The sequence below is a fragment of the Oncorhynchus mykiss genome, chromosome 4 (genome assembly GCF_057628025.1).
Source record: "Oncorhynchus mykiss isolate SJ-2025 chromosome 4, ASM5762802v1, whole genome shotgun sequence".
Classification (NCBI taxonomy): Eukaryota; Metazoa; Chordata; class Actinopteri; order Salmoniformes; family Salmonidae; genus Oncorhynchus; species Oncorhynchus mykiss.
The window spans coordinates 56,918,236-57,038,059 of record NC_143025.1 but is presented as its reverse complement, the minus strand read 5'-3'; the positions used below and the strand labels follow the sequence as shown (position 1 = coordinate 57,038,059).

At 42.4% G+C, this 119,824-nt stretch overlaps 1 protein-coding gene across 3 annotated transcripts; it reads right to left on the bottom strand.

Moving 5' to 3' along the window:
* Window positions 1–17,977: 17,977 nt before the first annotated feature.
* On the bottom strand, window positions 17,978–113,085 carry LOC110522004 (rho-associated protein kinase 2). Of its 3 annotated transcripts, XM_036975533.2 has the most exons (32): window positions 112,440–113,085; window positions 92,273–92,354; window positions 87,891–87,991; window positions 83,432–83,569; window positions 80,293–80,553; window positions 75,960–76,104; window positions 75,468–75,606; window positions 72,880–72,971; window positions 64,787–64,946; window positions 64,029–64,122; window positions 56,712–56,791; window positions 56,580–56,628; window positions 56,358–56,493; window positions 54,688–54,779; window positions 53,958–54,204; window positions 49,508–49,614; window positions 47,166–47,325; window positions 46,629–46,789; window positions 46,146–46,330; window positions 44,829–44,898; window positions 43,290–43,393; window positions 39,071–39,257; window positions 38,798–38,891; window positions 38,494–38,588; window positions 37,434–37,625; window positions 36,723–36,888; window positions 35,424–35,491; window positions 35,204–35,292; window positions 35,029–35,107; window positions 34,641–34,911; window positions 33,965–34,235; window positions 17,978–22,807 (listed from the first exon to the last, which is right to left on the bottom strand). In XM_036975533.2, exons 1-32 carry the CDS (start codon window positions 112,536–112,538, stop codon window positions 22,795–22,797), a joined length of 4,227 nt encoding a protein of 1,408 aa, XP_036831428.2. In that variant the 5' UTR covers window positions 112,539–113,085; the 3' UTR covers window positions 17,978–22,794. The 3 variants fall into 3 exon arrangements, with proteins under 3 accessions (XP_036831428.2, XP_090088436.1, XP_090088435.1); XM_090232310.1 differs by lacking the exon at window positions 92,273–92,354 and having other exon boundaries at window positions 112,440–112,816; XM_090232309.1 differs by lacking the exon at window positions 17,978–22,807 and having other exon boundaries at window positions 33,961–34,235.
* Window positions 113,086–119,824: the final 6,739 nt, after the last annotated feature.

Sequence of the window (119,824 nt, the reverse complement as noted above, 5' to 3'; positions counted from 1 at the left end):
GAATGGCATAGATAAGATGCAGTAGATGGTATCGAGTACAGTATATACAGTGGGGCAAAAAAGTATTTAGTCGGCCACCAATTGTGCAAGTTCTCCCACTTAAAAAGATGAGAGAGGCCTGTAATTTCCATCATAGGTACACTCCAACTATGACAGACAAAATGAGAAATAAAAAATCCAGAAAATCACATTGTGGGAAGAAATTGACTGTGGGAGCAATTATTAGGAAATGGAAGACATACAAGACCACTGATAATCTCCCTTGATCTGGGGCTCCACGCAAGATCTCACCCCGTGGGGTCAAAATGATCACAAGAACGGTGAGCAAAAATCCCAGAACCACACGGGGGGGACCTAGTGAATGACCTGCAGAGAGCTGGGACCAAAGTAACAAAGCCTACCATCAGTAACACACTACGCCGCCAGGGACTCAAATCCTGCAGTGCCAGACGTGTCCCCCTGCTTAAGCCAGTACATGTCCAAGCCCGTCTGAAGTTTGCTAGAGAGCATTTGGATGATCCAGAAGAAGATTGGGATAATGTCATACGGTCAGATGACACCAAAATATAACTTTTTGGTAAAAACTCAACTCGTCGTGTTTGGAGGACAAAGAATGCTGAGTTGCATCCAAAGAACACCATACCTACTGTGAAGCATGAGGGTGGAAACATCATGCTTTGGGGCTGTTTTTCTGCAAAGGGACCAGGATGACTGATCCGTGTAAAGGAAAGAATGAATGGGGCCATGTATTGTGAGATTTTGAGTGAAAACCTCCTTCCATCAGCAAGGGCATTGAAGATGAAACGTGGCTGGGTCTTTCAGCATGACAATGATCCCAAACACACCACCCGGGCAACGAAGGAGTGGCTTCATAAGAAGCATTTCAAGGTCCTGGAATGGCCAAGCCAGTCTCCAGATCTCAACCCCATAGAAATTATTTGGAGGGAGTTGAAAGTCTGTGTTGCCCAGCAACAGCCCCAAAACATCACTGCTCTAGAGGAGATCTGCATGGAGGAATGGGCCAAAATACCAGCAACAGTGTGTGAAAACCTTGTGGAGACTGAAAACGTTTAACCTCTGTCATTGCCAACAAAGGGTATATAACAAAGTATTGAGATAAACTTTTGTTATTGACCAAATACTTATTTTCCACCATAATTTGCAAATAAATTCATTAAAAATCCTACAATGTGATTTTCTGGATTTTCTTTTCTTATTTTGTCTGTCATAGTTGAAGTGTACCTATGATGAAATTTACAGGCCTCTCTCATCTTTTTAAGTGGGAGAACTTGCACAATTGGTGGCTGACTAAATACTTTTTTGCCCCAAGAGATGAGTAATGTAGGGTATGTAAACAAAGTGGCATAGTTTAAAGTGGCTAGTGATACATGTATTACATAAAAATGCAGTAGATGATATAGAGTACAGTATATACATATGAGATGAGTAATGTAGGGTATTAAGTAGCATTGTTTAAAGTGGCTAGTGATATATTTTACATCAATTTTCATCAATTCCCATTATTAAAGTGGCTGGAGTTGAGTCAGTGTGTTGGCAGCAGCCACTCAATGTTAGTGGTGGCTGTTTGACAGTCTGATGGCCTTGAGATAGAAGCTGTTTTTCAGCCTCTCGGTCCCAACTTTGATGCACCTGTACTGACCTCACCTTCCGGATGATAGCGGGGTGAACAGGCAGTGGCTCGGGTGGTTGTTGTTCTTGATGATCTTTATGGCCTTCCTGTGACATCGGGTGGTGTAGGTGTCCTGGAGGACAGGTAGTTTGCCCCCGGTGATGCGTTGTGCAGACCTCATTACCCTCTGGAGAGCCTTACGGTTGTGGGCGGAGCAGTTGCCGTACCAGACGGTGATACAGCCCGACAGAATGCTCTCGATTGTGCATCTGTAGAAGTTTGTGAGTGCTTTTGGTGACAAGCCGAATTTCTTCAGCCTCCTGAGGTTGAAGAGGCGCTGCTGCGCCTTCTTCACGACGCTGTCTGTGGGTGGACCAATTCAGTTTGTCCGTGATGTGTACGCCGAGGAACTTAAAACTTACTACCCTCTCCACTACTGTCCCATCGATGTCCCATCCATGTGGATAGGGGAGTGCTCCCTCTGCTGTTTCCTGAAGCCCAATATTTTGGCTGTATATTGTATGAAATATACACAGTGTAAAAAACATTAAGAACACCTGCTCTTTCCATGACATAGACTGACCAGTTGAATACAGGTGAAAGCTATGATCCCTTATTGCTGTCACTTGTTAAATCCACTTCAATTAGTGTAGATGAAAGGGAGGAGCAGTGTCAATTTTAGTTTATAAATCTTGGTGAGGCAAAAAAAAAAAGTGGGATGCATGCCAGCAAAGCAACAACACTAAACAATACATTAATTTCACTATAACGGTGACAAACGTTGCCCACAAAATGTTAGGGCCTACATAAAGCTGTCCCAACAGCAGAGTCCCACAGCCGCCCCAACACCTTACCACTGCTACAGTTCATTCAGCCACATTTACTGTCTTTTAGAAAAACATAGCTGATATGGCTGACTTGCTTAAACAAATGTGATTTCTACTGACAATTGAGGTGCACAAACTATGGCATAAGGGAACGACAAGTGGATAAGAGGCAATCCGTCATTTAGATTAAGACGTTAATGAGCGAGAGATGACGGACGTAGTCAATACTATTTTTCAGCAGTTTTGAAATGTACAGCGACAGAATTCAGAACATGGGCCATTCTTACATAGAAACAGACAAAGAAAGCTCTTACAATATTCAATGATTGCATTTCTCTAAAACTAGTTATTGGCAAACAAACACACACTGGCCACGAACAATGTGTTTACAATACCACGTTGGTGAAAATAGACCCAAATTATTAGGGTGAGGCACATGGGCTACTAACTGCTTACTACACAACATACACTTAGTATTACTTTAGCTACAGTATACATACAGTGGGAAGAAAAACTATGTGAACCCTTTGGAATTACCTGGATTTATGTAGAAATTGGTCATAACATTTGATCTGATCTTCATCTAAGTCACAACAATAGACAAACACAGTCTGCTTTAACTAATAACACACACAAAATTATACGTTGTCATGTCTTTGTTGAACACACCATGTAAACATTCACAGTGTAGGGTGGGAAAAGTATGTGAACCCTTGGATTTAATAACTGGTTGACCTTTCTTTGGCAGCAATAACCTCAACCAAATGTTTTCTGTAGTTGCAGATCAGACCTTCACAACGGCCAAGAGGAATTGTGGACCATTCCTCTTTACAAAACTGTTTCAGTTAAGCAATATTAAATTAAATTAAATTAAATTCAAATTTATTTATATAGCCCTTCGTACATCAGCTGATATCTCGAAGTGCTGTACAGAAACCCAGCCTAAAACCCCAAACAGCAAGCAATGCAGGTGTAGAAGCACGGTGGCTAGGAAAAACTCCCTAGAAAGGCCAAAACCTAGGTGAAACCTAGAGAGGAACCAGGCTATGTGGGGTGGCCAGTCCTCTTCTGGCTGTGCCGGGTGGAGATTATAACAGAACATGGCCAAGATGTTCAAATGTTCATAAATGACCAGCATGGTCCAATAATAATAAGGCAGAACAGTTGACACTGGAGCAGCAGCACAGCCAGGTGGACTGGGGACAGCAAGGAGTCATTTCAGGTAGTCCTGAGGCATATAATCTCTGTATACACGTCGCAAAACCCACTGGTTAAGGCTTTTTTATAAAGCCCTCTTAGGCCTCACTCCCCCCTATCTGAGATACTCACTGCAGCCCTCATCCTCCACATACAACACCCGTTCTGCCAGTCACATTCTGTTAAAGGTCCCCAAAGCACACACATCCCTGAATCAGTCCTCTTTTCAGTTCGCTGCAGCTAGCGACTGGAACGAGCTGCAACAAAAACTCAAACTGGACAGTTGTATCTCCATCTCTTCATTCAAAGACTCAATCATGGACACTCTTACTGACAGTTGTGACTGCTTCGCGTGATGTATTGTTGTCTCTACCTTCTTGCCCTTCATCCTGTTAATCTTGCCAAATAATGTTTGTACCATGTTTTGTGCTGCTACCATGTTGTGCTGCTGCCATGTTGTTGTCATGTTATGTTGCTGCCATGCTGTGTTGTCATGTGTGGCTGCCATGCTATATTGCTGTCTTAGGTTTCTCTTTATGTCATGTTGTAGTGTCTCTCTTGTCGTGATGCGTGTTTTGCCCTATATTTTTTTTTTATTTTGAATCCCAGCCCCCGTCCCCTCAGGAGGCCTTTTGACTTTTGGTAGACCGTCATTTTAACTAAGAATTTGTTAACTGACTTGCCTAGTTAAATAAAGGTGAAATATTTTTTACATTTTTTTTTATGTGTACTGTAGGGTTTGGGAAAGTGGAGTGGGGTCAGTTCCAGGAGTTGAGTGAACAGGAGCTGTCTCAGGTAGATCTTAATTCAGATATAGAAAGTCAATGATGGAATAAGAGGAGCACAAGGCAGGTGATTCCTATGGGTACCGGGGGGAGAAAGAGTAACGCAGTCCCCTGGTAGAGTGAATAGTGTAGAGAAGCAGTGAAGAGTAGCAACAGGGCTTACAGAATGTTGAAAAGGTCCCATAAATACCAACACCTGATTTAGTTTAAACAAGCACAAACAGTAGTAGTAAGGAGGATCATATGGACAGCTAAGAGGAAGTATTGGCGCTGGTTCTATTGAAACATAGGCAGGACCACTCCTTTGGGAGAGGTATGGGGGATGATGAGTGGGGACAGAAGAGACTGGGATCTCCCTGTGCTGAATAGTGGGGAGATTGTTGTGTTGAGAGATAAGGCAGAGATGTTAGCCCATGCATTTGTGAAGGTGCACAGCTCAAATAATCTGGCAGAAGAGGGGCAGCGTGGGAAGGAGAGGGTCAGAGGAGAAAATCCGGGGGTCCTGGATCAGAGAGAAATGGTGGGGGATACATTGAATATGCCCTTTTATGTGTGCTGAGATGAAGAGAGCTTTAGCTAAAGCTGGGGTAACATCTCCTGGGACGGATGAGATGTGTTAAATCATGATGGCTCATCTCAGTGACACTGCAATGGGGAAAGTATTGGGCCTTTAGAATAAGGTGTGGCAGGAAGGGAAACTGCCTGGAGGGTGGAAGCAGGCGGTAGTGGTGCCGCTATGGAAACCAGGGAAAGACTCTACTAGTCCTTCAAGCTATAAGCCAATAGCGTTGACATCTCACGTATGTAAATTTATGGAATGGATGATAGCGGAAAGACTGACGTACATCCTGGAGAGTAGAGGACTACTTTTTTAACCAGATCAAAGTGGGTTCAGGAAAGTCAGGGGAATGATGGATCCTGTACTGTGCCTTGAGTCAGTCATACGGAAGGAACAGGCAAACAAGGGGGTGGTGGTAGACATTTTATTTGATGTAGAGATGGCCTATGATATGATGTGGAATGAAGGCCTGCTTATCAAGCTGGATAACATGGGGGTTGTGGAGGAAGTGTTTTTAACTGGATAAAGGATTTTATTTTTGTGTGATCAATACAAGTGAGGGTGGGGAGCTCTACGTCAGAAAGCATTGAGGTATATAATTGTACCCCCCCAGGGAAGTGTCATTAGTCTTTTTTTTCTCCATTATGATTGACAATGTATTCTCTCAGGTGAGACCGGATATTGGGAGGTCAATGATTGCGGATGATGGAGCGATGTGGAAGAGAGGGAGAAATATTACCCATACATCCAGAAGAGTTCAAGAAGCGATTAGTGAAGTAGAGCAGTGGTCCCTTAGGTTTTTTTCTAGAAGGAAGGTTGGGGAGGAATTATACTTGAAGTTGTATGGAAGGAATCTGGAGAGAGAAGGTGGGAGGGTTTGACACTCGAATGACATGGGTGGAGTATATTCACAGAGTAGTTATCAAAGGAAAGAAAATATTGAATGTGATGCTTTGCTTGTCTGGAATGGAGTGGGGGGCAGATATAACGGTGTTGAAAATGATATATATAGCACTGTTAAGGTAATCAAAGGATTATGGAAGTATAGCATATGGATCAGCAGCTCAGACATCTTCAAAAAAGCTAGATGTAATCCAGGCCCAAGCCCTAAGAATATGTTGTGGAGCAATCAGGACCTCCAGGGTGGCAGCGATGCAGGAAGAGTTGGGAGAGATGCCGTTAAAGTTAAGAAGACAACAGCTAGCCATGACATATTGGGTAAATCTACAAGGACATAAGGTTACACATCCTACAAAAAGGTACGCCTAACCTACCAGAATTAATCCTACCTTTGAACCACCCAATCCTCCTGGGGTGGTTGTAAAGGTGGTTGCACTTGGCTGGCAAAACGGAAAAAGCGGTCTCTTGTGTTTTCAAGGTTCGACATGACTTAGTCGTTTGTTGGTGATGATGAATGAGAAGTTTTTCATATAGTAATTGGTCAACATTTGCATATAGTTTACATAGTGTTATTTGACGTGTATGTTTTTGACACGCAAAGACCCAAACGGCGTTCAATAGAATACAAGCTTTGGGTGGATAGACAATTGCATGGCGAGAGAGATGGGGTTGTTTGGGAGGGAGTTTAAGCCCCTCTGTGGTTTTCCTGCTATCCCACATAGGTTTCTCCCTCAGCCAGTGATAAATCTAAGGTTGCTTAAGAGGGTAAGATATGTTGAGGAAGGAGTAGATTGAGTAAGTGAACATTTAAGAACACAATACAATTTCTTGAATATATTCACAGATGGATTCATGGACCCTAAAACAGAGAGGACAATGATGAATGTGTATAAATCGTCTATTTGTTTAATTGATTCTCAGCTGGCTAGCAATCTTAACTGTACGATGAAACATAGCAATAGAGCACTTTCACATCGGTTTGGTATAGATGGAAAAAAATATAAGATGCTAGCTTGTAACATATAACTTTTGCGGCACTATTTTATCTGTGCTATCAAAACTCTCCCATATTCCGAAATCATGAATGAATTACAAACTATCTAGCTATATATTTTGAATCAAGCTGCAATAAAACAGCTGAGGATAAATTGTGCCTTTCAGCACATATTAAAGGCATGTTTTAAATAAATGTTCTTGTTTCAGAATTTTTACAGATACTATAAGTTGACTGCAGTTATACAAGGTACATGGTATGGCTCCAAGGAAGAAGAGGTGTGGTGGTTGTCTTGCCAGCAAATGGATACTCTCCTCTGAGGACATTTAGCGAATCGTCCACTATGTCAACAAATTCGCCGATGTCCACGCGATGCTGCTTCCTGGACAGATCCCTGGATTTAGGAGGGCTGGCATCTGGGTGCTACCGATATTTGAGACCAAGTCCTCTTTGCTACGTGATCATGGTGTTTTACTAAATCTTGATACTTAACATTTGGATCAAATGTTGGTCAGCTCAAGTCAGTGGACTAGTGGCAAAGATTCTAACCAAAGCCCACACGTATTAGATCCAAAGAGACTCTTAGTCCTTACTGGTGAAGTTTGTGTGTGGGGTCATATTTTCTTGAATGTTTCCCATTGCTTAGAGAGACCAGAGCTTACTCTGTCCCTTTTTAGCTCTCACCCCCTAAACCCCCTTTCCTGTTTTCGCTCTTTTCAGGTGTTGTTTACTCTGGGTATAGTGTCCTTTTAGACAGAAAAGATGTTTGAGTATAGCCTTTGCACATTCTCTGTGTATTTATAAGAGATGTTATTTAAAATAAATCTTCTTAAGGCTAGGCATCCCGCTAGCGGGACAACTTCCGGTGAAACTGGAGGGTGGGCAATTCAAATAAATAATCATACAATTTTTGGATATTAAACATTTATGTACATACAAGTGTCTTATATTGGTTAAAAGCTTAGATTATTGTTAATATAACTGCACTGTTGGATTTACAGTAGGCTTTACAGCGAAAGCATGCCATGCGATTGTTTGAGGACGATGCCCCACATCAAAATATTTTTCCACTGGCACAGGTTTCATAAATTCACATATATATTCACTTACTTTTTGAAAATCTTCCTCTGATTTGCAATCCAAAGGGTCCCAGCTACAAAATGTAGTTTTGTTTTGTTAGATAAAATCCTTCTTTATATCCCAAAAGATCAGTGTAGTTGGCTCCATCAATTTGAGTAATCCACTCGTTCAACATGCAGAGAAAGGAATCCAAAAAGCTACAGCTAAACTTTGTTAAAACAAGTCAAAATACATTTCTACCAAATCCTCAGATACCCTAAAATGTAATTAAACTATAATATTTCATAAGGAAAGAAATATGTTCAATAGGAGAATGATACTAGAAAGTGCGTGTTCTCTTTGACGCGCCTACATACACGAATTTCCAAGTCTGTGTCCCTGTACTAAAACTCATTATTATTCCTCGTTTTGGAAGAAACAAGCCTGAAACCTTGAACAAAGACTACTGACACCCAGTGGAAGCCATAGGAATTGCATACTGGGAGCTAGATTGAATTTTTTACTGATACGTTCCATTGGAAGAGCACAGGGCCTGAGCAACAGGCAGTTTACTTTGGGCATGTCAGTCAGGCAGAAATTGAGAGATTTTCAGGCCAATATATGTGCGAGGACTACATGTTGTGTGCATGTGCTTGTGGCGCATGTGTACGTGCACAGAAAGCCTGTGCCCATCCAATGTAGTCCTCTCACATATCATGGTTGAGGCCCTTCGTTTTTCCATGTCAGATTACATTTGGAAATAAGGTTTGGGAGAATACATTACCACGCTTTTATATAGAGCATTCGGAATGTATGTATGTACCCCTTGACTTTTTCCACATTTTGTTACATTACAGCCTTATTCTAAAATGGATTAAATAAAACAAATCCTCATCAATCTACACACAGTACCCCATAATGACAAAGCAAAAACAGGGTTTTAGAAATGTTTGCAAATTCATAAAAAAAAACAAAAACACAAATGCATTATTTACATAAGTATTCAGAACCTTTGCTATGGGACTCAAATCAAATTGTTTTGGTCAAATATGTAACCGGTGTGAAATGGCTATCTAGTTAGCGGGGTGTGCGCTAATAGCGTTTTAATCGGTGACGTCACTCGCTTTGAGACCTTGAAGTAGTTGTTTCCCTTGCTCTGCAAGGGCCGTGGAGCGATGTGTGCAGAGGGTCCCTGGTTCAAGCCCAGGTAGGGGCGAGGAGAGGGACAGAAGCAAAACTGTTACACATACACGTGTTTAGCAGGTGCTTGTGTTTCTAGCTCTGACAGTGTCTAACAAGTAATATCTAACAATTTCACAACATATACCGAAAACACACAAATCTAAGTAAAAGAATGGAATTATAAATATATGGACGAGCATAGTCAGAGCGGCATAGACTAAGATACAGTAGACTAAGATACAGTATATACATATGAGATGAGTTATGTAAACATTATTCATGTGATTAGTGTTACATTTATTAAAGTGGCCAGTGATTTCAAGTCTATGTATATAGGCAGTAGCCTCTAATGTGCTAGTGATGGCTATTTAACAGTCTGATGGCCTTGAGATAGAAGCTGTTTTTCAGTCTCTTGGTCACAGCTTTGATGCACCTGTCTTGACCTCGCCTTCTGGATGACAGAGGGGTGAACAGGCAGTGACTCGGGTGGTTGTTGTCCTTGATTAACTTTTTGGCCTTCCTGTGACATCGGGTGCTGTAGGTGTCCTGGAGGGCAGGTAGTTTGCCCCCGGTGATGCGTTGGGCAGTCAGCACCACCCTGGATTTGTGGGCGATGCAGAGCCCTGCATTTGCGGGCGGTGCAGTTGCCATGCCAGGCGGTGACACAGCCCGACAGTATTCTCTGAATTGTGCATTTGTAAAGGTTTGGGAGGGTTTTAGGTGTCAATACACATTTCTTTAGCCTCCTGAGGTTGAAGAGGCGCTGTTGCACCGCTGTTGCTGTCTGTGTGGGGGAACCATTTCAATTTGTCAGTGATGTGTATGCCGAGGAACCTGAAGCTTTCCACTTTCTCCACTGCTGTCCCGTCGATGTGGATAGGGGGGTGCTCCAACTGCCACGACCATCTCCTTTGTTTTGTTGATGTTGAGTGAGAGGTTAATTTCCTGACACCACACTCCTCCTTGTTGGTACTCAAGCCTACTACTGTTGTGTAAAAGTTCTGTAAACATGATGATTGAGTTGGAGGCGTGCTTGGCCACGCAGACATGGGTGAACATGTGGGTAAAGTAGACTGGGATAGGGAGAGATTGAATATGCCCGTAAACACACCAACCAGCTGGTCTGGCATGATCTGAGGACTCGGCTAGGGATGCCGTCTGGGCCGGCAGCCTTGCGAGGGTTAACACACTTAAAAAGCTTACTCACGTCGGCCAAGGAGAAGGAGAGCCCACAGTCCTTGGTAGCGGGCCACGCCGGTGGCACTGTGTTATCCTCAAAGCATGCAAAGGTGTTTAGCTTGTCTGGAAGCAAGACTTCGGTGTCTGCGACGTGGCTGGTTTTCCTTTTGTAGTCTGTGATTGTTTGTAGACCCTGCACATACGTCTCGTGTCTGAGCCGTTGAATTGCGACTCCACTCTGTCTCAATACTGATGCGCTTTGCCTGTTTGATTGCCTTGTGGAGGGAATAACTACACTCTTTGTATTCTGCCATATTCCCAGTCACCTTGCATTGGTTAAATGCGGTGATTAGCGATTTTAGTTTTGCGCAAATACCGACATCTATCCTCGGTTTCTGGTTAGGGTAGGTTTTAATAGTGACAGTGGGTACAACATCTCCTGTACACTTCCTGATACACTTAGTCACCGTATCAGTATATTTGTTATTATCAGAACATATGTGTTTTAGCAGTGTGAATACTACAGTCAATGTGTTGATAGAACTTCGGCAGCCTTTTTCTCAAATTTGGCTTGTGAAAATCCCCAGCTACAATAAATGCAGTTTACTGTTTGCATAAAGTCCAGTGATGTTCTTTGAGGGCCGTCGTGGAATCGGCTTGAGGGGGGATATACACGGCTGTGACTATACATGGCTGTGACTATAACTGAAGAGAATTCTCTTGGGAGATATTACGGTTGGCATTTGATTGTAGATTGTATTTTGATTGTGAGGTATTCTAGTTTGGGTGAACAAAAGGATTTGAGTTCCTGTATGTTATCACATCATGAGTCGTTAATCATGAAACATACACCCCCGCCCTTCTTCTTCCCGGAGAGATATTTATTCCTGTCTGCGCAATGAACTGAGAACCCAACTGGCTGGACGGACTCAGACAGTTTATCCCGAGAGAGCCATGTTTCCATGAAACAGAGTATGTTACAATCCCTGATGTCTCTCTGGAAAGAAATCCTCGCCCTGAGTTCGTCAACTGTATTATTCATAGACTGTACATTAGCAAGTAATATACTCAGAAGCTGTGGGTGGTGTGCGTGCCTCCTAAGTCGGACTAGAAGACCACTCAGAGTACCTCTACTCTGCCAGCTGTGTTTTGGGTCGGCCTCTGGAATCAGTTCAATTGCCTTTGGGGGTGCGAGAGGAAAGTCGTATTCCTGGTCGTAATGCTGGTAGTGCTTGTGAGTTACCGCCGCTCTGACATCCAATAGTTCTTCCCGTATGTAAAAGCACAAAACATTTCTGCACTAATAATGTAAGAAATAATACATTAAAAAACAAAATACCGCAAAGTTTCCTAAGAGCTAGAAGCACAGCAGCCCTCTCTGTCGGCGCCATTTTACTACTGTGACTCAAAATTGAGCTCAGGTGCATCCTGTTTCCATTGATCATCCTTGAGATGAACGGAAAATACTGTGCAGCGACGCTTCCCATGCAACCTGACAGAGCGTGAGAGGATCTGCAGAGAAGCATACGAGAAACTCCCCAAATACAGGTGTGCCAAGCTTGTAGCGTCATACCCAAGAAGACTCGATGCTGTAATCACTGCCAAAAGTGATTCAACAAAGTACTGAGTACAGGGTCTGAATACTTATGTAAATGTGATATTTACGTTTTGTATTTGTAATACATTTCAAAAATTTCTAAAAATCTGTTTTTGTTTTGTTATTATTGTGTGTGGAGTATTTATTCATAAAAATACAATTTAATACATTTTAGAATATGGCTGTAACGTAACAATGTGGAAAAAGTTAAGAGGTCTGAATACTTCACCATAGGGATGGCGCAGAACAGGGAGGCAAATGTAACTGAGTTAACAATGTACCGTATCGGCAGTTGCGCACAGCTCAACGTACTGGGTAGCTCGCTTATGTACCATGTGCACACATGTGGTCTGGTGTGGATAAAATGCCAGGGCCAAATTCTTGTCGGAGTCTGCCCCTGTCAGCAGCATACCACCCTGCATCCCACTGCTGGCTTGCTTCTGAAGCTAAGCAGGGTTGGTTCTGGTTGGTCCCTGAATGGGAGACCAGATGCTGCTGGAACTGGTGTTGGAGGGCCAGTAGGAGGCACTCTTTCCTCTGGTCTAAAAAATATCCCAATTCCCCAGTGATTGGGGGGTGCTGTCTTTTGGATGGGACGCTAAACGGGTGTCCTGACTCTCTGTGGTCACTAAAGATCCCATGGCACTTATCATAAGAGTAGGGGTGTTAACCCCGGTGTCCTGGTTAAATTCCCAATCTGGCCTTCATACCATCATGGACACCGAAACATCCCCAGCGTACAATTGGCTCATTCATCCCCCCTTCTGTCCTCTGTACCTATTCCCCAGGTCATTGCTGTAAATGAGAATGTGTTCTCAATCAACTTACCTGGTAAAATAATTTTTTACATATTTTTTTTTTACTGAGAACAGGAAAATGGTCATGTATGGACACAATTCATGACTGACATAATGACAACTCAACAACCTACCTACAGTATGTGTTTAATTTGTCTTACAGGACTGATGACTCCGGGGCTATGTGATGCTGACCAAGACAAAGACTGAGCAAGCAGAAATATTGTAATATTGACATAAAGTGAGGATGTGGATGAAATTGTAAAACAATTATAATCACAGAATAGGTTCTGTTGTTCTGTTTATCAGCTTTGTTCTGTTTATCATTCAATGCCTGTTCTAAAAAGGTTTACTTAACCAACTACAATTACAAGCTGAGCAATCAATGGAATGGAAAATACATTATTACAATGTACAGAAAGCCCACATATCCATTATAGTCTACTCCTGCACTCAGGGTCCTATCACACATGTCCTACTGAGGGTTCCCATGGTTGCAATATGTTTGAGTAGGGCCACATTTACATTTCAATTGTTATGGAGGTCCTCATGAGCACCACTGAATTAAGAACCATGCCTGTGCTCTAGCAAGCCTTCACTTCTTCCACTCTTGGCTATAACCTATATTACAGTATACACATTCTGGTACAGGAACACTGGTGTTGTTGTTCAGAGAACAAAGCTAACTAGTAATGTATCTCATACAAATCAAATGTGTAATAGCTGGATGAAGTTTGATAATATTAAGTAAATAATAAGGAACATAAAGTAAAATGACATGATATGTATACATTGTAAAATGTTTATTGATAGGAAATGCATTTGGTACAAAGTATGATTCACGATCTGACCAAGTAAGAGCCTTATTCTAACCGGCTTATCAAAACAATGTTCAAGATGTTTGGGCTATTGTATTCGTCCAAATGTACTGGTCTGCATTCTAGCTTGTGTCTAGCTACAGATTGTACGCCAGATTTTTGATGTCCATTACTGGGCATTACAGGAAAGCCCCAATGAAACCTCCACCATAGATTTTTCAACTAACCTGTTCTTGGCGATACTTTCTTAGTTTTTCATTCGGTAAAAAATTACTTAAATGTCATTCCAGTTGCAGGGGGTTCTACAAAAAACACGGATTTAATATCTTTAAGAATCATCTATGTTTTGTCCTTCACTGATACAAGAAAGAGTTGATTTCATTGGCTTGCTACAAAAAGCTTTGGGGTCAACTGTTATATTGGTCATCTAGTGAGGATACTTGTAAACTTTACAGCTAGGTCATTCCAGCTGTTGTTTAGTGAGCTTACCAGGTAGCTAGAAAGCTAGCTAGCTACATTTTGAGTACAGTAGCTAGCTACCTAGCAACTAATTACCTAACCTTTACTCTTCAAATAATGAGGTTTTCAGAGAAACAGCTGAATGGTAGCTAGCATAGTTACAAGTACTTTTATGCTTAAAAGAACTTTGGAACCAATTATCCACAGTTGCTAATAGTTACCGGTAGCTTCCTGGCTAGATATCTAGCTAGCTTTATTGGTCCAAGGAGTAGGTTAGCTAGCCTCTAGCTTCACCGGTAAAACTCCAGTATTTACCGCTAAACTCTTGTATTCATCCTTGATCATTCAATTCTATTGCAGAAGAGGGAGGAGAGTGGATGGTCCTCCACCTTGTCATAGCTTTTGAAGGAGCCATACATTGGTGTTCGGAGGGTGGAACTAAACTAGCATTTCCGCACTGGACAGGAATTACGTTGAAATAGTGGTGGCAACGTCCTCTGGAGGGATCATTTAAGTGAAAAGACACTGTGGCTTGTAGGCCTCTCCAGGTCTCACACCCACTGTGAAATTTGGTGGAGGATCGGTGATGATCTGGGAGTGCTTCAGCAAATCTGGAATCGGGCAGATTTGTCTTCGTGAAGGACGCATGAATCAAGCCACGTACAAAGGTTGTCCTGGAAGAAAACTTGCTTCCTTCTGCTCTGACAATGTTCCCCAACTCTGAGGATTGGTTTTTCCAGCATGACAATGCTCCATGCCACACAGCCAGGTCAATCAAGGTGTGGATGGAGGACCACCAGATCAAGACCTTGTCATGGCCAGCCCAATCTTCAGACCTGAAGCCCATTGAAAACCTCTGGAATGTGATAAAAATGCTGCTTACATTTTTGCGCCAGGAGTGGTATAAAGTCACCCAACATCAATGTGAAAGACTGGTGGAGAGCATGCCAAGAAGCATAAAAGCAGTGATTAATAATCAGGGTTATTCCACCAAATATTGATTTCTGAACTCTTCCTAAATTAAAACATTAGTATTGTGTTGTTTAAAAATGAATATGAACTTATTTTCTTTGCATTATACGAGGTCTGACAACACTGCATCTTCTTTTTATAAGGGCACAGGGCGAGACCCAGATGCAGACACGGGAGGCAGATGGTTTGAGTCTCTGATATTTATTATAATCCAAGGGGCAGGCAAGATAATGGTTGTAGACAGGAAAAAGATCATAAACAAGGTTAGAGTCCAGGAGGTACAGAGTGGCAGGCAGGCTCGAGGTCAGAGCAGGCAGTATGGTCAGGCAGACGGGTTCAGAGTCAAGGCAGGCAAGGGTCAAAACCGGGAGAACTAGCAAAAGAGAGAGAAGAAAAAGCAGGAGCTTTTGTCTTCCAACAAGACAATGATCCAAAACATAAAGCAAAATCTACAATGGAATGGTTCAAAAATAAACATATCCAGGTGTTAGAATGGCCAAGTCAAAGTCCAGACCTGAATCCAATCGAGAATCTGTGGAAAGAACTGAAAACTGCTGTTCACAAATGCTCTCCATCCAACCTCATCGAGCTGTTTTGCAAGGAGGAATGGGAAAAAATGTCAGTCTCTCGATGTGCAAAACTGATAGAGACATACCCCAAGCGACTTACAGCTGTAATCGCAGAAAAAGGTGGCGCTACAAAGTATTAACTTAAGGGGGCTGAATAATTTTGCACGCCCAATTTTTCAGTTTTTGATTTGTTAAAAAAGTTTGAAATATCCAATAAATGTCGTTCCACTTCATGATTGTGTCCCACTTGTTGTTGATTCTTCACAAAAAAATACAGTTTTAAATCTTTATGTTTGAAGCCTGAAATGTGGCAAAAGGTCGCAAAGTTCAAGGGGGCCGAATACTTTCGCAAGGCACTGTATATCATTCCATCTAACCTGTAACACAATAGTCACTACTCCTAATGCACTTCTACAGTTATCAACATACTAAACATTTTCAAATCAATTAGTCAATATACATCAGTCCCTCATCTGGAACAATGATCACTCTTATGTTCCACGACACCTAAAAACATATTGACTTAAAAAGGAAGGAGAAAAAGTATGTTTAATAATTTCACACCACTCTTGATGTGACTAAGACTGGGGACAGAACCGTCCATCCGTTACGTCCTATGCCATTGTGATACTGGTCTCCATGCCTTCTTCTTCATTTTCATCCTTGAGTGTTATCGTAAGACACAGACTATGAGCCTTGTATGCAACTAATTGTACCGTATCATCCAGCCATCTCTATGTATTGATGCAATTTAACATTAACATTCTGATGACATCTGTTTTTTCAAAGAGAAATTTGCATCCTGTAGCACAAACTCCAAAAAGTTCTGGGACACTGTAAAGTCCATGGAGAATAAGAGCACCTCCTCCCAGCTGCCCACTGCACCGAGGCTAGGAAACACTGTCACCACCGATCGATCGGCAGACTCAACAGCCTTGGTTTCTCAAATGACTGCCTTGCCTGGTTCACCAACTACTTCTCAGACAGAGTTCAGTGTGTCAAATCGGAGGGCCTGTTGTCCAGACCTTCTCAGACATAGGGTTCAATTCTCGAGCCGACTCTTTTCTCTTTATACATCAATGATGTCGCTCTTGCTGCTGGTGATTCTCTGATCCACCTCTACGCAGACGACACCATTTTGTATACCTCTGGCCCTTCTTTGGACACTGTGCTAACTAACCTCCAGATGAGCTTCAATGCCATATGACATTCCTTCTGTGGCCTCCAACTGCTCTTAAATGCAAGTAAAACTAAATGCATGCTCTTCAACCGATCACTGCCCGCACCTGCCCGCCCGTCTATCATCACTACTCTGGAAGGTTCTGACTAAGAATGTGTGGACCTACAAACACCTAGGTGTCTGGTTAGACTGTAAACTCTCCTTCCAGACTCACATTAAGCATCTCCAATCCTAAATTCGGCTTCCTATTTCGCAACAAAGCATCCTTCACTCGTGCTGCCAAACATACCCTCGTAAAACTGACTATCCCACTGATCTTTGACCTTGGCGATGTCATTTACAAAATAGCCTCAACACTCTACTCAGCAAATTGGAAGCAGTCTATCACAGTGACATCCGTTTTGTCACCCAAGCCCCATATACTACCCACCACTGCGACCTGTATGCTCTCGTTGGCTGGCCCTCGCTTCATATTCGTCGCCGAACCCACTGGCTCCAGGTCATCCATAAGTCTTTGCTAGGTAAAGCCCCGCCTTATCTCAGTTCACTGGTCACCATAGCAGCACCCACCCGTAGCACGCACTCCAGCAGGTACATTTCACTGGTCACCTCCAAAGCTAATTCCTACTTTGGCCGCCTTTCCTTCCAATTCTCTGATGCCAATGACTGGAACGAATTGAAAAAAAATCACTGAAGCTGGAGACTCATATCTCCCTCACTAACTTTAAGCATCAGCTGTCAGAGCAGCTCACAGATCATTGCAACTGTACATAGCCCATCTGTAAATAGCCCATCCAACTACCTCATCCCCATATTGTTATTTATTTTTTTGCTCCTTTGCACCCCAGTATCTCTACTTGCACATTCATCTTCTGCACATCTATCACTCCAGCGTTTAATTGCTAAATTTGTATTATTTCGCCACTATGGCCTATTTATTGCCTTACCTCCCTAATCTTACTTAATTTGCACACACTGTATATAGAATTTTCTATTGTGTTATTAACTCTACGTTTGTTTATTCCATGTGTAACTCTGTGTTGTTGTTTGTGTCACACTGGTTTGCTCTATCTTGGCCATGTTGCAGTTGTAAATGATACTTGTTCTCAACTGGCCTACCTGGTTAAATAAAGTTGAAATAAAATAAATATTCATCCCATGCATTAAGACACAGTCTGATGTCACCTTCCATGGTAACCTTAAAAGAGGACAGATCAGAAGAACAGTTTAGTTCAATACATTTCTGTTTCAGGAAATCCAGACAAGCATTGACTATATGACAAATTATTTAATTCCCAATTTTCTTAATAACATTATCTCTACAAAAAAATGTCAAAGAGCATAACAACATTCTGTCACTGTTGAAACCATTTTCAAAATGAGTTCATACTCCCTTATTTTACTGGCGACCTCTCGGAAGAGTTACCAGATCAGGGAGTTAACCCATTGGAGAATCCCACCAGCAGTCCGAATCCGGTGAAATTTGTATCGAAACAAAAACAAAAAATGAAATATGAAATTAACATATCACATATCACACTCCATTTGGAGTAACTGTCATCCCTTATTAACATATATTTTTCCTTCTATATGCAGACTGAACAACATACATTTGTATATTTTTCCCAATGACAAGGACCCCAGGGAACTGTTAATTTCCCCTTTAAACACATGATTCACACTGTGATTAAAAAATAACATGTTTAATTAAAAATAAACAAATTCGAATAATCAATAAACTTAGAATTACAACTCTTTAACTCCAAAAGGAAATAACAGTATCTCATAAAGTAATGGTAAAAAAATAATAGAAACTGGTGTTTCTCATTCATTTTCAAATTAAATCCCACCTGTTTCGAACATTTCTAGTGAGATTGATCAGGCCTCAAAAGAAAGTCAGGATACATGGCATTCGACACCTTTAAATATTTCCTCCCCCTTTTCTTTCCCTGTTCTTTAGAAACACATTAGAACATTTCAAACATTTCCATCCTTCTCCATACCCAATTTAAAACAAAATTAAAATGACCCCCCCACAAAATAAATCCCATGAACTAAACATTTTTTTAAAGTTAATTTTAGGTTTGGTAACCCCTATGCTAATCCTCGTGACCCCTCCACCCTTTCATTCATTCTAGAAATCCATTTCAGAATAAGACAAAATAAAATGTAAATCTATTTCATAATAAAATGTCCCATGAGATTAACCCCCCCCCCCCCCAAGGTTTTCTGAGTTACCAGAGTGTTTGGTCAGATCATTTTAATGTTACCTCTTTAGAATCCATTCCCCTGGCATTTTGCCTAGATTCTTAAACCCAAAATACTTTTTCCTGTGTCAAATTTAGCCAATTTCTCATCATTAGGAATCTGCAATATTTGATCACAGGCATCTATTAAAAAGTTGTCTCTGAACCACTATTGATCGAACGGAGGCCATACTGTGTAAAATGTTCCTGTCCTGCTGTCATGATGTTGCCCTGTTGGTGAGGTTTATGACCCCCATAAATACCTTTCCCCCTTTTCTCTCTCTACTCTACAGATTGGACTCTTAGAAAGCCCTTTGTTAACATAGAGAGAGTCTGGTAACATCAAAAGGTTGGGAAAGGGAACCATATTTCGGTAATCCAACCAGTTGAAAATATCTGCTGGAACTTAAAGAATATGATGTCACGTCAGTTGTCGTCTGAGACATTATTACTGATGATAGGATGACAAACTGTATCTTGGAAAGTCTACACATCCTAGTTATCAGATTCACATGAAATTGTTGTGCAATTTACATTTTTAAATATGAATCTATTTGTGAAAAGATTAAATGTAATTTTAGCTTCTAAATTAGAGAATTGTTTTCATAAGTGAACTATGCTCACTCAGTGGCCCCGCCCAAGTGAACAGACATCTCCACCACTACAAAAGCCCATTGACGAAAGTCAATCTTGTGTTCCCGATGACATGAGGACTGCTGTTCATACGTTTAGAAGTGATAATATCAACTTCAGAACTAAGCCAACCTCAGCGTGAGCTCTGGTTGCGAATGGTTGAATGACTACAACCTAACGAAATTAACATTGTGTTCCCGGTGACGTGAGGACTGATGTCCATTCATTTAGAAGGGCGAATTTCAACGTGGCAGTGACGATCGACACACTGGAAGGATGAATTTCGACTATACCAGCCAGAATATAGCATGAGCTTATAGTATGGAAACTTGGTATGAACTTTGAACTCTTATTCACTAAAGAAGTGATACATCCTAGACGTCGAGTTAGCAGCAGGAGCTGTTCTCTTCAGAAAGAAAGGGAACTACAACGTATCCGTTCTACCACACGATGACGGTACTACAATGTACATGTTCTACCACAAGACATATTCTTCTAAGGACAAGGGAGATCTCTGCTGGGCAACCCAGCCTTCCATCTACGACAAATCTATCGAAGTGCAGCTCAGAGTAAATCTTTTTTGCATTTTCCATTTCCAAATGGGTGGTTATTTAGAATGCATAAGATTCTGTATTTACGATAGCATGGCTTCATAAGGTCCGATAGAGACCCAATCCTTTTGTTCCTCAGTCTTCCCGCGCTTTCATTCAAACCCAACCTCCTTTCTTTGTGTAACCTGCCGTCATATTGGTTCTTGTATGACATACTGTAATTAGTAATCAATGTATGATGGCAGGCAGGGATATCCTTGTCTCATCGTGCACTAGTGACTCCTGTGGTGGGCTGGGCACAGTGCACGCTGACCAGGTCGCCAGGTGTACGGTGTTTCCTCCGACACATTGTTGTGGCTGGCTTCTGGGCTGGATGTGCAGTGCGGCTTGGTTGGGTTGTGTTTCGGAGGACGCATGGCTCTTGACCTTTGCCTCTCCTGAGTCCGTGTGGGAGTTGCATCGATAAGACAAGACTGTAACTACTACCAATTGGATACCATGAAATTGGGGAGAAGAAAGGGGTAAAAAAAACAAAGTAATAAAAAAAGTAAAACATTTGCCACCATCCTTTTCCTTATGTCTGAAACACAGGCTTCACCATGTTTTATCGAAATGTACAGCAGTGTGTTGTCCGCATAGCAGTGAAAGTTGACATTATGTTTCCGAAAGACATCACCAAGAGGTAGAATATATGGTGAACACAATAGTGGTTCTAAAACAGAACCTTGAGGAACACCGAAACTTACAATTGATTTGTCAGTGGACAAACCATCCACAGAGACAAACTGATATCTTTCAGACAGATAAAATCTAAACCAAGCAAGAACTTGTACGTGTAGACCAATTAGGGTTTTGAATCTCTCCAAAAGAATATGGGGATTGATGGTGTCAAAAGCAGTGCTAAGGTCTATGACCCCTTGACTTTTTCCACATTTTGTTACGATACAGCCTTATTCTAAAATGGACTAAATTGTTTTTTCCCTCATCAACACACAATACCCCATAATGACAAAGCAAAAACAGGTATAGAAATGTTTGCTAATTTGTAAAAAGAAATCACATTTACATAAGAATTCAGACCCTTTAGTCAGTACTTTGTTGAAGCCCCTTTGGCAGGGATTACAGCATCGAGTCATCTTGTGTATGACGCTACAAGCTTGGCACACCTGTATTCTCCCATTCTTCTCTGCAGATCCTCTCAAACTCTGTCAGGTATTTTCAAGTCTCTCCAGAGATGTTCTATCGTGTTCAAGTCCAGGCTCTGGCTGGGCCACTCAAGGATATTCATAAACTTGCCTCGAAACCACTCCTGCGTTGTCTTGGCTGTGTGCTTAGGGTCATTGTCCTGTTGAAAGGTGAACCTTCGCCCCAGTCTGAGGTCCTAAGCAATCTGGAACAGGTTTTCATCAAGGATCTCTGTACTTTGATCTGTTAATATTTTCCATGATCCTGACTAGTCTCTAATTCCCTGTCGCTGAAAAACATCCCCACAGCATGATGCTGCCACCACCATGCTTCACCGTAGGGATGGTGCCAGGTTTCCTCCAGACATGACGCTTGGCATTCAGGCCAAAAAGTTACATCTTGGTTTCATCAGACAAGAAAATCTTGTTTCTCATGGTCTGAGAGTTCTTTATGTGCTTTTTGGCAAACTCCTAGCAGGCTATCATTAGCTTTTTACTGAGGAGTGGCTTCCATCTGGCCACTCTACCATGAAGGACTAATGGTGGAGTGCTGCAGAGAGGGTTGTCCTTCTGGAAGTTTCTCCCATCTCCACAGAGGAACTCTGGAGCTCTGTCAGAGTGACCATCGGTTTCTTGGTCACCTACCTGACCAAGGCCCTTCTCCCCCGATTGTTCAGTTTGGCTGGGCTGCTAGGTCTAGGAAGAGTCTTGCTGGTTCCAAACTTCTTCCATTTAAGAAGGGAGGCCACTGTGTTCTTGGGGACCTTCAATGCTTCATGTTTTCGTACCCTTCCCCAGATCTATGCCTCGACTCAATCCTGTCTCAGAGATCCACAGACAATTCCTTCGACCTCACGGCTTGAATTTTACTCTGACATGCACTGTCAACTGTGGGACCTTATATAGACAGGTGTGTGCCTTACCAAATCATGTATAATCAATTGAATTTACCACAGGATTCCAATCAAGTTGTAGAAACATCAAGGATGATTAATGGAAACAGAATGCACCTGAGCTCAATTTCAAATCTCATTGTAAAGGGTCTAAATATTTATGTAATTAATGTTTCTGTTTTTTATCTTTAATACATTTGCAAAAATGTATACAAACCTGTTTTTGCTTCATCATTCTGGGGTATTGTGTGTAAATTGCTGAGGATTTTTTATTTATTTAATCCATTTTAGAATAAGGCTGTAACGTAAATGTGGAAAAAGTCAAGGGTCTGAGTACTTTCCGAAGGCACTGTAAATGCAACATTAACCTTTACCCTCTTCCCATAAAAGATTTGTAAATGCTTGGCGTTTTGCAGTCTTTGGGTGTGTCTCAAATGGCACCCTATTCCCTATAGAGTGCACTACTTTTGACCAGAGCCATAGGGTGCCATTTGTGAACAAGGCAAGTAGATGTGTGTTCCACTGTGTGTCCAGGCTCCAGTCAAAGTCCACATGATGTGAGAGGATACACCAAACCATTGTATTATAGAGGTAAGCTGTGAAGAGAGAGGAGAAAAATAAGTACAAATTAATAATGGCATTTTGCTAGATTAAGTCAATTTATTCAGATAATTGTGCGCGCGCACAAACACACACAAGAACAGCCCGGATGTGAGATGGAAATGATTAAGTTTGTGCTTTTCTAATAACCAATGTGTTCATGCAAGTGACTGATTGAACAAATCCTCACAATCAGTATCTGCAATTTAGCAGTATGCCCAGAACCTTGTTTTGAGAAAGATATCTCAGTTTTAAGGTCTCAGCTTAGAGAGAAGAAGCCTTGTGAGGTATTGGTCTGTCACATGCATGACCCAGTATTGGTCGGTCACATGAATGAAGCAAAACATCAATGATCAATACGCTAAATCATGCAATGTATATAAGAGAACTAACGGGACTGCCCTGTGTGGAGCTCCTGATCGACATGTGTACTTGGTGCATTGAGTTGGTTGGGACCTCTCCAGCGTGCTGATAATAAACAATGATTTATTTAAGATTGACTTTGAGTGTAGAATTTCCACGACAAGGGACTGCCATCAGAAAGGTCAAAGCTCTAAACAACAAAACCACTAATGGCAATCAATCATGTACGCCCCCTATTGAAATCACACAAAACATGCATAATATTATGAGTATACGCTTTTTTCTCCAAAGTGTCTTACAGTACAGTGAATGCATACATTTTGTGTCTATGTCAGGGCCCCCCCCAGGAACACATTTAGTTTTTTGCCTTGGCACTACACAGTTGAATCAAATAATCAAAGCTTGATAATTTGTTGGTTATTTGAATCAGCTGTGTAGTGCTAGGGGAAACACCAAAACCTGCACCCAGGTGGGGCCCCAGGACCGAGTTTGAGAAACCCTGGCCTATGTGATCCTTCCCGGATTGGAATCCACGACCCTGGGGTGCCACGCTCTTATCAATGGATTCACCTATGCATCAGGACTCAAGGCCTCTAACAAACTTCACACATGAACTCCATTTCCCAGCAGCCATTGCTGAAGATACCCCTCTCTCACTTTTTTATATATTTTTTTATTTAACTAGGCAAGTCAGTTAAGAACAAATTCTTATTTACAATGACGGCTTACCGGGGAACAGTGGATTAACTGCCTTGTTCAGGGGCAGAACGACAGACTTTTACCATGTCAGCTCGGGGATTCGATCCCAGCAACATTTCGGTTACTGTCCCAACTACTTCCTCAGAAGCCAAATATATCATCATCATCATCATCGACACCCTCCAATAACCAACTTCAGTCCTTCAAAGTCAACAATCAATCTGAAACAGTTGGGGGAGTTGCCCAGTTGTCAACCTACAGCCCAGAAGGAACTTGCAATAGTGTTACAAGGTCTGTGCAGTCCATGCAGTGTCCAACAGGGAGCATCACTGAGGCATCCAGTTTTAGTCAAACTACAGTAACGGAAGAATGGACTCAAGAAATCCTTTATCCACTTCACACTTAGTCTTAAATGAGACGGATGAACTGACATGTAAATGCTCAATATGTGTAATGTGCATGTTTTATGTCTGATTTTATCATTTTAAACGCAAGCAAGAGCGCCAAAGACAATTTTCCATTCTGTGTAAATGGACAGTACATTTTCCAAAGGTGCCTGTGTCCCAATTCTCTACCTTTCTGTACACCTTCATCGATTTAAAAGAAAAGACTGGTGTAAGAAATATGGTGAATTCCCTAGTCATATTGTCTACAGCCTCATGTCCAAACCGATGCTGACATGAGGGAGGCACCAGAAAATGTAGCCAAACTTTAATGACACTTTTCATTTCATAACTATAGGCTAAACACCAGTCATGTTTGACAGATATAATGACGGATAATTACCATTCATGTCTAAAGGCTTGATTCTGTCAACATACCTTCTCAAGGCACAATTTGTTCAGATCAAATGGTCACAAGATCTGAGAGAGTGAAGGACAGTGCCTGTTGCGCACCGCACCTACCTTGAATCTGAGAGGACGCGGTCAGCATTTTGAAACTATTTAACCATGAATTTAATTGTTTAAAACCTGGACATTGTCATTTTATGATGACTGTCTTAGCTTGTTTCAAAGTAGCCTAACCTAGCCAAAATATGATGACAGAAATGCTGAGGGAATTATTTTATAAACACTTAATATGCTATTGAAATCAGAATTTCTCTCATGTTCTATTGGTTTTCAGTTATTTTATTGTCTAGCAGCCAAAGGCATAGTCCGAGTCATGATAGTACCCATGTTAGTTCATGCATATTTAGATCTCCCGTCTTTCTTAAAAGCTCTACAGGATCGGTGTGCGTCCCCCGCGGGACGGTTGAGCTAATGTGCACTAATGTGATTAGCATGAGGTTGTAAGTAACAAGAACATTTACTAGAACATAGACACATCTGATATTGGCAGAAAGCTTAAATTATTGATAATCTAACTGCACTGTCCAATTTACAGCAGCTATTACAGTGAAATATTACCATGCTATTATTTGAGGAGAGTTCAGTTATGAACTTGAAAATGTAAGAATAAACCAATTAAGTACATTTGGGCAGACTTGAACAGAAATGCAATGGTTCATTGGACCAGTCTAAACCTTCAAACATACACTGCTGCCATCAAGTGGCCAACATCTAAATTGCGCCTAAACTGGAATAATACATTAGGCATTACAATCTTGCATTACAAATATGAAGGGGAAAAAAATATGATTATTTTTATTTTTATTATCTTTTACAGATTAATGTGTCATTCTCCTACATTCATTTCACATTTCCACAAACTTCAGCGTTTCCTTTCAAATGGTATAAAAAAATATGCATATCCTTGCTACAGGCAGTTAGATTGGGTATGTCATTTTAGGCGAAAATTGAAAAAAGGGTCAGATCCTTAAGAGGTTTCTAAAGCATATTTCCATCTGTCTCATGAAACTTCTCCTGCAAGCCGTGTGCTTTTGAAAATGGTGTTTTCCGCGAATTGTATTTTGGAACATTCATGCGTAGCCTACAGCCATGTACACATTGTTGAGCTTATAATATAAATACAACTTTTTCAACAATTTATGCCAATCGGTCTAATTTGTTCCATTTAAAAAAAATTATAATGATTTTTGTATGTGCAGTGACTGTATGAATTGTCGATATGTCAACCCAGAACTGTCCCAGAGTCTGTTTTGAACAGTGTACCTATTTTTCTATCATCCCTTTGGATGACGGGATGCCCTTTATGTCGAGCCCTGGAGGGAATTATTTTATTAAAGACATGAAAAGTATTTTGTTGTAATTCTAATATTGCAATGTTTTGTAGGCTACTAAGAGTGGCCAACCTTCCTCCAGGAGAGCCTTAAAGGGGCAGTGGCTAAAAAAGTTAATGTTAAGCCCTGAATAGTGTTGAGCTGAAAGCAGAACTGAGAAAATATCTGCTAACTAAGTAAACTCAATGGAGAATCTCCAATGAAAGTGTGTTTAAATCCAGGACTAGGCTAACCTGTTTCCGGGAAACCACCCCATAGGGTTATGTGACCTAGTTTGGGATAAGTATTGTCCATATTAAACTTAAGTAGCACCAAGAACATTATGCCAAGATTGCAGATTAGTTCCTAAAATAAGTTAGCTAAATTACTTATTAACTCATGAACTGATATGGAGCTGAGCGAGATAGCTCTCGTCTGAAAGAAAAGTATAATCATCATGTGATTATTGTGGAGAGTTCCCAGCATGAATATGCTGACAAGTGCACTCCTACACTACACATTAAAAATAAACAAGATTAAGATGAGATAGATGAACAATGAACATGGGTGAGATTAGGGATGGGTACCAAAACTCTATATTAAACGGTTCTGCTTTCGGTACTGGAGAAATTAAGAAAATACATTTCCTATTTATTATTGCTACATTAACGTTATCTTGCACATTTGATCTCACCAACCGTTTCCAATTTGCAATAAAATGAAGACATTTGTCTATGATGCATTTAGGCTATTCCCAATCCAGAAGAGATGTCTCTGGCACTACAGCACACACAGCACCCTGCTCTTAATTAGTGACCATGGCTGAGAGAACTAAACGTTCAAAAGTTTGGTTACACTTCACCAGAGTCAATGCTGACAGTGCTCGTTGCCACAAGTGCAACAAGACTTTAGCTTGTAAGGGCGGAAACACGAGCAATCTGTCCAAACATCTATCGAAAGTGCATCATGTACAGGCAGAGAAATGCAGTTTTCGACTGCCTAGCTCGTAGTTAATCTCTCGTTGTCCGATCTACGTTAGGTATGTATGCTAGCAGCCTGGAGCCCACACACGGAATTAACTAAATTATGCGAACATGGGTTCATGATCATTAGCCAGCTGATTGTTCATAAATTCAATAACCCATTTAAAGATTCTGCAACTTTCTTGTTAAAGTTGCAGCTACAATGAACCAACCCACTCCTCCCTCTAATACCGCTGGTCCAAGCCAAAGACTAGCCCAAAGCCCCTTCACGCTGGCAGCTAGTGGGAGGATGACTGAGGAGAGGGTGAATGAGTGCCACCTAGCCGTGACCAAGTTCATAGTGAAAGGCCTACACCCCTTTGCAACAGTGGAGTCCAAGGGCTTTAGGGAACAGTCTGTCAGTCTATATTGAGTTGTATTCATGTTTAGGATATAGTAGTATAAAAGGGTTGTACGTTAGTCCCATCACTCCACAATACACAACACAATATTTCAATAATGATAATTCAACACATGAAAACTCTCTTTTTTTTTTACTGTAGGGAGATGAGCAAGGCACTCAACCCCAAATATACCCCTCCCTCCAGGAGATACCTCAGTGAAACATTAATTCCGACCTGGTATGGTGTAGAAAAGGCCAATGTGATCACTGAGCAGAAGGACGTGCGAAAGCTGGCCATCACATCTGACGGCTGGACCAGCCTCTGTCAGGACCACTATCTCTCTGTTACTGTGCACTACACAAGGGCAGTGTAAAACAGGTGGTCCTCCACACCAGGGCAGTGTAAAACATAAGGTCCTCCACACCTGGGCAGTGTAAAACAGGTGGTCCTCCACACCAGGACAGTGTAAAACATAAGGTCCTCCACACCTGGGCAGTGTAAAACAGGTGGTCCTACACACCAGGACAGTGTACAACAGTAGGTCCTCCACACCAGGACAGTGTAAAACATAAGGTCCTCCACACCAGGGCAGTGTAAAACAGAAGGTCCTCCACACCAGGACAGTGTAAAACAGAAGGTCCTCCACACCAGGACAGTGTAAAACATAAGGTCCTCCACACCAGGACAGTGTAAAACATAAGGTCCTCCACACCAGGACAGTGTAAAACAGAAGGTCCTCCACACCAGGACAGTGTAAAACAGAAGGTCCTCCACACCAGGACAGTGTAAAACAGAAGGTCCTCCACACCAGTACAGTGTAAAACAGAAGGTCTTCCACACCAGGACAGTGTAAAACAGAAGGTGTTACACACCAGGACAGTGTAAAACAGGTCCTCCACACCAGGGCAGTGTAAAACATAAGGTCCTCCACACCAGGACAGTGTAAAACAGGTGGTCCTCCACACCAGGACAGTGTAAAACAGAAGGTCCTCCACACCAGGACAGTGTAAAACATAAGGTCCTCCACACCAGGACAGTGTAAAACAGAAGGTCCTCCACACCAGGACAGTGTAAAACATAAGGTCCTCCACACCAGGACAGTGTACAACAGAAGGTCCTCCACACCAGGACAGTCTAAAAAAGATGGTCCTCCACACCAGGACAGTGTAAAATAGAAGGTCCTCCACACCAGGGCAGTGTACAACAGAAGGTCCTACACACCAGGGCAGTGTAAAACAGAAGGTCCTCCACACCAGGGCAGTGTAAAACAGAAGGTCCTCCACCCCAGGACAGTGTAAAACAGAAGGTCCTCCACACCAGGGCAGTGTAAAACAAAAGGTCCTCCACATCAGGGCAGTGTAAAACAGAAGGTCCTCCACATCAGGGCAGTGTAAAAACAGAAGGTCCTCCACACCAGGGCAGTGTAAAACAGAAGGTCCTGCACACCAGGACAGTGTAAAACAGAAGGTCCTCCACACCAGGGCAGTGTACAACAGAAGGTCCTCCATACCAGGGCAGTGTAAAACAGAAGGTCCTCCACACCAGGGCAGTGTAAAACAGAAGGTCCTTCACACCAGGGCAGTGTACAAGAGAAGGTCCTTCACACCAGGACAGTGTAAAACAGAAGGTCATCCACACCAGGGCAGTGTAAAACAGAAGGTCCTCCACACCAGGACAGTGTAAAACAGAAGGTCCTCCACACCAGGACAGTGTAAAACAGAAGGTCCTCCACACCAGGACAGTGTAAAACAGAAGGCCCTCCACACCAGGGCAGTGTAAAACAAAAATGTAGATTTTTCTCCAGAAGAACTGCTAAGAACTGTTAGTCCTTTTGCAGCCTACCTGCATGCCCCATCCGTGTTGTTCTATACCACTGTATTATCTTTTGCAGCCTACCTGCAGGCCCCATCCGTGTTGCTCTATACCACTGTATTATCTTTTGCAGCCTACCTGCAGGCCCCATCCGTGTTGCTCTATACCACTGTATTATCTTTTGCAGCCTACCTGCAGGCCCCATCCGTGTTGTTCTATACCACTGTATTATCTTTTGCAGCCTACCTGCATGCCCCACCCGTGTTGTTCTATACCACTGTATTATATTTTGCAGCCTACCTGCATGCCCCATCCGTGTTGCTCTATACCACTGTATTATCTTTTGCAGCCTACCTGCATGCCCCATCCGTGTTGCTCTATACCACTGTATTATCTTTTGCAGCCTACCTGCATGCCCCACCCGTGTTGTTCTATACCACTGTATTATCTTTTGCAGCCTACCTGCAGGCCCCATCCGTGTTGCTCTATACCACTGTATTATCTTTTGCAGCCTACCTGCAGGCCCCATCCGTGTTGCTCTATACCACTGTATTATCTTTTGCAGCCTACCTGCAGGCCCCATCCGTGTTGTTCTATACCACTGTATTATCTTTTGCAGCCTACCTGCATGCCCCACCCGTGTTGTTCTATACCACTGTATTATCTTTTGCAGCCTACCTGCATGCCCCATCCGTGTTGCTCTATACCACTGTATTATCTTTTGCAGCCTACCTGCATGCCCCACCCGTGTTGTTCTATACCACTGTATTATCTTTTGCAGCCTACCTGCATGCCCCATCCGTGTTGCTCTATACCACTGTATTATCTTTTGCAGGAAAATATTGTTTATTTATTTTGTTTTACATTTCCATCATCACAACATTAGTCTTTAATAGTGATTTGTTCAAAACAATGCTGTTTATCTTGCTGTAAATAATTGTTTATTTTACATTTCAGAAAATATAGCAATGTTAATTCAGTTCTTAATTTGGTTAGTTTTTTTTCGTAAAAAATTACAAAAAGAACCGATAAGATTACCGTTAAAGTACCAGATCGATAAGCAGTATCGATAAGAGTAGCAATACCGTTCAAATCTTAACGATACCCATCCCTAGGTGCGATAAAGAGAGACTTGGGGTCAAACAGACAGGCCTGGATGAGATCTTTAAAGTCAGGGCCCTCTGTAAGGCTCACAAAATCATTTTAGACCCAAGTCACCCCCTGTACCTGAACTTTGAATTACTCCCCTCTGGGCGCAGGAATAGGGAAAAATAGGAAAAGCAGGAAAAATAGAACGAGACAATCATTTGTGCCAGGTGTGATGTCCCTCCTAAATAGCTCGGGCGAATGTTCCCATTGACTCCGTAAGGCCAGCAGGCTAGTCTTTTCTTCTTTTTTATGTAATGTTTTATTTCTTATTTCTTACTATCATTATTTTTATTGGTATGTAACTGTTATGAAAGTTGTATTGTCAATTTTGTTTTGTATTTAAACGCCACTTTAAATGTGTACATGACACTGCAACAAAATTTCCCCAAGGGACAATAAAGTCAGTAAGTAAGTAAGTAAGAGTATGCTGTGTTGACCAAACGGACAGATATTATATTTGCAATGAAAAGCAAATCCAATATCAGTAACACACATCTGATTTATGAATACATTAGCTGTATATCCATCTTGTTTATCTTAACCAGGGCCATGTTCAGTAGGAAGAAAACATTTTAAAATGGGAAGGTACAACCTGAACATATCCAAAAAGAACACTGGTTTTTGCTTCGCGCTGCAAAACGTTTTGCAAAGTTGTGGATTATTGAACACAACCCAGGTTTACACACAAACCTAGCAAATCAAGGGTTCAAATAGTAATGAAAATCTATCAAATACTCTTGACACTCTAGGCACACCATATATATAGGTATATATATATATATATATATATATATATATATATATACGACAAAAAACACACATCTACGACGAGAGACACCACAACACTACATAAAGAGAGACCTAAGACAACAACATTGTAGCAACACAACATGGTAGTAGCACAAAACATGGTACAAACATTAATAGGCACAGACAGCAGCACAAAAGGCAAGAAGGTAGAGACAACAATATATCATGCGAAGCAGCCACAACTGTCAGTAAGATTGTCCATGATTGAGTCTTTGAATGAAACCCAGGGATGTGTGTGCTTTGGGGTCCATTAACAGAATGTGACTGGCAGAATGGGTGTTGTATGTGGAGGAGGAGGGCTGCTGTAGTAATGTTAGATAATGGGGAGTGAGGCCATAGAGGGTTTTACAAATAAGCATTGCGACGGGTATATAGAGATTACCAGTTTCCAGAGGAGTACAGAGTGCAGTGATGTGTCCTATAAAAGAGCATTTGTGGCAAATCTGATGGCCGAATGGTAAAGAACATCTAGCCGCTGGAGAGAACCCTTACCTGCCAATCTATAAATTTGTCTCCGTAATCTAGCATGGGTAGGATGGTCATGTGAATCAGGGTTAGTTTGGCAACAGGGGTGAAAGAGGAGCGATTACAATAGAGGAAACCAAGTCTAGATTTAACTTTGGCCTGCAGCTTTGATATGTGCTGACAGAAGGAAGGTCCATACTCCCAAGTACTTGTATGGGGTGACTACCTCAAGTTCTAAACCCTCAGAGGTAGTAATCACAGCAGTGGGGAGAGGGGCATTCTTCTTACCAAATCACATGATCTTTGTTTTGGAGGTGTCCAGAACACGGTTAAGGGCAGAGACAGCTTGTTGGACAATAAGAAATCTTTGTTGTTGAGCGTTTAACACAAAATCTGAGGAGGGGCCAGCTGAGTATAAGACTGTATCATCTGCATATAAATGGATGAGAGAGAGCTTCCTACTGCTTGAGCTATGACGTTGATGTAAATTGAGAAGAGCGTGGGGCTTAGGATCGAGCCTTGGGGTACTCCCTTGGTGACAGGCAGTGGCTGAGACAGAAGATGTTCTGACTTTATAAACTGCACTCTTTGAGAGAGGTAGTTAGCAAACCAGGCCAAAGCCCCCTCAGAGACACCAATACTCCTTAGCCAGCCCACAAGAATGGAATGGTCTACCGTATCAAAGCATTGGCCAAGTCAATACATTTCTGCCCTTCTAGAGTGAAGGTCAACTGTAAGTGCTGTTATTGTGAAGTGGAAACATCTCGAAGCAACAGCGGCTCAGCCATGAAGTAGTAGGCCACACAAGCTCACAGCACGGGACCGCTGAGTGCTGAAGCGCGTAGCCCGTGAAAAATAATCTGTCCTCAGATGCAACACCCCCTACGAGTTCCAAACTGCCTCTGGAAGCAATGTCAGCATAAGAACTGTTCGTCGGGAGCTTCATGAAATGGGTTTCCATGGCTGAGCAGCCGCACACAAGACTAAGATCACCATGAGCAATGCCAAGCATCAGCTGGAGTGGTGTAAAGCTTGCCGCCAATGGACTCTGGAGCAGTAGAAATGCGTTCTCTGGAGTGATGAATCACACTTCACCATCTGGCAGTCCGACGGACGAATCTGGGTTTGGCGGATGCCAGGAGAACTCTACCTGCCCCAATGCATAGTGCCAACTGTAAAGTTTGGTAGAGGAGGAATAATGGTCTGGGGCTGTGTTTCATGGTTCGGGCTAGGCCACTTAGTTCTAGAGATGGGAAACCTTAAACAACTACTTAAGGCTAGAGGAGGTATTCGGAAGTTTGGATTACTGACGTGCCCAAAGTAAACTGCCTGTTACTCAGGCCCAGAAGCTATGATATGCATTAGATAGAAAAAACTCTGAAGTTTCTACAACTGTTAAAATAATGTCTGTGAGTATAACAGAACTGATATGGCAGGCAAACACCCGAGGAAAATCCATCCCGGAAAATGTGTTTGAGCTCTCAGGCCATTCCTATGTTGGCATATTGGATTTCCAACCAAAAAGCGCCCAGATTGCAGTACCTATGCCTTCCACTGGATGTCAACAGTCTTTAGAAAAGGTTCCAGGCTTGTTTTTTGAAAAATTAACAAGTAGCTGTAGTTTTTCAAGGTGTCCCTCATTAGGACTCTAGTCTTGTGGAGCGCATGAATGAGGGCGCGCACTTCGTTATTTATCTCCGGTATTGAACATACTACATTCAGTCTTACATTTTATCATTTGTTTACATATTAGGGTACCTGAGGATTGATTAGAAACGTTGTTTGACTTGTTTGGATGAAGTTTACCGATAACTTTTGCGATTCCTTTGTCTGCATGTTGAACGAGTGGAATGGGTGGATTACTGAATCAAACGCACCAACAAAACTGACTTTTTTGGGAATATAAAGAAGGACTTCATCGAACAAAACGACCATTTGTTGTGTAGATGGGACCCTTGGGATTGCAAACAGAGGAAGATCTTTAAAGGTAAGCGATTTATTTTAGCGCTATTTCTGATTTTTGTGACGCCTCTGCTGGTTTGACATTTTTTTTTAATGGTTGTGTATGCGGGGCACTGTCCTCAGACAATCAAATGCTATGCTTTCGCTGTAAAGCCTATTGTGAATCGGACAAAGCAGTTCGATTACCAAGGTTCTAAGCTAAAGAATGATGTATGACACTTGTATCTTCATAGCCCCAAAAGCGCAAACACCGCCGATCTGGCATTCCAGGGAGGCTCAAGCAAATACTGAAAGTATTTGAAAGATTTCCAAAACAATTTGAACCCAGGTCTGAAAGCCACCCTCTTTACCCATCAATAGTCTTACCTGGGCTTCCCTGCAGGTTGAGTCTGCTGGCGACTGGGCTGGACCTTGATGGCTCCGCGGTGGGGGGACAGGCTTGGAGAGTTGCCGGGGGAGGCGCCAGGGGAGAGTCGGGGGGAGGAGTGGGAGGGTGGCTCGGGGGCTTGGGCCACGGAGGCGGGTCCAGGATGTTTCCTCGGGATGCGTCTGATTAGCCGGCTGACCCATCGCTGCTGCTCCTCCTGAGAGCCGGCCAATAGGAGCAGGTCTTTGGCCGTGGATATGTCGTAGTTCACTAAGGGAGGAGGTTTGAAGTTAGTGAATACACTAATACAGGAAAACAATTAATTTAAAGAAAACTGACTAATATGTATGCCTACCAAAATGTGCTTTAACTTCACTGTCCTAATAATACAGTCGCTAAAGTGGCAATGTTCAAGGGGCTCTAACATTCTAAGCAGTAATTCCCATTGTTCGAAAACTCATAAATAATATTTAACCCTCGCTTGCCCACATACCCATAAAACCCTATGAACCCAGTGGCATTCACCCACAGAAATATAAAACCTAGACGGGAAAGTGGCACATTTTGTGGCAAGTGAGCCCTCTGGGTTTTAGAACTCTACTGGGTTTATAGAGTTTTATGGAATGTGGGAGGCAAGGGAGGGTTAAATATTGTGACCATTCCCCTCTTACTGACCTCTGCAGGGGGCAATGGCCTCCTCATTCCGGTCTAAGTGGTCCTTGTGGCACTTGGTGTGGCAGCGGCGGCACTCCAGCGCGGGCGGCGGCTTGAACACGTTCCACAGGGGCCGCGTGCATGCCTCGCAGCTCGACGGCAGGTGGTAGAGAGTGGGGATAAACTCGTGACCCTTGTGCTTAACGTAGGACGAGTGCTCGCCCGCCAGTGCCGGCGGCTCCACCGCAAACTCCTGCTCCCGCTTGCTCTCGCCCTCATTGGCGTAAAGGATCTGTGAGGTGGAGAGATGGAAAAGGAATGAGGAGCAGATGATATGTTACGTTTCTGTAAATGAGGATTCGGTTGAAAGTCTTGAAGACAAGATATTGATGTCAATGTGAGTTGTCACCTGGAATATCCTGGGGATTTCTTTGGTGTCAGCACGGTACACGTCTGTTTGAGTGACTGGTCGGACGTGGAACAGCTTACTGCATGGAGGAAAGAATGGAACAATGACAGGCATCTCAATAGAAGCAGTGAGGAAAAAAAATGTAAAATGAGGACAAACAAGCTTTGTGACTCACTCAATGTCTAGGATCATGTAGGGGTTGGACTGCTCTCGGTCCATATCACTATTGTAGAACAAGATCTTCTTACTGCTTACAACCACGTACTGAGAGAGAGAGAGAGAGAGAGCAGGGAAAAAGACAAAATCACACAGTTGGACTCACATGTCTGTGGAATAATCAATAAAGACCAATAATCAGGTACAGAATAGTCAGAGAGACAGAAGGGGCACCATACCCTTCTATCCCATCCAAATCTCTTGGTGTTCTTCATAGGAAGTGATAGCCAGCCCTCCAGCCTGGTATCTGTTTTGCATACAGGAAACAGGAAGTACATTAATATTGCTTCATAGGAGCTTCATTACAGCTCTGTTAAATACTGCAGAGAGCTGAGGTCAGGAGCCAATCCACACGGCCCACTTCATTGTTCCAACCAGTTAAACCATTGTTGTCGAAACGTGTTGCGTGCATCATGTAATGCTCTGTAGCTAATTATTGTCTCTATATGTTATTTACATGCCTTCCCAACAAAGGTTTTTGTTTCGCTAAATTAATCTACTAATGGTGCCTTTAAGAAAAATGGCACCCTATTTCTTATCCAAAATGGTACCATTTCAGGTCAAAGTAGTGCACTATATAAGGAATAGGGGGCCATTTTAGATGCAGCTCAGGATCCCTACACTGGAGCTATTCCAAATCGGGAAAATGTTTTGAAAGTCCACATAGTTTGAGTTGACTAAACTCAAGGTTAACAGGGGCCACACAAAGTTAGGCTGCGACTTTCCGCACACAGCTGTGAAACACCAACCACTATTACTGTAGTTGCACTGCTGAGTCACTGCAGGGAGTGTTACAGACCGACAAACTGCCGAGGCGGGATAGAGAGGGTACGTATTTTGTTGACCATGAGGGGTCACCTGCACCGCTGCGGTCAGGCTCTGGGGACGGCTGCTCATAGGTGAGGGCCAACGGTCTGCGGCCATGTTCTAACCGCCCGTCATTTACGTCATCCTCTTTCTCTTCCTCCTACTCCTCATTCTCAGAGTCAGAGCCAAAGAGAAGGTGAGCCACTCTAAAGGAGGGCTGGGTGGCAATACTGACAGATTTCTGCCGGCGCTGGTAGTGGAAGGCATATATTCGGAGGTCTGGGAGTGACCGATGAACACTACACCATCACAACAGACAGAGAGAGGGAGCGTGGGAGTGGATATATCGAAGGGAAAGAAAGGAATAAGGAATTAAAGGTGTATTCAAGGCAGATGTTTAGGCATAGTGAAAGAAGGGGTTGGAAAGTCAATAAAGGAGTGACAGGTGGGAAAATAAAAGGAAAACTGTGTTGCGACAGAGAGATAGGGAAGGATAGAGGGCTTGATAGAGAGGAGTGTTCAGTGCTTTGACTTGAATGTTAAATATGAATGATTTAAAGCTCAAGTTAAAACACTGAACATTTGAGTACATGAAGGTAACACCTGCCTATTAAGGGTTTCCATTTGAAAAGTGTCCAGTGTTAAAGTAAGGGGTGAGAGGCCGGTCTTACCTGGGTAACCGCTGTCGTCCATGTCGTTACTGCTGCTGATGCTGGTGGAGTCCATAGAGTGGATGCTAAGAGAGGTCAGCTGACAGCGCAGCTGCTCAATGTCACTGTCCTTACTGTCCAAGGCCATCTGGAGCTCCATGCGCACCTGGCTCTCGTCTGATAACACCTACAGTACAGATGGAAATCAGAGGAGGTTGCTGGCACCTTAAATGGGGAGGACAGGCTCACAGTAACGGCTGGAGCGGAATAAGTGGATCATTAGTTTCCATGTGTTTCCATGTGTTTGATGCCATTCCATTACCACGAGTCTGCCCTCCCCACAGCAACGAGTGGTTGTGTGATGGTTAGTATTTTATTTATTTAACCTTTATTTAACTAGGCAAGTCAGTTTAGAACAATTTCTTATTTACAATGATGGCCTACCCCGGCCAAACCCTTACGACGCTGGGCCGATTGTGCGCCGCCCTATGGGACTCTCAATCACGGCCGGTTGTGATACAGCCTGGAATCTAACCAGGGTCTGTTGTGACGCCTCTAGCACTGAGATGCAGTGCCTTAGACCACTGTGCCACTCGGGAGCTCAACCTAGTACAAGGTTGTGGTTGTGTGATGGTTAGTTTAAGGTTGTGGTTGTGCTTTGGTTGGACTGACTACCTGTTTAAGTGGTTACATGATGGTTAGTGTAAGGTTGTGGTTATGTTATAGACTGACCGCCTGCATATCGTTTATCTCTCTTTGGTACTTTATGATGGTGCTGTTGAGTTTCTGCTTCTCCGATCTCAGCTCCAGCTGTAGCTTCCTGTTCTCCTTCTCCTTCCTGCGCATGTCCAGGGTGTCATCGTGGCGGTGACCCGCACGCATCGTCTCCCTCCGGTTCATGATTTCAGACAGCTTGTTGACCGCCTGGTGGATACAGCCATACATATACACAATATGTTATGGGGATGGAATGGACAGCACACCGCAATATACACTGAGTGTACAAAACATTAGGAACACCTTCCTAATATTTGCACTTAGAACAGCCTCAATCTGTTGGGACACGGACTCCACAAGGTGTCAAAATCGTTCCACAGGGATGCGTCCCTCACAATACGTCCCACAGTTGTGTCAAGTTGTCTGGAAGTTCTTTGGGTGGTGGACAGTTCTTGATACACGGGAAAACATTAGAGCGTGATACACCCAGCAGCGTTGCAGTTCCTGACACACTCAAACCGGTACACCTGGCACCTTCTACCATAACCCGTTCAAAGGCACTTAAATCTTTTGTCTTGCCCATCACCCTCTGAATGGTACACACACAATCCATGTCTCAATTGTCTTAAAAATCCTTCTTAAACCTGCCTCCTCCCCTTCATCTACATCAATAAGGGATCATAGCTTTCACCTGGATTCATGGAAAGAGCAGTGTTTTGTACACTCAGTGTATATTCTTAATGAAAAATACTTTATGGGCTGGTTTCCCGGACACACGATTCAGGCAAGTCCTGGAACAAAAGGCGCTTTTGATGGAGATTCTAGGAAACTGACTCTATATATTGCATAATATGTAAAATTTTAGTTTTGTATCTGTTCTGCTGAACTCAGGAACATGAACCCCCGATACTTTGTACTCCAGGAGCTAACGTGTTATGCTAACCATTACCCATACCAATAACGTGGTCTTGGTTGGGAAAGGGCGACACGACTTTTACAGCGACACTATTTGTAGCTAACCAGTGCTTTCTAGCCAGTTAGCTCATATGTGATACACATCCAAACAGTCCCTCACCTGTATCTTAAGTGTTCTCTCCGTCTGCAGATTCTTCTCGAAGGACATCTTCACACTGTTCATATGTCTCTCCTCCTCCCTGGCCTTCTGGAGCTCTGTGAACAAAACCAATACCAAACCTTCTGATAACATCCCTGGAACATTCTGGACAAACATTCCCATCACCACATCCGGTAACATTCTGGATACTGTGAGGACCTTGAGAGCACATGGACTCCTCCATCACCAAACCAAGAACAAGCATTCCCACAACATTTCTGGAACATTCTGGCCACTGTGGACCTGGGGGGGGGGGGATACTCACGTTGCTGCATCTCCTTCAGTTGGTTATTGAGCTCCTCTTTCTCATTGGCCAGGTTGGCCACGTCCACGGTCAGGGTGCGGTTGGACTCCTCCAGCTGTAGGGGGCCACAGATGATAGGTGAGCATTACAGACACCAAGTACAGGTCTCAAAAGTATTCAGTGACACCCTCTCTTTGACAACATTCTTATTTGACTGACTAAACTCAAGCCTCAGTCTCTCCTCCTCTCTCTTCCTCCCCGCTCTGTCGCTCTCTCCAACCCATCCCCCCTCACCGAGCCGATGGTGGCCTCCTTGTCCCCTAGCTCCTGCCTGTGTCGGGCCATCATGTCCTTTATCTCCAGCTCCTTCATGATCTTCTCCTTCTCCAGATCGGAGTACTGCTCCTCGGCGATGGAGCGCGCCAGCTGTTCAGAGTCCACCTTGGTTAGGCTCACCCCCAGCTGTGCTGCCAGGGAATCCCTGTGGGAAGGAAGACCCGGAATACCAGGGAATGTGGGGATTTGGAAAAATACTGACACTACTGTATGGGAAAAGGACTGAATCTAGTCCAGTGCTTTATGTCAGAGCAGTCGCTGGAAGGCCAAAAAGGAAACCCCGGAATACCAGGAAAATCCTGGTTTGGTGCAATCTGTGCAGTATATATGGGAAAATTAAGCTAATGACATCAGTGTCCTGTACTGTATGTCGGGACGGTGACTTGACGTAGGAATACATTAATCTTGCATTGCCAAACGTTGTAATAGGAGAAGGCTGGCCTAGGAGAAGGTTAGGCCTTAGTACACTACAGGTCAAAAGTCTACTGTCACTTAGAAATGTCCTTGTTTTTGAAAGGAAAGCAATTTTTTTTTGTCCATTAAAATAACATAAAATTGATCAGAAATACAGTGTAGACACTGTAAATGTTGTAAATGACTATTGTAGCTGGAAACGGCTGATTTTTTAATATATATTTATTTAATTTTCTTCTCCTCTTTCTATTCTGGTTAGGGCCAGTTTGTGCTGTCCTGTGAAGAGAGTAGTACACAGCGTTGTACGAGATCTTCAGTTCCTTGGCAATTTCTTGCATGGAATAGCCTTAATTTCTCAGAACAAGAATAGACTGACGAGTTTCAGAAGAAAGTGTCTTTGTTTCTGGCCATTTTGAGCCTGTAACCAAACCCACAAATGCTGATGCTCCGGACACTCAACTAGTCGAAGAAAGAAGACCAGCTGTGCTAACATAATTGCAAAAGGGTTTTCTAATGATCAGTTAGACTTTTAAAATGATAAACCTGGATTAGCTAACACAACATGCCATTGGAACACAGGAGTGATAGTTGCTGATAATGGGCCTATGTAGATATTCCATTTTAAAAAAAATCTGCTGTTTCCAGCTACAATAGTCATTTACAACATTAACAATGTCTACACTATAGTCTACACAATATTTCTAAACAGTGTCTACACTATATTTCTAAACAATGTCTACACTATATTTCTAACATCAATTTCATGTTATTGTAATGGACAAAAAACCATGTGCTTTTCTTCAAAAACAAGGACATTTCTAAGTGACCCCAAACTTTTGAACGGTAGCATATATCAATAAGTTCCATTTTCACTTCTATTTTAGGTCCAGTCTCGTCATAAACGTGATATTACTGTGTTTTGTATACAGTATATTTCCACACAATGAGGTTAGAATAATTTTGTGAAATTGTGAAAATGATGATAATGCCCTTTTAGTATAATAGTCTAAGAGCTGTTTTAGTGTCAGCCTGTTTTGGTGGGATGGCGTTTTGGCCTTCCTGGTGACATCACCAGGTGGTAAATTAGTTAGACGAATAAGAGAGTTCTCTGCCAATAACAGCTAGTTTTCAGTTTTCCCCTCCCACCATTTTAATTGAAAACAATGACAGTAAGGTACTTTAAAAAAAAAATATATATAAATCTGTCATTCTGCCCCTGAACAAGGCAGTTAACCCACTGTTCCTAGGCTGTCATTGAAAATAAGAATTTGTTCTTAAAACTGACATGCCTAGTTAAATAAAGGTACAGTGCCTTGCGAAAGTATTTGGCCCCCTTGAACTTTGCGACCTTTTGCCACATTTCAGGCTTCAAACATAAAGATATAAAACTATTTTTTTGTGAAGAATCAACAACAAGTGGGACACAATCATGAAGTGGAACGACATTTATTGGATATTTCAAACTTTTTTAACAAATCAAAAACTGAAAAATTGGGCGTGCAAAATTATTCAGCCCCCTTAAGTTAATACTTTGTAGCGCCACCTTTTGCTGCGATTACAGCTGTAAGTCGCTTGGGGTATGTCTCTATCAGTTTTGCACATCGAGAGACTGACATTTTTTCCCATTCCTCCTTGCAAAACAGCTCGAGCTCAGTGAGGTTGGATGGAGAGCATTTGTGAACAGCAGTTTTCAGTTCTTTCCACAGATTCTCGATTGGATTCAGGTCTGGACTTTGACTTGGCCATTCTAACACCTGGATATGTTTATTTTTGAACCATTCCATTGTAAATTTTGCTTTATGTTTTGAATCATTGTCTTGCTGGAAGACAAATCTCTGTCCCAGTCTCAGGTCTTTTGCAGACTCCATCAGGTTTTCTTCCAGAATGGTCCTGTATTTGGCTCCATCCATCTTCCCATCAATTTGAACCATCTTCCCTGTCCCTGCTGAAGAAAAGCAGGCCCAAACCATGATGCTGCCGCCACCATGTTTGACAGTGGGGATGGTGTGTTCAGCTGTGTTGCTTTTACGCCAAACATAACGTTTTGCATTGTTGCCAAAAAGTTCAATTTTGGTTTCATCTGACCAGAGCACCTTCTTCCACATGTTTGGTGTGTCTCCCAGGTGGCTTGTGGCAAACTTTAAACGACACTTTTTATGGATATCTTTAAGAAATGGCTTTCTTCTTGCCACTCTTCCATAAAGGCCAGATTTGTGCTATATACGACTGATTGTTGTCCTATGGACAGAGTCTCCCACCTCAGCTGTAGATCTCTGCAGTTCATCCAGAGTGATCATGGGCCTCTTGGCTGCATCTCTGATCAGTCTTCTCCTTGTATGAGCTGAAAGTTTAGAGGGACGGCCAGGTCTTGGTAGATTTGCAGTGGTCTGATACTCCTTCCATTTCAATATTATCGCTTGCACAATGCTCCTTGGGATGTTTAAAGCTTGGGAAATCTTTTTGTATCCAAATCCGGCTTTAAACTTCTTCACAACAGTATCTCGGACCTGCCTGGTGTGTTCCTTGTTCTTCATGATGCTCTCTGCGCTTTTAACGGACCTCTGAGACTATCACAGTGCAGGTGCATTTATACAGAGACTTGATTACACACAGGTGGATTGTATTTATCATCATTAGTCATTTAGGTCAACATTGGATCATTCAGAGATCCTCACTGAACTTCTGGAGAGAGTTTGCTGCACTGAAAGTAAAGGGGGCTGAATAATTTTGCACGCCCAATTTTTCAGTTTTTGATTTGTTAAAAAAGTTTGAAATATCCAATAAATGTCGTTACACTTCATGATTGTGTCCCACTTGTTGTTGATTCTTCACAAAAAAATACAGTTTTATATCTTTATGTTTGAAGCCTGAAATGTGGCAAAAGTTCGCAAAGTTCAAGGGGGCCGAATACTTTCGCAAGGCACTGTATATATATATAGAGCCTAGGAACATGTCAGTTTTAAGAACAAATTCTTATTTTCAATGACAGCCTAGGAACAGTGGGTTAACTGCCTTGTTCAGGGGCAGAATGACAGATTTGTACCTTGCCAGCTCGGGGCTTTGATCTTGCACCCTTTCGGTTACTAGTCCACTAGGTTACGCTGCTGCCCCTTAATTATTACCCAGAAATGATTTGATATTGAGATAAAATGAGATCTCCGGGCTGGCTGTAACAGGGGTTTAGAGCTTAAAGTCTGTCTGTGTGACTTTACAGTGTGTGCTAATAATCAAACATCTTGTGTAATTTGGTCAGATTGTCGAAGATCATTGTGTTTGTGATATGGTGATTGATGGCACATCACCTGTAGACTAGGCATCACAAGAGGTTAGGTTACGCTCTGATCACATTACCTGCAGTATTGTCAGGCTATTATTTCGCCATGATAAGGATGAAACACATTATTACATGAGGCTACAGCTAATCACTTGCGGACAGACTACTTATACACAAGTGGTCCCATGTATGTTTACGTAGTCTGTCCATGAGAGATTAACTTTGTGCTAATTCCACTAATCTCCAAGAGCTTGTTAGAAGTGCTTCTTTCCAGCATGGGTCCAGCAACTACAATGGATGTGTAACCAGGCCAGTGCAGTACAGCTGGGCTCAGTGGTGTGAACAAAGATATAATTGAGTTTCAGGTAGGGTTGTAAAATTCCGATAACTTTCCCAGGGTTTCCAGAAATCACGGTTTTGGGAAAACTTACAGGAATTTCGCAACCCTAATGTCAAGGCACAGTTTATGGTCGGATCCTGTTCCAGTACCTTTCCTCCTGGTACTCCTCCAGTCTCTGCAGAATGTCCTTATACAGCTTGTTCCTCTCATCACACTCCTCCTTCAGCTCCCGGATCTGGGTCTTGTACAGGGTCTGGCACAGAGGACATCCACGTCAACACACACCAACTATCATACAGTGGGGCAAAAAAGTATTTAGTCAGCCACCAATTGTGCAAGTTCTCCCACTTAAAAAGATGAGAGAGGCCTGTAATTTTCATCATAGGTACACTTCAACTATGACAGGCAAAATGAGAAATAAAAAATCCAGAAAATCACATTGTAGGATTTTTAATGAATTTATTTGCAAATTATGGTGGAAAATAAGTATTTGGTCACCTACAAACAAGCACGATTTCTGGCTCTCACAGACCTGTAACAACTTCTTTAAGAGGCTCCTCTGTCCTCCACTCGTTATCTGTATTAATGGCACCTGTTTGAACTTGTTATCAGTATAAAATACACCTGTCCATAACCTCAAACAGTCACACTCCAAACTCCACTATAGCCAAGACCAAAGAGCTGTCAAAGTACACCAGAAACAAAATTGTAGACCTGCACCAGGCTGGGAAGACTGAATCTGCAATAGGTAAGCAGCTTGGTTTTAAGAAATCAACTGTGGGAGCAATTATTAGGAAATGGAAGACATACAAGACCACTGATAATCTCCCTCGATCTGGGGCTCCACGCAAGATCTCACACCGTGGGGTCAAAATGATCACAAGAACGGTGAGCAAAAATCCCAGAACCACACGGGGGGCCTAGTGAATGACCTACAGAGAGCTGGGACCAAAGTAACAAAGTCTACCATCAGTAACACACTACGCCGCCGGGGACTCAAATCCTGCAGTGCCAGACGTGTCCCCCTGCTTAAGCCAGTACATGTCCAGGCCCGTCTGAAGTTTGCTAGAGAGCATTTGGATGATCCAGAAGAAGATTGGGAGAATGTCATATGGTCAGATGAAACCAAAATATAACTTTTTGGTAAAAACTCAACTCGTCTTGATTGGAGGACAAAGAATGCTGAGTTGCATCCAAAGAACACCATACCTACTGTGAAGCATGGGGGTGGAAACATCATGCTTTGGGGCTGTTTTTCTGCAAAGGGACCAGGACGACTGATCCGTGTAAAGGAAAGAATGAATGGGGCCATGTATCGTGAGATTTTGAGTGAAAACCTCCTTCCATCAGCAAGGGCGTTGAAGATGAAACGTGGCTGGGTCTTTCAGCATGACAGGTAGAACTTGCACAATTGGTTGCTGACTAAATACTTTTTTTGCCCCACCATATGTCCCAAATGGCACGCTATTCCCTATGTAGTGCACTACTTTTGACAGGGGTCAATAGGGATAGGGTGCCATTTGGGACATAGAAAACACTGTAAAGCAGAATTACTAGACCGAGAAACTACTAAATATAGTCTTTCTTAGGCTTGCAAAAACTCTGGTAACTTTACAAAAATTCCCAATTCCCAGACTTTTGGGAAAATCTTTCCACACATTGGGAGAGTGACTAGAAGTCAACAGTACCGTGAAATACTGTTCAGCCTCCAGCTGGTCCTTCATCTCCTTCAGCTGTCCGTCAGTCTCCTGTCTCTCCCTGTGATTGGGGAAAAGGACTGTCAATCACTGCCATGTCAAATCAATCTAAAACAAACAACACACAACTCCCAACATGTAGTGGCTGGGGAAGACAGAAATGATACCTAATGATGAGTAACATCGATTGGCCATCACATCCTCTCTCTCACACACACATACAGTGCCTTTGGAAAGTATTCAGACTCCTGGACTTTTCCCACATTTAGTTACGTTACAGCCTTATACTAAAATGGATTAAATATATAAAACTCCTCAGCAACCTACAAACAATACCCCATAATGACAAAGCAAAAAAAGTTTTGGGAATTGTTTGCAAATTTATTTGAAAAAAAAGGAAATATGACATTTACATAATTATTCAAATACTTTACTCAATACTTTGTTGAAGCATCTTTGGCAGCAATTACAGCCTCAAGTTTTCTTGGGTATGACACTACAAGCTTCTCTGCAGATCCTCTCAAGCTCTGTCAGGTTGGATGGGGAGTGTTGCTGCACAGCTATTTTCAGTTTTCTCCAGAGATGTTAGATCAAGTTCAAGTCCGGGCTCTGGCTGGGCCATTCAAAGACATTCAGAGACTTGTCCTGAAGCCACTCCTGCTTTGTCTTTGCATGTGTGCTTAGGGTTGTTGTCCTGATGGAAGGTGAACCTTCGCCCCAGTCTGAGGTCCTGAGCACTCTGGAGCAGGTTTTCATTAAGGATCTCTCCGTACTTTGCTCCGTTCATCTTTGCCTGAATCCTGACTAGTCTCCCAGTCCCTGCCGCTGAAAAACACCCCACAGCATGATGCTGCCACCATCATGCTTCACCGTTGGGAGGCCACCAGGTTTCCCCCAGACGTGATGCTTGGCATTCAGGCCGAAGAGTTCAATCTTGGTTACATCAGACCAGAGAATCTTGTTTCTCATGGTCAGAGTCTTTAGGTGCCTTTTGGCAAACTCCAAGCGGGCTGTCATGTGCCTTTTACTGAGGAGTGGCTTCTGTCTAGCAACTCTACCATAAAGGCCTGATTGGTAGGGAGCTGCAGAGATGGTTGTCGAGTCTCATAGCAAAGGGTCTGAACATTATGTAAATAAGTTATTGTGTGTAGATTGATGAAGAAAAAAACAATTTAATAAACGTTTGACTAAGGCTGTAACCTAACAAAATGTGGAAAAAGTCAAGGGGTCTGAATCCTTTCCAAAGCCAGCTCGACTGTGCATATGTGTTTATAAAGCATGTGAGTGTGCTCGCGTTATCCCCTCTACCTGCGTAGCTCCTGGTTCTGTTTCTCCAGGCTGTGCTTCATGTCTAGCAGGTGGTTGAGCTCCTGCTTCAGCTGCTTCTCCGAGGAGCACAGAGCAGTCACCTGCTGGGTCTGGACATTCAGGTCGTTCTGGCTCAGCATGCGCTTTTTCTCCTCCTGCTCCATACACAGGCTCAGGTTCTTCACCTTGAGTGAGGAGAAATGAGACAGTGTTAGAGTGAGTGAGTGTGAGACAGTGAGAGATGGTGAGGTTAGTTTCGGGTAAAGACAGCACCAAGACCTTTTCTTGCAGCTAATAGAACAGACAGAGAGAAATCTTCCCGAAACACACAAATAAAGACACACACGCACACACCTTTACACACTCTCTCACACAAAGACACACAATGAATGTAGAGACAATCAGAGACTTGTCCCCCTCCCCAAACACACACACACACACACACACACATACAACCCTGAACCCCCCCCCCCACACACACACCTCCTCAGCGAGTTTGTCCTTGTGCGTGCGCAGCTCGTCCAGTTTGTGCTCAGCCTGCTTGTAGTCACAGTCCAGCATGGAGTGCTCCTTCTCCAGGTGCAGCAGCCTGGACTCCAACTGCAGCTTGTGGCTCCGCTCCTCCTGCAGCGTCCGCTCCATCCCTCACAAACGTAAGAAGGAGACAATGTTATGATAATAATAGACAATTGTATAATATGGACGCCAGATGTTTCCCAATTTTGTTGCAGATCTGAACTTGCTGATCTTATTCACCTATTCAAGGACTTGGTGATTAGTTGACAAGTTGATTCAGAAGTGCTAGGATAGGTGGAACAGCTGGAGGTCCCAGAGGAGAGGTTTGAAAAGTCCTGGTTTAGCCAACACGTTTATCCAGATTGTCATTATTGGCAGTGACACATACTCACTAGGTGGGGCACATTTTCCCCCTGCTTCTTGTTGTAACATATATTTTTCTCTTATGCTCCATTTCACTAATCTATCAATTCCCAAACACCTCTACCCTTTCTCCCGCCTCACCTTTCAGGGCCTCAGACTTGGCTTCTTCGATGGACTCGTAGATCTGGTTCTTGTCAGCCAGGCGTGTCTTGGTGACCTTGTGCTCTGCCCGCTCCGCGTCAAAGCTCTGCTGCAGTGACTTGAGCTTGAACGCCAGGTCAATCTCCTGGTTGCTCTTCTCCTAATGGACCCAACCAGAGGTCAAAGGTCAGCTGTGTATGTGTGTCTCAGGATAAAGAGGGGACAGCTGCCCAATACCAAATTGATTGCCACTGTGAGAGATCTAAGAGGACTTGAGATAATTAGATCTAATATATCAATAGAAGATCTACAGTGCCTTCAGAAAGTATTCACATCCCTTGACTTTTCCACATTTTGTTGTGTTACAGCTTGAATTTAAAAAATATTAAATTGTGTCACTGATCTACACCCAATACCCCAGGGATCATCAACTAGATTCAGCCGTGGGTCAATATTTTTCTGGAGCAGATGGTCGGGGGGCCGGAACATAATTACAAATCATTTGTTAACTGCAAATTGACTGCAAGAAGCCCAAACAGATAGAATGTTTAACTAAAACATAATCATTTCAAACCTTGCGCACATTTGTCTACAATCACGTGTCTCTCTATTATGCGTGGTAATGCCTGGGAACAGATTTCTTTAAATCACTTGGAGCTGATTTCCTGGTGTTTTTACAGTCTTTTATGTCCAGCAATCAAAATCCCCCCCAAAAACACGTACATATTTTTTTACAATTTTGCTCAGAAAACTTGGGGTGCCAAAAAAAACAACCTGCGGACCAAATTCGTCCCACGGGCTACAAGTTGGGGGACCCTGCAATACCCCACAATGTGAAAGTGTAATTATGTTTTAAGAATTTTTTGGGGAAACTAGTTAACAACAAAAAACTGAAATGTCTTGAGTCTGTAATTATTCAACCCCTTTGTTATACAAGCCTAAATAAGTTCGGGAGTAAAATTTGGCTTAACAAGTCACATTATAAGATGAATTGACGCTCTATGAAATAATAGTGTTTATCATGATTTTCATCTCTGCACCCCACCCACACATACAATTATCTGTAAGGTCCCTCAGTCAAACAGTGAATTTCAAGCACAGATTCAACCACAAAGACCAGGGAGGTTTTCCAATACCTTGCAAAGAAGGGCACCAATTGGTAGATGGGTAAAAAAAAAAAAAAGAAAGCAGACATTTAATATCCCTTTGAGCATGGTGAAGTTATTAATTACACTTTGGATGATGTATCAATGCACCCAGTGAGATTAGACTAGATTAGTTTATTAGTCACATGCACAGGGTCGCAGATGTAATTGCAGGGTACAGTGAAATGCTTAAGCTCCAAACTCCAACAGTGCAGATCAAAAAGAGAAGTGACAATAATACCAATAATAATAAATACATATTTACAACTGTAACAATCATAAATGATGGGGGGGGGGTAGAGGGACGAGGGAATGTCCATAGGTACAGGCGTCCTTCCTAACAGTTGCCGGAGGGGAAGGAAACCACTCAGGCCAATGGTGATTTAAAAAAAAGTAAGTTTAATGGCTTTGGTGTGAGAAAAATGAGGATGGATCAACTACATTGCAGTTACTCCACAATACTAACCTAATTGACAGAGTGAAAATAAGCAAGCCTGTACAGAATAAAAAACATTCCAAAGCATGCATTCTGTTTGTAATAAGGCACTAAAGTAATACGGCAAAATATGTGGCAAAGAAATAAACTTTTTGTCCTGAATACAAAGGGTTGTTTGGGGAAAATCCAACACAACATCACTGAGTACCACTCTTCATGTTTTCAAGCATGGTGGTGGCTGCATCATGTTATGTGTATGCTTGTCATCGACAAGGACTAGGGAGTTTTTTTTAGGATAAAAAGAAACGGAATAGAGCTAAGCGCAGGAAAAATCCTAGAGGAAAACCTAGATCAGTCTGGTTTCCGACAGACACTGGGAGACAAATTCACCTTTCAGCAGGACAATAACTAAAACCCAAGGCCAAATATACACGGGAGTTGCTTACCAATACGACATTGGATGTTCCTGAGATAATTTCCGCCCAAAAAATGAATTAAACATTTTAACCCCACTTTGTAACAGAACTAAATGTGGAAAAAGTAACTTTCTGAATGCACTGTATCTTGCCCTTTGATAGGAACATATTGAGTGTTATGTAGAGTAAGTCCTCCCAGTGAAGTGCAGGGGTGTGTCCATCTTGGCATATTTTGCAACAGAAAACAATAAAAGTTTACTATTGGACAGGTCCAGGTAGGCCTTCGCTGTTTCAGTCAATTGTCTTCCGTTTGGTGCCTACTGTTTCACGACCCAGCCCTCTTACCTTTTCCATGTCAGTGAGCCTATGCTGTAGCTGCCTCTTCTCCATCTGTGAATTGGAGAGAGAACCCTTCACGTGCTTCACCTCCGCCTCCAGACCCTGGATATGCCCTGAGAGAGAGGGAAGATAAAGAACAGCAAGAGAGAGAGTGAGGGAAGTAGGGACGAGAGTAAAGGTGGAGAAAGCGAGAGAGAAAATGACATGGAGAAACACAGGTACAGAAATAGGGAGAAAGGGAGTGAGAGAGACAGAGATTAGTATCGTTTTGAGGTATCTGTGAGGCAGAGGTGGCACCACAGGTCCCAGAATGGTGTGGCGGGAAAAACAATTCTGGGGCACATTGTTTTTTTCTGATCTTGTAATCTAACCATCGCAGATGAGGAAGGCCGACATAGGCCTGTTTCAAATGGTCCTTTCGGAAATCATGTAGCGGCCTCCCCTGAATGAACGCAAAGACCAATGTTACCAAATTGTCCAAAACAGAGTCCATCTATAAGGGTGACATGCTCCCAGGCAGACCTGGGTCCTATTTATGCTTGGTTAAACTTGCCTAATGTAATATAACCAATGGAATGGTTCCAAAAGTGCAAAACTCTGCCCCTCATGTCACAATGGAACCAACGGAATGGTTCCAAAGTGCCCACAGTTAAACCCACAGTTCAACCTGTCCAAATCTGAAACGACAACCGTATCACTTGTCTCCAGGGGTGTTTGACTGTCCTATGTGGGAGGTATTTGAGTTGTTGATGTTGATGTCTTTTCAGACTATGTAAACTTCTGTGGTGAGTCAGTTGTGCCTACTAAAACCTGTAAAATCCTCACTAACAATAAGCCTTGGGTATAAAAAAAAATCTAAAATCACTACTTAATAGGAAGAAGGCGGTTTATGCTGAGGGTGATAGACAGAGATAAGATGTACAACGTGAGATCAAAAGACAGATACCAATGATACCAGTGGACAAGGAGGCATGCAAGCAAAGGGTGCAGAGGACCCCCTCCTCAGGAAATCCATGGCTAACACCCCCCCCACAAAGACAGGGGAAAAACCCAGTGCTGACCTTGGGAGACATGAGGGTTGTCAAACAGGCTGATGTTGTTAAACAGGCTGATGTTTTGAAGTTGTTCAGGGGATGTAACGCACACAAAAGCCCAGGCCCAGACAAAATAAGTGGACATGTGTTAAAGCACTGTGCTGAACAATTGGTGTTTTTACAGACATTTTCCAATCTTCGCTCGACCAGCAACACTTACCAGTATTGTGGAAAAACTCAATAATTATACCCATTCCTAAAGCATCTAATCCCTCTGTACTGAATGACTACCGCCCTGCCACCTTGACATCCTTAGTAATGAAATGCCTTGAGATAATTGTGAAAAGTCATGTTCTCAGCACCACCCAGAAGCTCCTTGACCCGTTTCAGTTTGCCTATCAGCCAAGCAGAGGAGTGGATGATGCCATTCTTACTCTTCTCAACATGGTCCTAGGTTTTGGCCTTTCTAGGGAGTTGTTCCTAGCCACCGTGCTTCTACACCTGCATTGCCTGCTGTTTGGGGTTTTAGGCTGGGTTTCTGTACAGTACTTTGATATATCAGCTGATGTAAGAAGGGCTATATAAATCAATTTGATTTGAAATAAATTTGATTCTATAGCCATCTAGAGTGTGCTAATTCCCATGTCAGGATTTTGTTTGTTGACTTTTCTTCTGCCTTCAACACAATCCAGCCTTACATTCTGCCACAGAGACTCATTCGGGACTTCTCCTTAGATGGGGGTATGGTTTTGCGGCTGTTGGACTTCCTGAGCCATAGGTCACAGTGAGTCAAAATAGGCCCCCACGTGTCAGACATACACACCACCAACACAGGCTCTCACGAGGGATGTGCTTCGTCCCCACTCGTTTATATCGTGTACACTAATAGTTGTAATAGTTCCCATCAGGACAGGCACCTCATTAAGTTCGCTGATGACACACTGCCTTGATCACCATCTTGTATGATGACGAGGAACACCATAGCCTGGTCCTAAATGACTTTGTAGAGTGGTGTGACGAGTCACACTTGGTCTTGAATACCAACAAGACTAAAGAGAAGGTGCATATACTTCAGGAAGTATACAACACCCACAGTTGAAGTCAGAAGTTTACATACACCTTAGCCAAATACATTTAAACTTTTCACAATTCCTGACATTTAATCCTAATAAAAATTCCCTGTCTTAGGTCAGTTAGATCACCACTTTATTTTAAGAATATGAAATGTCAGAATAATAGTAGAGAGAATGATTTATTTCAGCTTTTATTTCTTTCATCACATTCCCAGTGGGTCAGACGTTTACATACACTCCATTAGTATTTGGTAACGTTGCCTTTAAATTGTTTAACTTAGGTCAATTGTTTAGGGTTAGCTTTCCACAAGCTTCCCACAATAAGTTTGTGAATTTTGGCCCATTCCTCCTGACAGAGCTGGTGTAACTGAGTCAGGTTTGTAGGCCTCCTTGCTCACACACACTTTTCTATAGGATTGAGGTCGGGGCTTTGTGATGGCCATTTCAATACCGTGACTTTGTTGTCCTTAAGCCATTTTGCCCCAACTTTGGAAGTATGTTTGGGTTCAATGTCCATTTGGAAGACCCATTTGCGACCAAGCTTTAACTTCCTGACTGATGTCTTGAGATGTTGCTTCAATATATCCACATAATTCCCCTTCCTCATTATGCTATCCATTTTGTGAAGTGCATCAGTCCCTCCTGCAGCAAAGCACCCCCACAACATGATGCTGCCACCCCCGTGCTTCACGGTTGGGATGTGGTTCTTCGGCTTGCAAGCATCCCCCTTTTCCTCCAAACATAACGATGGTCATTATTAACAAAAAGTTATATTTTTTTTCTCCATCAGACCAGAGGAGTTGTGCAGTTGCAAACCGTAGTCTGGAGCAGTGTCTTCTTTCTTGCTGAGCGGCATTATAGGTTATGTCGATATAGGACTCGTTTTACTGTGGATATAGATACTTTTGTACCTGTTTCCTCCAGCATCTTCACAAGGTCCTTTGCTGTTGTTCTTAGATAGATTTACACCTTTCGCACCAAAGTACATTCATCTCTAGGAGACAGAACGCGTCTCCTTCCTGAGCGGAATGACGGCTACGTGGTCCCATGGTGTTTATACTTGCGTATTATTGTTTGTACAGATGAACGTGGTACCTTCAGGCATTTGAAAATTGCTCCCAAGGATGAACCAGACTTGTGGAGGTCTACAATTTATTTTCTGAGATCTTAGCTGATTTCTTTTGATTTTCCCATGATGCCAAGCAAAGAGGCACCGAGTTTGAAAGTAGGCCTTGAAATACATCAACAGGTACACCTCGAATTGACTCAAATTATATCAATTCGCCTATCAGATGCTTCTAAAGCCATGACATCATTTTCTGGAATTTTCCAAGCTGTTTAAAGGCACAGTCAACTTAGTGTATGTAAAGTTCTGACCCATTGGAATTTTGATACAGTGAATTATAAGTGAAATAATCTATGTGTAAACAATTGTTGGAAAAATTACTTGTGACATGCACAAAGTAGATGTCCTAACCAACTTGCCAAAACTATAGTTTGTTAACAAGAAATTTGTGGAGTTGTTGAAAAATAAGTTTTAATGACTACAACCTAAGGTTAGGTAAACTTCCGACTTCAACTATACGTCTGCAACATCTATCAGAGGTCAGAACATATAAATTGTAGAGGAATACAAATATCTGGGTGTCCTCTTGGACAATAAGCTTCAATGGAGTAAATGTACAGACCTGATCTACAAAAAGAGCCAACCGAGACTGTACTTTCTCAAAAAGCTGGTATCTTTTAATATAGACTGTACTATACTGACTCTGTTTTTACAAACCTTTCATTGAGAGCATTTTAACTTGTTGTATTGTTTGTTGGTTTGGTAATGCCACTGTCAGCCAGAGAAATATGCTGAGAAGGAGCATCACCACAGCAAGCAAAGTACTTGGAGTCAAACAGACAGGCCTGGATGAGATCTTTAAGGTCAGGGCCCACCGCAAGGCTCACAAAATCATTTTAGACCCAAGTCACCCCCTGTACCCGGACTTGAACTACTCCCCTCTGGGCGCATGTATAGGGCACCCCTCAGCAGTAAAAACAGAACTAGACAATAATTTGTGCCAGGTGTGACATCCTACCTAAATAGCTCAGGCTAATGTTCCTATCGACCCAGTAAGGCCAGCAGGCTAGTCTCTTTTTATTGGTATGTAACTGTTATGAAAGTTGTATTGTCAATTTGTTTTTTATTTAAACGTGTACATGACACTGAAACAAAATTCCCCATGGGGACAATAGAGTCAGTAAAGAGTTTGCACTTTTACTTTACTTTAAAGTAATGTAAAATTGCAAACTCTACCGATCTGACAACCCTTGCTCCAGCCCCAACCTCATCCCCAGTCTCACCCTGCAGGTCCAGTATAATCTCTGTCCCTAGGCTGCGGTCCTGCCTCTCGGCCTCCAGATCGGCCTGCAGACCCATAAGCTGCTGCTCCAGGCCCATCTTGGCGTTCTCCAGCTGGGTGCAGTTGTCCACCAGCTCCCTGAGGTTGAACTCCAGGGCCTGGGCCTGCTTCTGGGCCTCTGACTGGCTCCTCCGCAGCCGCCCCGTCGCCTCCTGCTCCTCGGCCAGCACCGCTGTCACCTCCTCCAGCTGAGAGATATAGAGGGAGAGAAGGAACCGCCTGAGAAATGCCACTCTACCGCTGCTGTCCGACTGTACAATAACTGTAGTTCTTAAATGTTTTTAAAGTATCATTTATAACGATACATTTTTATCAATAGTTTCCCAATCGAGAAATAAATAGGAAAAAGCTGAAGTGTTTTCTTATGCTATTTTCAATGCAATTTGTATGATGTTAATTTCTTCATTTTTTTATTTGATGAAGTGAAAGTAGTCAGTCCATTCCTGGTCGGCTATCATGTATTCTTGGTATTTTAGAAGCCATCTCTTGTCAGTTGTGCCCTTGAGCAAGGCACCCAAGCTTACATCCCCTCATGGAGTTTGTGTGTGTGTTTCTCAAGAGGTTGGGTTAATAAGAAAGCAAAAAAACACATTTCTGTGATCTGAAAACCACAAGATAGTGAAGCATACTTATTCAAAGGAACACATGCATACAAGCTTGCTCTCCCTCACCTGTCTCTGCAGGTGGATGTTCTTCTCGTTGGAGAGCTGAGAGTTCTGGTTCCTCCTCTTCAGCTCTTCAAGCTGGTCCCGCAGGCCATTTACTAGACATGGTGATGGAATGGATTAAAATAATCAAAGCTTGGTGATGAGTTGGTTATTTGAATCAGCTGTGTAGTGCTAGGGCAAAAAACAAAAACGTGCACCGGGGGGATTCTCTCTTTAATGCTAGTTAAGGTTACTATAAGAATAGTTACAACAGCTGTTGTATTCGGCGCACGTGACAAACAAACTCTGATTTTATTTGTTTTTAATTCACACACAAGCTTGTTAGCTAGCTATCCCAAAGGAAATTCAAAGTTCCTCCATAGAAGCCTCTCCTCCTAAGTATAATTATGTGAACCTAAGTCATATAATGCATGTCATAACAAGATGCCCAGCGCATCAAGCAGCCTCCTCAATCCTCTCCCATTCTCTCCCCTCACCTCAGCATTGAGGTTGATTTCACAGTTTAAAAACCTAACAGAAAAGAACAATATAAACCGGTACTTTTTTTAGGGTTCGAAACGGTTCAGAACTTTATTTTGCTGGTCAGAACAGTGGAACGAAACAAAACAAAAAATATCTTTAATGGCCAGGCACCACAGGCTAAAATGTAAGTTTTGCATCTAATGTTACTAATGAATTTTGAGATGATTTTGGTATTTTGGTCCTTTAATGAGTACCTTCAAAAAGTAAACAAACATAATATAAATGCATATTAGTTTATCATACCACCGTAATCAACATTTCATGAATTGTAACAACTTTTACATGGACATACATCTATCATTTAAAAGCTCACTACATTTAATCACACATTATTGTCAAGCCCATTTCATAGAGAATGTTAGAAACTGGACTATGAAGTAACTTACTTTGAAGAGATGGTGAAGAGATGATGGTCAAAATAGGCATTTGGCGATTGATAGGCTAAATTCGAATTTCTCGCAAATCAGACTTCCCACATGCCAACACATTTTTCTCCGTTTCAGAATAATCTACAGTCACCACAGTTTGTGTAGTTATCCTTAGATATATTCTCCAGATTTTCTCAGAGGGAATTGTTGATATGTTGCCACAATTTTTTTTCTTGATAACATTTCCTTGGAACAATTTGCCAAAAATGGCTTTAGAATTTTACAGATGGAAAGATGAAAAAAAGTATTTATCCATAATCTCTTCTGAATGAATCTAGTCCTGGAGTGCCTAAACAAAATGAAACCAACATATTTAGGCCGACTTCATCCAGTGTCCAGAAAATTTGTGTGATATGCAAATATGTGCATATTTAATAAGATTTCACATAATTTGCATATTGTATATAAAAAGTATTATATTTGTGTCTACATTTAACTGGTAAAAATGTATTGTGATATGATAAAAAAAATATATATATATATATATTAGGGTGTGGTGCCTGGCATTAAAGCCAACTGATAAAATGTCTTGATTTGTTATAAGCATGCACAAGCCCTTGTTATGGTATCTGTGAAGGAATGTTAAAATTACACAAATGCAAGTAACAGTCAGGATCACTGTAAAGTGATAATAAAATAAGAGCCAGTGCTTATGACAAGTCTTTCAATGCATTATAAGCTAATTACAAACTCATTATAATCAGTATACTGGGCTTAGCTTACGCTCATTCTCGAGGCTGCGTTTCCTGCCTGCCTCCATCTCCACCTTGCGGAGGTTCTCAGCACTCTGGTGCTGCAGCAGGGCCCTCTCTCTCTCCAGCTGCCTCAGCGATGACTCCACTCTCTGCCTGCTGTTCATCTACAGGGACAGGGAAGGGTTCATGCGTGATGTGCATAGTCAAAACATTACTCACCATTAACTCTATTGAACATCGCTAGTCTCACCTCCTCGTCGATCTCTTTGACCAGCTTCTCTAGACGGCTAGTGGTAGTCCTGGGGAGAGAGGAGCATGTGTGAGTGTGTGTGTGTGTGTGTGTGTGTGTGCTTGTGTGTGTGTCTTCTGAGGTGAGCCATACTTGCACTTGTGCTCGAGGTCGTCTTTGGCCTGCATCTCATGGTTGAGCTGCTCCTCCAGACAATTGAGTTTATTTTGCAGCTGATCGGAAATAAAAGAGTAGAGGGGGAAGAGTTAACAAGTACACACTAACATGGAGCTCACCAGATGCACACTCAAGTGTCAATATGTCTGTCAGATAGAATTATATTTAGTCTGTATTAGAGTTCTAGTCTGTCTGTCAGATAGTTCTATTGTGTCTGTCTTTCTGAAGAAAAAAAAACTGGACCATTTCAGAACAATGAAAAGAAGGTCTTGGCGGTAACGAGGTTGGTAACGGCATGGATTTTGTGAGACGAAGCGCAACCTATCCTGTGATGCACAATGCCCATGGAACAAGAGAGGAGATGTGATTTTTGTGCTGGTTACACTCGTATTAATAAACATAAAAAACGTGTTTTTTTTCCATTTGGTTTAATTTGGTTTCAAAACCAAGCAAGTAGCCTCCCTTCGATGAAGGCTGTTTTTTTTGTCCTGCCCAATGCGTTCACCAAGTAGCCAAGTCCATCAACAAAGGATTTGACCTGTGAGACTGCTTTGAAATAAATCTTAAATCACCAAAGCTTTATTAAAAGATCAAGTTTGGGAGCAGCAAAACAGTGAGCCAGACATCCCCTTTTTTTATTTGCATTGTGAAGGCCTACATTATTTTAGCCAGCTCCGGTTGTGGACGTGTGTAAAAACCCTTCCACGTAGGCTACCCATGTCCATATGCCCATCATGAAACGAGAGATGAGATGATGCTGGTGACCCTTGTATTTAGAACTTATTTTCCTGTAACAACTGCTTTTTTGTTTCATACGACTAAAAACCAAGCCCTCCATAGTCTCCCCGTACTCTAGGACTATAGGTTATAACTAAGGCTGGTTTAAAAACTAAGGCTGGTTTGTGGCCCCCACCCACATCAATGTTGCCCATTACTGCTGTAGTCTATAGCCTAGTTTGTTAAATAACGGACTAACATTCAAATTGGAGTTGATGACAAAATAATACATAAAAGACCGCAAATACACAACTTGGAGAAACCACATATTTAGCCATGGAACACGTTCTGATGGGCCTGTGAGGGGGCAAGCCTCCAATTGATTTATTAATCAAAGCCCAGCCCTTTCGCGCCACCACCAGCTACTGCGCCCATAATTCCCACAGTGAAAATTGCAAAAATATTTCTGACACACCCCTGGACCTATAGTGCTACCACCATCGCTATTATTTACCATTGGGGTTGTGGGTGAGCCCTGAGAGTACCCTGAGAGTTCTAGTTTGTCTGTCTGCCTGAGAGTTCTATCTATAGGAGTTTAATTTTGTCTGAGAGTTCCATTTGTTACTTCTGATAGTTGTATTTTGTATGACAGTTCTATTTCTTCTGTCTGAAAGTTCTATTTTGTTTATCTGAGAGTTATATTTATTATTTTAATAAAAAAAAGGTATAATGTTTTTATTTGGCAGGGACAATGCACACCAAAAAAATAAGACTGAGAAAACATGTCGCACCAGATTTTGCTAATAGCTCATTTCTTTATTTTTTTTAAATTTTACCCCTTTTTTCTCCCCAATTTCGTGGTATCCAATTGTTGTAGTAGCTACTATCTTGTCTCATCGCTACAACTCCCGTACGGGCCCGGGAGAGACGAAGGTTAAAAGTCATACACAACCCAACCAAGCCGCACTGCTTCTTAACACAGCGCGCATCCAACCCGGAAGCCAGCCGCACCAATGCGTCGGAAGAAACACTGTGTACCTGGCCACCTTGGTTAGCGCACACTGCACCCAGCCTGCCACAGGAGTCGCTAGTGCGCGATGAGACAAGGACACCCCTACCGACCAAGCCCTCCCTAACCCGGACGACGCTAGGCCAATTGTGCGTTGCCCCACGGACCTCCCGGTTGCAGCCGGTTACGACAGAGCCTGGGCGTGAACCCAGCCCAGCGCCCTTAACCACTGCGCCACCCGGGAGGCAATAGCTCATTTCTATCTGTAGTCCCTAAAACATCTAGACATAGGTGAATTCTACATCATACAGTAAACAAAACCCACAGAAATCAGGACATAGAGGTGTTTCAACACAGAAGTCATAACATTGCACGAGGCTTCCAGAATATTCTTGTATGCTTTGGTTTTCTCCCCATCTCCCCACACATTGCTATTGGATAGAAATGGTAATATACCTATTAATAAAAAGGAAGTATTGTACATAGCCCAGTTATTGCACATAATTAAATTAAACCTGCATATTTACTAATTCACTAGTATTTACTTTTGTTGCAATAAAAGTCAGTATGGTGTTTTCAGTTCAAATCAATAAGTTCATGACTGATTGGACTTTATAAACAAACAAAAAACTATCTCAGTCAAGAACGCTTGGATGCTGCTACATGTTTTCAAAGCAGAGGGGAGACCATTCCATTTCTTAGCTGCTTTGAATGAGAAGGTTGATTGTGGAAAGGTGGTGGACCGTTTGGGGAGGCTACAGTCCCCCCTGGTGGAGGTTATTGTTACCCTGCTATTTTGATCGGAGCAGAGGTTTACAAAGACCCTCAGGGGTGGAAGTGTTAGATTGTGAGTTATCTTGTAAACCAGGCTGATATCTGAGAACAGAATTAAGTTGTAAAAACAAAACAAGTTGAACTTGGTGATAATATTGCAGTGGTAGTAGTGACGTGTTTTTTTGTCCAATATTTTCAGTACTCCTTTGTAGAGTGATTTGAGAGGTTTCACGCAGTGGTGTAAAAAGTAGCCCATTGTCATACTTGAGTAAAAGTAAAGATACCTTAACAGAAAATGACTCAAGTATGTGAGGTCACCCATGTAAAATATTACTTGAGTAAAAGTAAAAAATGATTTAGTTTGAAATGCACTCAAGTATCAAAAGTACATGTAATTGTCAAAATACACTTCTGTATCAAAAGTAAAAGTATAAATCATTTCAAATGTCTTATATTAAGCAAACCAGATGGCACCATTTTCTTGTTTTTTTAGATGTATGGATGGGCAGGGGCTATCTCCAACACTCAGACATAATTTACAAATGAAACATTTGTGTTTAGGGAGTCCGCCAGATCAGAGGCAGTAGGGAATTCTCTTGATAAGTGTGTACATTGGACCATTTTCCCATCCTGTTAAGGATTCAAAATGTAATAAGTACTTTTGGGTGTCCGGCAAAATGTATGGAGTAAAAAGTACAATATTTTTTTTAGGAATGTAGTGAAGTAAAAGTTCAAAAATATAAATAGTAAAGTATAGATACCCCAAAAAAGTACCTTTACTTAAGTACTTTACACCACTGGTTTCAGGGATGTGTCACATGCTTGTAACCAGCTGGTGATGCAGTAGGAGAGATGGGGAGAAAACCAAAGCATACAAGAATATTCTGGAAGCCTCAATGGGAGAAAGCATTTCTGATGAACAGGAAATTGGCTTGGCTATATTGGATTGTGTTGGTCATTTCTTTTATGTGTTTTTTTTAAGTTGAGGGTGGGCTCTAGGATTATACCAAGGTATTGAATTCTGAAACAGTTTAGATTTTTTGGACATGTATGAGGATGTCGGGGTAGACCTGCTGCTTTTGATTGACAGAGAAATACATGGCCACTGTTTTCCCCACATTTAGGGTGAGACAGGAGTCATTGAGCCATTGTGAAACATTCTCCATAACTGATGCTAACTTGGCAGCCACTTGTTCAGCACCCTTTCCATGGATGTAGATGACCGTGTTGTCAATGTACATTTGGGTCTCCACCCCCTGGCATACAGAAGGAAGATCATTGATATATAGGCTGAACCACAGTCAATAGCATTTTGGGAGAGGTTGAAACTGGAGAGTTTTGAGAGAAGGACTTTACGGTTGACGTTAACAACATGCTGAGTGGTTCACCTTAAACCCAAACTGCAAAAGGGACCGATCCTGTATTCAGGCGTTCTGTGAGCAGTTCCTACAACTTTTTAAGCAACCTTAGATATGACGGGATTATACTGATAGGCCGGTTGTTGCGCACTTCCTGCTGGTCTCCAGATTTACAGTCGGAAGTCGGAAGTTTACATACACTTCGGTTGGAGTCATTAAAACCACTCCACAAATGTATTTTTAACAAACTATAGTTTTGGCAAGTCGGTTAAGACATCTACTGTGCGCACAGTATAGACTTTACGTCCATCTCCTCACCCCGACCTGGGCGCGAAACAGTCACCCTCGAAGCATCGTTACCCATCTCTCCACAAAAGCCGCGGCCCTTGCAGAGCAAGGGGAACCACTACTTCAAGGTCTCAGAGCAAGTGACGTCACCGATTGAAACGCCACTAGCGTGCACCACCGCTAACTAGCTAGCAATTTCACATCGGCTACACTCACCCCCCTTTTGACCTCCTCCTCTTTCCGCAGCAAATTGTGATCCGGGTCAACAGCATCAATGTAACAGTATAACTTTAATCCGTCCCCTCGCCCCTACCCGGGCGCGAACCAGGGACCCTCTGCACACAGACAACAGTCACCCACGAAGCATCGTCACCCATCGCTCCACAAAAGCCGCGGCCCTTGCAGAGCAAGGGGAACCACTACTTCAAGGTCTCAGAGCAAGTGACGTCACCGATTGAAACGCCACTAGCGCGCACCACCGCTAACTAGCTTGTCATTTCACATCGGCTACACATGCCAAAAGATCATGGAAAAATCAAAAAAATTGTAGACCTCCACAAGTCTGGTTCATCCTTGGGAGCAATTTCCAAATGCCTGAAGGTTCATCTCTACAAACATACCACGTTCATCTCTACAAACAATAGTATGCAAGTATAAACAACATGGGACCACGCAGCCGTCATACCGCTCAGGAAAGAGACACATTCTGTCTCCTAGAGATGAACGTACTTTGATGCAAAAAGTCCAAATCAATTCCAGAACAACAGCAAAGGACCTTGTGTAGATGCTGAAAAAAATAGAACTGTTTGGCCATAATGACCACCGTTATGTTTGGAGGAAAAAAGGGGAGGCTTGCTATCTGAAGAACACCACCACAACCGTGAAGCACGGGGGTGGCAGCATCATGTTGTGGGGGTGCTTTGATACAGGAGGGACTGGTGCACATAACACAATAGATGGCAACATGAGGAATGGAAAATTATGTGGATGCATTGAAGCAACATCTCAAGACATCAGTCAGGAAGTTAGGTTGCAAATGGGTCTTCCAAATGTACAATGACCCCAAGCATACTTCCAAAGTTGTGGCAAAATGGCTTAAGGACAACAAAGTCAAGGTATTTGAGTGGCCATCACAAAGCCCTGACCTCAATCCTATAGAACATTTGTGGGCAGAACTGAAAAGGCGTGTGCAAACAAGGAGGCCTACAAATCTGACTCAGTTACACCAGCTCTGTCAGGAGGAATGGGCAAAAATTCACCCAAATTATTGTGGTAATCTTGTTGAAGGCTACCCGTTAACGTTTTGTTTGACCCAAGTTAACGAATTTAAAGACAATGCTAAAAAATACTAATGGAGTGTATGTAAACTTCTGACCCCCTGGGAATCTGATGAAAGAAATAAAAGCTGAAATAAATAATTATCTCTACTATTATTCTGACATTTCACATTCTTAAATAAAGTGGTGATCCTAACTGACCTAAGACAGGGAATTTTACTATAATTAAATGTCAGGAATTGTGAAAAACTGAGTTTAAATGTGTTTGGCTAAGGTGTATGTAAACTTCCGACTTCAACTGTATGTACAGGGGTTCAAGATGGCTGTCTTCCATACTTTTGGGAATTAACTTTCTTGCATTGATAACTTGACTATCTGGGTAATTAGGGTTGTTAGGCTGTCACTGTACTTTTTTAGAATTACAGTTTCAAGACCAAACATATCTTTTGCTTTAGAGTTTGAGGGAGGAGAGGAATTTCTTGACCTTTACCTCACTGGTGTACAACAACAAAAAACGATATGGCTTTCATTGCTGGGGATCATGGACAGGTCTCTTGGGGTGAACTTTTGGCCCAGCTCAAGGACTGAGTCAATGAAATAGTCATTAAAGGTGGGTGCGATGACTGAGCTGTTGTCCTGAAGCCATTGACTTTCAATTGTAGACTCAGCATATTCTTTCCCAGTGAGTTTGTTGCTGTTCCCTTTTGCTTCATTGATGATATTGAGAAAGAAATTGGCTTTGGCTTTCCTGAGACTCATTGTCACTTTGTTTCTCAGTCCTTTATAGATTAGTTTGTCAACATGGTCCCGTGTGGCTCAGTCGGTAGAACATGGTGCTTGCAACGCCAGGGTTGTGGATTCGATTCCCACGGGGGACCAGAAGAGGAAAAAAAAGAATGAAATGTATGCACTTACTACTTTAAGTCGCTCTGGATAAGAGCATCTGCTAAATGACATAACATCTAGGGTACATTTTAGAGACTGTTATAGAACAGCATCTCTTCTTCATAACTTGCCATAAAGTATCATCTAATCAGGGTAGGCCTTGTATTTTTGTTGGGTTTGTGAGGCACCTGTTTAGTGAACTCAGAAACGGCTCCAGGGATAAGCGATATAAGTGGTCGCGTAGGGCTCCAGGATGCTTGCCCCACAAGGTGTAAGTTAGTTGTGCATCAGGAATTTTTATTTTGTTGTCAGTCACTGACAGTCACTCAATTAGCCCATGTCAGCAAATTATTTTTTGATTGGTAAGTTAGTCTCGCAAGCTATTTAAGCTTGTGGTAATCATGGGCAAATACCGACCGGTCACTTAGGGCACGTGCCCAGGGGCCCTGACCTCCAGGGGTCCCCCATTGATTTGTTAGACACTTTCACTCAGATATCATTAACATGGCATAAGTCATAGCAAAATGTGTAGAATTGCAGGTAATTAGCTTTAAAACTGAAAAAATGTCTCTCCACCTCATGGCAAAATGAGTAGAATTACAGGGAATTAGCTGTAAAAAATGTTGTTGTTGTTAAAAAATCTCTGCCCCATTATTGCCAAATGAGTAGAATTGCATGAAATTTGCAACCAAATCTCGCTTAGGGCCCCCAAAAGGCTTGAGTGAACTTGGTTGTATTTGAGTCATCTGAGAAGTCAGTATGTCTCAGTGTTCTTTTCAATCTGTCTGTCTGAGAATTATGTCTGTCTATCTGAGTGTTGTATTCCATTGGTCTGTCTTGAGAGCTACTACGTTGCACCGAACATTTCAATATTGAATTTGTACTCAAATGTCCTAGAGCTGAGCACACATTTTCCCGTTTTGTTTTAAAAACAAACAAACCCACAAATGCATGCATGTATGTACGCAACAATGCAACAACCTACCTCTCCTTTGATGCTGTCCTCTTTTTCCTCAGAGCTATCCTTACAGTCTTTAGAGTCCTCCACAGATATCCCTGTATTCCCACCTCTCAGCAGCCTATTAGAGAAGGAGAAGCAAGAGAGAGGGAGGAGATAGGCCTTCAAACTGGCTTTACCTGAGGTGCCCTGCCAGCCATGCCAACCTTCCTCGCCCTCTGAGTACCCAAGCCCGTATCCCGCCCCATAACACATCCTGCCCAACCAAGAACCGACCCAGCTCAGACTCCAGCTCTACAATTCACATTCAATGATCATGATCGTGAGCATAAGAACAGACTTTTATCATGAGCCTAGTGGCTTTATTAAAAGGGCTATTGGAACAAGGAGGCAGTGTAAAGTACAGACGCAGCGTGTACGACTGGCTTAAAATAGTGTTACATTTCAACATACAACTCTACCTTTTTTCTTTCACTCTCTCCCTATTTCATTTCCACTCTCTATAGCTGCAGGCACAGACATGACCTTAAGCACGTTTTCTGCACAGTACAGAGTCTTACAAAAACACCCTTAAAAACATACAGCAGACTCATTCCAATGTAAATTTAGAAAACCAAACCAGATTCCTAGATAATTGGCACGCTTGCTGAAGCTAAATATAACACTAACATGAATGTACACAGACACTGTATAGACACTAACCTTAAGTCTTATAGATAGATAGATAGATAGATAGATAGATAGATAGATAGATAGATAGATAGATAGAAACCAATTAGTCTTACTGGTCTTCTTTGAAGTAGGTGAAGCCCACGAATGGCAGCTGGTTGCCCACAAAGGCCCTTGGTGTGGGAAAGGTCTCCACGTCGCCTTTGTCATCCTTAATCTCGTCAAAGTTACTGGTGTCTATGTCACTGCTCAGCTCTGGTACAACTGGGGCCACTGCTGAAGAAGGGAGAGCGAGAGGGAGGCAGAGAGGAAGTGGGAGAAGCAGAGAGGGGGAGATGGGGGCAGAGAGGGAGAGAGGCAGAGTGAGAGAGAGATGCAGAGTCATAAAGAAGCAGAGTGTGTGTGTGAGCGAGAGAGGACAGAAAAGGGGTGGAAATAGTGTGGGTTTGGGTAGAGAAGAGAGAGGGAGACATAGCTGATTCAAATATGTCTAAAATCAACCAACTCAGCTCCGTGCTAAAATTGGTGTCAATCAAGATACACTAACACAGAGCTAACTGTCAGCTCCTCCGATTCTCAATCAGTGTGTGGTTATTTTCACAGTATAGTTTGTGATTTTCTAAGTGTGTATAGAATGTGTGTGTGTGTGTGTGTGTGTGTGTGTGTGTGTGTGTGTAGCACACCAAATGAAACTGGGCATAGGAGGTAGAAGAGACCGAGCTGGCGTGGTGCGGATGCCAGACCCGCCACTCCTCTCTCCCCCTACAGTACCCGCTTTGTGTCTCAACACACACTGTTGCCTTTCACACATGCAGCCTAAACACACTCCAGGAGAGATATAACTAGCCCTCCTTCTTTTGCTGCTCCTTTAAAGGCCCCCGGCTACAGAGCCGGACAGAAATAAATTTTAAGGGCCAGGAGGCGAAAGCTGAAAAAGTAAGCCTGCTCTTTAGGAAACTAAGCCGCCTTGTTGAATCCTCTTTCTTCAACAGGATCGGTTCTTGCTCCAGGCAAAGATAGCCAAGTTTAAGACAGACCCTCAGTAGGGAGAGATCAAGAGATGGATGGATGAAAGACAGGAGAGAAAGATATATGGATACAGAGAGTGAGTGATAAAAGACGGAACAAAAGAAAGAGAAAAAAATAGTTGTGCGGTGAGACTGGAGAAAGAGATGCCGCTCTAGCTCTGCCGAGGCCAATTACGGCGCTGCTTACCCAGCATGCTCTCTGATAGCGGGTAGGCTAATGACAGGCAACTGTGGCCACAGTGAGAGTGCAGAGAGGAGGGAGCGACCGTACCTCGAATCTGATCTGGGGCCTGGTGCAGCGGTTCTGGGGCATCCCCTCTCATTACCCCAATACAACCCAGCCCGCCCCCAGAGTGGCTACCGACACCCTCTCCACCCTTTCCCTCCTTCCACCTCCCCTCAATCATACAATCATAGGACAGGGTGCATCAGCCGAAGAACATGGCTGACGTTTACATTCTCCCAACCAATTCTGCTATTTTGTTAGTTTTTTTTGCATAACTTAAAAAAAAAATGTATTGTGTACATAATGTTGCTGCTACTGTCTCTTATGACCAAAAATAACTTCTGGACATCAGAACAGGGATTACTCACCGCGGACTGGAAGAAACGTTCTCCTTTAACGAGTCCAACGAGAAGGATATCCTGCTTTCACTGGAACAGGCCCAGATCCAAGTCTTTTGAGTGAAGAAAAGACGCAGGAAAAGGGGCCGCAGATCGGGTAGCCTTCTGAGAATTCGTAGGCGAGCGAGTAAACTCCCACTGCCATCCGTTCTTCTTGCTAATGTACAATCATTGGAAAATTTAAATTGATGACCTATGATTAAGATTATCCTAGCAACGGAACATCAAAAACTGTATATCTTATATTTCTCCGAAACGTGGCTGAACGACGATACGGGCAATATAGAGCTAGCGGGATTTTCCATGCACTGGCAGGACAAAGACGCTACCTCTGGTAAAACGACGGGTGGGGGTGTGTGTTTATTTGTCAATAATAGCTGGTGCATGATGTCTAATATTAAAGAAGTCTCGATAAGCTGTAGACCACAATATCTACCAAGAGATTTCTCATATATATTATTTGTAGCCAACTATTTACCACCACAGACCGATGCTGGCACTAAGACCACACTCAACCAACTCTATAAGGCCATAAGCAAACAAGAAAATGCTCATCCGAAAGCAGTGCTCCTAGTGGCCGGGGACTTTAATGCAGGCAAACTTAAATCAGTTTACCAGATTTGTCACATGTGCAACCAGAGAAAAAAAAATCCTAGACCATCACAACGCCACACACAGTGATACATACAAAGCTCTCCCTCGCCCTCCATTTGGCAAATCTGACCATAATTATATCCTCCTGATTCCTGCTTACAAGCAAAAACTAAAGCAGGAAGTACCAGTGACTCGCTCAATACAGAAGTGGTCAGATGACGCGAATGCTACACTGCAGGACTGTTTTGCTAGCACAGACTGGAGTATGTTCCAGGATTAATCCGAAGGCATTGAGGAGTACACCACCTCAGTCATTGGCTTCATCAATAAGTGCATCCACGACGTCGTCCCCACAGTGACTGTACATACATATCCCAACCAGAAGCCATGGATTACAGGCAACATCCGCATCGAGCTAAAGGCTAGAGCTGCCGCTTTTAAGGAGCATGTGACTAATCAGGACGCTTATAAGACATCCCGCTATGCTCTCTGACAAACCATCAAACAAGCAAAGCATCGATACAGGATTAAGATTGGAAATCCAGACGCGAGCTGCCCAGTGACGTGAGCCTACCAGACGAGCTAAATGCCTTTTGTGCTAATTTTGAGGCAAGCAACACTGAAGCACGCACGACAGCACCAGCTGTTCTGGATGACTGTGATAATGCTCTCTGTAGCCGATGTGAACGAGACCTTTAAACTGTCAACTTTCACAAAGACATGTACTCAAAGCATGCGAGGACCAACTGTCAAGTGTCTTCACTGACATTTTTACCCTCTACCTGACCGATTCTGTAATACCTGTTTCAAGCAGACCACCATATTCCCTGTGCCCAGGGAAGCGAAGGTAACATGCCGACGTGGCACTCACGTCGGTAGCCATGAAGTGATTAGAAAGGCTGGTCATGGCTCACATCAACAGCATCCTCCCGGACACCGTAGACCCACTCCAATTCGCATACCCCCCCAACAGATACACAGACGACGCAATCTATATCACACTCCACACTGCCCTTTCTCACCTGGACAAAAGGAACACCTATGTGAGAATGCTGTTCATTGACTACAGCTCAGCGTTCAACACAATAGTGCCCATGAAGCTCATCACTAAGCTAAGGACTCTGGGACTAAACACCTCCCTCTGCAACTGGATCCTGGACTTCCTGACGGGCCGCCCCCAGGTGGTAAGAGTAGGCATGCTCATCCTTAACACTGGGGCCCCTCAGGGGTGTGTACTTAGTTCCTTCCTGTATTCCTTGTTCACCCACAACTGTGTGGCCAAACACGATTCCAACACTAGCATTAAGTTTGCTGACAACACAACAGTGGTAGGCCTGATCACAGACATCGATAAGACGGCCAATAGGGAGGAGGTCAGAGAACTGGCAATGTGGTGCCAGGACAACAACCTCTCCCTCAATGTGAGCAAGACAAAGGAGCTGATCATAGACTACAGGAAAAGACGGGCCGAACAGGCCCCCATTAACATCGACAGGGCTGTAGTGGAGCGGGTCGAGAGTTTCAAGTTCCTTGGTGTCCACATCACCAACAAACTATCATGGTCCAAACATACCAAGACAGTCGTGAAGAGGGCACGACAAAAGCCCCCCCCCCCCCCCCCCATGAGGATTAAAAGATTTGGCATGGGTCCCCAGATCCTCAAAAGGTTCTACAGCTGCACCCTCGAGAGCATCCTGACCGGTTGCATCACTGCCTGGTACGGCAACTGTTGAACATTTGTCCGTCAGGTGCTACAGATGGTAGTGCGAATGGCCCAGTACATCAATGGGGCCAAGCGTCCTGCCATCCAGGACCTATACAATAGGCGGTGTCAGAGGAAAGCCCATAAAATTGTCAAAGACTCCAGTCACCCAAGTTATAGACTGTTTTCTCTGCTACCGCAAGGCAAGCGGTACCGGAGAGCCAAGTCTAGGACCAAAAGGCTCCTCAACAGCTTCTACCACCAAGACATAAGACTGCTGAACAATTAATAAAATCGCCACCAGACAATTTACATTTGACCCTCCCTTTTGTACACTGCTGCTACTCGCTGTTTATGTACAAATTACCTCAACTAAGCTGTGCCCCCGCACACTGACTTGGTACCGGTGCCCCCTGTATAAAGCCTCGTTATTCTTATTGTGTAACTTTTTATTACTACTTTTTATTTTATTTTCATTTTATTTATTTCACCTTTACTTAACCAGGTAAGCTAGTTGATAACAAGTTCTCATTTACAACTGCGACCTGGCCAAGATAAAGCAAAGCAGTGCGACACAAACAACAACACAGTGTTACACGTGGAATAAACAAGCGTACAGTCAATAACACAATAGAAAACAAATAAAGTCTATATACAGTGTGTGCAAATGGTGTGAGGAGGTAAGGCAATAAATAGGCCATATTAGCCAAGTAATTACAATTTAGCAAATTAACACTGGAGTGATAGATGGTGATGTGCAAGTAGAAATACTGGTGTGCAAAAGAGCAGAAAAGTAAATACAAACAATATCGGGATGACGTAGGTAGATTGGGTGGGCTATTTACAGATGGGCTATGTACAGCTGCAGCGATCTGTTAACTGCTCAGACAGCTGATGTTTAAAGTTAGTGAGGGAAATATACAGTGCCTTGCGAAAGTATTCGGCCCCCTTGAACTTTGTGACCTTTTGCCACATTTCAGGCTTCAAACATAAAGATATAAAACTGTATTTGTTTGTGAAGAATCAACAACAAGTGGGACACAATCATGAAGTGGAACGACATTTATTGGATATTTCAAACTTTTTTAACAAATCAAAAACTGAAAAATTGGGCGTGCAAAATTATTCAGCCCCCTTAAGTTAATACTTTGTAGCGCCACCTTTTGCTGCGATTACAGCTGTAAGTCGCTTGGGGTATGTCTCTATCAGTTTTGCACATCGAGAGACTGACATTTTTTCCCCATTCCTCCTTGCAAAACAGCTCGAGCTCAGTGAGGTTGGATGGAGAGCATTTGTGAACAGCAGTTTTCAGTTCTTTCCACAGATTCTCGATTGGATTCAGGTCTGGACTTTGACTTGGCCATTCTAACACCTGGATATGTTTATTTTTGAACCATTCCATTGTAGATTTTGCTTTATGTTTTGGATCATTGTCTTGTTGGAAGACAAATCTCCGTCCCAGTCTCAGGTCTTTTGCAGACTCCATCAGGTTTTCTTCCAGAATGGTCCTGTATTTGGCTCCATCCATCTTCCCATCAATTTTAACCATCTTCCCTGTCCCTGCTGAAGAAAAGCAGGCCCAAACCATGATGCTGCCACCACCATGTTTGACAGTGGGGATGGTGTGTTCAGCTGTGTTGCTTTTACGCCAAACATAACGTTTTGCATTGTTGCCAAAAAGTTCAATTTTGGTTTCATCTGACCAGAGCACCTTCTTCCACATGTTTGGTGTGTCTCCCAGGTGGCTTGTGGCAAACTTTAAACGACACTTTTTATGGATATCTTTAAGAAATGGCTTTCTTCTTGCCACTCTTCCATAAAGGCCAGATTTGTGCAATATACGACTGATTGTTGTCCTATGGAGTCTCCCACCTCAGCTGTAGATCTCTGCAGTTCATCCAGAGTGATCATGGGCCTCTTGGCTGCATCTCTGATCAGTCTTCTCCTTGTATGAGCTGAAAGTTTAGAGGGACGGCCAGGTCTTGGTAGATTTGCAGTGGTCTGATACTCCTTCCATTTCAATATTATTGCTTGCAAAGTGCTCCTTGGGATGTTTAAAGCTTGGGAATTTTTTTTGTATCCAAATCCGGCTTTAAACTTCTTCACAACAGTATCTCGGACCTGCCTGGTGTGTTCCTTGTTCATGATGCTCTCTGCGCTTTTAACGGACCTCTGAGACTATCACAGTGCAGGTGCATTTATACAGAGACTTGATTACACACAAGTGGATTGTATTTATCATCATTAGTCATTTAGGTCAACATTGGATCATTCAGAGATCCTCACTGAACTTCTGGATAGAGTTTGCTGCACTGAAAGTAAAGGGGCTGAATAATTTTGCACGCCCAATTTTTCAGTTTTTGATTTGTTAAAAAAGTTTGAAATATCCAATAAATGTCGTTCCACTTCATGATTGTGTCCCACTTGTTGTTGATTCTTCACAAAAAAATACAGTTTTATATCTTTATGTTTGAAGCCTGAAATGTGGCAAAAGGTTGCAAAGTTCAAGGGGGCCGAATACTTTCGCAAGGCACTGTAAGTCTCCAGCTTCAGCAATTTCTGCAATTCGTTCCAGTCATTGGTAGCAGAGAATTGGAAGGAAAGGTGGTCAAAGGAGGTGTTGGCTTTGGGGATGACCAGTGAGATATACCTGCTGGAGTGCGTGCTACGGGTGGGTGTTGTTATCGTGACCAGTGAGTATAGTATAGACTTATAGATGACCCTCCCTGTTGTACACTGCTGTGGCTCTGGCGACGAATATGTAGTGAGGGCCAGTCGACTAGAGTATACAGGTCGCAGTGGTGGGTGGTATGAGGGGCTTTGGTGACAAAACGGATGGCACTGTGATAGTCTACTTAACTTTTCTTGAACTGCACTGCTGGTTAGGGGCTTGTAAGTAAGCATTTCAAGGTAAAGTCTACACTTGTTGTATTCGGCGCATGTGACAAATAAAGTTTGATTTGATTTGCTAGCACCCAGGCTTGTTCCATATGGCACCCCATTCCCTATATAGTGCACTACTTTTGACCTGGACCCATAAGGCTCTGGTCAAAAGTAGTACACTATGTAGGGAATAGGGTGCCATTTGGGACGCAGACCAGACTCCCACACCTGAGAGCTTTATATCACGCAATGATCAGGAATAGGGATGCTTTAACCTGCTAGCCAATGAGCAGCATTCCAAATCTGTACCCTTCTCCCCCCAGCCAATGCTTAAACCCATCATTTGCTTTTAAACCCATAATGGACAGTGTGCAAGTGCACACCTCTGGACAAGGGTGCAGAATGGGGATGAACAACAAACTAGAGAGTGGGGAGCTTAATAGGAGAACTGTTGCCTGTGATATGTGCTATGGACTGTGCAACAATGGGTTGAATGAAGATCTAAGGATGAGACACGCACACACACTAGGGTTCGGAAAGGTTGAGACACACTGTGAGGTTCTGTAAGGAGGAAAGACACACACACGCACACACCGCCTGGGCTGTGATCAGGAGTTACAGTATGTCTCGGTCTTAATCAGAGCCAGGTGAAACTTCTTCCTTCCTTTTCCCTCATTTCCTTGGTGACTTTACTGATCTGGCAGCAGTGGATAACTGCAAGCAGCATTTCCACCATTTGTGTGTGTGCCTGCGCTGTGTGTGTGCCTGCGCTGTGTGTGCAAGTGATCCCACCAAAGTACTTTCAGTTGATTCCTGTCACATGATATCAAAATCAGTGAGAATGGAAGGATGGAGGAGCCCATGTTATGCGATCCCTCCTTGTATCTCCGAATAAAATGGCAAACAAGTACATACTACTGACAAAGCATTAACATCTGTACATCTTTACGCAGGGCAATGGTATAATGACACATTAGTAATAGTTCAGTCACAGCTGAGCTCTGCCTTCTGATAACTGTATATATCAAGAGCAGGAGTGCTGATTTAGGATCAGTTTTGCCTTTTAGATCACAATAAATAAGATCACATGGAGAGCAGGAAATACCTGATCCTAGATCAGCACTCCATACGACTGTTCCACTACATTTTTGCTGATAGACCAAAAAAGAGCAAAGAGGAGGCTAATGCTTCATGGCCCCATGCATGGGAATGAACTGTAGTATGTTGTGTATAATCAGGAAAATGGGAGGTTGGGTTACATAGGCAGATACAAAGGCACACACAGACAGGGATACACGCAAGGGTGCGCACTGGAACGCATGCCCACACACACAATGTATGACTGAACACACACACACACACACACACACTCACTTACTCTGTCGGATGGTGTGGAAGGTCCACTGGTCATTTCTGAAGAAGGGGTGTCTCTTGATCTCCTCCACGCCGTTCCTCCCCAGGCGCACCTCCCTGTACATAGCCAATGGGACGGCGCGGTCAAAGAGTTGTCAGTCACTCAAACGTGCAACTCAACCGCAACCTGAACACAATGCAAAGCACCACTTTCCTCCACACAGCTGGAGTTACTGCTAGCCCTCAAGGCACTGACTGACCAGGCTAGACAGCCTCATGACCACTGCAGCACTCAGTAGAACCAGAGTCTAACTGCAGCCAGTAGGAGTAGTGATACTGAGAGAAGATAGGTCCAGAAAGTTGCTGATATGGAGATAGATAAAGCCACACAGGAGCACAATCAGGTAATGAGGCAATAGGGTAGTGAGGCAATTGGGCCAGACAAGTCAACAACACTACTGCCTCTCTCTTCCTCTCACCATCCCTACCGCTCTCCCTGCCACAGGGTGCAGGGCCGGAGGGGTGCGGCAGTTTGGACTGCCACGTGTGGGACATTCCAGCCTCAGCCATGAGGAAGGGATGGAGCAAGGGAAGAAGGGAGGGGTGTGTTTCTGTCCCACTAGAAAACATGAGAGACCATGGAAAAAAAACACAGCTTGTCCCTCAGAGAGAGAGACAAAACAGGGAGATGGGGAGGGACTGGATTAAGTCATGGATGAATGAGTGGGCGAGAGTGAGTGAGTTGGTGAGTGAGTCAGTACACAACGTGTTGAGCGTGAATAAATGAGTGCATGAGACAGTGTGTAGGGAGTGTGTGTGAATGACAGTGGAGTAAGTGAGAGAAAAAAATCAACAGAGGGGAGGGGAGTAGAAAGCAGATGTTGCAGGGCAGCAGAAAGGGCCTGTTGTTGACGTGGCCCCCGGGGGGAGGGCTGCTAATGTCAACAGGAAGTGGGCTTCACCTGGGGGCTGACTGGTGGGACTGGCCTGGGTCATTACACTTCAATGCTCTTAGTTGTTTGCGGAAATCGACCCACTATGCTGTCTACCTTCAACTAATTTGTCACCAGGCAGGCGTGATGTCACCAGGCAGACCAAAACTCCCTCTCACCAAAACGGGTGGTCTTTTCAAAGAGCTCTTACACTAAAAGGCATTAACATCATCAAATGAACCTCATAGTGCGTAAATATATACACTGAACAGAAATATAAATGCAACATGAAACAATTTATTTTTATTTTACAGAGTTACAGTTCATGTAAGGAAATCAGTCAATTGAAATAAATAAATTAGGCCCTAACCTATGGATTTCACATGACTGGGAATACAGATATGCTTCTGTTGGTCACAGATACCTTAAAAGAAAGGTAGGGGCATGGATCATAAAACTAGTCAGTATTTGGTGTGACCACCATTGCAGCGCAACACATCTCCTTCGCATAGAGTTGATCAGGCTGTTGATTGTGGCCTGTTTGAATGTTGTCTCACTCTTCAATGGCTGTGCGAAGTTGCTGGCGGGAACTGGAACACGCTGTCGTACACATCGATTCAGAGCATCCCAAACATGTTCAATGGGTGACATGTCTGGTGAGTATGCAGGCCATGGAAGAACTGGCACATTTTCAGTTTTCAGGAATTGTGTACAGATCCTTGCGACATGGGGCTGTGCATTATCATGTTGAAACATGAGGTGATGGCGGCGGATGAATGGCATGCCAATGGGTCTCAGGATCTTGTCACGGTATCTCTGTGCATTCAAATTGCCATCGATAAAATATAATTGTGTTTGTTGTCCGCCGAACTGCAGTCAGGTCAAGACCCTGGTGAGGATGATGAGCACGCAGTGAGCTTCCCTATGACGGTTTCTGACAGGTTTGTGCAAAAATTCTTCGGTTCTGCAAACAAACAGTTTCATCAACTGTCCGAATAGCTGGTCTCAGATATGTGAAGAAGCCGGATGTGGAGGTCCTGGGCTGTCATGGTTATCCGTGGTTGTGTGGCTGGTTGGACGTACTGCCAAATTCTCTAAAACGACGTTGGAGGTGGCTTATGGTAGAGAAAGCAACATTAAATTCTCTGGCAACAACTCTGGAGGACATTCCTACAGTCAGCATGCCAATTGCACGCTCCCTCAAACCCAGAGATATCTGTGGCATTGTGTTGTGACAAAACTGTGCATTTTAGTGGCCTTTTATTGTCCCCAGCACAAGGTGCAACTGTAATGGTCATGCTGATTAATCCGCCTTTTGATATGCTACATCTTTCAGGTGGATGGATCATCTTAAAAAAGGAGAAATGCTCAGTAACAGGGATGTAATCAAATTTGTGCACAAAATTTGAGACAAATAAGCTTTGTGTGCGTATAGAACATTTCTGGGCACTTTTATTTTAGGTCATGAAACACGGGACCAACACTTTACATATTGCGTTTCTATTTTTGTTCAGTATATAAAACACAGGAAAATCTAGCTTTTGTTTGCACTCTGCCTTTAAAGGGCAGTAACATAGCCTCCACGGGAAAGTGTGAAAAGTGAGGGGTCACACTTTGAAGGAGCCGAGGGATCCCAGAGGTCATTGGCTTGTGTTTCGTAGGTCAGAGGTCACACATATACCTGTCAGACAGGAAGGCACAGATGAGGTCCTTGGCATCGTTGGACATCTGCACATCGTCTGGGAAGTTAAGGTTATTCTTGTGATCCATGATCTTCCCGTACGTTCCTACTAGTGACTCGGCATAAAATGGGGTGTCACCTAAAAAGAGAGGTGAAATTTAAGTAACGATGATTGAGTTTTAATTTACGCATTACAGGGGGAGGTTAAGCTGGTTTCTATACACACTAATAGCTTAGTAGTGTGACTAACTGGGTTCAAACCTGTGTCTAGCCCACTGAGCTAAAGCCAAGTCTTGAGGTCTCTGGAAAGGTTACTTATCACCCAAGCGTGGTTAACCAAATCATGTTCGATATTGTATCTTAACGTCAATCCAAATCAAATTACAAAACTAAGCTTATTACATTTTTAAAGCAAATGGTCTGCATGATTCAGACCCTCAACCCCTTTCTGATTCAGGATCAGTGAATGGGGGCAGAGAAAAACTCACTCACCGACCAGCATCTCAAAGATGAAGACCCCCACAGACCACCAGTCACACTCGCGGCCATAGTAGCCGTCGCCCCCCTGAGAATTGAGCACCTCGGGGGAGATGTAGTCCGGAGTCCCCACCGCCGTGTCACAGTGGACCATGCCCATCTGGAATCAGATAGACGGACAAAGATGCAGGCGGGGAGGCAGACAGGCAGGTGGGGAGCCAGGCAGACAGACAGAGACGGAGACCTAGTTAAAGTAGGTAACCTTAAGTGAAAGATATTGGGACAATGTCCCTAACACAGATTAGAGTTAGAATTCTTAATTTATACTTTAGGTAGAACTTTGAGGGATGGGCCTGGAGAAATGCATAGAAAGAGCTATAGATGCAAGGACTGACCATCCATGTTTTGAGGATATACAGTATTTGTTTACATTCATACTGTCTACAAACAAGCTTATATTTGGGGTTCTGATGAGGTACAATTGTCACGCCCTGATCTCTTTCACCTGTCTTTGTGATTGTCTCCACCCACCTCCAGGTGTCACCCTTTTCCCCCAATTAGTCCCTGGGTATTTATTCCGATGTTCCCTGTTTGTCTGTTGCCAGTTCGTCTTGTCAAGTGAAAAAAAAATCTCCTGCTTTTCTTATCTCTCTTTTGCTAGTTCTCCCGGTTTTGACCCTTGTCTGCCTTGACTCTGAACCCGCCTGCCTGACCATACTGCCTGCCCTGACCTCAAGCCTGCCTGCCCCTCTGTACCTCCTGGAATCTGACCTTGTTTATGTTGTTTTTGCATGTCCATAACCATTCTCTTGCCTGCCCCTTGGATTATAATAAATATCAGAGACTCGAACCATCTGCCTCCTGTGTCTGCATCTGGGTCTCACCCTGTGCCCTTATAACAATAGTTGAACTAAGCTCATGAGGCATTTATATGTTATATTCTTCAAGAATCAATGGGTATACAGTACCAGTCAAAAGTTTGGACACACTTACTCATTCAAGGGTTTTTCTTTATTTTTACTATTCTCTCCATTGTAGAATAATAGTGAAGACATCAAAACTATGAAATAACACATATGGAATCATGTAGCAGGCAAAAAAGTGTTAAACAAATACAAATGTATTTTTGATTCTTCATAATAGCCACCCTGCCTTGATGACAACTTTGCATATTCTTGGCATTCTCTCAACCAGCTTCATGAGGGAATGATTTTCCAACAGTCTTGAAGGTGTTTCCACATATGCTGAGCACTTGTTGGCTGCTTTTGAACTCATCCCAAACCATATAAATTGGGATGAGGTCGGGTGATTGTAGATGCCAGGGTTACATAGGCAATGCCAGGGTTACACAGCAAAACACTTCTTCTTATTGGTTTCCTTTAGTAGTGGTATCTTTGCAGCAATTCGACCATGACGGCCTGATTCAGTCTCCTCTGAACAGTTGATGTTGAGATGTGTCTGTTACTTGAACTCATTTATTTGGGCTGCAATCTGAGGATGGTAACTCTCAAATGAACTTATCCTCTGCAGCAGAGGTAACTGTGGGTCTTCCTTTCCTGTGGTGATCCTCATGAGAGTCAGTTTCATCATAGCGCTTGATGGTTTGAAGAAACTTCCAAAGTTCTTGAAATGTTCCGTATTGACCTAACTTTCATGTCTTAAAGTAATGACGCACTGTCATTTCTCTTTGCTTATTTGAGCTGTTCTTGCCATAACATGGACTTGGTCTTTTACCAAATAGGGCTATTTCCGCATACCACCGCTACCTTGTCACAACACAACTGATTGGCTCGAACGCATTAAGAAGGAAAGAAATTCCACAAATGAACTTTTATAAGGCACACCTGTTAATTGAAATGCATTCCAGGTGACTACCTCATGAAGCTGGTTGAGGGAATGCCAAGAGCGTAAAAAGCTGTCATCAAGGCAAAGAGTAGCTACTTTGAAGAATCTAAAATGTATTTTCCTTTGTTTAAGTACATGATTCCATGTTATTTCATAGTGTTGATGTCTTCACTAGTATTCTACAATGTAGAAAATAGTAAAAAATAAAGAAAAACCCTTGAATGAGTAGGTGTGTCCAATCTCTTGACTGGTACTGTATATCTCTAATTTATAACTCCAAAAATGGAAAAAGGATTCTAGATGGTAGATAATGATGTAATCACCAATTGTTAAAGAACAGGAGTCCAAGCAGTCTTATCTGTTTTCTCTGGCCTACTTGGAGTACAAATTGAGAGCGTACATAATTAAAAAAAATCTGAATGAAAATGATTCAGATGTTGGGGAAGAATTGAATCATGACATTTCTGATGATTATTCCTCTGATTCTGAGCCTCTGCCTGAAACCTACCCCTCCGAGGCCTAAGTGCAGAAAAGCCAGAACGGTGCGCACTGAGTAGTTGCCCGAGACACCAACAAATTAAACAGTGAGGCAGGAGAGAACAAGCCAGTTACAATGCTATGGGCCGATTCTCAGCACAAAATGCCATCACTGAGAGAGCAGACTACATCTCAAGTAAAAAACAACATCAGCAACGCACTTTCGTTTTTCGCTGTTTCATTGTTAATGTGACGTGACATGGACGGCCTGACAATTGACTATTTTTGACTGCTGTCATATCACCACAAATTCATAATGACATTATTACTTTTGTGCAGATTTTCATTATTCATCAGGCACACTTTGCGCACGTTTTTTTCATAATTTGACTGCGCAACTTGCTGACCGTGCATTTTGGTGGTTGAATATTATATATATATTTTATGTCATAAAAAGACGCCGTTACCAAATCAAACTTTATTTGTCACATGCGCCGAATTCAACAGCTGTAGACCTTACAGTGAAATGCTTAATTACAAGCCCCTAACCAACAATGCAGTTTAAATAAACATTTTACATTTCAAAAATTAAAGAGCAGCAGTAAAATAACAATAGCGAGACAATATACAGGGGGTAGCGGTACAGAGTCAATGTGCGGGGCACCGGTTAGTCGAGGTAATTGAGGTAATATGTACATGGAGTTATTAAAGTGACTATGCATAGATGATAACAACAGAGAGTAGCAGCGGTGTAAAAGAGAGAGGGGGGGGGGGGGGGGGGGGGGGGGCAATGCAAATAATCTGGGTAGCCATTTGATTAGCTGTTCAGGAGTCTTATGGCTTGGTGGAAGAAGCTGTTTAGAAGCATCTTGGACATAGACTTGGTGCTCCGGTACTGCTTGCCGTGCAGTAGCAGAAAAAACAGTCTATGACTACGGTGGCTGGAGTTTTTAGTTCAATTTTTAGGGCCTTCCTCTGACACCGCCTGGTATAGAGGCCCTGGATGGCAGGAAGCTTTGCCCCAGTGATGTACTAAGCCGAATGCACCGAGCAGTAGCCATATCAGGCAGTGATGCAACCAGTCAGGATGCTCTCGATAGTGCAGCTGTAGAACCTTTTGAGGATCTGAAGACTCATGCCAAATCTTTCCAGTCTCCTGAGGGGGGATAGTTTAGCTCGTCTGGTAGGCTCATGTCACTGGGCAGCTCTCGGCTGTGCTTCCCTTTGTAGTCTGTAATGGTTTGCAAGCCCTGCCACATCCGACGAGCGTCAGAGCCGGTGTATTAGTCCTGTAGTTCGATCTTAGTAATGTATTGACGCTTTGCCTGTTTGATGGTTCGTCGGAGGGCATAGCGGGATTTCTTATAACCGCATTACAACATATGCTTTCTGTTTCATAGTTGTAACAAAGGAACTCCAGGAATAAAATTAATTGAACACTTGATTTTTTTGTTTTTACATATAGCCTACAGTAACATAAACTAATGAAAATGCTATTGTGTTATTTAAAAATATATATTTTTTATGTTACCTAAGAACTTGATAAATACAACCAAAGATGTACTTTTGCAATAGCATACATTAAATGTATTAATTACACTGTTAGAATGTTACAGTCAGACTGCTCATTAGTTTGAAAGGGGGGGGGGGGGGGGGTCCCTTGAGGGCCAGCGGTTCTAGTGTTAAGCCTAGTCCTGAACTAAAAAGCACCTTTGGTGATTCTCCATTGAGCATGCTTTTTAGTCCAAACCCTTAATGCCCAGTCTAGGCCATAGACCAGTGTTTCCCAATCCTGGTCCTGGGGATCCAAAGGGGTGCACATTTTTGTTTTTGCACTAGCACTAACATACCTGATTCAAATTAAAGTTTGATGATGACTTGATTTGTTGAGTCAAGTGTGTAAGTGCTAGGGCAAAAACAAAAGCACTTCCCTAGCACTTCCCAGTGCTTCTCAACCCTGGTCCTGGGGAGCCAAAAGGGGTGCACATTTTTGCTTTATTCTCCAATCTCCACCACCAAAACTCACCGAGTCCATCTTCATGCAGGTGCCGAAGTCAGCCAGCTTGAGGTGGCCATTTTGGTCCAGCAGTATGTTGTCTGGTTTCACGTCACGGTGGATGAAACCCATAGAGTGTATGGTATCTAGAGCCAGCACCACCTCGGCAGTGTAGAATCGGGCCCACTTCTCTGGCATGTCATAGTTCATGGTCAAGGTGACCAGGTCTCCACCGGGCATATACTCCATAACCATGTAAAGGTGGCGGTCATCTTGGAAAGCACAGCACAGCTGAAAAACATGCGGATAGGATAGTAAACTCAGCAAAAAAGAAACGTCCTCTTACTGTCAACTGTGTTCATTTTCAGCAAACTTATTATGTGTAAATATTTGTATGAATATAAGATTCAACAACTGAGACAAACTGAACAAGTTCCACAGACATGTGACTAACAGAAATGTAATAATGAACAAAGGAGGGGGGGGGGGGTTAAAATCAAAAGTAACAGTCAGTATCTGGTGTGGCCACCAGCTGCATTAAGTACTGCAGTGCATCGCCTCCTCATGGTCTGCACCAGATTTGCCAGTTCTTGTTGTCAGATGTTACCCCACTCTTCCACCAAGGCACCTGCAAGTTCCCGGACATCTCTGGGGGGAATGGCCCTAGCCCTCACCCTCCGATAAACGCGAATCCGACCATCATCCCTGGTGAGACAAAACCGCGTCTCGTCAGTGAAGAGCACATTTCTTTTGCCAGTCCTGTCTGGACCAGCGACGCTGGTTTGTGTCCATAGGCGACGTTGTTGCCGGTGATGTCTGGTGAGGACCTGCCTAACAACAGGCCTACAAGCCCTCAGTCCAGCCTCTTGCGGACAGTCTGAGCACTGATGGAGGGATTGTGCGTTCCTGGTGTAACTCGGGCAGTTGCTGTTGCCATCCTGTACCTGTCCCACAGGTGTGATGTTCGGATGTACCGATCCTGTGCAGGTGTTGTTACACGTGGTCTGCCACTGTGAGGACGATCGGCTGTCCGTCCTGCCTCCCTGTAGCGCTGTCTTAGGCGTCTCACAGTACGGACATTGCAATTTATTGCCCTGGCCACATCTGCAGTCCTCATGCCTCCTTGCAGCATCCCTAAGGCACCTTCACGCAGATGAGCAGGGACCCTGGGCATCTTTCTTTTGGTGTTTTCAGAGTCAGTAGAAAGGCCTCTTTAGTGTCCTAAGTTTTCATAACAGGTGCATGTTCATTAATTGTTTATGGTTCATTGAACAAGCATGGGAAACAATGTTTAAACCCTTTACAATGAAGATCTGTGAAGTTATTTGGATTTTTACGAATTATCTTTGGGTCCTGAGTTTATATCACAACAATGATTGATTCACATTAAGAGAAAGTGAGAGGAGTGTGTGTGTGTGTGTGTGTGTGTGTGTGTGTGTGTATCCTGTATAAAATAAATAGAAATACTGAGCAACATTTATTGGGAAATTATATTACTTTATACTAATACCATTGTTCAGAGAGAAAAAAAAGAACTAAAAAAGAACTTTTAAAAATGTTGTGCACCCTCTCCTTATGAGGATAACATCACTAGCAAATTTCTATAATGTTTTATTAGATTGAAGAAGACATGGGGAGGGATCTTAGACCATTACTCCATACAACATTTGTACATATCCCTGATATCCTTCGACCTCTTAAAAAAAAAAAAAAAAATTGTATTGGTTTTCAATGTGGATCTGTCCGGAGACCAGTGCAAAATGTTGATCATAATCGAAGTAAGCATACGCCGAATAAAACACCTGGATTTCTGAGTAATCTTTCAAATGATTAGGACATGTAAACAGCTTAAATCAGCTGTGTATTTTATCTGCACACGTGCCAACACCGGTTATCGCAAGCCTCCTCCTATTATGTGCAAGTAAAGTACGCATCTTTTATAAATAGTTTTCACATACAAACCTTCTATGTCCAATCTCAGAATCAAATAAGTCTTAGCAAAAACAACATGGTTATTGTGGTGCAACATTTATTTTGGCGATTTTCAGTATTAATCAAAGTGGTGTGTGTCCATGTAAACAGGATTATTAGGGAAATCGTTCTTCTTGCAAAGCATTATTGTGCTCATGTAGCCGTGCTCACTGTGTGATACACCTGGGTCCTCTACCAGGCAAGTTTACCACTGTTGCAGTGGTTTTAAACCTCTTAATTGTTGCCGTAATATTGGTAAATGGTATATTTGTTTTTTTCAGTCGATTTTTCTACCCATTGCCTGATTTATGAAAGTCAACAAACAGTTGTCTCTTTTCATTTGTGATTTCTTTGCCTGGTGATGGATAACAAAAGGACTTTACATGCTTGTTAAGTCATTCTTATACCCCAGTGCAACAGGAAGCCATGGAAGTAGGGCTGCACAAGTAATTGAATTCACATCGAAATCGCAATATTGACGTGTGTAATACCCATATCGCAAGAGATCCATATCGCATGCAATATTTTGAAACGCCACTCAGCTGCGTGTAATGCCCATTATTAAAGTTCACTCTGTTTATAGTCTCTCTTCTTCTCTCCTCTTGTGGCTGCTTCCAACACACACCAAGCCCCACCCCTGTCAACTAAGCAGTGCAGTTCCTCCTCAGCTAGATTCACTGGAAGTTTTCATGCTGTAATGTTAGGTTAAATGCAGTAAACAGATTGTTACAAACAAGAACGATGCCGATTTACACTTAGCTTCTTAATATACATAATTATGTTTCTATGATTCCAACAGTTCACCCAAGTGTGTTGATCTATATCTCAAGTCAAATCACAATCGCGATATTTGGTATGAAAATCACAATTCTATTTTTGGCTCATATCATGCAGCCCTACATGGAAGGCCACAATAGTTCCTTAACCCTTTATACTTGTGGAAAAAGGCCTATATGGATACAGACAAATTGAAATGTTTATAACAGAAGAAATATGAAAAAAGCATATGCATGACTATGGTAGCAATTGAAAGATAACACTATGGCGATTATGGGGATAGCTCGGTATTTGTAGTATATATCAAGGGTGCCAATCATTTTGGAGATGACTGTAGGTCTGTGTGTGAACTGTAGATGCGTGAAGGTGTGCACATGTTTGCCTATGTGTGCGTGTGTGTGTGACTCTGTCTCCCTTTCACCTGGATGACCCAGGGGCTGTTGGAGAAAGCCATGATGTCTCTCTCCTCCCAGAAGAAGGCAGAGTCCGAGCGCTTGATCATCTCAAACTTGCTCAGCTTTTTCATGGCGTACACCTTCTGAGACGCCTTGTGACGGACCTGGAGGGGCGAGTTACATGATGAGTTATGACACACACAAACACGTCACTCCATCAACCCTGTGTCAGCTATAGGACGATTTTAACCCAAATTTCACCATCACTGTAAAGCCCTAGCTATTTTGTTGCTTTCTGAAGATCATCATTTATTTCATGCGATTAGTGATTTATTTACGTCTGACATATTGGCAACAAAACAGCAAGACAGAATTATTTGTTTCTTTGGGAATATATATAAAGTGATCTGTGCATTTTGAAGAACAGCATAAACACCTATTTCACTTGTGCATGTAAAAACAGAATCACCATTGCTGCACATGCTGCCACTGTTTTGATTACCAAATGTTCTATTTTTAGAACGAGCAGTGCGCAGCCAGCTCACGAGTGCATCAGTGACACAAGAACAGGGAAAATGCAACTGTGAACAAAAAATAATTTGAACTGTGAAAATCATGTGATGATTTTCAATCATTACTGCAGTAATATATTTTTGAAAACAGTGAAATGTACATGAATTACGAATTAACCCCACTTATGAACATTTTAAACATAACCCTTGAATTATGTAATATAAACACTACCATTAAAAAGTTTGGGGTCACTTAGAAATGTCCTTGTTTTTTAAAGAAAAGCCATTTTTTTTGTCCATTAAAATAACATCAAATTGATCAGAAATACAGTGTAGACATTGTTAATGTTGTAAATGGCTGTTGTAGCTGGAAACGGCTGATTTTTTTTATGTAATATCTACATAGGCAACCATATCAGCAACCATCACGCCTGTGTTCCAATTGCACATTGTGTTAGCTAATCCAAGTTTATCATTTTAAAAGGCTAATTGATCATTAGAAAACCCTTTTGCAATTATGTTAGCACAGCTGAAAAGTGCTGTACTGATTAAAGAAGCAATAAAACTGGCATTCTTTAGACTAGTTGAGTATCTGGAGCATCAGCATTTGTTCGTTCGATTACAGGCTCAAAATGACCAGAAACAAATACTTTTCATCTGAAACTCGTCAGTCTATTCTTGTTCTGAGAAATTAAGGCTATTCCATGTGAGAAATTGCCAAGAAACTGGAGATTCCGTACAATGCTGTGTACTACTCCCTTCACAGAACAGCGCAAACTGTCTCTAACCAGAATAGAAAGAGGAGTGGGAGGTTTGTCTAGTTTGAGAAACAGATGCCTCACAAGTCCTCAATTGGCAGCTTCATTAAATAGAACCCGCAAAACACAGGCAAACTCCTAGAGGAAAACCTGGTTGTCTGCTTTCCACCAGACACTGGAAGATTAATTCATCTTTCAGCAGGACAATAACCTAAAACACAAGGCCACATCTACACTAGAGTTGCTTACCAAAAAGACAGTGAATGTTCCTGAGCGGGCCAAGTTACAGTTTTGACTTAAATCTGCTTGAAAATCTATGGCAAGATTGAAATGGTTGTCTAGCAATGATCACCAACCAATTTTACAGAGCTTGAAGAATTTTGAAAATAATAATATTGTATAAATCCAGGTGTGCAAAGTTCTTAGAGACTTACCCAGAAAGACACAGCTGTTGTCGCTGCCAAAGTATGTATTTAGTCAGGGTGTGAATAGTTATGTACATGAGATATTTCTGTATTTAGTTTTCAGGAAATTTGCTAACAAAAAATTAAAACATGTTTTCACTTTGTCATTATGGGGTGAGAAAATATTAGGTGAGAAAATAATATATTTAATCCATTTTTAATTCAGGCTATAAAAAAAAATAAAAAATGACAAATAAGTCAAAGGGAATGAATACTTTCTGAAGGCACTGCAATTGCTGGAATGACACAATGTCACTTTGACCGTGACAAAAAGTGCCATTGAAGACCCTTGATAACATAACGTCCTGCAACCAACACGACAAAACACAGAAAACCACCATAATAGGAGACATACCCACAGAAGGACATGTGCGCACATGAATGTGGTGTATCACACACAGACCACCAAGCCCCCTCCTCTTCACACAACACTTCAAAACACAAACACAGAATGAATATCTCTCAGACATACACACACACACACACTCCGGACTGGTCTCGATTACAAGGCACACAGAAGAAGCAAAACACACAGAGGAAAGCCAGATGCACACAGCTAGAGTACATACAGTACATTATAGACAGGCAGAGGTAGACACATGCAAGCACTCACACAGAAGCAGAAATATAAATGATTTTAATCTGTTTGTACAGTATTTTCGGAAAGTATTCAGACCCCTTGACATTTTCCACATTTTGTTACGTTACAGCCTTATTCTAAAATATATATAATTTTAAAAATCATCCTCAGCAATCTACATACAATACCCCATAATGACAAAGAGGAAACAGGTTTTTAGAAATATTTGCAAATGTATTTAAAATAAGAAACAGAAATACCATATTGACAGTGGTGTAAAGTACCTAAGTAAAAATACTTTAAAGTACTACTTAAGTAGTTTTTGTTTACGTATATATGTACTTTACAATTTATATTTTTGCCAACTTTTACTACTACATTCCTAAAGAAAATAATGTATTTTTTCTCCATACATTTTCCTTGACAACCAAAAGTAGTTACATTTTGACAGGAAAAGGATCCAATTCACACTTATTAAGAGAACATCCCTGGTCATCCCTACAACCTCTGATCTGGCGGACTCACTAAACACAAATGCTTCATTTGTAAATTATGTCTGAGTGTTGGAGAGTTCCCCTGGCTATCCAGCATTAAAAATAACAAGAAAATGGTGCAGTCTGGTTTGCATATTATAAGGAATTTGAAATGATTTATACTTCTACTTTTGATACTTAAGTACATTTTAGCAATTCCATATCCTTTTGATACTTAAGTATATTTAAAAACAAATACTTTTAGACTTTTACTCAAGGAGTATTTTACTGGGTGACTAACTTTTACTTGAGTCATTTTCTATTAAGGTATCTTTGCTTTTACTCAAGTATGACAATTGAGTACTCTTTCCACCACTGCTTATTTACATAAGTATTCAGACCCTTTGCTATGAGACTCGAAAATGACCTCAGGTGCATCCTGTTTCCATTGACCATCCTTGAGATGTTTCTACAACTTCATTGGAGTCCACCTCTGGTAAATGCAATTGATTGGACATGATTTGGAAAGGCACACACCTGTCTATATATAAGGTCCCACAATTGACAGTGTATGTCAGAGCAAAAACCAAGTCATGAGGTTGAAGGAATTGTCTGTGGAGCTCGGAGTCAGGATTGTGTCGATGCACAGATCTGGGGAAGGGTACCAAAACATTTCTGCAGCATAGAAGGTCCCCAAAGAACACAGTGTCCTCCATCAATCTTTAATGGAAGAAGTTTGGAACCACAAAGACTCTTCCTCGAGCTGGCTGCCCAGCCACACTGAGCAATTGGAGGAGAAGGGCATTGGTCAGGGAGGTGACCAAGAACCTGATGGTCACTCTGACAGAGCTCCAGAGTTCCTCTGTGGAGATGGGAGAACCTTCCAGAAGGACAACCATCTCTGCAGCACTCCACCAATCAGGCCGTTATGGTAGAGTGGCCAGATGTAAGCCTAAAGAACACATATACCATGAGAAACAAGATTCTCTGGTCTGATGAAACTAAGATTGAACTCTTTGGCCTGAATGCCAAGTGTCATATCTGGAGGAAACCTGGCATCATCCCTACGGTGAAGCATGGTGGTGGCAGCATCATGCTGTGGGGATGTTTTTCAGCGGCAGGTAATGGGAGACCAGTCAGGATCGAGGCCAAGATAAACAGCACATAGTACAGGTGAAATCCTGACCACTCTGGAGTAGGTTCTAAGACTGGGGCGAAGGTTCACCTTCCAACAGGACAACGACCCTAAGAACACAGCCAAGACATTGCAGCAGGGACAAATCTCTGAATGTCCTTGAGTGGCCCAGCCAGACCCTGCACTTGAACCTGATCGAACGTCTCTGGAGAGACCTGAAAATAGCTGTGCAGCAACGCTCCCCAGCCAACTTGACAGAGCTCGAGTGCAAATGCAGAGAAGAATGGGAAAAACTCCCCAAGTAGAGTTGTGCCAAGCTTGTAGCGTCATACCCAAGAAGACACAAGGCTGTAATTGCTGCCAAAGGTGCTTTAAAAGTACTTAGTAAAGGGTCTGAATACTTACGGAAATGTGATATTTCATTTTTTCATTTTTAATAAATTAGCAAACATTTCTGAAAACCTGTTTTGCTTTGCCATTAGGAGGTATTGTGTGTTGATTGATGAGGGGGAAAAAAAACAGATGTATCTTTGCCGCGTGCACACACTGAGGGAGTTCCTCACCAGTTGCACCTCTCCATAGGCTCCTCTGCCGATCATCTTCACCCTGTCAAAGTCATCCAGCTTTACCTGCAGGTCACGCATCTTAACCATGGACTTCTCATCTGCAGGACAGACACAGACGTCAGAGGTCACACGGGATACTATAGCAAAAACAGAGGTCAATTGCATAAGGTTGTGTTCTAAGGCAAAGGCAGGTCAAAGGAGATGATTGTAGACTACAGGAAAAAGAGGACTGAGCACGTCCCCATTCTCATCGACAGGGCTGCAGTGGAGCAGGTTGAGAGTTTCAAGTTCCTTGGTGTCCACATCACCAACAAACTAACATGGTCCAGGCATACCATGACAGTCGTGAAGTGGGCACAACAAAACCTATTTCCCCTCAGGAGACTGAAAAGATTTGGCATGGGTCCTCAGATCCTCAAAAGGTTCTATAGCTGCACCATCGAGAGCTGGTTGCATCACTGCCTGGTATGGCAACTGCTCGGCCTCCGACCACAAGGTACTAGAGAAGGTAGTGTGAACGGCCCAGTACATCACTGGGGCAAAGCTTCCTGCCATCCAGGAGCTCTATACCAGGTGGTGTCAGAGGAAGGCCCTAAAAATTGTCATACTCCAGCCACCCTAGTCATAGACTGTTCTCTCTGCTACCACACGGCAGGCGCTACCGGATCGCCAAGTTTAGGTCCAATAGACTTCTAAACAGCTTCTACCTCCAAGCCATAAGACTGCTGAATATCTAGTCAAATGGTTACGCAGACTACTTGCATTGCACCCCGCCCCCTCCCTCTCCACACCACTGCCACTCTTTGTTGACATCTATGCATAGTCACTTTAATTAACTCTACCTACACGTACATACTACCTCAACTAACCGGTGCCCCAGCACACTGACTCTGTACCGGCACCCCTTGTATATATTGTTATTTTTTTTACTGCTGCTCTTTAATTACATGTTACCTTTATCTCTTATTCTTATCCGCATTTTTTTTAAATTGCACTGTCGGTTAAGGGCTCGTAAGTAAGTATTTCACTGTAAGGTCTACACCTGTCATTGGAAGGTGAAACTTCGCCCTAGTCTGAGATCCTGAGCACTCTGGAGCAGGTTTTCATCAAGGATCTCTCTGTACTTAGCTCCGGTCATCTTTCCCTCGATCCTGACTAGTCTCGCTGCTGCTGAAAAACATTCTCAAAGCAATGATGCTGCCACCACCACGATTCACCGTAGGGTTGGTGCAATGTTTCCTCCATACTTGACGCTTGGCATTCAGGTCAAAGAGTTCAATCTTGGTTTCATCAGACCAGAGAATCTTGTTTTTCATGGTCTGAGAGTATTTAGGTGCCTTTTGGCAAACTCCAAGCAAGCTGTCATGTGCCTTTTACTGAAGAGTAGCTTCCATCTGGCCACTCTACCATAACGGCCTGAATGGTGGAGTGCTGCAGAGATGGTTGTGGAAAAATCTCCCATCTCCACAGAGGAACTCTGAAGCTATGTCAGAGTGACCAATGGGTTCTTGGTCACCTCCCTGACCAAGGGCCTTCTCCCCTGATTTTTAAATAATTTTTAGAATAAAGTTGTAACGTAACAAAATGTGAAAAAAGTAAAGGGGTCTGAATACTTTCTGAAGGCACTGTACATGTCGAGGTAAGATCATAGAGATGTACAGAGATCGCAACTTTGCATCTGTGCCATTATGTTGTCTGTTACAACATGGTCAGCACCATTGAGGCTATCTGCATTTTAAGTTGTAAATTTAAAAAAAATTGTCAAACTGCCCGCCACCTGCAGTCCTAGAGTCTTGAACAAAATATTGTGTGTCATTAATTTATTGCGACCACTAGATGGCGGCCATCTAGCTTAAAGCCATTAGCTTTAAGCCACACTAGGCAAACCAATTTGAAGAAGACAATGCTATCTGATTGCTCCCAACCCATTGGAATCCCAACCCAGTTGACTACTTTGAAATGGAGGAAGCCCTTAATGGCAATGTTCATGCAAAAACAGGTTATTTCAAAGTAATGATCTCTATACTGTACATCTCCATAGGTAAGATACAGATAAGGTCAGTAACACTTTAAATTAACTTGCTCTTATACCAGCGTTGTATTACTACAGTAATATGCAGACCACAATTATCACGTTGCGTGCGCGTGTAGCCAGGCGCTAAAATAGAACTTGGTTCTATTAGTGACACATGACGTGCTGCAAGTCCCACCTCTCCCATCTCCTCATTGGTTTTTAGGAGCGTATACCCACGGGCCATCTCCTCATTGGTTTTTAGGAGCGTATACCCACGGGCCCTCTCCTCATTGGTTTTTAGGAGCGTATACCCACGGGCCATCTCCTCATTGGTTTTCAGTAGCATATACCCACGGGCCATCTCCTCATTGGTTTTTAGGAGCATATACCCACGGGCCATCTCCTCATTGGTTTTCAGTAGCATATACCCACGGGCCATCTCCTCATTGGTTTTTAGGAGCGTATACCCACATGGGTTATTGAAAGAAACTGAGGTCCACACTCCAGTCCAGTTTGTAGTGATAATGCACCTTAACGTTGGTTGTCAACCGCCATATAAAGTCCAAAGAAGAAGACGCCTGAAGGAGGAGAGATTACTAGAAACAAACTTGGTTTACCCTTTTATCTGTGGATGAATTGTCAGAGTAGAGGACCTTGTGCATTTCAGGTAAAATAACAACCCAATATTCATATCCCAGGACAAATTAGCTAGCAACAGCAAACTAGCTAGCTAAATTGTCATAAATGTTTCATGGTTTTCGACCTGATAACTCAACCGGCATGTCTTGATCGCGTCTGGTGGGAGTGGACATTATCAACAGGTCTGGTCAGCATGTAAGGGTGATATTATATGGTACTGGTTTCATAATGCTTATTATTGAGAGCGGACCAAGTAATTGCGCGTCACTCTAAAGCGGGAAGGTGGAAAAAAACAAGTCAGGAGTAGGTTTTCTTGATTGAACACAGTTCTCTATTGAGGGCATTTGGTCAACACAAACACTCCAACATAATCAATGAAAATCTCCCAAGGAAAAACATACATCTTCTTCTCCAGATGAAACAGGAACACAATACGATTATCTTTAAACTACAACAAAAGTCACGGGATTGTCACCGTCTTAGTGGTTCTTCATGGACAGCTCCTCTGTCTCGGTGGCCATCTCCCAGAGATTTATTTAGCAAAGGTGAAAACTCATAATCACTCCCAACAGACACAAGTAAAAACGAATTACATAAATGTTGCATTTGCCGAGGCTACACCTAAACAGAGATCTGACATGCTGTATGGGATGAAAACGAGATGATTTTTCAGTCTGATCAAGTGTAGGCTACTAATAAGAGCAGCTGCATACAGCCTATGCACCCTGCCAATCTGGTCAGAGTAAACAAATTGGTAACGTTATGTATTTATAGTCCGGGATTCATTCAGGAACGTTTTTTGGGCTACTTTAATGTGTCAAATGGATGAAATGTGCAGTCGGTGTTTGACTTTGTGATTTCTGAGATGTCTGAGTTCATCTTTATGGAGAAACTTGTTGCCCAAACTTACGATGGCACGATGGCGCAGCTGTAATGGAATGTATCTGCTATTTGTATTCACAGCTAAGTCCTCTCCTGTTCCCTGATTAAGAGGTGATGACCACTCCACTACCATTGTAATCTCTCTCCTGACATGAACTGAAGCCACATCTCATGGGCCCGCTCATCTACTGGCACGTTGAATGTTTCCTCTCCAAGCACTGTGGGTACCCCTATACATTTTCTCTCATTACTGTACGTAGAGTCAATCACACATACAAACACAATCACATTATTACACATCAATGATTTTACTCCTTGCTTGGACTAACTCATTCTTAGCTCTTTTGTCTAACTCTGTAGTGTATTGTTTTGTTGTTGTTTTTGTCTTCTCAGTTAAATCCTCTCCTGCCCTCAGTGGAAGAGTTGAGCTCTTCTCCTACACCATTCATCCACGATGAGCCTGTCCTGCACTGAAGCCTATGAACACCTCAACCCCTGTCAGTCTTTGACAATTTTATTAACACTCTTTGTCATCTATGTGCGTTTCATGTCTATACTGTGGTTCTCCCATCCTCCGCAATTGTTAAAGTCACCAGCCTCCACTGCAATACAGTGAGCACTAACTTTGTAACAATGCAATCTACCTGTCCTAATTTGAAAAAAAACCAACATTTTTTTAATGTCCATGCTTCAGTTAGGCACAAACACATGTGCAAATATCAGAAGTCTATAGTAAAAACAACCAGGAACCTGTCTTCCATTATGTCTGATATGGAAGAAGTCTAGATAATGCAATGCATGATAATCTTATAATCAACAGCAATTCTATTAGGAAAGCTCTTACATCGGTTTAAGAAGGCGTCTATATTTTTGTTTTTTCGTAGTGCAGGGTAGTCCAGATCCAGGGCCAAGGCATTCATGGACTCCTGGGAAAAGAAGAAAAATACATGTAATACATTTACTCTGTTTGAAATGGTTTTATGTATTATATACAATTAATCTAAGAATTCAGTTCCCCTGCTAAAAAAAAATAAAAAATACGGATAGTTCGGCGATGTTACATATTTAGATATTAGGTCACTTACCTTGAAAAGTGGTGATCTAAATGTTGTCATGACGTTGCCCTGTTGGTGAGGTTTATGACCCCCCATAAATACCTGTCACGCCCTGGTCGAAGTATTTTGTGTTTATTTTCATTTATTTGGTCAGGCCAGCGTGTGGCATGGGTTTTTGTATGTGGTGTGTTGGGTTTGTAGCTTAGTGGGGTGTTATAGTGAAGTCTATGGCTGTCTGAAGTGGTTCTCAATCAGAGGCAGGTGTTTATCGTTGTCTCTGATTGGGAACCATATTTAGGCAGCCATATTCTTTGGGTGTTTTGTGGGTGATTGTCCTTAGTGTCCTCTGTGTTAGTTTGCACCAGTTTAGGCTGGTTCGGTTTTCACATTACGTTTATTGTTTTTTTGTAAGTTCGTGTTTTTTATTATTAAATAAACATGGATTGCAATAGCCACGCTGCATTTTGGTCCGACTCTCCTTCTACCGAAGAAAGCCGTTACAATACCTTTCCCCCTTTTCTCTCTCTACTCTACAGGACGGACTCTTGGAAAGCCCGTTGTTAACATAGAGAGAGTATGGTAACATCAAAAGGTTGGGAACTGAACAATTTTTTGGTAATCCAACCAGTTGAAAGCATCCGTTGGTACTTAAAGAATATGATATCAGATCAGTTGTCGTCTGAGACATTATTACTGATAGGACGACAAACTGTATCTTAGAAAGTCTACATATTCTTGTTATCGGATTCACATGGGATTGTTGTGCAATTTAAACGTTTAAATATGAAATTATTTATGAAACGATGAAATGTCATTTTAGTTTTTAAAATTTGAGAATTGTTTTCATAAGTAAAATATGCTCACTCAGTGGCTACGCCCAAGTGAATAGGCATTGGATGGCAATTATGAACCAACCCCTTTTCTACATTTATATAAGAGCCCCAGTCACACAATTCACGGCAGACTAAGCCAACCCCAGCGTGAGCTCTGGTTGCGAATGGTTGAACGACTACAACCTAACATAATTTACACTTGTGTTCCCGATGACGTGAGGACTGATGTCCATACTTATAAAAGGGCTAATTTCAACATGAAGGTGACGATCTCCATGCTGGAAGGATGAATTTCGACTTCACCAGCCAGAATATTGCACGAGCTGAGTATGGCAACTTGGTATGAACTTTGAACTCTTATTCACTAAAGAAGTGATACATCCTAGAAGTTGAGTTATAAGCAGCAGCTGCAAACGTGCATGGCCTAGGAAAGGACAAACAATCTCTTCAGAATGACAGGGTACTACAACGTGTCTGTTCTACCACACGACGACAGAGTACAACGTATCCCCTCAGAAATATTCTTCAAAGGACAAGGGAGATCTCTGCTGTGCAACCCAGCCTTCCATCTTCCACCAATCTATCGAAATGCAGCTCAGAGTAAATCTATTTCTTGCCTTTTCCTTTTCCGAATTAAGAATACATAAGATTCTGTATTCACGATAGCATAGCTTCATAAGGTACAATAGAGACCCAATCCTTTTGTTCCTCAGTCTTCCCGCTCTTTCATTCAAACCCAACCCTCTTTCTTTGTGTAACCAGCCATCATATCGGTTCCATCCACTAGGGACGTTTTCTTTTATGACATAATTAGTAATCAATGTATGATCCATCCTGTGTATATGTATTTCTGTGTGATTATTTAGGTTTTTAGTAAATAAATAATTAAACAAAATTTTGTATTGCTGATTTAACTTGTTAGCCAGGGTTCATGAAGATAACCAATAATTTTACGACATTCAGATGAGACTGAATAAAGTTCTGATTAATAATTGACTGCTATTGATATAAAAGATTACCAGATCTTTAAGAGTTTATTCGGAAGACAACAGCTCTATAAACATTATTCCGTGGTGCCCCGACCTCCTAGTTAATTACATTTACATGATTAGTTTAATCAGGTAATATTAATTACAGAGAGTTGATTTGATAAAATAGCATGTCATATAATTTAATCCATAGTAAAGACAACAATGTAAAATCGCTAAACTATCCCTTTAAGTTTGAAATCGTTTTAACTAAAACTGACTATGTTCCACTAACTTAATCACACAGGCACTAAGAATGAAGCAATGTACTGTATTGGGCTGGGCATGCATTCTAAGTAGTATTCTACTGTCTCATCTCCATCAAACAACCCAACAATACAATAAAATGTATTAATATTAATGGTTAAAAATCAAAACTACTAGGCTAATGAACTCAATATCTTTACCCTCCATCATCCCTTATTGCCCTCCATAGCAGTGTTCTCCCAAATGCAACACAGCTGGGAGAGAAGATGAGTCTGCAAATAGACAGCATAACAAGGATATGACACAATGACTAGTACAGTCGTGGCCAAAATTTTTGAGAATGACACAAATATTAATTTTCACACAGTTTGCTGCTTCAGTGTCTTTAGATATTTTGGTCAGATGTAATTATACTTCAGTATTCTATAGTAACAAGCATTTCATAAGTGTCGAAGACTTTTATTGACAATTACATGAAGTTGATGCAAAGAGTCAATATTTGCAGTGTTGATCCTTCGTTTTTAAGACCTCTGCAATCTGCCCTGGCATGCTGGCAATTAAATTCTTGGCCACATCCTGACTGACGGCAGCCCATTCTTGCATAATCAATGCTTGGAGTTTGTCAGAATTTGCAGGTTTTTGTTTGTCAACTCGCCTCTTGAAGATTGACCACAAGTTCTCAATGGGATTAAGGTCTGGGGAGTTTCCTGGCCATGGACCCAAAATATCGATGTTTTGTTCCCCGAGCCACTTAGTTATCACTTTTGCCTTATGGCAAGGTGCTCCTGGATGGTTGGGAGAAGTTGCTCTCGGAGGATGTGTTGGTACCATTCTTTATTTATGACTGTGTTCTTAGGCAAAATTGTGAGTGAGCCCACTCCCTTGGCTGAGAAGCAACCCCACACACGAATGGTCTCAGGATGCTTTACTGTTGGCATGACACAGGACTGATGGTAGCGCTCACCTTGTCTTCTCCGGACTTAGCTTTTTTCCGGGTGCCCCAAACAATCGCAAAGGGGACTCATCAGAGAAAATGACTTTACCCCAGTCTTCAGCAGTCCAATCCCTGTACCTTTTGCAGAATATCAGTCTGTTCCTGATGTTTTTCCTGGAGAGAAGTGGCTTCTTTGCTGCCCTTCTTGACACCAGGCCATCCTCCAAAAGTCTTTGCCTCACTGTGCATGCAGATGCACTCACACCTGCCTGCTGCCATTCCTGAGCAAGCACTGTACTGGTGTCCCGATTCTGAAGCTGAATCAACTTTAGAAGACAGTCCTGGCGTTTGCTGGACTTTTTTGGGGGCCCTGAAGCGTTCTTCACAACAATTGAACCGCTCTCCTTGAAGTTCTTGATGATCCGATAAATGGACGATTTAGGTGCAATCTTACTGACAGCAATATCCTTGCCTGTGAAGCCCTTTTTGTGCAAAGCAATGATGACGGCACGTGTTTCCTTTTAGGTAACCATGATTGACAGAGGAAGAAAAATGATTCCAAGCACCACCCTCCTTTTGAAGCTTCCAGTCTGTTATTCAAACTCAATCAGCTTGACAGAGTGATCTCCACCCTTGTCTTCATCACTCACACCTGTGTTAATGAGAGAATCACTGACATGATGTCAGCTGGTCCTTTTATGGCAGGGCTGAAATGTAGTGGAAATGTTTTTGGGGGATTCAGTTCATTTGAATGGCAAAGAAGGACATTGCAATTAATTGCAATTCATCTGATCACTCTTCATAACATTCTGGAGTATATGCAAATTGCCATCATACAAACTGAGGCAGCAGACTTTGTGAAAATGAATAATTGTGTCATTCTCAAAACTTTTGGCCACGACTGTAGAGCTCTGCCTCTGATGTACAGGGACTGGGATGGCAGACCTCTGCCTCTGCTGTCTAGAAACGGTCTACACTCCACCACAACAAGCTTATAGTATATGGAGAGAGGGTAATCTATAAATACTTTACCTCTACCACACACAAACACACTGTGAGGACAGACGCTCAGAGATGAGAAGCAAGTACGGGGAGTGAATATTTAACAAATAACAGACATGAAACAAAACACGGACAGCGTCTCGACAAAGGAAACATAACAACATTAATGCTGACACGGGGATGAAACTGAGGAATAGACAGATATATGTAGTCCAGGTGAGTCCAATGAGGCGCTGATGCACTTAAAGATGGTGACAAGTGTGCATAATGATGGGCAGCCTGGCACCCTCGAGCGCTACCTGATGTAAAACATTTTACTACGGTGTGCCTTACTGAACACAACAACCCTGGTGTCCTCAGCACAGTACATGGCAACAGGACTGAGGGGTTTGACAGGAGAACTAAAAATGTCACTGTAGTCAGTGCCAAACCAGGAATGTGGGGAGGGGGGAGGGGTGTTCCCCCCAATCTAGGGGTCAACTGGTGCTAACTAGGGGGAGGGAGGTGTCCTTGGCATGTGGAACAATTCCTTGATGTGTTCCCGATGATGCCCCTCATCCCTGATTCTCTGCTGAGTCCGCAATATCAAGTGTGCCTAGTGTGGTCTCAATAAAATGATCCAAAGCCTATACTAAAGGCTATAGGCCTAGGCTAAACTATGAGCATGCTCGGAGAAGCACAGGGCAAAGTTAAATGTACTTCCTTCCCAAGTTCTTGCACTGCTGGGATGGTTTATATGAAACTAGGCTACACTGCATTGCACACAGCAATGGATAGGCATTCCCAATCATGAGCCCCGGGCCACCCTGCTCTTGCTGATGTAAACCATTGGGAAAATGTGGCGACGACAACGTGACCAGCAAGATTTACATTTACATGACATTTGAGAAATGTACCGAACCCATATGCATTGGGTCATTCTGGACACTGTGGATGGAAGCCCAAATGGGTTATGCACCCATTGGGATTCCAACCGTGTTGCCCTGAATGACAGAACTCACATTTAGATTATGGTAATGAATTCTTAACGGAAAATGCAACTCATGTAATGAAGCAGTCAATAAAACACCATTTTTAAACATTAAACAAAATGCAATTAGCGGAAAACATTATTGGCAATTAAGCTTGGAATGTGTAATAACATTCTAACCAGCGCACCTGTTACCGGTTCCATATGTGACAGAGATACAAATCTCTGATAGAAATTTAGAAAGAGAGGGAATCTACAGATGGAACAACTAGGATAGGTTGCTAATACGACTAGGATTGTGCCTTTGGCTTCTGGACAAGGAAAGAAAGTTGATATGAAAAACAATAGAACAGGAGAGAAATGGCCAATAGAGAGGTAAATGGAAATACATTTGCCAAAATGATACAATTATTCCTGTCTAAACAGAAAAAATGTAATAAGTCACCAGAAAGCATGACTTATCCACAGAAGAATCGAGGATCATTTGCTTAGAAAAAAATACAAACATTTAGATTGTTGTCACAAGCTCGTAGGCCTATGCATACTTGGGAAGCCCACAATTTGGGCAGCGCACGTGGCAATAGGTCTAGCTGATTATTGAGTTGTGGCTGTCAGTGAAGAGCATCTAAAATATTATGTGTCTTGAGTATCATTTCAAATGTTGAGACAGGAAGGGGAGGGGTGTGTGGCAAAGATATAGGCGTGTCTCTCTCCAGAATGGCTAAGCTGTCTCCTGAAAATTGTTGAGCTTTCATTGTTTGAATTGTTTGCACTTTGATTATTTTTTGGATCAATTCCCCGTTACATATGTCACCAGTAGTAAATGTACAGTTAATCCCCGTCATTTGGTTACATTAACTTCTGTTAATGCATGTATTAATTACAGTCAGTCATTCACCGTTCTCATTCTCAGAGTGGAAACGTTGTTTACAGAGTTCACAACCTGCTACACTTGTGAGGAATAAGTTTTGGTTTATTTCTTGACAATCATTTTGCCTGTTGCCTGCATTTGAATTGTGAATGGGAGGCAAGCTTCATTTACACGTTGAGAAATAACAATAGTAGCTCTTTTTAATCATGAACCAAAACTGTTTTCAACACGCAATTGAGTTTTGAAGTGTTGCACAATGAATGGGCTTATAAAAGCACATGATTTACTTCAACAACAACCAGATGAAGAGCTACAGGAAAACTCCCTCTAAATAGTCTCTCCATGCTGTGAACGTGTGATAGTTGTGTTGTATAAATAAGATACAGTTAATGTCGGAAGTTTCATACACCTTAGCCAAATACATTTAAACTGAGTTTTACAATTCCTGACATTTATTCCTAGTAAAAATTCCCTGTCTTAGGTCAGTTAGGATCACCACTTTATTTTAAGAATGTGAAATGTCAGAATAATAGTAGAGGGAATGATTAATTGTAGCTTTTATTTCTTTCATCACATTCCCAGTGGGTCAGAAGTTTACATACACTCAATTAGTATTTGGTAGCATTGCCTTCAAAATGTTTAACTTGAGTCAAACGTTTTGGGGTAGCCTTCCACAAGCTTCCCACAATAAGTGCATTTTGACTCTTTTTCAGTTCTTCCCACAAATCTTCTATAGGGCTTGAGGTCAGGGTTTTGTGCTGGCCACTCCAATATCTTGACTTTGTTGTTCTTAAGTCATTTTGCCACAATTTTGGAAGTATGCTTGGGGTCATTGTCCATTTGGAAGACCCATTTGCGACCAAGCTTTAACTTCCTGACTGATGTATTGAGATGATGTGGATATATTGAAGCAACATTTCCCTCCCTCATGATGCCTTCTATTTTGTGAAGTGCACCACTCCCTCCTGCAGCAAAGCACCCCCACAACATGATGCTTCCACCCCCGTGCTTCACGGTTGGGATGATGTTCTTCGGCTTGCAAGCCTCCCCCTTTTTCCTCCAAACATAACGATGGTCATTATACCCACACAGTTCTATTTTTGTTTCATCAGACCAGAGGACATTTCTATAAAAAAAAGTACGATCTTTGTCCCCATGTGCAGTTGCAAACCGTAGTCTGGCTTTTTTATGGCGGTTCTGGAGCAGTGGCTTCTTCCTTGCTGAGCGGCTTTTCAGGTTATGTCGATATAGGACTCGTTTTACTGTGGATATAGATACTTTTGTACCTGTTTCCTCCAGCATCTTCACAAGGTAGTTTTTCTGTGTTGTTGTTCTGGGATTGCACCAAAGTACATTAATCTCTAGGACACAGAACGCGTCTCCTTCCTGAGTGGTATGACGGCTGCGTGGTCCCATGGTGTTTACACTTGCGTACTATTGTTTGTACAGATGAACGTGGTACCTTCAGGCGTTTGGAAATTACTCCCAAGGATGAACCAGACTTCTTGGCTGATTTCTTTAGATTTTATCATGATGCCAAGCAAAGAAGCACTGAAATTGAAGGTAGGCCTTGAAATATATCCACAGGCACATCTCCAATTGACTCAAATGATGCCAATTCGCCTATCAGAAGCTTCTAAAGCCATGACATCATTTTCTGGAATTTTCCAAGCTGTTAAAAGGCACAGTCATCTTAGTGTATGTAAACTTGACCCACTGACCCACTGGAATTGTGATACAGTGTATTGTAAGTTAAATAATCTGTCTGTAAGCATTTGTTCGAAAAATTACTTGCGTCATGCACAAAGCTATAGTTTGTTAACGAGAAATGTGTGGGGTGGTTGAAAAACAAGTTTTATTAATGACTCCAACCTAAGTGTACGTAAACTTCCAACTTCAACTGTACATGATGACTAACAAAAATACACAGGCCATGCAATTTAACCTATCAACGAATCAACTTGATGGTCAAATGTGTTTACATCGAGTGGTATTTCCATCAATGAATAAAAAGCATTATTTTGCAATGGAATTTTTTTTCTCCAGGTCATTTTGGCCGGCAACAGTTTAATTTATGGATTTTGGCCAAAAGACGGCATAATTAGCTACAAGACGGCAATTGCCTGCTAACGGAAACCCTGAACTGTGCAAGTGGACTAGGCCTACTGATGTCCTGTTCAGTTTGAGAGGGAGAGCACGAAGATGAGAAGCAGGACCGGAGGTAAGCTTGCTACTGCTAGAATTGATTTGAATAAAAAGTAATGAAGCTATTTATCAGAGTTATTGACCTCACATTAAGCCATATTCAAGTAATTTACATAACTTACATTACTATGAAGCACAGCTGCGGAGATAGTGTGCATGGGTGCTGAAAGTAGGCTAATTCAAGAAGGCCTAATTCATTCAAACAGTCATCATTTTAACTTGACTTTAGGCTACTAAAAACAAGAGTGCTTTGTGTTGGAGCCTGTTTCTTCCTATTCAAGAAATACGAGTTAGATCTACCCGTTTGACAGTAACTCCTTAAATATCTCAGGGAAGAGCTTGGTGTGTTAGGTTAAAACCAGGGCTCGAATTGGGGGGGTATGTGAAGATATTGACTTTTGTTATAGAAAATGGCTAAAAGCAAAGCTCTACCCCTTTGAAAAACATATAATGGACCGGATTATATAAAGCGATCTATAACAATGCATTAGTCCGCAATGCTTTATGCTAGAAACAAGCTGTAAAATGCCAGGGAAAGGCGTGACTCTGATGCATATGGGCTATATGTTGTTTGTCTCTAGGTCATTTGGGGCTGCACTACAACCTTCTATAGTTGAGGAGACAAAAATAAATTGACTTTGCTTGGGAAGTAATGTGTAATTCTGTCAATATCAATTGACGTTCGACATTTCGACAGGCTATTAAATAACGTACTAACTCTAAATCAGTCAGGAGCAAGCCAGGTAGCCTAAGAAGGAAAAAAAATAACTTATTAGGCTATATTACTATTATTTCAAGGCTGCCGGCCATTTTAGAAATCAATTGTGAAGCATTTGTGATACGCTTCAGGCTGGCAGGAGCACTCAGCATTTCAACAACAGCACTTCAACAACATTCTAAGTACTTAGAATTAAATAATAATTTAATGAAAAATGCCTTATTAGGCTATACAGTCGTTCTACAGTGACTTTTAATTAGCTTGTAGAAACACAGGTTTGGCCAGTCTTTGGTTTGAGGATCGCGCAGTGAGCTATGCATGCCTAGCTTGTAAATTTAGCTTTATATTCCCATGCCCTAATCAGTCAACACATATCTATTTTGTAACAACAATATCATGGAATATAATAAGAATACATTTGAAAATTATAGTTTCCCAAATGAAAGAAAAGTTTCAAGTGCATATAAGCCTACCTGATGATATACGGCTGCTGTGTTAAACAACAAATGATTCAGGCGGGGCTTTTATTAAAATCAAACTCTTTTTACCCCTACCCTTGTCTGCAACCTTCTGGCTACTCTGCCATGTAATGCTTACAAAACAAAGACCAGTTTCTAAAACGGCAAAGCTAAGGCTCTGGGTTTCCCAAAAGCATCGTAGGACTAAAATATTCTTCCGTCCATTTAGTGTCAATGGAATAAGATGCTAAGCACTAAGATGCTTTTGGGAAACGCAGCCCTGGCCTGCACTAGGAGTGAGGGTAAACGGTAGAAATGTTCTCTGCTGTCCACTTTATGTTTTAATTATTATTTTGGGTATAGTCGAGGAAAACTTGCTTTCCCCCCCAAGCTTTCAGGGAGGGTTGGATAAAATATACTTTACTGAAGGGAGGGCCATTGATTTTAATTTAATAAAAAGGTCAGATTTTCTCCAGGTAGTCCTCAATATAAATAACATACAGTCCCTTATGGGACAGAGTTATTTGACTTTACCCAGCATTTCTGGGAGCTCGGGGTCAGCTTCATTTAAGGGGCAGTGTGAGTGTGTGACTAAGTCAATTTTGTCATTGACTGCATGCATTTGCATTTACTCTCTGTTCTGAACGTACTTTTACCATTTAGCCGTACCCTTATCCTACTCCTCCTCTGTTCCTCTGGTGATGTGGAGGTTAACCCAGGCCCTGCAGTGCCTAGCTCCACTCCTATTTCCCAGGCGCTCTCATTTGTTGACTTCTGTAACCGTAAAAGCCTTGGTTTCATGCATGTTAACATTAGGAGCCTCCTCCCTAAGTTTGTTTTATTCACTGCCCTAGTACACTCTGCAAACCCGGATGTCCTAACCGTGTCTGAATCCTGGCTCAGGAAGACTACCCTGAAATTTCCATCCCTAACTATAATATTTTCCAACAAGATAGAACTGCCAAAGAGAGCGGAGTTGCAACCTACTGCAGAGATAGCCTGCAGAGTTCTGTCCCACTATCCAGGTCTGTACTCAAACAATTTGAGCTTCTACTTTTAAAAATCCACCTTTCCAGAAACAAGTCTCTCACGGTTGCCGCTTGCTATAGGCCACACTCTGCCCCCAGCTGTGCCCTGGACACCATATGTGAACTGATTGCCCTACATCTATCTTCAGAGCTACTGCTGCTAGGTGACCTAAAATGGGACATGCTTAACACCCCAGCCATCCTACAATCTAAACTAGATGCCCACAATCTCACACAAATGATCAATGAACCCACCAGGTACAGGCCCAAATCTGTAAACACGGGCACCCTCATAGATATCATCCTAACCAACTTGCCCTCCAAATATACCTCTGCTGTTTTCAACCAAGATCTCAGCGACCACTGCCTCATTGCCTGCATCTGTAATGGGTCCGCGGTCAAACGACCACCCCTCATCACTGTCAAACGCTCCCTAAAACACTTCAGCGAGGAGGCCTTTCTAATTGACCTGGCCCGGGTATCCTGGCAGGATATTGACCTCATCCCGTCAGCAGAGGATGCCTGGTCATTCTTTAAATAAGTATGCCCCTTTCAAAAAATTAGAACATGGGAACAGATATAACCCTTGGTTCTCTCCAGACCTGACTGCCCTTGACCAGCACAAAAATATCCTGTGGCGTTCTGAATTAGCATCGAATAGCCCCCGTGATATTCAACTTTTCAGGAAAGTTAGGAACCAATATCCACAGGCAGGTAGGAAAGCTAAGGCTAGCCTTTTCAAGCAGAAAATTGCATCCTGTAGCGCAAACTCAAAAAAGTTCTGGGACGCTGTAAATTCCATGGAGAATAAGAGCACCTCCTCCCAGCTGCTCATTGCACTGAGGCTAGGAAACACTGTCACCACTGATAAATCCACTGCAATTGAGAATTTCAATAAGCATTTTTCTACAGCTGGCCATGCTGTCCACCTGGCTACCCCTACCGCGGTAAACAGCATTGCACTCCAACACAGCAACTCGCCCAAGCCTCCCCGATTTCTCCTTCACCCAAATCCAGATAGCTGATGTTCTGAAAGAGCTGCAAAATCTGGACCCCTACAAATCAGCCGGGCTAGACAATCTCTTTCTAAAATTATCTACCAAACTTTTTGCAACCTCTATCACTAGCCTGTTCAACCTCTCTTTTGTATCGTCTGAGATTCCCAAAGATTGGAAAGCTGCAGCGGTCATCCCCCTCTTCAAAGGGGGAGACACTCCAGACCCAAACTGCTACAGACCTAAATCTATCCTACCCTGCCTTTCTAAGGTCTTCGAAAGCCAAGTTAACAGATTACCGACCATCTCAATTTATCTTCTCCGCTATGCAATCTGGTTTCAGAGCTGGTCATGGGTGCACCTCAGCCACGCTCAAGGTCCTAAATTATATCATAACCGCCATCGATAAGAGACTTTACTGTGCAGCCGTATTCATCGACCTGGCCAAGGCTTTCGACTCTGTCAATCACCACATTCTTATTGGCAGACTCAACAGCCTCGATTTCTCAAGTGATTGCCTCGCCTGGTTTACCAACTACTTCTCTGATAGAGTTCAGTGTGTCAAATCAGAGGGCTTGTTGTTCGGACCTCTGGCATTCTCTATGGGGGTGTCACGCCTGGTTTACCAACTACTTCTCTGATAGAGTTCAGTGTGTCAAATCGGAGGGCCTGTTGTTCGGACCTCTGGCAGGCTCTTTTCTCTGTATACATCAATGATGTCGCTTTTGCTGCTGTTGATTCTCTGATCCACCTCTACGCAGACGACACCATTCTGTATACTTCTGGCCCTTTGTTGGACACTGTTAACTAACCTCCAGACGAGCTTCAATGTCACACAACTCTCCTTCCGTGGCCTCCAACTGCTCTTAAATGCAGGTAAAACTAAATGCATGCTCTTCAACCGATCACTGCCCGCACCTGCCCACCGGTCCAGCATCACTACTCTGGATGGCTCTGACTTAGAATATGTGGATAACTACAAATACCTAGGTGTCTGGCTAGACTGCAAACTCCCCTTCCAGACTCACACTAAGCATCTCCAATCCAAAATGAAATCTAGAATCTGCTTCCTATTTCGCAACAAAGCATCCTTCACTCATGCTGCCAAAAATACCCTCGTAAAACTGACCATCCTACCGATCCTCGACTTCAGCGATGTCATTTATAAAATAGCCTCCAACACTCTACTCAACAAATTGGATGCGGTCTATCACAGTGCCATCCGTTTTGTCACCAAAGCCCCATATACTACCCACCACTGCGACCTGAACTCTCTCGTTGGCTGGCCCTCGCTTCACTCTCGTCGCCAAACCCACTGGCTCCAGGTCATCTACTCCAAGTCTCTGCTAGGTAAAGCCCTGCCTTATCTCAGCTCACTGGTCACCATAGCAGCACCCACTCATAGCACGCGCTCCAGCAGGTATATCTCACTGGTGACCCCCAAAGCCAATTCATCCTTTGGCCGCCTTTCCTTCCAGTTCTCTGCTGCCAATGACTGGAACGAACTGCAAAAATCACTGAAGCTGGAGACTTATATCTCCCTCACTAGCTTTAAGCACCAGCTGTCTTAGCAGCTCAAAGATCACTGCATATTGCCATTCCAGTGTTTAATAACTTCTTTGGGATAGGGGGCAGCATTTTCACTTTTGGATGAATAGCGTGCCCTGCCGTGCCCTGCCCTGCCTAGCGTAAACTGCCTACTCAGTCACAGATGCTAATATATGCATATTATTAGTTGTATTGGATAGAACACTCGGAATTTTCTAAAACTGTTTGAATGATGTCTGTGAGTATAATAGAACTCATATGGCAGCAAAAACCAGAGAAAAAAATCCAAACAGGAAGTGGGAAATCTGAGGTTTGTAGTTTTTTAACTCAGCCCCTATCGAATTCACAGTGGGAAATGGGTAATGTTGCACTTCCTAAGGCTTCCACTAGATGTCAACCGTCTTTAGAACGTTGTTTCAGGCTTCTCCTGTGAAGGGGGGCCGGATGGGAGCTGTTTGACTAAGGGGTCTGCCAGCAGCCTCGTTCTCAGTCATGCACATTTCACATGAGAGGTATCTCTCGTTTCATTCTACAGACAATGGAATTCTCTGGTTGGAACATTAATGATAGAAACATCCTAAAGATTGATTCTTTACTTAGTTTGACAAGTTTCTTCGACCTGTAATATAACTTTTTGAACTTTTCGTCCGACTGGACCTGAATGCGATTTTGGATTTGTTTACCAAACGCCCTAACAAAAGATGCTATTTGGACAAAAATGGACATAAATGATGGACATTATCGAACAAAACAAACATTTATTGGCGGATATTTATTTTGGATGGATTGGGCTCTGAGCGCCGTACTCAGATTATGCTTTTTCCGTAAAGTTTTTTTGAAATCTGACACAGCGGTTGCATTAACCAGTTGGATTTAGGGGGCGCTATTTTAATTTTTGGATGAAAAACGTTCTCGTTTTAAAAATATATTTTGTCACGAAAAGATGCTCGACTATGCATATAATAATAATAATTGGCAGCTTTGGAAAGAAGACACTCTCACGTTTCCAAAACTGCAAATATATTGTCTGTGAGTGCCACAGAACTGATTTTACAGGCGAAACCCAGATAAAAATCCAACCAGGAAGTGACGCATTTTTTGAAACCGCCTCATGCCAATGCTCCTTATATGACTGTGAATGAGCTACGAATGAGCTTACGTTTTCCACGTTTTCCCCAAGGTGTCTACAGCATTGTGGCTGGCGTCTTTTTAGGCATTTCCCTTGAAGAATGGCTGTAAGGGACCATATATGGCATGTGGTCACATGGTGTCTCCCGCAGAAAACCTTGCGTAAAATACTGAGGTAGCCATTTTTCCAATCGCTTCTTATGAGAAACCAACTGCCTCGACGGATATATTATCGAATATATTTGTTAAAAACACCTTGAGGATGGATCCTAAACAACGTTTGCCGTGTTTCTATCGATATTATGGAACAAATTTTGAAAAATGTTTGGCGTTATAGTTGTAGCATTTTAGGGTCGATTTCTCAGCCAAGCATGATGAACAAACGGGAGCTATTTCGCCTACAAAAATATTTTTGGAAAAAAGGAACATTTGCTATCTAACTGGGAGTCTCCTGAGTGAAAGCATCTGAAGTTCTTCAAAGGTAAATGATTTAATTTGGTTGCTTTTCTTATTTTCGTGAAAATGTTGCCTGCTGCCTCAGAGCCTAGCATAGCATTATGCCATGATAAACTTACACAAATGCTTGTCTAGCGTTGGCTGTAACGCATATTTTGAAAATCTGAGATGACAGTGTTGTTAACAAAAGGCTAAGCTTGTGTTTGAATATATTTATTTCATTTCATTTGCGATTTTCATGAATAGGAAAAGTTTATAGGGGTATTTATGTCCGTTGCGTTATGCTAATGCATTTGAGGCTATGATTACACTCCCGGATACGGGTTTGCTCGTCGCAAAAGGTTAAGGAGAAGTGTATCTAAAGTTCCATGCGAAACATTTGAATTTTCATCAACATTTATAATGAGTATTTCTGTGAATTCATGTGGCTCTCTGCAATATCACTGCAAGTTTTGGAATTACTGAACATAACACCTAACAATGTAAAATAAGATTTTTGGATATAAATATGAACTTTACCGAACAAAACATACATGTATTGTGTAACATGAAGTCCTATGAGTGACATCTGATGAAGATCATCAAAGGTTAGTGATTCATTTTTATCTATATTTGTTATTTTTGTGACTTCTCTCTTTGGCTGGAAAAATGGCTGGGTTTTTCTGTGAGTTGGTGGTGACCTAACATAATCGTTTGTGGAGCTTTCGCTGTAAAGCATTTTTGAAATCAGACCCTGTGACTGGATTAAGGAGAATTTTATCTTTAAAATGGTGCCTAATACTTGTATGTTTGAGAAATTGGATTTGTATTTGGCGCCCTGCAATTTCATTGGCTGTTGGAGAGGAGTTCCGCTAGTGGAACGGGGTTCCCCAGTCCTGGACAGGTTAATTGCTATATTGTAATTACTTCGCCACCATGGCCTATTAATTGCCTTAACTCCCGTATCCTACCTCATTTGCACTCACTGTATATAGACTTTTTGTTTTCCTTTTTTTTTTACTGTATTATTGACTGTATGTTTGTTTATTCCATTTGTAACTGTGTTGTTGTATGGGTCGAACTGTTATGCTTTATCTTGGCCAGGTCGCAGTTGCAAATGAGAACTTGTTCTCAAGTAACCTACATGGTTAAATAAAGGTGAAATAAAATTAAACATTTTAAAAAAGGACTTGTCATGGACCAAAAACACCACCACTCTTGTCAAGAGGGCGCAACAGCATCTCTACTTCTTAAGGTGGATGAAGAAATTTGACAAGCCACCCCGGGTCTTCTCCAAATACTACCACTGCACGATCGAGAGTGTGCTGATCAGTCGCATCACGATCTGGTACAGGAATTGCTCTGTCCATGACCACAGACCAGTACATCACTGGGACTGTGCATCCCACCCAAATCGGAGCATGAGGTCTGATACCAACAGGCTCAGAGACAGTTGAACTGGACTGACCACCTGCTCTGATTCTCCGCACCTTAGCACACATGCACTCACTCACGTACACACACAAAGACATACACACCTACAAACATACACATTTACATTCATGCTACACATACCACAACTGCTGCTACCAGACTCTTATTATGATTGCTCAATACTGCACAATTTAAACACTTGCACAAATCCCCCTTCCCCAAAACACGTGTAAATATTTTACTTATGCAAAAATGTTTATTCTATTCTACTGAGCCATTTACTTTATGTTTTTATTCTTATCGTTTATAATTTCTTATTGTTGTTGCATTGTCAAGAAGGAACCTGCAATTAAGTATTTAGTTGAACGGTGTATACTATGTGTATCCTGTACATATGACTAATGAAACTTGAGACTTTTTCTTACAACCAACGTCAACCAACCACTCCAAGAGTAGACCCTCTGTAAGGTCAGGGGCCATATATATCAAGCGTATCAGAGTAAGAGTGCTGATCTAGGATCAGGTCCCCCCATCCATATATTCTTGATCATTTTGATCTAAAAGGTTAAACTGATCCTAAATCAGCCATCCTACTTTGAGCTGCTCGATAAATAAACACGCCCATAATGTATGATTCAGAATCTGTCTATGGAGTTTGCTAGCTAATCTTTCTTTTATAATCCCATAATGATCTAATCTGCCTAACAACAATCTAACTACATAGATAATCTGTTTATTCTAAACCAGTTAAATACGCTCATGGGCGTTATGGGGGAGGGATTGAAAGAGATTAAATGAGCAGAGTGGGTACATACAGTAAGTACAACCTCATCTAGAAAAGCATGTCAATCCAACCTAGACATTTGTATGTGTATTCTTTAAAGGGCTCCATTTAGCACATTAGGTGTGCCCCAAATCCTGAGAACGTCATAGAGATTCAGGCATACGACCACTGCCTGAGGCGAAGGCAGGTTTCCCCAACTGGTGGTCCGCTTGCCAAGTGGTTTTATTTGCCCCCCCTCTTTATACCACCCCTACCTTGTCACAACACAACTGAAGGAAATAAATTCCACAAATTAACTTTTAACAAGGCACACCTGTTAATTGAAATACATTCCAGTTGACTACCTCATGAAGCTGGTTGAGAGAATGCCAAGAGTGTGCAAAGCTGTCATCAAGGCAAAGGGTGGCTACTTTGAAGAATCTCAAATATTTGTTCAACACTTTTTTGGTTACTACAGGATTCCATGTGTTATTTCATAGTTTTGATGTGTTCACTATTAATCCACAATGTAAACTCAGCAAAAAATAAACTTCCTCTCACTGTCAACTGCGTTTATTTTCAGCAAACTTAACATGTGTAAATATTTGTATGAACATAACAAGAGTCAACAAATGAGACATAAAATGAACAAGGTTCACAGACATGTGACTAACAGAAATGGAATAATGTGTCCCTGAACAAGGGGGGAGGTGTCAAAAACAAAAGTACACCAGCTGTATTAAGTACTGCAGTGCCTCTCCTCCTCATGGACTGCACCATATTTGCCAGTTCTTGCTGTGAGATGTTGCCCCACTCTTCCACCAAGGCACCTGCAAGTTCCTGGACATTTCTGGGGGGGAATGGCCCTAGCCATCACCCTCCGATCCAACAGGTCCCAGACTGTTCTCAATGGGATTAAGATCCGGGCTCTCCGCTGGCCATGGCAGAACACTGACATTTATGTCTTGCGGGAAATCATGCACAAAACGAGCAGTATGGCTGGTGGCATTGTCATGTTGGAGGGTCATGTCAGGATGAGCCCGCAGGAAGGGTACCACGTGAGGGAGGAGGATGTCTTCCCTGTAACGCACAGCGTTGGGATTGCCTGCAATGACAACAAGCTCAGTCCGATGATGCTGTGACACACCGCCCCAGACCATGATGGACCCTCCACCTCCAAATCGAGCGCGCTCCAGAGTACAGGCCTCGGTGTAACGCTCATTCCTACGACGATAAATGTGAATCCGACCATCGCCCCTGGTGAGACAAAACTGTGACTTGTCAGTGAAGAGCACTTTTTGCCAGTCCTATCTAGTCCAGCGACGGTGGGTTTGTGCCCATAGGCGACGTTGTTGTCAGTGATGTCTGGTGAGGACCTGCTTTACAACAGGCCTACAAGCTCTCAGTCCAGCCTCTCTCAGCCTATTGCGGACAGTTTGAGCACTGATGGAGGGATTGTGCATTCCTGGTGCAACTCGGTAGTTGTTGTTGCCATCCTGTACCTGTCCCACAGGTGTGATGTTCGGATGTACCGATCCTGTGCAGGTGTTGTTACACGTGGTCTACCACTGCGAGGACAATCAGCTGTCCATCCAGTCTCCCTGTAGCGCTGTCTTAGGCATCTCACAGTATGGACATTGCAATTTATTGCCCTGGCCACATCTGCAGTCCTCATGCCTCCTTGCAGCATCCCTAAGGCACCTTCACACAGATGAGCAGGGCCCTGGGCATCTTTCTTTTGGTGTATTTCAGAGTCAGTAGAAAGGCCTCTTTAGTGACCTAAGTTTTCATAACTGTGACCTTAATTGTATACCGTCTGTAAGCTGTTAGTGTCTTAATGACCGTTCCACAGGTTCATGTTCATTAGTTGTTTATGGTTCATTGAACAAGCATGGGAAACAGTGTTTAAACTCTTTACAATGAAGAAAAGGGTTTAAAAAGGGACGGCTCATTTTTTGCTGAGTTTAGAAAATAGTAAAAATAAAGAAAACCCTTGAATGAGTAGGTCTGTCCAAACGTTTTACTGGTAATGTATGTGTGTATATAAATGATATATAAATAATTTGCATTTATGTTCCGACCCTCGAAATCGTCCCGGCTAAATCTAGGTGATGATCCCTGGGCTAAGGTGTGTGTGCTGAGATTTAGTCAAAGGAATGCTAGAACAAAAACCAAGTGACTCCCTTATTGCCTGACTTATCAGCTAGCAACGTGCTGCCATGTTTGTTGTTAGTAACATACTGTAGTTTCAATGAGCTCCACTCACAAGGTGGCTTTCAGATAATACCGCAATGCATTCCTGGATGGCTGCCAGCCAGGTCACACGTAAGCAGAGGAGAGGTCATGGCTACAGAGATCCAGTTTTGGTCAAATTAAAGTCTGATTTGACATTTTGTAGCAGGTTAGGAGAATTTACGCAGCAGGTTATGAGAATTAATGTAGCAGGTTAGGATAATTCGGTTATGGTTTGGAAAAGGGTTAAGGTTAGGATTAGCTCAAATGCGACAACAAACAAAAAAACGTTTGACTTAATTTGACAAAAGCTGGATATCTTCTAGCCATGACCAAGGTAGCTAACTGTCAGGGAGACCAACATGAGTGTTTACTCAGCTCTTGCTCTTATCTAACACCTGAGCCTAATACATGGTGACTTAGCAAATACTCTTTGAGTTGTCTTTATCTGTGTCTCAGATGTGGCCCATAGAGGTAGCCTACACATGATGCAATGCAGCGCATCCCTTTCGTTTGACGTTTTCACACATAGTTTTTAGCTATAGTTTGAATCTGAGTTCGACTATTTTTTGCAATGTATTTTTTTCATTTGGTTCGGTTGGTTTAACATTGCGAAATGTCAAATTAACAAAACATTCCCGAAACAAAACCACGTGTCCATGCAAGTAATTTGTTCATTGAACAAAAATGCTCACGTTAAATCCATTTATGATAATCATGAAGCGTCACCTCTGTGTCCCAATCTTCATTTTACATTCGCATTGGTCTTCCAACATGCCGGAGCAAACAGCGCAATAGTCACTAACTGCGACGTGAATAGGCTATATTGAGTAGCCTATATCTCCGGTATAGCCCGAGTCTCCCCTAATCTCTAAATTCCCTGAATATCCTAAATAAAATTGACAAGTGAATATCACCATCTCATAGGTTATCTGATCAAACGTCCATTCTATAGCTAGTTAGCAATATGATTACTCTGATCAGCGTCCTGTGTGGCTAAATTTGTAGATCAATGAGTTTGCAACATCAGGGTTGGGGGTTCGATTCCCACGGCGGACCAATACTCAAATGTATGCTACTGTAAATTGCTCAGGATAAGATCGTCTGATAAATTTACACACAAAAAGCCAAGCTACTCTCTTTGACATACGTATTGTTACAACTTACCAGTAAACTCTCCAAGTTTAACGCTGACTTCGGGTCTCTGATCATGAATTCCAACTTTTTCCTTCGGCTGTCTAGCCTTTTCTCTGCTCCCGACGACATGATACAAGTTTAGTGAATCCAGGTTCGTCAATGGTATGTGATGGCAAGCTGAAATGTTCGGACAACAAACTTGTCAATACCTGCGGTGGCCCTTTAAAACGCGGGCGGGCAGCGCTCGAGACAACTCAATGTTTTGCTGCTGGTTGGTTGAATGAGCAATAAAAACTGACAGCTCCACTGAACACGCGCTGTTTTTACGGTATAAACGGGTTAATCATTTATTTTTAGTGTTCACTCAACGTATTATTTGACATTAAAGTTGGTTTTCAAATTCTGACAGAATCTCCCCGCGTAGAATTCACTCATTCATTTGGTGGTTTATCATATGAAAGTGTCGACCGCTGTAACATTATTGAACTCGTGAACTCCGCTCAGCATGACTCAAGTATTATCTTGGTGTAAATGCAAAGTTTCTTCATTGACAGGAATTCCTCCCCTCATATCTCATTGATTGATTTTAACGTCACAGCTATAACTTTCAATAGTTTTGGAACGCTCATGTGTAGCTCTGTCGACTACCATAAAGCACGGACAAATCCCAATGTCTTTTGGATGTATTTTTTCGGGGTCCTGATTTAGACGTCTGAACCAATCATAGACGTCTATGTTTGGTTCAGATTTGGTATGGTCCGCACCAGCCTATATTTGCCATATATCACAAACCCCAAGGTGCCTTATTGTTGTTATAAACTGGTTACCAATGTAATTAGAGCAGTACAAATACATGTTTTGTCATACCTGTGGTATATGGACTGATATACCACGGCTGTCAGCCAATCAGCATTCAGGGCTTGAACCAGCCAGTTTAAAATGCAGTATAATGTACTCTATTGTAACCTACTTTACTTTGATGTAATCTACTCTGCTGAACTAAACTACTCTACTGAATGAAACTGTACTGTACTGTACCCTACTCTACTGAATTAAACTGTACCATACTGTACTCTACTGAATAAAACTACTGTCCTGTGCCGTACCTTACTGTACTGTACTCCACTGTACTTTACTATGCTCTACTGTACTGAACTGTGCCATACTGTATTGTGCTGTTCAAACTTGAAAAACAAAGTCTAGACATTCAGACTTGGTACTTGTTTTGGGGCGGGGCTCATTAGAATAATATCCAGAATGCTTTGCAAGTGTTTGTTTTCCCATTTACATTTTGGTCATTCAGAAAAGATTATTATCCAGAGTGACTTACAGTCAGTGCATTCAACTAAGGTAGATAGATACACAACAACAAATCACAGTCAGAGCAATAAATAATTTTTTGTAACTGTTACTGAGAATGTTATTATAGTGAAACCAGTCTGTTGGTTTTTCGTGTCTTGGTAACTTAGAAAATCATCACATTGCTGTCAGTTTTAAAGCTTTTGAACAATATAGCTTAGGTGCAGGTGACAGATGGGAGCAATAACAATTATATTTTATGTTGTAATCTCTTCTCTCTTAAAAACCCAGCCACGACCGATACATGGTCCCATCCATCCTCCCCTCAATACGGTGCAGTCGTCCAGTCCCCTTTGCTGAAAAGCATCCCAAAAGAATGATGTTTCCACCTCCATGCTTCACGGTTGGGATGGTGTTCTTGGGGTTGTACTCATCCTTCTTCTTCCTCCAAACACGGTGAGTGGAGTTTAGACCAAAAAGCTTAATTTTTGTCTCATCAGACCACATGACCTTCTCCCATTCCTCCTCTGGATCATCCAGATGGTCATTGGCAAACTTCAGACGGGCCTGGACATGCGCTGGCTTGAGCAGGGGGACCTTGCGTGCGCTGCAGGATTTTAATCCATGACGGCGTAGTGTGTTACTAATGGTTTTCTTTGAGACTGTGGTCCCAGCTCTCTTCAGGTCATTGACCAGGTCCTGCCGTGTAGTTCTGGGCTGATCCCTCACCTTCCTCATGATCATTGACGAGGTGAGATCTTGCATGGAGCCCCAGACCGAGGGTGATTGGCCGTCATCTTGAACTTCTTCCATTTTCTAATAATTGCGCCAACAGTTGTTGCCTTCTCACCAAGCTGCTTGCCTATTGTCCTGTAGCCCATCCCAGCCTTGTGCAGGTCTACAATTTCATCCCTGTTGTCCTTACACAGCTCTCTGGTCTTGGCCATTCTGGAGAGGTTGGAGTCTGTTTGATTGAGTGTGTGGACAGGTGTCTTTTATACAGGTAACGAGTTCAAACAGGTGCAGTTAATACAGGTAATGAGTGGAGAACAGGAGGGCTTCTTAAAGAAAAACTAACAGGTCTGTGAGAGCCGGAATTCTTACTGGTTGGTAGGTGAGAAAATACTTATGTCATGCAATAAAATGCAAATTAATTACTTAAAAATCATACAATGGGATTTTCTGGAGTTTTGTTTTAGATTCGTCACTCACAGTTGAAGTGTACCTATGATCAAAATTACAGACCTCTACATGCTTTGTAAGTAGGAAAACCTGCAAAATCGGCAGTGTATCAAATACTTGTTCTCCCCACTGTATTTTCAACGTCTGTAAAAAAAAAATCTTTCATTCAGAACTGAAAAAGAACTTATTTGAACATCGGGAAATACATATTTTCAACGTCCAGAAATTCATATTTTCAAAGTCTGGAAAATACATAATTTCAACTTTCATTCAGAATAGGAAATTACGTTGATTTCAGTAGCTGGAAAATACCTATTTTCAACATCCGGAAAAAAAATATATTTTTAACACACAGAAAATACATATTTTAAACATCCGGAAAAGTCGTATTTTCCCCTTTCATGCGGAACCTAAAATGAACCTAACTTCAACGTCTGGAAAATATGTATTTTCAATGTAATTTTGCTTACTTGGTTGCCTGTGAGTCTTCTTTAGCCTGTAATAGGCTATAAAAAGCTGATGACATACAGTATTTGCGGCGCAAAAAAACTTTTTCATTTGTGCTATCTTGTTGGTGAATGATGACTATAATAATTGTTAAGCTTTAGGCTACTCAATCATGCATCCTTTGTCTTGTTGTCCACTTTCTGATTGTGCCCACATTTTTATACATGTGTAGACGAAAAAAAACATTGTGATCACCACCAGAGGTAGTCAGGGGCACTATAGAGGCTACAGTTGAAGAGTATCATTTCAGTCAGTAGTTTTGAAAAAGTTCTCACAAGCCAAAATGGGTACCCGGAAATTGTGCACTATTGTGTACAACGTCATCCATCATTCTGCAATGCGAATTGTTGAATGGCGCTGGTGGGGATGGCTGACGTATTACGTGCTCCTAACCAACTGTGTTTATTTTTTTTATTTTTTAAAACGTATTTTGTACATAATGTTGCTGCTTCCGTCTCTTATGATCGAAAATAACTTCTGGACATCAGAACAGCGATTACTCACCATGAACTGGTTTTTCCTGAGAAGCTTTTTCCTTTTTAACGAGTCCGACGTGAAGGATATACTGCTTTCCCGGGAACAGTCCCAAATCACCGTCATTTGCGTGAAGAGAAGTCTGAGAAAAAGGGGGCGGAGGTCGGTCTGCCTTCTGAGAATTCGTAGGCGAGCGAGTAAACCCCCACTGCCATCTGTTCTATTGGCAAACATGCAATCTTTTGAAAATCAAATCGATGACCTACGAGCAAGATTAAACTACCAACGGCACATTAAAAACTGTAATATCTTATGTTTCACCAAGTCGTGCCTGAACGATGACATGTACAACATAAAGCTGGCGGGTTTTATACTGTATCGACAGGATAGAACAGCAGCCTCTGGTAAGACAAGGGGTGGCGGTCTATGTATATTTGTAAACAACAGCTGGTGCACAATATCTAAGGAAGTCTCAAGGTTTTTCTTGCCTGAGGAAGAGTATCTCATGATAAGCCGTAGACCACACTATATACCTAGAGAGTTTTCATCTGTATTTTTCATAGCTGTCTACATACCACCACAGACCAATGCTGATGCTAAGACCGCACTCAATGAGCTGTACAAGGCCATAAGCAAACAGGAAAATGCTCATCCAGATGGACGCACCTAGTGACTTTAATGCAGGGAAACTTAAATCCCTTTGATCAAATTTCCACTAGCATGTAAAAATGTGCAACCAGAGGGAAAGAAACTCTAGATCACCTTTACTCTACACACAGAGACGCGTACCATACTCTCCCTCGCCCTCCATTTGGTAAATCTGACCATAATTCTATCCTCCTGATTCCTGCTTTCAAGCAAAAATTAAAGCAGGAAGCACCAGTGACTCAGTCAATAACAAATGGTCAGATAAAGCAAATGCTAAGATACAGGACTTTTTGCTAGCACAGACTGGAATATGTTCCGGGATTCTTCTGGTGGCATTGAGGAGTACACCACCCTAACAGATCCACTCTCTATTGCATTCCACACTGCCCTTTCCCACCCGGACAAAAGGAACACATCGACTATAGCTCTGCGTTCAACACCATAGTGCTCTCAAAGCTCATCAATAACCTAAGGACCCTGGGACTAAACACCCCCCTCTGCAACTGGATCCTGGACTTCCTGATGGGCCACCCCCAGGTGGTAAGGGTAGGTAACAACACATCTGCCACGCTGATCCTCAACACAGGGGCCCCTCAGGGGTGCATGCTCCCTGTTCCCTCATGACTGCCTGGCCAGACACAACTACAACACCATCATAACATTTTCCGATGACACAACAGAAGTTGGCCTGATCACCGACAACGACAAGACATTCTATAGGGAGGAGGTCAGAGACCTGGCCGTGGGGTGCCAGGAAAAAAACATCTCCTTCAACGTGATGATTGTGGACCTCAGGAAAAAGAGGACCGAGCACCCCCCCATTCTCATCGACAGGGCTGCAGTGGAGCAGAAAATCTATTTTATACAGTGCCTTGCGAAAGTATTCGGCCCCCTTGAACTTTGCGACCTTTTGCCACATTTCAGGCTTCAAACATATTGATATAAAACTGTATTTTTTTGTGAAGAATCAACAACAAGTGGGACATAATCATGAAGTGGAACGACATTTATTGGATATTTCAAACTTTTTTAACAAATCAAAAACTGAAAAATTGGGCGTGCAAAATTATTCAGCCCCCTTAAGTTAATAATTTGTAGCGCCACCTTTTGCTGCGATTACAGCTGTAAGTCGCTTGGGGTATGTCTCTATCAGTTTTGCACATCGAGAGACTGAATTTTTTTTCTCCCATTCCTCCTTGCAAAACAGCTCGAGCTCAGTGAGGTTGGATGGAGAGCATTTGTGAACAGCAGTTTTCAGTTCTTTCCACAGATTCTCGATTGGATTCAGGTCTGGACTTTGACTTGGCCATTCTAACACCTGGATATGTTTATTTTTGAACCATTCCATTGTAGATTTTGCTTTATGTTTTGGATCATTGTCTTGTTGGAAGACAAATCTCCGTCCCAGTCTCAGGTCTTTTGCAGACTCCATCAGGTTCTTCCAGAATGGTGCTGTATTTGGCTCCATCCATCTTCCCATCTATTTTAACCATCTTCCCTGTCCCTACTGAAGAAAAGCAGGCCCAAACCATGATGCTGCCACCACCATGTTTGACAGTGGGGATGGTGTGTTCAGCTGTGTTGCTTTTACGCCAAACATAACGTTTTGCATTGTTGCCAAAAAGTTCCATTTTGGTTTCATCTGACCAGAGCACCTTCTTCCACATGTTTGGTGTGTCTCCCAGGTGGCTTGTGGCAAACTTTAAACAACACTTTTTATGGATATCTTTAAGAAATGGCTTTCTTCTTGCCACTCTTCCATAAAGGCCAGATTTGTGCAATATACGACTGATTGTTGTCCTATGGACAGAGTCTCCCACCTCAGCTGTAGATCTCTGCAGTTCATCCAGAGTGATCATGGGCCTCTTGGCTGCAACACTGATCAGTCTTCTCCTTGTATGAGCTGAAAGTTTAGAGGGACGGCCAGGTCTTGGTAGATTTGCAGTGGCCTGATACTCCTTCCATTTCAATATTATCGCTTGCACAATGCTCCTTGGGATGTTTAAAGCTTGGGAAATCTTTTTGTATCCAAATCCGGCTTTAAACCTCTTCAAAACAGTATCTCGGACCTGCCTGGTGTGTTCCTTGTTCTTCATGATGCTCTCTGCGCTTTTAACGGACCTCTGAGACTATCACAGTGCAGGTGCATTTATACGGAGACTTGATTACACACAGGTGGATTGTATTTATCATCATTAGTCATTTAGGTCAACATTGGATCATTCAGAGATCCTCACTGAACTTCTGGAGAGAATTTGCTGCACTGAAAGTAAAGGGGATGAATAATTTTGCACGCCCAATTTTTCAGTTTTTGATTTGTTAAAAAAGTTTTAAATATCCAATAAATGTCGTTACACTTCATGATTGTGTCCCACTTGTTGTTGATTCTTCACAAAAAAATACAGTTTTATATCTTTATATTTGAAGCCTGAAATGTGGCAAAAGGTCGCAAAGTTCAAGGGGGCCGAATACTTTCGCAAGGCACTGTATTTGAAATTCTTCAGTAGACACTGTTTGCTTTGATGGCAGCTTTGCACAATCTTGGAATTCTCTCAACCAGCTTCACCTAGAATGCTATTCCAACAGTCTTGAAGGAGTTCCTACAAATGCTGAGCACTTGTTGGCTGCTTTTCCTTCACTCCGCGGCCCAACTCATCCCAAACATCTCAATTTGGTTGAGGTCGGGGATTGTGTAGGCCAGGTCATCTGATGCAGCATTCCATCACACTTCTTCTTGGTCTAATAGCCCTTACAAAATAACCCTTGTAAAACAAATGATAGTCCCACTAAGTGTAAACCAGATGGGATGGCGTATCGCTGCAGAATGCTGTGGTAGCCATGCTGGTTAAGTGTGCCTTAAATTCTAAATAAATCACTGACAGTGTCACTAGCAAAGATCATCCGTTCAGAGATCATCCGTTCACCTACTCTGTGTCTCACAAGGACACGGTAGTTGGAATCAAAAATCGCAAATTTGGACTCATCAGACCAAATGACAGATTCCCACTGGTCTTATGTCCATTGCCTGTGGTTCTTGCACCAAGAAAGTCTATTATTTTTATTGGTGTCCTTTAGTAGTGGTTTTGTTGCAGCAATTTGACCATGAAGGCCTGATTCACGCAGTCTCCACTGCACAAATAAAATTTAAAAGATGTTATTAGTCACATGCGCTGAATACAGCAGTGAAATGCTTACTTACGAGCCCCTAACCAACAATACAGATAAGAATAAGAGATAAAAGTAACAAGTAACTAAAAAGCAGCAGTAAAATAACAATAGCGAGACTATATACCGGGCGGGGTACC

Coding starts and splice junctions, on each gene's coding strand:
- LOC110522004 (XM_036975533.2), bottom strand. CDS start 112,538: ATGTCGTCGGGAGCAGAGAAAAGGCTAGACAGCCGAAGGAAAAAGTTG. Junction 72,972..75,467: donor TGTGCCTTCCTGTCTGACAG/GTATATGTGTGA, acceptor GGCTATGTACAG/GGAGGTGCGCCTGGGGAGGA. Junction 44,899..46,145: donor CAGAACCAGGAGCTACGCAG/GTAGAGGGGATA, acceptor CCCCAATCACAG/GGAGAGACAGGAGACTGACG.